A 144,179-nucleotide genomic window follows, 5' to 3' on the forward strand; every position below is an offset into this window, starting at 1 on the left:
TAGAATACACACACACACATATCTTCTCAGGCCATCAATCCAGGGTCGCTGCGGTTTCAGAGAAACGTGAAAGAGAAAGCGCAACAGCGGCCCCGCGCAAGCAGTGGGCCCCGCGACCTGCTCAGGGGAAGGGCGCGGCCGCCAGGTCGGCCTCGGGGCCACTCGCGCCCGCAGCCCGGGCGACTGCAGCCGCGGCCCCCGGCCCGACCTCTGAGGCCTCCGGCCGCCGGCCGAGGCTTTGGGACGCGAGGGGCGCGGCGGGGCCAGCGCCCGGGACGGAGTGCACGGCCCCCCGGCCGCAGGGAGAGCGGGGAGCGAGGCCCCGCACATCACCCGCGAGGCCCGCGAGGCCCGCAGCGGCGGCGACCCGGGGGCCCGGGGCCGGTCCCGAGCGCTGCAGCCACGCGGGTAGCCCAGCGGCGAGCCTGGAGCGCAGGGGGCGGGGCGGGGCGTGCTCGCGTCACTCAGCCCGGCCGGCCAATGAGCGCCTCTCCCCGGGGCGCGCCGAGCCAATCGGAGGCGAGGAAGCGTGTGAGTGGCATTAAGGGAGGGCGGGAGAGAGGGAGCCCGGGAGTGAAGTTGAAGCTAAACCCCGTGAGCTATAAAGAAGTTACAGGGGGGCGTTTTCGGCTTCCAATTAGGCATAATACTGGCTTCGTAGCAACTACCGAGGAGGAGGATTCTAAAACCACCTCACCCGTCCCAGAGCCTGCACCCCCCTCCTTCTTGCACGCACCCCTCCCCCAATTCATGACCGAGGAGAGAAAAGGGAGCCGGGGCGCGCTCTGCTCCTCTCTGCCGGGGGCAGCCGAGAGCCGGCGGAGTTGGAGGGTAGGCATGCGGGCAATTAGGGGGCGGGCGCCTCCGCAGCCGGTGCCGCCAGCGCAGACGCAAGGTAGGTGCAGCGGGAGACACCTTGCGCCCGCCCAGAGGCGCCCGCAGCTCTGCGGCGGAGGGGGGAGGCCGGGACGCCTCCCACCGCCCCCCTGCCCGGGCCTGCGAGGGGCTGTCGCGGAGGTGCCACCTGTTAACCTGGCGCAGCCGTGCCCCGCGCGCTGCCCCCCCCCCCGCGCTGGGCAGGGAGGGCCCTGGGTCGCCTTGGCAGTCCCGAGGGACTTGATGTGTAAGTGCCACTTTCCGAGGAATCCCTGAGACCCAAGTCAGAGAGGCAGCCAAATTCCAGATCGGCCCAAGTTGGGGGGCGGGGGGGCCGAAAGGAGGCCTCGGCGGTGCGGACGAATTCTGATTTGCGGAAACCTGCTTTGCTGGGAGGGCACGGGGACCGGCGACTGAGGGTCTTCTAAGGGTCTCCGAAAATATGCATTTGGTGATTTGGGGCAACTTCCCAGGGGGCTGGAGAATGCAGCTGGCACGGATGAGGGAACGCTTGCATTATTTGCAGGGCGCTCAGTCTCTCGCCGCTGATTCCTCCAAATCTTAAAAAGCAAGCAAGCAAGCAAACCAAAACACGGAGCCCGCAGAGGCGCGCTGGGGCGAGCGGAGGCCCTGGATTCCGGCCGCTTCTCGGAATTCGGGCGAGTGCGTGAGTGCTCGAGGACCTGCAGATCTCTGACGCTCTGATGCTGTTGTCTTCACAGGGGCCTGAGAGTGGTCGGTGGTCCCGCGTTCCCGTTCTTCCCAAAGGGGCTCCGAGTCGCCTCCTGCGCCGCGGGACCGAAGAGCAAACGTCGGGGATTATTATTATGTCGATTTTCTGGGGACCGGGGTTTGCGGCGCCGAGCAGAAGAAAAGGCTGGTTCCTGAGGGGTCCCGCCGGCATTTGATACCCAGAGACTCCTAGGATTGTCCAGATTGCCGCGGATCAGCAACTTTCCTACACTCCCGTCCCGTGTCTTTAAAGAAAATCATTTTCTGTTCGCTGCCTTGGTCTTTCACTGACATCAGTACAGTGAAGCAAAAAGACTTCCATCTCTTCATTCAAAGTAATGCTTTCTGTTTTTTTTGCCAAATATGATCTCTAATTGAAAGTTTATTTTTGCTTTTGGATGAATCTGTGGAGCTTATGTTGTAAGAAGAAAGGGAGAAAGAGACACCATGAAAGAGAAGTCCAAAAATGCTGCCCGGACTAGGAGGGAGAAGGAAAACAGTGAATTTTATGAACTGGCTAAATTACTGCCTTTGCCCTCCGCTATCACCTCGCAGCTGGACAAAGCATCCATAATCAGACTCACGACCAGCTATCTCAAAATGAGAGTAGTGTTTCCAGAAGGTAAGTGACTTTGCCCAGATGGAATTTCAAAGGCAGAAGGGGTAGAGGTTTGCTGCACAGAGAAGTACATTCACACTTACATGCATACATACTCTCTGCAAAGGGATGTTTAGCATGGCTGCTTGACCAGGGCCCTCTCTGAACTTAGAATTCCTCTTGCCTTTTTGTGGCCCTTTCTACTTCCCCGTTAATACTTTCTCTCCAGCCCATCGGATATGTTTGGTTGGGAAGCAGCCCAACAGTGCTTTTGTCAACACTTCAGATACTGAGCCCAATTGAAAGTACAAGTAATCCAAACATGACTTTCTTTTTTTTTTTTTTTTTTATTCCTCTTGTTAGAATTGCATCTAGCAGCGAGCAGGAACATTGCCAAATCCTTGTATTTTTTGCTACATATAGATAGACCTACGAACATGGAGCTAGCTAAGCCAGATAATGATTTCTCTCTAAGTTTATAATTCTGCAGAAGAGAAGCAGGCATATTTATGAACAAATTTGTTCTGGATTTACCCAGTCTCTTGATTACTTATAGCAAACGTATTCTGAGTTTTTGAGACATTCGCAGATTCACAGATTCTGAAACTAACTCTGGGGCTTGGTAATTTGCAACTCTGAGCTTGATATTATCTCTGAGATAACAGGCTAGGACCCAAATACATAAGGTTGAATCAAGAAGACTAGCCCGCGTAGGTGGCAGGTTGGCAAATGTATCCTGGGAAAATCATTTTATAAGGCCTAGAAGGGAGAAGAGCTGAGCTGGTCATGATTTAAAACATGTATTTAGTTCATCAAGATTCACTGTGTGAGGACAGAGCAGCCTTCAAAGAACAGTCCTGTATAAAATCATTTATACTCTGTAGGAAAAGGATACTTCTCTCTTCCGTCTCCCCATCGTTTTCTTTACCCACATTCAAATAATATGAACAGATTTTTAAAAATATTTTAGATATGTGTTTGCTAGAGGAGATTGGGAAATATAAAGGAGAGGATACTAAACAAACACAAAATTCCAAGAGAAAGAACTCTGTTTATTTACAAACCAGAATGTCTTATTTGACCTGCAGGGGTTTATGTTATTGTTGATTTTGGGTGTTTGGGGTCTGTTGTTTTCTTTTAAGGTAATAGGGGGAAGGAAATAGCCATTATTGGGCTTGGAGTTTCACTTTGTTTGATCTTGACTAGAAGTCATTATCTAAATCAAAATCTTGCAAAACTTGCCGCCAAATTAGTCAGGGGTACTAAAGGAAAACTTGCAAATTATAGTTCAGTTTTACCCCAGAACTACAGGTAGTGCTATAGTTGTTTTGTCTTAAAGCAGTTCCTTGAACAATCTCAACTGCCCCTGGAAGCCGCAGGAGGAGAGGAATCAAAACCTAAAGTTCCTGAAAAGTTAAAGAAAAAGAAAAGTGAGGGGGGGGGGGAGAGAGTGGGGATTATATATTAAAAACCATATTTCCCATTCAAACTGTGCTGAGAATTGCTAGTGGGAAAAGTACTATTACGCTACTCTGCCTTCTGTTTAAAAAAAAAGAGAGAGAGAGAGAGAGAGAGGGAGATCTCGTTGTCTTTTATACTGTCAGCGCCTACTTTATAAAAATAAAGCTATTGCGAGCTGGGCTGGCCGCGCTGTTCCTAACAGGATTATTAGCGGTGATTTGTCAGCCCCTGCGGTCTCAGTGGGCTCCCTTTCTGCGTGATTTCTAGCGGGTCTCGTCAATTATCGGTGCCGATGTCGCTCGCTGTTTGATCAGAAGAAGCATATGGTGCTGCTTGTGGGGCTGCGAGTAATCGCGGGAGGGAAAGAATAGGGGATCGCGTCCCCGGGCGGGCCCGGAAAGCGGGGTGGGGGCGCCCGGGGAGTCGCCGGCCCGGGGGGCGGCGGGCTGGGTTTGGCTGTTCGGGGTTGGGGTTCTAAGAGAGCAAGCTTGCTTGTTTGAGTAAGTGCTAACTCCACAAATTAGAAATCGCGTGATAAATAGGAGGGACAGAAAGTAAACTCCTAGCCAACTTCTCATCTTCAAAGGGCGCTGGCGAAGACTGGCCCTGGGGTCCCCCCGGTGGCTACTGTACCCGCGACTGTGCTTTCCGCGGCCCCCTTCACCTGCCTCCGGAGCCCCGGGCCCCTCCCTCTTCCCCCGTCTCCTGTGGACTGGTGTGAGTTTATGGGGAGGAGGGGATGGGCGATGTGTGAACTCTGGGCACATCATTTATTTCTCCAGCTACTGTTGAGCTCATAACTCACCCGCAGTCTCCACCCGGTGAGTTAGACGGGGTCATCCCAACAGCTGGCTCCTAGGGATGAGGTTTTAGTTTTGAGGATGCATTAGCTTCCAAAAATTCCAAAAGCCAGACACCGCCCTTTAAAATATTAAACAATAACAACAACAACAGCAACAACAAGACACACGCAACCCAACATCTTTCAAAGGGGTGAATCACAAACGGCAAAACCAGGCGTAGCCTGCAGAGGGTGCCAAATTTGGGTTCAGCCGTGGACTGAAGGCCTGCGGGAGACAAGACCGGTCCGTGGCTGAGGGGGAAACTGGGCACTTTACGTGGACGTATAATGTTTTTTAGTGATGAGAAGTGGAAAGAATATGAAAGCGTGGTTCATCTTTACACCTATCTTGATGCCATTCCGGCACATAGTAGGCCTTAGATTTTGTTCTAAGGATGGAGTAAAGTTAACTATTTAATCATGGTAAGCATTCTGTCCCACATAACATACGGATTTTGCAAGGTATATAATCTAAAACAATTATAAAGCTGGTAACATCTTAGTTATAGGCACAACAATGACTATAATACTCCACTGTTTTGCCTCAGATTACATTTCATCTACAATACCCAGGTAATAGCAAAAGGCTTAAATCAACAAACAGAAATCTTCCCATACTTACATTTGAAAAATTTTTTTAAAAAAATTCTTAAAATATAGCTAATTCCCCATCACTAAATATAGGTCCCCCCCGCCACCACCACCATCCCAGGTTCTTGATAGACTCCTTGTCTGGGGCCAAACTTCAGTTTTTACTTATTTGAGTGCGTAAAATTGAACTGTTGAAAGAAAAATGAGGGAGAGAGAGAACACAGGAACGGGATATGAGTGCTTAGAATAATCAAGAATAAAGCATTAGATCGGAGACTTCATATTTTTAAAAAATGCAGGGAAGATTACTGTGAAATCACTGAAACTGCATATTTCCCATTGGCAGCATATTCCATTCTAAAAGAGCCTTGCAAAGAAAAACTTGAGAAATGTGTAAGTCTTTGGTGTTATCAAAGCAAGAAAGGCGGGACAAAAAAAGAGACATGGTGTGACTTTGGGTGCAAAATAGGACAAATTCAACTAAAAAGAAATATATATATATATATATATATTTGTTATCCAGATATAATACAGTTTTGGCTGGGGGCGTAGTGGCTTGCTGCCTTTGAAAAGACCAGACATGTTTTCAAATCTATAGCCATTCAGAATCTTGGTAACATCACACCACCATTTCATTGTCAAGATGTCTTGGGAAAATAAAAATAATCACAGAATTGAAATTAGTAACCGTGCAGGAAAGGGAGTCTCTACAAAAGGCTGGAAGGACAAGGATGATTAAACAAACCTCCACAGACCCTTTCTATAATATTCACCTCAAGATTGAAATCCTTAATCGCCTTATATTTTTTAGAGGCTGAGAACTGAAAGAGAAAAAGAGGCCCCATTTCCCACGTGGATGGGTGATTTAAAGCTGTTTTTCTTGCTGCTGGGGGAAATGATGGAGCGTTAAGTTTCCGTGTTTATTTTCTTACAGAAGTTTTTCTCATTTAAAAGCCTTTAAGCCCAGTTTATACTCCACGCTGGTTTTCTCTGTTTAATTCCAGTTTTGATGTTGACTTAAAACGTAGAGTGCAGAACTAAACTCCGAAGAGAACGTTTGCAAGGCAGATTTATGTGCTAGAAATTGTAGATCATACCAGTGAAGAAAATACTTTTTTTTTTCTTTAAAGGGAGCGGTCACTAATCAAAACAATAACAGCAAAGCAGAGTGTTATAAGCTACAGCGAGATGCTTTTAAGCAGGGTGCAATCATACACCTGAAGCTAAAATCAGGCTCCATTTCCAGAGGACAAATGTGATTTCTAGGGGAGTTATTTTTCAATCCTGGGGAAATCCTTGCAGTTGGGAGCTTTTGCAGCCACAAATATGAACACAATTCGAACCGGTACATTCTGGCTGCATTTCTCTACGTCGGCCCAGGTATTTCTCAAGAGAATGAGGTTTAGACCCATCACCTAATGATGTTAACTGTCCAACCACTGCCGGTCTCTGATTCATGGAATTTTACATTTTGAGCGGGGGAGGAGAACCCTTACGCATTTAGCAAGGGGCCTGCTGCTTGGAAAGTAGTAGAACAGCGTGGGAGAAGCGCCGAGCAAACTTTCTGCAGGTTGTCCCATCCGCGGGGCGGGTCCCGCGCAGAGTCGCGCCACCTCGGTGGCTCGGACCAGACCCGAGACAGCGACCCTGCAGAAGCTTCTACGCGCCCCTGGTAGCAGCGAAGCACGCAGCTGGGACGAGCACGTACGCCGCTGCCTAGGCCAGCCGAGGGTGCCCAGCTCCAGTCTCCTCGCGGGCCAGACCAGGTCTCCGACCTCCAGGGTTCCAGGACGTCCCAGAGCGCAGAGGTCCGCCGTTTGCGCTGCCCGGGCCGCTGTCCCAAGGACTGGCGGTTGCGTAACCTGCAGCCGGGATCCCGCGCGCCAGCGGACCGCGGTGCCCCGCTCGGGTCCCCGCAGCCAAACGGAACCCAGGCGGGATACGGGGGACCCGCCCGGCAGCCCCGTCCGGCGACCCGCGCCCGCCTGCGGGGCGAGGGCCTTGCCCCTCCCCGCCCCCTTTTGAAGACCCGGAGCCCTGGGGCGACACCACTTGACCTTTTCCAGCGTCACGCAGGCACTGGTGTCAACCCCGCGTGCATTTCCGTCCCATAATTTAGTTGGGACCGGGCCGAAACCCGCCTGTGCTTCGTCTCTGCAGCTCGCGACGGACTGACGGACTGACGCCGACAGCGGGCTGGGCTGGCCTGCTCCATCCAGACCTGGGGGCTCCGGCCTCGGGGCCAGAGCAGCGCGAGGGTTCAGAGACGACCAATGCTGTGACCCTCAGTCTCCACCCCAGATTCACAACTAACGGTAGTGGCTCCCCCCGGGCGCGGCCAGGGGTCTCAGGGGGCGCGCCGGGGACAGCAGGCACGCACGGCCACTGCGGAGTGCCAACACTTGGGGGGACTGCAGGACACACACTGGGGACAAAGCCCGGCTCCGCGGGGCCCTCGTGGCCCTCAGGAGGTCGGCCACACCAGCCAGGTGACCGGTGGGAGAGGACCTGGAGCTGGGGCGGCCACGGTCCTGAAGGCTGGGGTGGGTACACCTGGGCTCGGGAAGCAGCCTTCCACCCAGTGACCGCCAGGCGCCCTGTCCTGTCCAGGGGTGCCCAATCTCCTTCCCTCCCTTCCCCCAGGAAGCTGGGCTTCTAAGGCCCCCCGGAGCCCTAGCTTGCTGGTCTCAGGTGGTGGAGGGAGGTTTGGACAGCATGTCCTCTGTGAGGACCCGCAAGCCTTGGATGAAAACCCGGGTGGCTGAGACAAGTCCCTCCCCGTAGGGCCCCCGGCCCGAAGTTAGGAGCACGGTGGTGGAGGGCTCTTCCCATCTCAGTCACCAAGTCATGATCAAATCCGGAGACAGCTCTTCCAGTCCCCTTCCCACTCCCAAACTGCCTTAAAAGGTGTATGTCGCGATCTGTCAGTCAGATGGAGCTTTCTGAGACCTGCTGCAAGGAGGACACATTTCTATTGAGATACAGTTTATTTATTAAAGAGAAAGGAGAAGGAACAGTAGAACAAGCTCTTCTCTTCCTCCTCTTCCTGTCTGAGTGAAGGAGGCGCATGATGCCAGGGCTGTAATCTATATTTTGTCAAGGGTATGAAATTCATTCCGAAGGAAAAGCTCGATCAATTTATTTTTGCTGCTTGTAATAACACAGCTGGATGATGCTTTGAGCTCACGCTAGACTGGGGCTCATCATTCATTCGCCAAGAACGGGCCTAAATTGTGCCTGTGGGATTAGGTCAATTTTAGTGGATCTACTTCGCCTCATTTGGTTACTAATTGGTTTCTTGTTTTATAAATCGAAATCTCATTTTCAGGAAATTACAAAACCCGTGCAGTCAGTCCATTGAGGTAATCCTTGGGTCAGGGGGTATTTAAATGGAAATGGCTCAACCGAGCTCTGAGGGTAAGAGTGAAACTTCGCCCGGGGTTTTCACATGAAATGTGAGCTAGCCCTTTAGATCCATAATAGATACATCCCTTCTAATACTACTTATGTAAATATGATAAACCAGACTTTAAGGGAAGAGGGGGGCGGGGAGAAGCAAAAATTTATCTGCTAAGGTTAATGTGGCATATCTTGGAAATCTTCCAAAATAGATTATGTTTTCCTTTGTCTTCGGCCACTTTAGCTGGGGAAAATCCTTTTGTCTAAAACCCGATTTAGTTATCGCCTCCCTCGCAGAGCTCCTTTTCTCCTTTGCAAAACCCCGTTCCCTCGGCCTCACCGAATTACAAGAGAATCTTTAGATCTTGTTCCCACTGTAATCCTGCCGCAAAGGGAGCTGGTTTCCTCCTCATTTTAAACAGACAATCAAAGGATTTGTGAATTTTCTGCGGTAGGTCAAGTGCAGAAACGAAATCTCAGCTTACCCCCCTCGCCCACTGAAATTGGGTGCCGGAGCGCCTCTCGGCCGGCAGGAGGTGAGGGGGTCCGGGGAGAGGGGGTCCCTGGCCCGCTCCAGGAGTTTTCGGGAGGCAGGGCCCTTGACCCGGGGCTTCAGAAGGTGTCCTGGGAAGGCTGCAGGGCGAGCTCAGCCCTAGGATTAGGTCAGGAAAGCCTGGCAGGTGGATAGACCAGGGCAGCCAGTCCCCTATAAAACATTAACCCAGCCAAAACCGTGTGACGGAGATTTCAGCCTCGAACAGAGAGGAGGCAATGCTCCGTGAAAGCAAAAGGGTCCTTAAAAGGTGTGGGGGTAGGGGCAGGAGAGGGCCAGGGAGGCCCTTGTTAACCTGCGCCAGGCTGGCTGCTTATTAACCTGCGGGGAAGTCTTGTTTTGCCCTCGTAGGCGCATAACTAATGAGGCCGCAACCCGAGACCACAGACAGCAGAGGCTGGCGCTGGGGTTCGGAACCGGTACTTAACCCCGAGCCCAGCTCGGGGATTTTCAAATGATTCGGGTCGGGAGGCCGTCCCCGGGCTGTTTCCAGCCGATTGGGGAGAACGTCGTAAGTTTAGAATAAAGACGTTCGTTGGCCCCAGGCGCGGGCTTCGCACCCTTCGGGACAAGGCTCCGGACGCGGGGAGGCCGCGGCCCGCTCCCCGCGCGCCCCGGGGCCCCGACCCTTCTCCCCAGCGCAGCTCCGCGCTTTCGGGCCCCGCCTGGGCCCCGGCGTCCGCCCGCCCGCGCCACCCCGCGGCCCCGCCCGGGCTCTCCCAGCAGGAGCCCTTCCCCTTTCTCCAGTTTGGCACCCCCCCCCCGCCCCACCGATCCCCCCTCCCCCGGCACCTCCGGGTGGGTGCGTGCGAGCAGCGATGAGAAAATGACCGCGTGGCGCGGGAAGGCAGGGAGGATATTTGGCGGAGCCCCGTGGAGCGAGGCGAAGGTGACACGGCGGAGGGGGGTGCGCAGGTGGCTGGGGCGGAGGCCCCCTCCGCAGTGCAGGAGGACCCAGGCGGCCGGGCCGCCGAGTCACTCCGGGGAGGGAGACCGGGGCGGGCTCAAGAGGCAGGAGGGATTGACTAGAAGCGAGGGAGGGAGAGGAGTCCGGCCGCGGGCGGGGAGCATCAGTGTTTGCAGAGCGGTGGGGAAATCGTTAGATTTATTTAGATGTGCAAACACCCAGAAAGACCCGATTTGAGCTTAAGGGGCGCTCATGGTTACTCGTTACCAGGGTTTTGATCGCTTGCTTAGGAAGCAGCTCCTGGCCAACACATTTTTAAGAGTCCAACTCCGTGTTTTCTTCGGAAAGACCCGCCCTCACCCCCATATTACAAGGCGAGTGTGTTTGTCATTGTGTACTTCACAGTGATTTGTACTTTAATGCAGTAAATCAGTAAGTCACCCCCCCCTTTTTGTCATGTTAAACCTTGTTTATTGGGGTAAGAATAAAAGAGTTTAACTCCCCAGTCACATTAATTTCAGCAGCAACATTGTTTAAAACTATCACCTGTAAAGAGTGGTAGGTAGTTTAACCTCTGTGTCCTCAAGTTTCCTCTGCCTTATTGTTTTCGTGTTTTCTCTCTGCAAACAGGTACTATAGCAGACTCCATGTTAATTTTTTTTCCCCAATCAGCCACGGGCATCCAGAGAATTTTATTTTTTTTAGGCATCACCGGGGAAATGATTTCTGGTAAAGCCTGGAAAGATCCTAACGTGGTAGCATCTAGAAGAGGAAGGGGGGGGCTGTCTTTGTTAATAGATGATACCTAGAAAGTGGAAAAATTGAATGATTGTCTATATCCAATAGGGAACGGAAATATTGTTAAGATGGTATTAGCACTGGAAAGAAACTTCAAAACAAGTGTATACTTTTCTTCTTCTTCTTCTTCTTTTTTTTTTGAGAGGCAAGGTTAGGATGTGTAAGTCCAGATCTGGCGCCGGGTGGGATGGGGGGGCGGGGAAACAGAGGGAGAAGGATTGCTCAGGGACGGTGGTGCTGGAAGCAGCTGCAAAGCAAACGGGTTGAAGTCTGAGGCCTAAGGGTGGGGGAACGGCTGGAGAGCCCGGCAGCCAATGAGAAAGCCCATCCGGGACCAGCCGGACCGGCTCGCAGCCTCCGGGATTCTCCGGGGCAGTCACTGGAGGGATGGACGTCCTCGGCCTCCGGATAAGGCCGGCGATGAAACTTTGGGAGAGAAACAGCGTCCCTCACCCCGCTGAGCACGCTGGTTACCGCTGGGGCTCGGCGTGGGTCCCTCGGGGCAAAGGCGGTCCTCGAATTGGGCCCCTCGGGGCAGCGCCAGGAGGGCGCGCAGCGGGGGCCCGGCCCTCCCCGCGGAGCGGGTCGGGGAGCGCAGTCCGACCGCTCCCCGCGCGCGGTCCCCGGCCAGTGGAGAGGGCGGGGAAGGGGCCCGGTGCCTGCGAACCCCCACGGCACCCCCGCGTGCGCGGGCCTGGGCGGTGATGGGGCCGAACCCCGAGCCAGGTCGGAGCGCCACCCCGCGCTGACGGGTGTCTCTGTGTCTCCCCAGGGCTCGGCGAGGCGTGGGGCCACTCGAGTCGCACCAGCCCCTTGGACAACGTGGGCAGAGAACTGGGCTCGCACCTGCTCCAGGTACCGCGCGGCAGCACGTGTGCTTCGAGGGCTCGGCCCGAAGCCTTGTAGGGCAATGGGCTCGGGCCGGGACGTGGCCCTTCCCGCAGCCCCTGCGGCTCCTCGAAGATTCAAACGCTGAGCTCTTCACCTCGTTGGGTGCGGACGGCGCCCCTCGAGGCGGAGAGGGAGGCAAGGTGACTCTGGGCACGTCGGGTTTCGAAGGGGGTCCCGCAAGGCCCCACATCAGGCTGGCTGAACCCAGGGCGGGGGCCGTGGGCACCTTTCAGCGGAGAGCGCGCCGGCCGGGCCTCAAAACCGCCAGGAAGGAAGGATTTCCGCAGGGATACCGGGGATCTGGTGATGGCCTTGTGGTGTCCGAGACAGACCCCGGTAGAAATGCCCATCAGGGCTCTAAGCCCGCCCGGTCCAGATCCAGCTGCGCCCGCAGCTCCCTTGGTCTCCTCCCTGCAGTTCGCGGGGTTCCCCCCTCTTTCTCCGGGAGCCCTCACCCCAGGCCAGCCCACCCCGCGTGCAGACCCTCCCTACACACATGCAGCTCCCCAGGTAATGAGTTTACCCAATGTGGAGGCGCCCATTACCGCCTTGTTTGCAGTGTACACCGTTTTAAATTGCCCGTTGCCCGCTTAAGTCGCATAGCAAATATTTAAAATAGCAAAACTCCCGGTGGCATTTTTAGGCTTGACACTTGTCTCCCACCCTCCACCCCTTATTATTATTATTGCCCATGTCCACCGCCAGCCCCTCTTATGGAAGCCTCAAACCTCCCTAGCGTGGTGGGAATCTGAGCTGGTTCATCGCCTGTGCCAGGCAGGACCAGCATCTCTTGGCAGGAGTGCTGTGGCTTTACCTGTCCCACTGCTCCCCTGTCCCTCCCTCCCTCCAGGAGGCCAAAGAGATTCTAGTGTCACAGAGCAAAGAAAGGCCTGTGCAAGCATTCCCTCGCAGGCCTGGCCTCCACATCTCTGAATTTAAATAGAAAGGCCTGGTCCCTCTCCTTTCGCAGGGACCCTTTCATCAGTTGTCTCTCAACAATGCCCTCCCCACCCCACCTCCAGTCTTTCCATGCTCCCCACTAATTTTCCTCATCAATTTAGAAAAGAGATCAAAAGCCAAACAATCCTTCACTCCTAGTTCCTGCCCAATCTTTTCCCTCTTCTTCATCCCAAACTTCTGGAAGAACTTAATTACCCTCGCAATTTCCATCACTCACCCTGCTGCCCTAACTTCCACAGCCCTCCCTGCGGTCTGGCATCTCTCCTAACTGTTGTGCTCTGTACAGGCTCCACCATATTTTGATATACAGCATCAAGATGCTCATCTCTTGTCCTACCTGACTTTGTCCATTCCACAAATATAGGAGGACCAGCTGTGTGCCAGACAGAAAGTCCTGCCCACATGGAGTTTACATTCTAAGGAGAGCAGCCTTGCAAACCCACACAGGTGCATTACATAGTATAATAGGAGGTGTAGGTACTATGGAGAAAAATAGGAAGGGGAGGGTGGAGGGGGGGCTGTGTTTGAGTAGTGCCACTTAAAATGAGGACATTGCAGAGGACCTCCCTGAGAAGGTGACAGTTGGGCAATTACCTGACAGACGTGGCACTCACCCTCTCCCCCCAGTTTCTAAAGTAGCACAACTTCCTGGATTCTTCTCCCTCTCTACTTGCTCCTCTGGTCCCCCCACTGCTGTCTGGCTATAAATGCTGGCATTTCTCCACAGTTCCACCTCTCTCTCTCTCTCCTCTCAGAGCTTCAGGGCCTCACGGGTGATCTCAGCCAACACCATCACCTCAACTTCTTTCCCACATTTGCATGACTCCAGCTGGTTTCTTTAGTCTAGACACCCTTCTGGAGCTCCAGACCTTTTTTTTTTTCTTTTTTACTACCAACTGGAAATCTGCATAAACCTAAAGTTTAGCATCTCCAAGACAAGAATTTATTACATCCCTCCTCCGGACTTCCACTCATACCAGAACTCACCATGCTTCCTTACATTTTCAGTCTTGGCTCATGGTGTTTCCCTCGATTCAATGAACTTGAAGTCACTCTCAGCTTCTCTCTTTCTGCCGCTGTAAACTCCACAGTTAGGATCGTCTTTGACTTAAACTCTCCCTCTTCCTCACTACCCAAGTTTAGGCTCAACCATCTCTGATCTCTTCATCCCCACTTTTTCTTCCTGTAAGTCATTGTCCACATCCTGCTATTAAAAAACAAAATGAAACACACATGCAGGCACACATACACCTAAGCCTGTGATTTCCCTGCTTAGAAACTGTTGCAAACCTGATGCCTACAGGAGCATCTCTGAATTCCTCAGACTGACACCTCAAACTCTCCAAAAACCCAGCACTGCTGTACTTTCTTGGCCCATCTCTGGCACACCAAGTCCACTATGACTGAATGCACCAGAACTACCTTCCCCCAGTCCCTGCCTTTGTCATCGTCATTCCTTCTGCCTAGGATACCCTTCCTCCCATCTCTCCTTCAAGCTTCCTCTCCAAGGCTCTGCTTAAACAGTTCCCATCAGGCCTCTCTCTGAGTACCCCCCCCACCTCTGGCCGTTCAGCCTCTGGGCACAGCACTATTTATCTGTGCACACTTTATCTGTCTTTAGCCAGTCACTGCTGCTGGACTTGCAGCAACTTGAGAGCAGGATCTGACTCATCCTTATGTCTCCACTGCCTGGACTGAAGCCTCATTCACAGAGATAAAGGGATAGTGAAAGTCTAAGACTTTCTTTCATGGAGAGCCTGTCAATTTGATGCATCGATGTAAACATACTTATGTACACACTATACAACTGCTCTATGGACTTGCTGCCTCGAAAACCTCTCATTTCCTAAACCCCCTCTCCTAGATTCTTTCTGGAGCTATACTGGCCAGCTGCCTCCTGTCTACAAACATTTCAGACTACCAGGCCTTCCTAATGGCTCTGTGTCCATTTCCCAAGCCCTGCTGGTACTCGTTCCATTATAAGGTGCTGCCACCACGGAGTCCTCCTAAGACTGATACAGGAAAGCTTTCCTTCTTTCGGTGACCATCACCTACCACCTCATCACAGGCTGTGATCCCCTGCCCCCCATTTATGTGTGTGTATGCTATAGATATGTCTGTATTGTCCATTTTAGTGGATCTGAGTCTTGGAGGGCAAAGCTACTTCCTCTGGGCCTCTTCCAGTGTGCTGCATGTCTCAGATGCTAACATAGTGGAATGAACAAAAGAAGGACTCTGGTGGCAGGTTTCCTATGGCCTATTTCCTGTCAGCCTCTCTCTACCCCATCTGTCTGCTCTTCTGGCTAAACACCTCTAACTTCTGCCCCCCCCCACCCCAGTTTCTCCCCATAGCCCAGAGGGCTCTCCATTCAACCCTGTTTCTATCTCCCTAGACCCTGGACGGCTTCATCTTTGTGGTGGCCCCGGATGGGAAGATCATGTACATCTCGGAGACAGCCTCAGTCCACCTGGGTCTTTCTCAGGTAGGTGAGTGGTCCACACCTCCAGCCTTTCAGTGTTTACACCCAGAGCTGGAGGCCCGCGGTAAGGGTGGGGGTGCTTTCCCAGTGCTCTTTTATGTGCACTTCTGGGACTGGAAACATCTCAGTTGGCAGAGCTGTATTTTCCTTTTCCTCTGCTTCCCTTATCCTTACCCCTTATCCTACCTTTCAGAGTCCCTACCACTAGTCAAACACCATGGGCAGGGGGTCCTTACTAATGTCTGATATTTTTACCCAAACATCGCCAGGGAACTTCTACTGCGACTACTACTGTAATTACAAAAATAAATAAATAAATAAATAAATAAATAAATAAATAAATAAATAAATAAATTTATAATATAAAAATAAACAATTTTATTATTATTATATCCTTTCATAGCTGAGGAAGCTGAGGCTTAGATAGATTGCAATAGGTAGCCAGCAGCAGAACTGGAATTAAAAACGCAGGACTGACCCTACAGTTCTGGCTCCTGTCCTCGCAGTCCCGTAGACACCCTGGTGCAGTCTTGCAGCCCTGCGGGGGCACCCCACCACCTCGGAGAAGGTGATACCCCCCTCTTTACAGGTAGAGCTGACTGGGAACAGCATTTATGAATACATCCACCCGGCCGACCACGACGAGATGACGGCGGTGCTCACGGCCCACCAGCCCTACCACTCTCACTTCGTCCAGGGTAAGCAGATGCGGGCCTGCGACACTTGGGCCACCTCCGCTCGCTTGTGGCTCTTCCCCAGTAGCCAAGGCAGGGACCGGGTCGCCGCACCGCCCGTCTCACGCCCTGCGCCTCCCTCCGCTCCTCTCTCCCAGAGTATGAGATCGAGCGCTCCTTCTTCCTGAGGATGAAGTGCGTCTTGGCCAAGAGGAACGCGGGCCTCACCTGCGGTGGCTACAAGGTGCGTGGCTGAGAGGGACCACCCGAGCCAGCCGCGTAGGGGTAAAGGCAGCACAGGCGGAGCGTGCGGCGCGGGAGGGGCCAGTCCGCGTCCCGAGCGCCCCCAGGGCAGCTCCCGCGCCCCCCTCCGCACGCGTCCAAGCGCGTCTGCCCCGAGCACCTCCAGAGTGGCTGAGCCTTGTGAACACTTGGGGACCACCGAGTTGTAAGACTCAGTTTCCCTGGGGCCGGTTACTCATAATGCACCTTAGGGGCGTGTAAAGCGTCTGAAAAGTTCGGTCATTCTGGTGGATGCTAGAGTTGACCCACAGCGTCAGATTCCGACCCACCACCCCCCCCCCGCCCACCACCTAGGGGTGAGCCAACCAGAGCTTTAGTTGGAATCCATGGTTCTCTTGTTTCAGGAGATGAAACATGATTAGAATGCAGGTTCCAGGGCCCAACTGCCCGATTTTGAGGAGTTAGGGTTGGCCAGGTGTTGCCCGGCCTCTGTCTTTTTACAAGTTCCCAGGTGAGCTCGGTACAGCCAATCCCTTGCGACGCGGGAACGCCGATCACTTTGGACAGCTCAGTGCGGGGCGCGGCGCACCCAGCCTTTGGTGGCTCGGGAGAGTCTCAAAAATGTTTCAGTCCCTTACCCACCTCCCCGGGGATGTTTCCTGGCTGTGGCTGAGTCTCCCCCCTTCACTCTCCACTGCAGGTTATTCACTGCAGCGGCTACCTGAAGATCCGCCAGTATAGCCTGGACATGTCCCCCTTCGATGGCTGCTACCAGAACGTGGGCCTGGTGGCGGTGGGCCACTCGCTGCCTCCCAGCGCCGTCACGGAGATCAAGCTGCACAGCAACATGTTCATGTTCCGCGCCAGCCTGGACATGAAGCTCATCTTCCTGGACTCCAGGTGGGTGGCCCCGGGCGGAAAAGGGATCACCCTAGCGGGAGGACAGCCCTGCTCAGTGACCCGGGGCTCTTCCTCTACCGCCTGAGCCCATTTTGCAGATGAGGCGACTCACGGGGCCCTGCGAAGCGCGGGGAGGGCGCCCAGGGGTGCGATGGGTGTCTGGGGTGGGGGCAGGCATCCCCCTACCCTGAGCTCACGGCGTGAGGATTGCCCCCCGCAGAGTGGCGGAGCTGACGGGGTACGAACCTCAGGACCTAATTGAGAAGACCCTGTACCACCACGTGCACGGCTGCGACACCTTCCACCTGCGCTGCGCCCACCACCTGCGTAAGGCGCCGCTCCTCCTGGCACCGGACTACCCCGCGCGTCCCGGGGAGGGGGGAGGGCGTGATTTAAGTCCACAGGAAGCGGATGGGTGGAGCTCTGGTCCCCCGGTGGTGGTGCGAGGCCCTGGTGAGCCGCTGCTCCCACCTGAGCCCCGCTTTGTTTCTCTAATACCCGCCGCGGAGAGTTTCTGGGTTTCTGAATTCCCCCAGGTGGGGTTTTATGCTTCCCTCTCCCGCCCCCTGCAAACCTCACTGAAGAAAAGATTAAAAACTGAGGCTAGGTCACTTGGCTCACGTGCACTAACCTGCTTGGCTTTCGATAGAACTTTGCTTTGAACTGAATCTGCAGGAAAAGAGACCATGAGCCTGGCAGTTCAGCCGCCCAGACCCTCCCCTCCCCAGTTAGAAAACTGAATGGGGGGGAGACCCCCAATTTTAAGTGTCCCTCACCCCTTTGCCAGTCTCGAGGGACTGGAGGACTCGATGCAAAAATAACAGGACAATCCATTCGTTTGGGAATGTCCTGGAGGTGTGTCCCTCCCTCCTGCCTCGGTGCAATCATTAGGGCCCATAGGGACCCGCACTCCCACCGCCAGGGGCTGCATTGGGGCCAGACCTGGAGTGGGCTCCTCCACCCCCAGCTACCTTCTGTCTGTCCATCAGTGCTCGTGAAGGGGCAGGTGACCACCAAGTACTACAGGTTCCTGGCGAAGCACGGAGGCTGGGTCTGGGTGCAGAGCTATGCGACCATCGTCCACAACAGCCGCTCCTCCAGGCCACACTGTATCGTCAGCGTCAACTATGTCCTCACGTGAGTGCAAGTCTGGAACCTTTGGCCCACTTCAGACAACCCCGATCTCCAAGAGGGTGCGGGTGCTGGGTGCTGTCTGTTAGGTGAGGCTGGGGTCCCCCTGGGATGCAGGTTCTGACCCCAAATGCAGGCTGTGCTGCGAGGCGGCAGCTTGAGCACTTTCATCTTTAGGAAGAAGCTTCCTTCGTTGTATTCCCGGGAAAGATTTAGGAGTTTTTCCGCCCACAATCTATATTCTGTTTCTGCTCGCTCTCTCTCTTTTAACCTTTTAAGCGAACTCTGCATTAAATAAAATTTAATGCGGCAGAAAGAAAAAAAAAAGAGAATGAGAGAGGAAAAGGGTCCAACGTACGGAGCCATTTATGGTTTAACAAACAGGACATCTGTTTCACTTTTTCAAATCTGGGTTTGAAGTTCTTAATTTTAACCAGAGTCTCCAATCAAAGTTAAGAGTTCTAAGAGAGTGATTCTTAGGCTGAACCACAAAGGCGGTTGAAGTGACCAGGAGGGTCTGACTTTAACCTCCAGAAAGCAAAGGGACCCAAGCTAATGCTGCAAATCTTGGCCGGTGCCCAGGCCCTGCCCCTTATGTGATCGTATCACAAGGTGAGGAGCCAGCCTCTCCGTGCCACCTACAGGCACAGCCGGCTGGATGGCCGCTGTGGCCACGTCTGAGCCTTATTCTTTCTAGAAATGATAATTGTTTCTGGTCCTCCGGTGTGGCCCTGCAGACTGATCACGTGGCGTGGTGTGCGGCTGGTGAAGAAAGCACCTTCTGTATAATGTTTGTGAAGTTGAATTGCTCAGGTTTGAAGCCTTTATGAAGAACCCTTTTGTGTGCACAGTTGCCCTCCCCCCTTTTTTTTGGTTTTCTTTTTCTTTTCTTTCTTTCTTTTTTTTTGGTAGTCACTGAAATTCTTGTGATTTTAGGGGACCTCAAGAGTTATTTACTTTGGAAGCATTGACACACCCGGCACTTGCTTTAGTAGAAATGCTATTTTCACATTAGGAAGTTGGTTAAGGTGTAGTATTTGGAATCAGACTATACTCCAGGCCATGAGGACCAGATTCACTCCACCTTGTTTTAAATTGCCAAATTAAAAATGTAGTACTTGAAAACATTGTGCTTGGCAATACGACTATTTACTCTGTGCCCTGTTTAATAAGAAAATTTAATTCAATAGACTTGGGAAATGAATTTGGTTTAAAGGAGGATTCAGTATTCAAGAATAATAGCTGGTTATTAAGAAGAATCTTTTTATTCCATTCATTTAATAAGTGGCATTAAAATAAATGCTATTAGGTTTTTGTAATAGCAAGAAAGCTGTGGATTTTAATACAGAGCAGAAAACATACCAACATTTTGGGTATCATAAAACAAAACCATCTATTTTATTAATGCAATTTTTATATTATTAAAATAAACATAAGAGAAAATGGCAAAACATAATTCATAAAAGAAGCCACTCTCTGAAGCAGAAGTATTAAGGAGTGAAAAATTATGTCTGCTTACTGTGGAAAGGAAACGGACATTCTTTAAGAAGGTGCTTTGTATGTCTGAGACATCACAAGCATTATACATACACTCTGTTCTCTGGTAGGTGCCTGTGGTTAGTAATCATTTTTTATCAAACAGCAGGGTATATAGTCACACAGACCCATATAAATGATCAGAATGCAAGTTAGACCTCCCAATGGGTAAGCTTAATTTATGTTTGGAGTCATTTTGAAATATTCTGTTTTGTTTTCCAGTGGATAAGTGTACTTTCTTTCTTCCCTCGACTCTGTCGTTCTTCACTTTACACACTTCTTCAGAGCTATAGGATTAGGCTACCAACTTTACATCAGATTAAAAAGATGTAATGAGGATTAATGCTTTACAGAAGGAAAAATAACATGGCTCATATTTCTCTAAATGTTTTATACCTCTGGATGAAAATAGAAATAAACACACAGAAGCACACAAGATGAAAAGCTGAAATTGATTACTCTTTTATGAGTCTCAACTCCAATTCTTTGTATAAAAATCCTCAGGACGAATTTTATAGCTGCAAATGTGGAAACTGCCTTAGATGAAATGTCATCAAGTGGCTCTGTGTGTGTTGACAGGATTTTCATAATGAACAGGTTGCAGTTTGTTTGATGTGTATATCACACATCTGGCTGGAAGTTACTAATTTACATTGTCTTAGCAAATTAAATAGATGGCTATTGATTCTCTATGGTAGCAGTGAACCACCACATACATTTGTTTTCAAGGCTAGTTGCCTATGAAGCCTGAGAATGATAAGTGAATTCTTTCCAAATATGCTACCTCAAACAATATACTTAAAACCGCAAGCCCCCCCACATAATTTGACAGGCCAGATGTTTTCCCAATTTAGACATTTTAATAGCATACATTTTGAAGGGATTTTCATATCATGAAAGTAGAGAGAGAATTTCAAATAGGCATTGGCTAAATGAAGGTGTGACACATTAATGGAAGCTACATTCATAAGTAATTCATTTTTCAGATTTCCTGATGGTCAGTTTATTGTTGAAGTTAAAATATGCCTAGAAATACCCATCACTATTATCTGACAAAAGTGATGATGAATAGAAATATTCAGTAACCTTGTTCTAATAAGCAGCTACAACAGGGAATATAGGAATTTAGAGGCAGGTGGTATTTTACCTGCCTCTGTATGACCATCATACAAAATATTGGTGTTCTGAGAATCTAGACTGGAGAGGGAGAAGGCACTATGATTACATTTTTTAAATATTTAAATTTTTCTCTGTGTGCTTGAGGTTCTCCAAAGCTTACGTAGGTCTTCATTAAAACTGAAAAACAAAAACAAAACACAAAACTCCTTTCAAACCAAAAGACTGACCAGTTCATGATTTTCTCTAAGACACACATACCATGTTAGCTTTATGTTTCACATTAAAAAAAAAAAAAAGGAAAATCAAAAGAAAAAATAAAATAAAATAAATAAAATAAAATAAATAAAATAAAATAAATAAATAAAAATCATTCTTAGAGATCTTGAGTGCCCACCGGCTTTGAAGTATGGCATGCCACACTCCCTGACTATTTTCAGGAGAATAGATGAATGGGGATAGTGTCTAGTAATAGTGAATATTGGGGAAGGCCCAGACAAATAGGGAGAGTACAAGGAATTCTGTGTAAAAGCAATAATTTTCTTGAGTTCATATTTCCTTGAGTTGCTTAATTAGTAGCATTAATTATTCATAGCTAGTTCAGATGGAAAATATTAGTACTCAATGTTAAGAAAATTGAAAATGTGGAACACCCAATAAACTACGAAAAGTAATTTCTAGAAAAATGAAGAGTCTTGATTATTTTTATGTTTTTAAACTTCATATGTTATAAGAATAAAACTTTAAAAATATACTTTTAAGGATAAACTAATGAAGTATAAAAATCCCATTTATAATATCTAAAAACATAGTTTTTTAAACATATAGAAAAGTTGAAAGACTAGTACAATGAATACCCTTCCACACACACATCACCTATAATACAAGCTGTATTTGTCTTATGTTGTTTTCTACCTATATGTTTGTTTATTTGTATGTGCAGGTTTTTTCTCTACTGAATTATTTCAGAGCAAGCTACAGACATCATGATTCTTCATCCTAAATAACATTCTCCTGCATAGCCACTGTACCATTCCTAATGGCACGTTTAAAGAGTTCAAAATCACTGTGTGTAGAGGGTTGCAAAAATATACACGAGATCTAGTTTACTGCTGCCATTAAAAACAATCTGTCACTGACATTCATCAAGTACTCACTGTTCTATGACCTCAGTAGGTTGGCTGATAGATGATATTTTGGGAGGGGACTTCTGTGGGATATAGTTGTAAAAGCTAGTGTATTTTAAAATATAGACTTCTAATGAGAATTGTAAGCTAATAAAATTCTGATTTTTTTTTTCTGGAAAGTAAAAGAGAGAAATTTTGAGACTGATTTTGGTAAATTTGGAATCAAATAAATTTAGTATCTTCAACCATTTTTTGTTGGTAAAGACAACAAAAAGGCTTCTTTACTTATATCCTAAGTTTAGGATAGAACATTGTTTCAGTGGAAAATCTCATAGACTGTTTTAGAGTGATTCACTGAACACACAAAAGGAATTTTCTATGTTAAAATTTCTATTTCAGTGTTACAAAAAAGCAAAACAAATGGGCAATTTACATTAGTGGTAACACTATCTACTAAATAACCCTTTGAATTTGTAGAAAAGTTTGGACAAAGTGCCAAAGGAGACATATTTCCTTCATGTAAAAGGGAAAAAAGGGGTAAAAGGGTCTCTTGTGATTATTACAGGTCCAATAATTTTTGCTCTTCTTTTATATCAAACCATAGTAGTTCCCACAATTAAAAAGGGCCCCCACAGAATATGTCAATATAAAGCCCTAAAAGTTCCCGCAGAATATGTGAATATAAAGCCTTATGTATCCTATCACAAAGCAGCAAATGTTAAAATATACTAATTTTAGTTTCCTCTTCCAAATATATTAATATTGCTGAGCTAATTTGGGCATTTAAATTAAAAATTATTTTTTATTAATTTAAAGCCCTAGTGATATTATTGTTATTAGTACTAGGAAATTTTAGAAAATGCTTTTTAAAAACTCCATCAATAATACATATAGTTATAGAAATAGGTTTTATTTTTCTGGCTAGCAAAACCATTCTTATATATTATAAATAATGTAAAATGAAGTACCTTTTGACTTAGCAAGCCATAGCAAAATATAAAATCATTTACTCTCATGCCTTGGATCTGTGGAGCACTTGTTACATAGATTTAATTTTTTGATAATTAAAAATAATAATCATGCACTAATGTATACCCATAAATTAGATTCGATCCTTAATTGTGTTTAATGTTTATTATAATAATATTGAACATCAAAGCCCTGGTTGTCCTTTTCAAATGATCTTTTAAGTAACTGAATGATTATAGAAACGAATGAAGACACAATTGTATGAATGGTGATTTATAACAACTAAAACTATTAATAGTAATTAATAGTGATTTTATAACTACTAAAACACTTTATTAAAAGAAATTGCTGCGGGTTTAGTCTGTTTTATAGTACATATGACTGGTACTCACTTAAATAATGTTATCCTTCATATCCTTTTTACTTATTGTAATTTTGTTATCAAAATGATTTGTATTTAGTTTTGAATTCATCATTTCTGTTCAAATTTTGTATTATTATTACAAATCCTGAATACAGCATCATTGCAAATGCTGAATATTTCTTTCAAAGTGCTGTCACATTGATTACATGGTTTGTTCCTTTGACAGCTCTGTACAAGGGTTAGGGCAGGGATTTTCTAGGTGAGGAAAGGACATCAGATATGCAAGTAAGTGGGGAAGCCAGGATTAAAGCCTCCAGGGTTGAGTTCTACAGTATCCCAAGTTTCTCTGTACAGAGGTGGTAGTCAGGGATGGTTGCAGGGGAGAAAATGTCTGGGAGAGTGGGATGGACTTAGTTGGGTAAGGCCTGTAGTGTTCAGCTCACTCAACTTCTGAGTAGGCTTTCATCTGATTTCATGATGGAAGCTGTTTCTGTTGTTGTTTCACAAGTATGTCCAGATATTGATAATTTAGTGGTTTAAACTTAACAATGCTATCTTGTCAGTAACATTCAATTAAGAACATATCTTTTTTTTCCCTGTAAGTCTCACTAAGGAACTTTTCATTTTATTAGAAACAACATGGCCTGCAAATATTTTAGTTTTTCACTGAGTTGCTTGCTTTTAGTTTACATAGATACATTATTGCTATTACTAATTATTTCATTTCTGCAACCAGATTTCATATCTTATGTTTTTGTTAAACAAATATGTTACAACTAGTGTCAGTGGATTGGCAAGCTAAATCATCCTCTTTATCAGACGAGGCACAAATTCCCTCCCATGACAGTGGGATTATTTCCAATATGGTGTTCTGCTTTTGAGGGAGAATGACAGGAAAGCTTGTCCCCTGGGGGTTCTGTTGGTGGGGGGAGGCCAGGGATGGAGAGCTTCCCAGCATTTGGGCAGGTGAGTCATCCTTGGCCCTTTGATAGTGCTGGTACCTGGCTGCTTCCCTCTCTACAGGCCACTTTGGCCTCCACTCCTCTCTGTTGTTGCCCTGACCTAGAGAGCACTGAGTCACAGGACCTCTTCTTTAAAAGATTTCTATATGGAGCCCACTTGTTTTGTGCTAATGACCAGCCTGACCACTCTTCTCTGACTGTTGGGACAGAAAGACTTTTGATCTTTGAATCTTATAATAGAAAAACATGATCATTACCTTCTTGAGGGCAAGGATATACATTTTATCGTGAATGGACAAATTCAAATGAAGCTTTACTTGACAAACCCCAGCAAAGTATGTTTTCATCTGACTTCATCCATTTATGTTGTGAACACTGTTATGTTTGGCTCAAGGTGTGTGTATGTGTGTGTGTGTGGGGGGGTAGATTATGCGTATCTTGATAATTTTGTAAAAAGCTGCTTCTTATTTTCACTTATCCAGTGCTTATCCTCTCCATTGTCCGTTCTCGTTGGCTTGTGACATCCTTTCAGGTGAGCAGGTGTGATAGAAAATTCATCTGGGTTGAAGTGGCTGGTGTCTATGCCTAAATTGTCATGCAAAAAAGATTGATTGAAGCTTTAGATAAAACCTGGAAATGCCTTATTGTGTATCAGTAGAGGAATTTCATCCTGTCTTGTCTGTAGGAGTAACTTCCCTACTTCTTTCCCCTATCCCAGGCATTCTGAGGTCTGGGTTGCTAGAATGGGTGAGAAGGGTGGTCTCTGGTGATGGCAGGGCTAAGGGGGATGAGAAGAGAACTTACTTTTATAGGGCATTGACAACATTTAGGGTCTGGCTGAGTCTGGGCCATCTGTTTACCATCTGTGACTTTTACTGTGGGAGGTTATATTGCAGTAAGATTGTGATTTTGTTTTTATAAAAACTCACAGTATCATTTGAAGCAACCTTCAGGGGAAAGGCATGGGCTTTGGTGTTAGATAGATCTGGGTATGAAGACACTTTACTGCATTGTAGCTATGAAACTTTGAACACAGCTCTAATTTTTTGAACCTCTGTTTCCCCATCCATGCAATTGGGACATTTTTACTCACCTTTTAAGTTTGGAGGAGGATTAAATGAAGTAATGTATATATAACACAGAACCTGGCAGAAAGCAGATGCTCAAAATAACTGTTGTTATCAGGTCTTGCCAGTTATGTGATGTCAGCTAAAATACTTTGAAATGAGATGAGTGGTTCCCTCTTTCACTTGAACTACTAACTCTTCATATCCACAAATTTGAGTGTTTATCTTCCCCTCCCAAGTTCCTCAACACACACATCTCCAAGTATTGCTCCCTTTGTGGGTGGTGGTTTCTACAGTTTGGTTAAGCTCACCCTGGTTCTCATTGCTGTCACTGTGTACTCTATAGTGAGCTGAGCTTTGTGCTTTGATGGGAGGAAGCCAATATTTATTGAGTCCCTTATTTGTCCCGCCAAGGTGGAAGGTGCTTTACAGGGAAAAAGAAGGTTCTAGAAAACTAAGTTTTTTTATCAAATTTCTAAAGTTAATTTAGTTGGAACAGTGTTTTGTCAACTTTACCAACATCGATGATTATTATTTAAAATGAATAGAACATGAACTACTGGCATTTTTTATGGTGTCCAGTGGAACATTTTGTATATTTCTCTTTGCTCTGTATGGACTAGGTATGTCTAAATCAAGTGTTTCAGAGAGTATGGGCAGAGTGCAGTGATTTATTGCATGATACATGAAGCAGGGGTCTTGTATCTCTTGAATAGTTTATAATTTAGTTGGAAAAATAGAAGAGTTCCATTTAAATATTTAAGAACTCAGATTAGCACAGTTTGAAATGATAGGGTACACTTGGGCTATTTGTTGAGAGCACAGAATTCAAGGAAACTTGAATGGTAGAGCTAATAGGGAAGGACTAGAATGTAGGGGTGGAAGCAAAGGTAGGGTCTTTTGAGATGAAATGGTGACATATACACACATTTGTCTCATTGTTCTTTTTCCATGAATATTATAGCACAATTAGTATTACTCTTTAAATTAGATTCAACAGTATTTGTCTCACTGTTCTGATCTGAGCTAGATTTTCTTTCCTTCTCTTACCTTTTTACCCTGAACTTTTTTCTTGGAACTGAACATATTTCATCAGGATTACAAACTGTTTTCTCTAAGCCTCTTATCTTACCTTTCTCAGATTAGTACTGGTATATGCCTTGAACATGTTCACCCAGCCTTAGTAATATATATGTGTGTGTATACATATATATTAGCATCTAGGCGTAGAACTGTTTTTTAAGTTTTAAGAGATGTCAGTCTGGATGGAATGTAAAATCTTATTGAAACGAATACACAATATTGCCATATGTATAATGGCTGTATTTAAAAAAATTATTTGTAGAACGTTAATGTGAGATATACATTAGGACAATGAACATCAGCAGGTTGGAGAAGAGCAAGAAAAAAAGAATCTGGTTCTTCAGTTCCAGATTTGTAAGGCCAGAAGGCCTTCCCAGTGCTGTGTTTGACATCATAATCCCACTGCTATTAGAATATGATTCAGTCTAACCCTTATGCTTTTTATTTTTTTAATTTTTGTTTTTTAAAGATTTTATTTATTTATTCATGAAAGACAGAGGGAGAGAGAGAGAGAGAGAGAGAGAGAGAGAGAGAGGCAGAGACACAGGCAGAGGGAGAAGCAGGCTCCATGCAGGGAGCCTGATGTGGGACTTGATCCAAGGATTCCAGGATCATACCCTGAGCCGAAGGCAGGCGCCAAACTGCTGACCCACCCAGGGATCCCACCCTTATGCTTTTTAGTTTGACGTTTCAAACCCTGATAACCATAGGGATGCATTATAGTACTTGCAAAAATGCATAATGAAATGAGATATCACTACTTTATTATGCAACATAGTATATTAATTAAGATCTTGGGTTCTGGTCTATTGCCTATTCAAATTCCAGTGCTGCTACTGGCTATCTCTGTGACTGTGAGCACATTGCTTAACTCTGTTGTCTTGCTATTTTTTTCATCTATAAAATGTGGGTAATAATAATATCTATTTCATAGAGTCATTGTGAACATTAAGTGCGGTCATGTGTGAGGTTCTTGGCCTTGTGCCTGACACAAAGTAACATTGAGTAAATGTGAATTATTAGGGTTGTTATTTCAATGAAATTAAATAAAATATTTTTTGACTTGCCAATAAAGACAAAACAAATGTCCGTGAGTCTTTGTGCTGAAGGGGGGAAAGCACAAAACTTAAGAAGGTCTAGTGTTGCCCAAGAATGAGAAACCACCAATCCTGCTGATACATCTGGAATGGATTGTTAGATCCTACCTCAGATGATTAGGACTAGTAGGCCTTTAAGTACTCATAAATGTTTTCTTAAGCACCTATTATATGTCAGGCACTGTGCCAAGTTCTGGGGATATTGAAATGAGTGAGGCAGTATCTGCCAGACAAAGAAACAAGCATGAGCTCTATCCCAGCTTGATTTCCCTATAGGCTTGTGGATGACAGATTCCTTCCTGGAAGAAAGGCTTCCATCCACAATTAGAAGACAGCCCAGGGCAGCCGGGGTGGTTCAGCGGTTTAGTGCCGCCTTCAGCCCAGGGCGTGATCCTGGAGACCCGGGATCGAGTCCCATGTCGGGCTCCCTCCATGGAGCCTGCTTCTCCCTCTGCCTGTGTCTCTGCCTCTCAATCTCTCTCTCTGTCTCTCATGAATAAATAAATAACATTAAAAAAAAAAAGACAGCCCAAAGTGCCTTGGCTCTATTAAGGTCACTGCTGGGGAATAAGCTTGCATGTGTGGTCAGACTCCTCTTGGTTAGATGGTGGGGAGGAAGTGGAGGCAGTGAGAAGGGGTGAGCCCCCGAGGAGGCTGTACATGCATGTGTGTATGTGTGTGTGTGTGTGTGTGTGTGTGTGTGTGTGTGTGTTGAGGGAGATCATGATTGGCACCAGAGTAACTGGCTGCAGGCTAAGGAATCCATCTGACAAAAACGCTGTTGCCCATGGTGGGTCCTCCATGTATCTCATTATGTCAGCCAGAGAGAGCAGTTGTGTGTGGCAAGTTGATTTTTGTCTTGTCGGAACAATATTGAGCTGCTTTCTTGTTCTGTTTTGAAAGAGGCTTTTCAATATTTTGTGGGGTTGACTTCTAATAGGATTAGGAATCTTCATGAGTTTTAAATTGAATCACAGAGGCAAAAAGAGTCTTTGCAGATTTATTACATTAAAAAAGTTTCTAATTATTTTAGGGTTTTGTATTATTTTTAACTTTTCTTTCATAAAGGGTAATCCCCAGGCGTTGCTGCCCTGATCTGGAAAGTCTGTGTGATTGTCAGCTGCAAGTGAAGGAGGGGTGAGAAAATGCTCTGTTTGTTGCTGTACTTGGAAAGGTCGGGGAGTAAGAGGACTCACATTCGAGAGGCTCCTACTTTGTGCCAAATGCTCAGAGAAGCCTAGCAACTTAGGGGACACATCACAGCTAATGAGTGGGTGTGCCACCCCAGGGACAGGGCCCCAGGGCACAGCTGATTTCCTCTTCGGCATGCTGTCTTTAAGTTGGTAACATTGCACTAGGGTGAACCATATGTATTTGCCATTTCTGTTCATTCCAACAGTCTGATATTGGCAATTTCGTGTGATTCCACCTAAGATTTGGGAAGTAATACGATATTTTGAGGAGATTTTGCAAAAGTCTCTGGATAGTTTACTAAGAGTTCATTATGGGGTCTTCACAAAGTGACCTAATAGCTTCATAGTTTTAGTGTACTCAGAACCTGGTCAGCTGCCATGCAACATACTTAACCCCTGGGCCCATCCCCATCTCCCCTTTGCCAATTTAGGCATCAACAGTTATGACATTTTTACAAAACAGCGATCCATACCCATAGAACACTATTTTATTTGGAACATCTAGTATTTTACCAGGATTCAAATAGGCATTGCTGTCTTTACTGGAAGGATATATTTCCCTTTGATTGATTGCTAAATGGATAGAGCTTGTGGAAGGATCTCTCTCTCTTCCTCTCTCTCTTTTTCCTGGGGATTTCTTGTTCAAACAGAATTTGTTGTATCCACATCAGTAAAGCCGTGCTAATATGGGCTGCTGGCCAGATCGTGGAAATAGTCTCATTATATTGAACTGGATGTCATAATGGTACCCATTAAGGTAGGATTCTCTCTCTGTTTGTACTTTTAAACCCAAGTCCCTTGCCACTTTTTACATCTCTCTGAGAATAGCAACATTCCCTGGTAATGCAATCTGAGAATGTGCTGTCTCTTGCCTCCTCCTACTGAACAGCATTACAAAAATAGAATCCTTGGTTCTGAACATTTTTAGGGGTTTGTAGCTTGCTGCTGCTCCTCAGTCATTCATGTTACTCTCTGCACTTGTGATGACGACAATATGTTCTGGTGGCTGAAGGTAAGAACCCATGAGATTTACTTCTTTCAACACTCCCATTAATTGATGTTGGTGTCCAGATATACAACAGAAAAAGAGCAGCCCCCCACTTTTTTTAAACTAACCAAATGCAACACAGGATTTTTCATTTTAACTTTTCTTTTTTTTTCAATATATATTTTTAAGGATTTTACTTATTTGTTCATGAGAGACACAGACTGAGAGAGAGAGAGGCAGAGACACAGGCAGTGGGAGAAGCAGATTCCCTGTGGGGAGCCTGATGTGGGACTCCATCCCCTAACTCCAGGATGATGACCTGAGTCAAAGGCAGCCCAGACGTCCCTCATTTTAATTTTTCTAAGTCATTATGAGACTAAAACTGTTGAAACTCATAGCATTTCTATTAGCTGTTGAAATCTTACTATAGTCCTGGCAAAGTGAAGTATTTGTTGTGCTGAATTTGGGTAATGGAACCCTGCAGGGTTCCAGCTCAGGAATGCTGGAAGGATGAAGCCCACAAAGCAGGGGGCAGAGAGAGTGTCAATCTCATTCCTCCAATTAGAGCAGTTAAAGAAATAACAAAATGCAGGGTAGCATTTTATTGTGAGGGCTAATTGAAAATCAGGAGAAAATATTTAGATACGCTACATTATAATCTCTTTACTATTTGTGTCTCTTCCCAGTTGACTCAATAGGACCTTCATTATAAATAAATCTGTCATTAGAATTAGCTTAATTTCTGTTGCTATAATTAAGAGGATGGTAAGAAATGTTGTAGCGTGTAGTCCGTCCTTTCTTCAGCAAATGGGATGGTTCTTGCATTCACTCAGCATGTATTTCCCCAGTGTCTAATGGGTTCAGAGTCTGCAGGAGGGTTATGGTGTGACTGAGATGGACCATGTCCCTACCCTCATGGAAGGTAGATTTTAGTGGGAAGAAACATATAGTACTTATACACAAATAAATATGTTACACGGTGTCAGGAAATGAAAGGAAAAAAATTAAGCAGGACAAAGAGATGGGAGTGGTAAGGGAAGGCCTCTCTGAAGACTCCTGAATGAAGGGAGGGAGGAAGCCATGCTAAGGCCTGCACAAAGAGCATTCCCAGCAGTGGGAAGCAAATGCAAAAGCCCTGAGGTAGAAACTAACTTGGTAAGTAAGTTGATGAATGAGAAGATCATTGTAGTTGGAACAGGAAAGGGAAGGGAGAGGTACAAGGAGTAGATGTAGAATAGGCGGGGTCAAGACCATGCTGGGTTTTGAAGGCTTTGGGAAGTCACTGGAGTTTTGAGCAGAGACATAGCATGAGATAATTTAAGCTATGAAAAGCTCATCTGGCTGGTATGGAAAATACCCTACTTTGGGAAGGCTTTGGGAAGGGTGGAGGGTGGGGGCAGGGAAAGGGAAACCAGTTAGGAAATGATTGCAATCACTTAGGTGAGGGAAGATGATGGCTTGAAAGAGGGAGGTAATGATGGTCAGATTGAGGGTGTGTTGCAGGTAGACAGATGGGGTTTGCAGATGGACTAGACACAAGTTGTGAAAAAAGGAGGAGTTAAGGAAAGCATGTAAGTTTGTAGCCTGAGCAGCTTGGGTGAGTGGTGGGAAGGGACAGATTCGTAGGCAGGGGCAACAGTCGAGGGTTGGGTGTGGGCATATTAGTTTGAGATACTTGTCATTCATTTGAATGGAAATGTCAGGCAGGCAGTTGGATCTGGGTGCCATGGAGTGGGGAGATCTGGCTGGAGATGGGGGGTGATCAACGTATGGAATTTAAAGCCAGCAGAGTGCAAGAGATCCCTGGAGAGTGAGTGGCAACTGAGGTGAAGCCTGGAGATGAAGCCCTGTCGCTCTCCAGTGTTATGGGATCTCCAGAAGGCAGTGTCCCCAAAGGAGCCTGAAAGGAAGCCAACAGGGATAGGGATGGGAGTCATCTGGTGAGATATGCAGTAAGGCTGGGCCCTGGGAAAAGCGTGAAGTTTGTTTTTGGAATGTCCCCTCCCTTTACAGTGGTTTTCCATCTTCTTTGTGGTACCCTTTCATCTGATTTCTTTGGTTTCTCTTATCCCAGATAACAAGAGCTCCAGTTTTCAAAGTATGGTCCCCTGACTGGCAGCATCAGCACCCCCCAGGAGCTTGTTAAAAATGTAGACTGTGGGCTCTACCCTAGACCTACAAGTAAGAAACTCTAAGGGGCGGGGCTCAGCAAGCTGTGCTTGAATAAACTCTTCAGAGGCTTCTGATGCATGCTGAAATTGGAGAACCGAGGCTCTAAAGGAAGTAACTGATAAACTAAACCAATGAATAATAACGGATGAGACTTAATCTGTTCACCTTTTCTGAGCCATCTGTCTAAACCCAAAGACATAAATTTCAAATATTAAATTGTAAGCATAAACCAGTAGACCATTCGTGAAACTTCTCAAGTCATAAATGCAGGCCTGTTGCATCTCTGGTAATGAACTGTAGTGATAACTGTATAGACTGTGTAGTATTAAACAAGCTCTCTGACTCCGAATATGAAGGCAATGAAAATTTGGGCATTTGGTTGGGCAATCCAAAATCTCTAGTGGTAATTCATAACTTATTTTCTTTGAACACTCATTTAAAGTTGCTTATTTTTTTAAAAGATTTATTTATTTATTTTAGAGAGAGAAAGGGGGAGTGCACACACAAGAAGGGTGAAGGGGCAAAGGGAGAGGGAGAGGGAGACAAAATCCTCAAGCAGATTCCCAGCTGACTGTGGAGCCCCTTGTGGGGCTTGTCAAGGGACTGGATTTGGGACCCTGAGATCATGACCTGAGCTAAAGTCAGAAGTTGGCTGCTCAACCGACTGAGCCACCCAGGTGTCCTGGTTTAAAGTTATTTAAACACAACTTATCTACCAGGCAATTTTAGTGCCTCAGTAGCAAGGCATATAATAATAATAATAATAATAATAATAATAATAATAACAATAATAGCAGAATATTTGTTGACTTGTGAATTTTTATTAATAAAATACATCTCAAATTTATTTTAGCTGTTTAAATAATAGATTTTAATGTATATTTAGTCAAGCATTACAGTAGTAAGGGCTTAGGGAGATTAGAAATAAATGAATCCAATTAAAGAACACGTCTGTGAGATTTGATATGTCATAGGTATGAATGAACTGTTTGCATAGCAACTGTAAAGAAACCGTTAATGATTAACTATCTAGAAGAGGTTTAATCAAGAATAAATGCTATAGGACATATTTTAAAATATTTAAGTTAAACAAACGAAGATTTGTGCGTTTGAAAGCATCACATCCTGCCATCATTTTTGCTGTGTCTTTTCCTAGGGAGTTCAAAGCCTGAGCTACTTTTCTATTATCTGCAGAAGTGCCAGTGCCTTTGTGTTGTGTAGAAAAGGGCAGAGCTTTCAAAGGTGCCATGGTTTAGCCTCGTGAAGTCTCTCCACATACTGTGGGGCGTTTGGGCCCTCTGGTCTCAAGTACAGAATGCAAATTTCCCAGTGTTGTGGAAGATTATTTCTTTGTGATTTCAAGTATTTTTTTCTGTTCCCAGGAGTTTGTGTGAAGTTGAAAATAGGTGGTGTGCTCTTTTCGCACTCTCTGCCAGGGGATTAATTTTAGGGTTTAGGAATAAGCTTTGTAAAGGTTAGAACTGGGTGAGGAAGCTATTCCTGTGGAGAACAGAACCTCAACCAAATATAAAGTGTTAGGTGATGGGTTCCCCCGTTACTTATCCATCTTAGGTATTGGCAAAGTTCTATAGGGAACATATATTTAAAAAAACATCAGCTTAATAAAATGATAGTGAAGGTGAGGGGGTTGGGTTCAGAGGGTGGGGGGGGGGGTGAGAAGGATGGAAAGACATGGAAAAAAGGGGGCCGGAATAAAATATATGCACTTTATTTTCTGTTTGTGAACATTTTGAAAAGTAAGAAAAACTCAGTTGATATTAAGATCATTTTCTCAAAAAAAAAATTAAAAGAAAATAAGATCATTTTCTCTTTGTTTATATTTGGCCTTTATTTACTCCCTAGAAGGGGGCTAAAATTAGTGGTCTTCGTTGTAGAAAAAGAGGCTGCCATTTTTAAATGTATGTCTTTGGTGGAAGAGGCAGCACATTTTGCATTTAATTTCTTAGGATCTAACTTTTAAAGACCAATACCTCCCTAACTGCCACCCACCCCCCCCCATCCCTGGCCCAACTTTGAGAAAATAAGAAACAAAAAAGCTATAAGACCAATAGAATTTGGAACTTAGATCTGTAGGATTTGCAAATACACCTGAACTTTACTAACTAGAGATATAGAATGAATTTCTGAGCATAAAAAATTAAGTTTTTCAGAACAAAAAATGTGGTCCCCAAAGCAAGGTTTACTCCATGTAAACAATGACAAATATGCCATCTATAACTCATGGGAAACTATACTGTTGTAAGAAACTACATGGCTAGGCTTCTTTTTTTTCAATTATAAGTAATAATTTAAGTTATATTCTCCAAAGAAGGAAACGTAAAGTCATATAGTTCACATGAAAGTCTTCAGAGACAGATAATTCTGTGAGGTAGGAAGGGTGGAAAATAGATCAGAAAGTAAATGAAAAGTATAGGCACCGAGAGAGCATATGGACATTTGGACATTTTAAAATTATAAATGGTGTTCATGAGAAGTTGAGCCTATGGGAAAAGAAGTTTAGTGGTGTTATCCTTTCTATAATTTAATATTACTCACAAAGAAGAAATCCTAGAAATACAAGGAAGAGAAAATGGGGAACCATTTCAGTATCAGGTGAGGGTACCTGAAGTTTGCTTCCATTTGAGTTTCTTTTTCACAAAATATTTTTCTAATTATGAAAGTCATACATATTTAATATAGAACAAATTAATATAGAGAGGTATAAAGAGAAGATAAAGAACATCTTTAATCTGTTTTCCAGAAATTCACTAATATTTTAATTTTTTGCCTTCTACTGCATGTATGTGCATATATGTGCATATATAGTGCATGTTAATTTAAAAATAGATAATTTTTCACTTTACCAATAGTATTTTTCACATCATTAGAGTAAAAAATAATGACTGCATAATATTTTATCACATGGGTATATCATAATTAGGTAATGGTTCTATTGTTGGTTTATATTTGCTTATTTATAATTAAATATAAGAAATTGTGCTAAATACCATTGTATATCATTTGATACTTATCTCTATTTTCATAAAATATATTCCTAGAAGTGGAATTATTGGATTTAAGGAATGAGCACCTAAGACTCTTGATTAACACTGCTAGTTTAGTCTCTTACTTAGCATTACTATATAAGATGCCCATTTATTTCACCTTGTCTTCATTGAGATTTGTTGTCATTAAAATAAAATCTTTGTTGATTTGAAAGACAAAAATGACAAAAATTGGATAGCTGCCTTAATTCATATAGGTTATTACTAGTGAGCTAAACTTAAAAAATATTCCTCAGCAATTTGTACATTGTTTACATCCTTTCTATATATTTTTTTAATTTCAGAGATATTGTATTATTGATTTGTAGGAGCTCTTTCTTTCTTTTTTTTAATAAATTTATTTTTTATTGGTGTTCAATTTGCCAACATATAGAATAGCATCCAGTGCTCATCCCATCAAGTGCCCCCCTCAGTGCCTGTCACCCAGTCACCCGCCCCCCCCCCCCAGCCCACCTCCCCTTCTACCACCCCTAGTTCGTTTCCCAGAGTTAGGAGTTGTAGGAGTTATTTCTCTGGGGGTTTAGAGTACCATTTCTCCTCACTCCTTTAATACAGTTGTAGTAGTTCCAAATAAATGATTGAGGATAAAATTAATTTAGTATTCTAGTTTAAGTATCATATATGCCATGCATGAATTGTAACTTGACAAAAAAAAGTGTATTTTCTTAATATACATAATACTAAAACGATAACATGATTTGTTTCTTTAATTTAGGATCTCACAGAACATCAGAATGATCATTATTAATTGTAATCTTGGAATTTAAAAATCCATCACATAAACTTGCTTACTTAGCAGGCATTTTTTTCTTACTTATATAGAAAGGTTTGCCGGTTTTTTTAAATTTTTGGTCATTTGAATTTGAGATGAATATAAGTTTATTGCATTGAGAGATATTTTGTTAATCACTTGCAAGTGAGCATCTGTTCTCTGTAAGATATGGTGTGAGACAGTAAATAGAAACTATCATGAGAGAAGGAATTTAGGAGATGGTTGTCAGATGCACCATTCACCACACAGGAACTAGATGTGCTAAATGGGTGTTAGAAGCAGTGCTGGCAAAGGAGCTGAGAGGAGGGAGCAGGAAATCACTGTGGCTGGTGGAGGTTAATAAGCAAATTCAGATGCATGTCATTGCAGGTCTGGACTTAGCTATATTTCAATTTGTGCCATGGGTTTGTACAAAGTTATTTGTTGTGAGGATGGTTGACTTTGCTACATCTTACCAAAATATTACAGTTTTTGACTTCTTTTTAGTTATTGTTTGCCTATTGTTTACACCTCCGTATTTTTTTTTCTTGAAATTACAGTGTGATGGTAAACTTTGTGCCTAGGCCATTCCTTTCCCTTGTCATGCCTCCACTCCATAGCATGTTGGATGAAACACAAAATAGAGGAGAAAGATGTTTCTGGGCAGAGGCAGTGTTTGTGTAAAACCAAAGACTTTTGAGGGAACTACTGAAATCACCAAAGCAAATGGAGAAAACCACAAGGAGCAAACACAAATCCACTTATTAGTATGAGACTATTATATTTCCAAGGGTGCCTTAGCCTAATTTCCCAGCAGATGTCTTCGCTTGTGAGTCTCTCACAGTATGGAATCCTCCTTATCAGCTATCTCTGCTGGGCTCCATGGGAGCCTGAAAATGAAACATAAACTAGGTCTCTCTGCTGCAGAGGTTTACCCAGTGGCCAGGCAGTAACTCTGCCAGAATATAAAGAAGGTCATGCACTTCGTGTGACAGTGATTCTAGAATCCAATTAAAAAGTTTAGTATAAGACGCAGTCGTTCCTACTTAATCCGATCACAGTTTAATGCAATCCTCTGCTTATTGCAGTCAGCGCCTTTGGAGCCAAATCAATTGTATGTCTCTGTTTCCACGTTTTCCTCAGTAATTTGATCACCTTCAGCTGTTTTTTTTTTTTTTTTTTTAATAGCTCAATTGGGAAATCTAGCAACATCTTTTAAGAATTGCCACATAAAAAAAAAAAAAAAAGCCACATAAAGCCAACAAAGACACTTCAGAATGGCCAGCTTCAAAACTGACACGACAGGAGCAAAAAGTTGTCTAAAATGGAAGGGCAATAGAATATGACACAGTTGAAGAGGAAGGGTTCTTGTGAAGAACTCTATGTGAACTGACAAAATACTGCTGATTGCTTATCTGTACAATCATTCCAACTCACTTGAAGGTTGTAAATATGTTGCCCTTGGCATCATGGACACCAGTCTCCCAGTCAAAATGATAGAAATTATATTAATGCATTTCTCTGAAGCTAAGGTGATGACAATACCTCTTATTTGCTTTGCAAGGGCATCACGCTGAGGTTCCCATGTGGCAAGTTGGTACTTACCTTGTGAGTGGTCATGGCATATCGCTGAAGGCCAGGCTGAGAAGGCCAATAATGCAAAAGTGGTCCCTTTTATTCCATTGGAATTTGAGTAATTCCAAATATGTACATGACTATTATAAAGTTTAGAGTAGACTCAGATGGTTAATTCTGCAAATTGAATGATTTCTGACTGTCCATAATGGAATAAGAGGATTACTTTGGTCTGTGCAAATACAAGTGAGATTGACAAGCTGCAAGTCCTAGTGATTGCAAATTACCCATTTCACATTGCTTTCAGAGCTGAGGTACCTGAGGATGTCTAGTACAAGTCACTCAAGGGAGAAAAAAAATGTAAATTGATATCAATAGCTGTTTTGAAAAATATGCCAAAGGGCATCTGCCATGGTTCCTCTTTTGATATGTTGATCATATCTGGGAGAACGACTTGAGTTGACCTAGTGAGGGGAACTTATGGAGTCCTGAACGTGGTCTATGTGGCACTTTTCAGAAAAGCTTTCAAAGTAGAATAGGGCTGTGTCCTGTCCCTCCTTTTTTTTTTTTTTTAAGGAAGATTTTATTTATTCATGAGAGACACAGGCAGAGGGAGAAGCAGACTCCCTCTAGGGAGCCCAATTTGGGACCCAATCCCAGGACTCTGGGACCATGACCTGAGTAGAAGACAGATGCTCAACCACTGAGCCACCCAGGCATCCAAAGGCCAAATGCCCAAACAGGGACTTGAACACTGGACCCTCAGATTAGAAGTCTGATGCTCTACTGACTGAGCTATCCAGGCTCACTGTCCCTCCTTTACTAAAGTCAGCTAAGTTAAATTCCTCATGAGACTCATTTCAGAGTTCAAGTGCTGTGGCACTCAAGTATTTTATTTTGTCCCACTTCACAGAGGAACATTGAATAGCTTTAGTAGGCATATACCTAAACATGTGTGTGTGTGTGTGTGTGTGTGTGTGTGTGTGTGTGTGTGTGAGAAAGAGAGAGAGAGAGAGAGAGAGAGAGAGAGAGAGATACCAGAATGTGCCTCACTGTGGGGGAAGAGAGGGAGTGTCTGAGTTTGGAAGAGGGAAATGGAACTCATCATGTGATTCCCATCAGCATCTAGACCTTTAATCTATACAAATGAAATGCTCCAATTTAATAGAATTCTAAAAGTAAAACAAATGCTTTGTTCTTAGTGAGTCTGCCATTCAGAGCTGCTCTTGGCAGCATATCAACCGTACTTGAAATGTCTTTAAGTGGGTATTTTTTTTATTGTGCTTTTCATCTTAACACATCTTTGAGTTGTTAGAAGAATAGAAAAGCTGAGCTCCTCTCAGAGTGTCAGGTCTGTGCTGCTCTAAAGTCCCCATTTGCTTACTTAGCAATGAAGAGCTTACTTTTGGCCATCCTGCAGTACAGTTTAGACACTAAGAAGCAACAGAGCAAATTAAAATGAGTTAGGGGTAGAGAGGAAATAAATATAGCACAAGGAGATGTTTGTAATAAAATGCATTACAATCACTACCAAAATGAAGCTATTGTTTTGGGGGAAATCAGGTGCCAAAAAGCACCACGAAGTGTGGAAGTAAAGAAATAACACTTAGTATTTATTGAACATTTATTATGTTCTAGGCACTGTGCTATGAGCTTTTCATATAATATTTTTTTAAGTCTTAGCATAACCCAATGAGTTATAAAGAGGAAATTGAGGGCTAGATGGGTTGTTACATGGTAAGTGGCTCAAACTGTGATCTACCTGACTTCATGATCTTTGCTGTTTTTGGTGGATTCTTTATGGTCTTTTTGGATGTGCACCAAAATATTAATATTTTCATTTATTGAAAGTATTTGTATAACTCTTCTTATATTTATTAGCATTTTCATGGGACTATGTAGAATTTCAAATCATTGATTAGTTTTGAATTTTCACTTAAGCCTATTTGGAGTATTTTTATCATTAGAAACTATGCAAAAACTTTGGGAAGACTTCTTCAGTAGTTGAGATGTGTACTTTGGGGGTCTGATGGCGTATAAAAGAAAAATCCTTGTTTACTCTCATATTATCATCATAAGTCCCTGTTCTGAAATGTTGCATTAAGAATGTGTTTTAAAAATTATTTGGCCATGGGGATCCCTGGGTAGCTCAGCGGTTTGGTACCTGCCTTCAGCCCAGGGCATGATCCTGGCGTCCCGGGATCGGGTCCCACATCGGGCTCCCTGCATGGGGCCTGCTTCTCCCTCTGCCTGTGTCTCTGCCTCTCTCTCTCTCTGTGCATCTGTCATGAATAAATAAATAAAATCTTAAAAAAATTATTTGGCCATATTTTCAGGGGTGCAGAGTTTTTGCTATCAGTCTAGGTCCTGCTGATCAGGGACTGAATGGATATACCAGTACCCATTTGACACTGGGGATGCCCAAGGATGGGGGCTCTACTCCAGTCGGAGACCACCGTCCTCACTATCACATGCACGTAATCTCAGGGCAGGTGGATCAGGGGACTCACAGCCCATGGGGTCTTTTGTAACAGAGAAGTACTCTTGGGTTGTTGGTTGTCAGAAGTCACTGAGGAAAGCAATCCTTTCTGAGTTCCATATTTATCATCTTCTTCCAAATGTGTGAAATATGATCCAGTTACTATTGGAATATAACAATATCTGTTGACTCTTGCTCTCCAGGAACTTAGAATCCCTAGGAAAGATTAGACATTATCACTCGAAAAATAGGTTGAAGGAGGAAAAAGATAGTTCCTGGACCCCTCCCTACTTCCCTCAGGAACTGGCCCTGGTGGGGTTTTTTTGTGAGCACAGCAACTTAGTCCTTCTGTTCATTGATGTCTCCCCAGGCATTGTCCACAGAGACACTCAGCAAACATGTATTGAAGGAATGAATGGGGTTAGCAGTTGGGAAGGGCTTCAGAAGCAAGTAGGATTTAAGATAGTTCTTTGTAAGAGGAATTCTCTAGGTGTGTGTTGGAGGAGAACCTCCCTGGTGGTCTAGTGGCTAGGAGGAGGAAGAGAGGAGAGTATAGGGTCAGTTTGGGGAGAACAATTTTGGGTGAAGTGAGGGCCAAATGAAGGAAAACTTTCAGATACAGTCAGAAAAACAGGTGGGAACCACATTTTAGAGGGCATTGAATTTTTGACCAAGGAGTACACAGAGTCTGTGTTGTGTGTTTCCCTTATGAGATGATTAGAGTAGTAAAGCAGTCATATGATTCAACTTGCCAAGCCTGGAAGACAAATACCATTCCCACCTTCTAAATTTTTGTTGCTTACTTGGATATTTTTTTTTTCCTACTTGCACTGAGTAGATGGGCTATTTGATATACAGTCACTGTCGTTTGCTGACATATACCACTACACTGCAGTTTGTGGCAGCGATATTATTGACCCTATTTTAGGGATTTCTACCCCTCCTCACCTGAGGGACTCCTTGCCTGAGTTATCCTTTTGCCTTTGCTTGATCTCTCTGTAGAAGAATAAATAGGGAAAAGAAAGAGAAGGTAAATGAATATTTGCTGACCCCCGGAAATCTACCAATCACTTTAACATATTTAACTTTCTTAGTTTATTACATTTCATATGTCTATGTTAATCCAAAGGTGATCCCATTAGAGAAAAGGAAGGTGAACCCATTAGAGAAAAGGAAGAATAAAATAAAAATAAAGGAAGGCAGTGGAATTCGTTGCACAAGATGCCTACCCTGAGGACTTGTACACTTGCTACAGGTGGTTACAAATCAGATTTGGGGCTCAGGGCTCTTTGACTTTCAGTGAAACGGGGGAAACATGATGAGTTATATGACTCATGGTGTCTGTGAAATAAAAAGAAATCAATTACCCAGAAGCAGCCCAACTAGTTTTGGAACCTGAGAGGAAATTCTTCCACGAGTCTTCATAAAGAAGACTATGAAACATTTTATTTTGGCTGCCAGTGGGGAGGGCTGATATCTTCTTATGAAAACTGAGGAGTTAGATAGGGTTCTCTGCTGCCTGAAGCGGGCTGAGTTGGTAGCTGTGGGCAGGGCCTGGTTGTCATCTTTGGTCCTTAAATACCTCAAGCAATACATTAGTAATCAGCTCTCCAAGATACATGTTTATCCCCTTCACATCACAGTCTGCAGTTACTATGTTTAATATTTGTTCACTGTTTCTTCTTTGAAACGGACTCTAGGCATCTTATTCTTTCATCTCCGCATAGCATTAAAGCCTGGTATATATTAGGAGCTTAATAGATACCTCTTGAAAATGGAGTGGAAAGAACCAGTGGTAAAACGTACCCTAATGGAACTGAATTAGCCTGTTAAGAGGGATTTTAACTACTTATACACCTGGTTTCACTGGTTTGCTAGCTATAAAAAATATTAGGAATGTTTGCCAGAATGATTGATCGTGGCACAGCTAACATTCTTCTTGCCAATAATCAGATAGCATCAGATGGTCAGTTGTCTGTTCAGTTCACCCTACACAGAAAATCCTTTAGGGTAGATTTGATTATCTATACCTCACCAAGGAGGACACAGAAGCTCAGAGAAGTTGAATTATGGATTTATTTTCTGCTTATAGAAAGAACAAAAATGTATTTTAAAATCAAGACATTTTCATGAGCATATCAGTCTGGCTGTGGTATATGGGGCAGCTACATCTGCATATGTTAGTTAAATAGTCAAGGTGTTTGTGGCAACGAGTTATATGGCTAACTTTTGCTTGCTTCCTTTTCAAATATGGATTACTGCCATTCCTGGTGCGAGAACACATGGATCTATCTCCTGTGGTGGCAGATTCAGGGCTGTGTCCTCTCACCCTACAGGGACACGGAATACAAAGGGTTGCAGCTCTCTCTGGATCAGATCTCAGCCTCTAAACCAGCCTTCTCCTACACCAGTAGCTCCACTCCTACCATGACTGACAATAGGAAGGGGGCCAAGTCCAGGCTCTCCAGCTCAAAGTCAAAATCCAGGACTTCTCCATATCCTCAGGTAGGTGCACTGCCATTTTGCAACTTTCTTTTCTTTTTCTTTCTCTTTTCTTTTCTTTTTTTGCAACTTGGTTTGGTCTCAAAGTTGAGGAAGTAGTAAAACAGTTTGGAATTAATTATCTGGTTGTAATAAATTTAAAACTTCTATGAATCTGGAAGGCTTCCTAGAACCATCTTTTTCCTGCTATTCTTCCTTTAAAACCATGCTAGTAAAAATTTGAAATGATCTTGTGGTTTATGGCTTTTATATGAAGATCGTGAGAGTCTCAGTTGTAGTTGGAGCCATAATGTTATTTTTTTCAAAGAGATCGATCTTAAATTTTTTCACTACAACGATTAACCAAAAAGACGTAGCCAGCATAGCAAAATATGGAAAATGAGAGCTTAATACAGTAAAATTGATTCTTAGGACAAGAACTGAAGTAGAAGGAATGGAAGAGGTGGAAGCAAAGAATCAAGGATGAATTTCACCATGAGATTGGTGCACTGCAGAACTATCTGGGGAAGGTGGGAAATAGAATCTACCAGATGGGAGGAATGGTAGGAAAAGCAACTCTCTTCTCATCTTTATAAGGTGGTGAGCTGATGAGACCCAGAGGAGGTATTCCAGAAGTGCTGCAGGGCACAAAGATAAGTCTGTATTCTTGGAAGGAAAAATTATGTTTCTGATCAGTTACTGAGATACAGTAGCTAGACTGTGCCAAGGTGTAGCACAACTTTCTCCTGGCCTGAAAAAAATAGGACACAACTGGGGATTCTCTTAGGAAACTGACCATTTCTCCTCTATCCTTTTCCTTATGGTGCCACGTCACTAGAGTAACTCAAGAGATGATTCTTTGGTTTATGTAAAGCCAAACTGGATTTGGAGCTATTTTGTCAAAGTGTCTTTATTATTTAGGTTTTATGTTTTATTATTTATTTATTTATTTTTAGAGATTTTATTTATTTATTCATGAGAGACACACAGAGAGAGGCAGAGACACAAGCAGAGGGAGAAGCAGGTTCCATGCAGGGAGCCCAATGCAGGACTCCATCCCTGCACCCTGGGATCATGCCCTGAGCTGAAGGCAGATGCTCAACTGCTGAGCCACCCAAGTGCCCCCTTACCATTTAGGTTTTAAATATATTTTTTAAAGTAAAAATGGCCATCTAGTAGTTACAGACACTGTTATTTCCTTATTTGTCAGACCTATATTATTCTGTTGATTTCTACAAATGTATATACTGTTTGAGAAAATGTCATTTATTGAACTAATGCTTACTAAGAAGCTATTTGCTAGACTATTTTAGCAGCTTGGTATATAAAGATCAAAATATCATGAGACTTATGTCAGACAGTTTAAAATCTCCCACAGAATGCCAGATCTCTTTACTCTCTTTACTTTGGTTATATACTTTGGTTTTTAGATTTGATTTATTTATTAATGAGACACACACCCACACACAGAGACACAGGCAGAGGGAGAAGCAGGGTCCATGCAGGGAGCCCAGATCCCCAGTCTCTAGGATCAGGCCCTGGGCTGAAGGCGGCGCTAAACCACTGAGCCACCCGGGCCACTCCTGAAAAGTATATTTTAAAGTCCACTGTGGAGGAATTGCTTCTTTTTGTTGAACATCTGAGAAGCTTTTCTTATTACAGTCTTGTACCTTGGGAAAAAAAAGTTTTACTGTCTTTTTTTGTTACTTGGAAGGATCGATTATGCCTTTGGGTAATTTTATCCTTAAACATACAGGAGTGTTGAACACATAGATGAAAGAAGAACTTAAATTAGAAAATACTATGTTAAGAAGGAATTTATCTGTTATTATACAGAAATTAAACCACAAAATATCTCCCCAGTGGACTTAAAAACTCACTAATTCTGTTTTCTTTCGTGCACAGCTCTAACATCTAAAATTTCCATTAGTTTACTCTAATGGTAAACTACTCATTTTTTAAAAGATGCATCTATTTATATATTTGAGAGAGTATTCCAGCACAAGCAGCCATGAGTAGGGGGAGGGTAGAGAGAGAGAAAGATAATCCTAAGCAGGCTCCACACCCCGCACAGAGCCCAATGTGGGACTCAAGCTCATGATCCTGAGATCATGACCCGAACTGAAATCAGAAGTTGGACATTTAACTGACTGAGCCACCCAGTACCCCTAGACATTTTAAAATAAATGTTGTAAGTGCCATTAGACTGTGTTTTGTGCATGTGGTCATATACCAAGGACAAGGAGTTATTTGAAAGTTAAACATGTTCCCTAGTTTATTTTATTTTTCTTAAATATTTTATTTATTTATTTGAGAGAAAGTGAGTGTGTGTGTGAGAGAGAGAGAGAGCATGAGTGGGGGCAGGGGGCCTCTTTCTCTGTGTCTCTCATGAATAAATAAATAAAATCTTAAAAAGAAGTTAAGACCTTCCACCCTCAAAAACCTTGAAGACTTGAGTCTAAACCTTAAAGAGTAATGGGGAGGGGAATGAAGTGGAAAACTAAGGCCAGAAAGAAATGTAGATACAATTAAATTTCCTCAAAATTGCTCCCCATTGACAAAGACTTGAGGCAGGCAGGGTAGACATTCCTCTAGGAAACTGCCAACTGTCTTAATGTTAATTTAATGTTAACTCCCAATTGTTTGCTAGAGGGAAAAACAACGTTAGCTTGACAATAGTAAGGCCTCCAGGATCCCTTGCATCTTCTTTAGCATATGAAAGTCCTTTGGGAAACTTCTCTTTTTCTTTACCTCCCTCAACACTAAAGTATATAATTAATTGCTCCCCACAAATCCAGTGCAGCCCTTTTGCCGGTGGATCCCAGTGCTATGATAAAAACGCCTTTTGCACCAGAAAAAAATAATAATGCAGAAGAGCAGAAAGTAGAAAAAATCCACCTTAATTCCCTTCTTTTTCTTCTCTAAAGTTATGCTTTCTTCTAGAAATATTCTAGGATGTATAAAAATCATGTACATGGACACACACATGTCCATATAGGATTTCTCTTGATGTTTGTGTGTTCATTTTTGTGGTTAATACCCACATATATGTAATCCTTAGAATTTTGGCCATATGTCTCATTTGAATTCACACAGTCATGAATTAAGTTTACTTAACATTTATGTGCCTAGGAAAGGTTATTCTTTAATTGTGTTTACTTTAGACAGTCACGGTGCTAGGTTGATCATTGACTAAGTTCCTACTATATGGGCTACAAATATGTAGATATCAGAAATGGAACACACTGCCTTTGCATTCAAGGAGCCACTACCACAGACAGATGAGGAAATAGCCATTTGTAGTGAATTGTCATGGAATGAGCGAAAGGTCCTCTGGGGGGACCGTTGGTAAAGCATGAAATCCAGGGCAAGCTCATCACTGTATCTTCTGGAAGAAAGCAACTTGGTAGCAAGTTTGGAAGATTGGATTCCACGGCCGTTTGGAATCTTGGATTCCAAATCCTCAGAAATGTTAAAGAAAAAAAAATTAGCTACTCAAAAGTCTATTTGTTTCAAATTGTCCTTATATTATGAAGGGATACTAATCTTTAACTTTCATGTCTTTGACTGAGTGGAGGCTAGCTGAGCACCTGCATTGGAAAGATGCTTTGCTGGCCATCATGGTGAGTGAGGGTAGGAATTGGGAAAGGTACTAGAATAGAAAGAAGTGGTATAAGAAATGTCCTAAAATTTTAAAGTACAGCTGAAATGATAATTTACACATTAGAATCATTAGTATATAGGAAAGAGGTGGTGTATACAACAGGCTTTGGTGTCAGCTGCAGGGACTGTAGCCTGGATGGCTGGCGAATGCATTATGCCTGAGCTGGCTTTGAGAGTAGGATTCAACCAGAGAGGAATAAGGCAAAGGAGAGGACACTTCAGGAAGACCAAGATTATGAAGAAATGCAGAGATGTGTTGTGATTGGGCCTGGAGTGAAGTGGGGGAGATTTTATCCCTGTGGATGGGGACTAGGGGTGATACGTTGCAAATAATCAATTGGTGTCAAATATCTGCCAGGCCGAGGAATTCAGAGTTTGTTTTGTGGAGAACCAGTAAAGGTTTCTAAACAGAAAATGAGAGCAGTGAGGTGGTTGAAGCAAGAGAGAGTCCTCATTTGAATAGTAGTGCATCTGTGAAGGTCTGAACTAAAGCTGTCTAGGGAAGGAAGAGGCCTTATCCAGGAAGAATGGATGAAATTCTTCAAATCCTTGGCTGCTTGCACCTCTATTTCCCTATAGAGATATTTTGATCAGTAAGGATTTATTTTGAAATTATATTTAAAGCTTATTTTTTTGTAATGACAAACTTGTACTGAATTTTCCTTTGTAGGTTAATAGATCTATAATAAACTCATTTTAGTTCCTAAGTGAGCAACCTTCTGCATTTAATTGTAATACCTCTGCCCCTTTTCTCAAAAGCAAAAAGAAAATCTTTTCTGTTATTTTCATGTTTCCAAATGTTTAGAATGCAAATTCTCATTTGAATTTTCAAGAGGCAGTTTCCAGAGCAAAGCAAGCTCACTACTGTCTTGCTCCTCTTATTAGTTATGTAAATGGGATTTAATGATTCTACCAATGTTATTTATTGAGCTCTTTGCTCTATTTTATGTTGGGTTTATCTAGAAATTTCTCAAAGGTGTCTGATGAACGGCAAATAGTAACACTGCTTTTTGGAATTATTTAGGCACCCTTCTTTGAACATGTGAGAGAGACATGCACAAATTGTAATTTGCTGTCACACCCAGTTTGCAGTAATAGATGAACCTTCAGGTCCCCTTTTCATATGAGATGCTCTTAGGAATGATTTTTAGACTTGATTGTATTATAGTCACTTAATGAATGACTCGATCACCTTTGTCCCTCTATGTATTAGTCAGGACAAGAAAGGTCAAAACAGAATTGTTTTTGAATGGTTTTGGAAAAATTGTCATAGGCACTATTATAGTTGATTTCCAAAGACTCTGGACAGGGCTACTGTGCTTTTCTGTATAACGGCAAGACTATTAAGGCCTGGGGATACATTATGACAGATGTCTTTTATCATAATTGGGCTTGTAGTCATGAAAATAGCAACTTGTTCTTAGAGTTCAGTTGAGTTAGAAATGTGGAGCTTGTAGAATTTATGTTTCAGACCTTATCTATTAGCGATTGCTACAATATTTTTCACCTGCTTTTGTGGAATGATTCATGGCTACTCTAATGGTAATTGGACGTTATCTCACCATGTTTTAATCCTGTCAATTAGGAATAAATTGCCTTCCTATTCCATACCCCTCCCCTCATTCCACCTCCAGATTCCAGTTTCCTTTTAAACTTCTCATTATGACATGTTTCTGGCTGTTATGTTTATTATAGACAGTGCATGCCCTCTTGTTTTATTGCATCATCCTGCCCTCCTCTTGCTTTTTCCCTAGTCAGTAATAACCAATACACTATATAATTCTGTAATAACAGCGCATGCATAAGACTATGTGTGCTTCGGAAATCTGAAAGTACTTAATCACTTGCTACAGATACACTGTTAAGACTTGCAGGTTTTACTCCACATCTGTTACCTTAAATAACCCCACAGAACCCTCTTAATTTTCACTGCCAGCAATCTGGCTTTGTTTCGGTGAAGGTAAAACTCTGTTTCTGCAAAGGTTCTTTGAGGCTTCAAAAATACACCAGTGACTGCTATGCTAAGAGCCTAACTTTTCAAGTTCCAGAGAAAAGAAGGACCAAGGATTTCTCAAGTATAGTACTTCTATGACTTCCAGGACAGACATCCCCTCGTTTCATGCTTTATATGTAGCATGAAAATGTGTAATCCTTGACCATTAACCACAGGAAAAGTTTTTAATGCATCTTTCAAATAAATGTGATCTTTTCAGAAATTTTTATACTGTATAGGCTTTTTTATATTTTCTAGCCATGTATAAATTTGAGATTAGGGACACCTGGGTGGCCCACCCGTTGAGCATCTGTCTTTGGCTCAGGGCGTGATCCTGGAGTCCCAGGATGGAGTTCCACATCGGGCTCCCTGCAGGGAGCCTGCTTCTCCCTCTGCCTGTGTCTCTGCCTCTCTCTGTTGTCTCTCATGAATAAATAAATTTTTAAAATCTTAAAAAAAAAACTCACCAAAAACTTGAGATTAGTCTCCCTCTCCTACAGAAATACCAGGAGATTAATAGAGTAGTCCTTTATGATCTTTTAAAGCCACCTTCATAAATGAAACTCTGAGTATTATTTTAAAAGAAATTCTGCTCAGTAAGATGAGACCTCTGTTATGGATTTATTCTTTGGTTTTTACTAACTCTTATATTTAGTTAAATAACTATTAGGTACACTAAAATACTCAAGGTGGGTCTTTAAGGAGTCATATGCATGGTCTTGTTGGGGAGACAATTCCTCTCTCTAAGAGGAATTGTAAGGTGTGGTCAGTTGTGGGACCTCAAAGCCATAGCTTCTGCCTTTTTATTCTCTTGGCACATGGTTGAGGCAGGAGCACAGTGGTGTCCAAGATTAATGGATGGCTGAGCCCATGAAGGTGATAGGGTAGGTAGAGAAAGAAACAAGGCAGTGATGAGATACATTAAGTTCTGGGGATATAGTCTTTGCCCCAGAGGGCTTCAGATTCACTGGGGGAGATAAAAATATAACAAGATATATATATATATATATTTTTTTTTAAGAAGCAAAACAGATGAATACAGGGGAAGAGAAGGAAAAATAAAATAAGATGAAATAGGGCGATAAACCATAAGAGATGCTGAACTCTAGCAAACAAACAGAGTTTCTAGAGGGAGGTGGGTGGGAGTATGGGGTAACTGGGTGATGGGCATTAAGGAGGGCAAGTGATGGAATGAGCACTGGGTGTTATACACAACTGATAAATCACTAAATTCTACTCCTGAAATTAATAATACAGTCTATGTTAACTACACTGAATTTAAGTAAAGAATTTTACATGGAAAATTTAAAAAATATTATTAAAAATGTAAAAAGATAATTTAAATGCAGTGTAGCATATATGTGATAAAAGCATGTGGTGGTAGCTGTGGTAGCATGTGCAGTGGGTGGGGGTGGTCAGCCCTTCCAGCAATGGACAGTGAGAGAACTAATGGCTTTGAGGCCTAGAGACCTTATGTGTCATGGGGAGTTATCAGCAGGTGCAAACTTATCCCTGTTTGCAAGGTCAGCAGTGGGGCCATGGGATGCCAGTCAATAAAGATCTTGAGCTCATGGCTGCTCCCTCAAGGACCGGACCCATGCTTGATCTCCCAACTGTGCTCTTTTAGCTTCTCACCCATTTACCCTTCTCCCATTACCTGTGTCCTAGAAGTTCTCTCACTCTAGAAGATTACAATGGTATCTTCATTTTCCCTCCTACTTTGGGACATTTTCCTTTACAGTCTTCCCTGCTTCTCCAGATTGACCTGAAGAGACCATCAATCATGTCAGTGCTTGGAGACCTGCCATGGTTCTGGCTGTGACTCAAGGTCACCCATAATTGGGTCCTAAATTACCAGAGCCCCGTGATGCAGCCAGATCACTCTGCTCACTATTTGTTGAATCCCTTGTCCTTCCCTGCCTCCATACTTGTGCATGTCCATTTATTTCTGCCTGCATTGGCCCTGTTTTTCAAAATTCTACCTATCTTCCAAGGCCTAGATTGAATGCTACATCTTTCATGAAATCTAACTGGATTACATTTCTCCTTTGGTTCTCTATTTAGAATCATCTACCTTCTATATATGTTGTGTCTCCTCTCTTGGATTATAATCTCCTTGAAAGTAGTAACCACGTCTATCTCTGCATCAACCTCACCCCAACATCTAGTATGATATCTTCCACATATTTAATCACTAAATGTTAATGGAATGAATGAATGGATGATTACATTAAAAAGTGTGAGAATACTTTGTTGGTTGCCCATAGAGATATAAAAACTCCAAGGAGGGTAAACATTCTGGTACTAAGGAATTTATAACCTATGTAAAAAGGCAGAAGATACACATGCAAAACAGCCTGGGGATGGTTTCATAGGTGCAAAATCCTGCAGCACAGATCAGATATCTAGGTGCTGAGGAGGATTTAGATGTGGAAGAGTAAATTAGATGAATTGCAAGAGTAAAACTTTGAATAAGCATTCTTCTGGCTCTCACTCTAGGGACGGAGAACCAGCCACCTATCAAGTGGGCTTTCTATTCTCCATGTCCCCACCTCATCTTTGATGCAACAATGGAGAGATGTGACAACTGATGTGTGTGTGTGTGTGCGTGTGTGTGTTGAATACGTATTTTGAATACAAAATAATTGCACTGACATCTGAGAGTCTGTGCATGAAATGCCATTTGACATGTCTTCCATCTCAGAGACCTGTCTTTGTTTCCAGATTCATCCCTAGTTCAAGGGCTCACCTCCCATGATCAGTAGATACTTTCCAGATCACTCTCTTATTCTTCTTTTAATAATTCATATGCACTTTTTGTATTATACCTTTAGTAATATTATGCTCTATGTGGGATAGATTTCTTCTATAAGAAAGGGTAAATTCTCTTAAAACACTGGTTTTTTTGTTTGTTTGCTGGTTTGGTTTGGTTTTTGGTCTTCTGAACATAAGGGGCCTTGTGAGGGTCATGTTTCATGATATTTCTTGATCCTTGGCTCTTCTTCTACTGTATTCCTACTGTCTTTTTCTGGTTCCAGCCTCTCTGGAATAGGACATCACATTTAGACTACTTCATGTGTGTCATTATTTTTTCAGTCTCTGATCATTCCTGCCAGAGTAAATCCTTTTCGGCATATACTTGCCTCATTACCCTCTGCCCCTGGCTTTCCTCAAAAACCTACATAGGCACCTGGGTGACTTAGTTGGTTAAGTATCTGCCTTCAGCTCAGATCATGACCTGGAGTCCCTGGGTGGAGCCCCACATCAGGCTCCCTGTTCAGCAGGCAGTCTGCTTCTTCGGCTTCCTCTGTCCCTCCCCACTGCTTGCACTCTCTCTTGCACATGAGTTCTCTCTCAAATAAATAAAAAAATCTTTTTAAAAACTCTACAGAGGCTCCTTGTTGGTTATAGTATGAGATCCAATCTCCAAATGTGATCCAGGTTACATGTCTGCCCCTGCCTGCTTTACCCCCATCTGCTCCAGCAGCCCCTACAACAGCTCTCCACTCTAGCTAGAGTCCACTTGTCTGCAGAGCTTTCAAATCCCCACCTACTCACAAAAGTACAACTGCAGACTACCTCTCATCCCCACAGATTCCTGGTTATAAGGCATAATTCATGTTACACATCTGCGTCAAAACATAAGATGGTGTGAATCTAGGGAAGAGTTAGTGTCAAAAAAAAAAAAAAAAGAAAGAAAGAAAAATGGCATGCCCGGGTGGCTCAGTCAGTTAAGTGTCTACCTTAAACTCAGGTCATGATTCCAGGGTCTTGGGATTGGAGCCCTGAGTCAGGCTCCCTGATCAGCGGGAAGTCTGCTTCTCCCTTTCCCTCTCCCCATGATTGTGCTCTCTCTGTCAAGTAAATAAATAAATTCTTTAAAAAAAAAAAGGCAGCAAGTAAAACAGTGCTGCTAAATCAAGTGGAAAGCCTTTGCTTTAGGCTTAATGGAAATGATAGCTGGAATTTGCAATTCTGCTCCCCAGCTGAACAGAGAAGAGGGGAATGGCTGCATCTACCATCAAAATGTATCCAGGGGAATTTATTTTAACAAAAACTATAAATAAAAATATGTTAAAACTAAATAGTGAAGTTAAAGACAGCAATGCCTTATTTGACAGTTTATGGTGGGATCTGACCCACCCATAATGGGAGCCTTCTAGAGTTAAGAAAGTTAGATTTGGATATCTTTAAGAAATCTAGGTTTAACTCTTCCTTCTTTCACAATTGTTAGGAAATCTGTTAGCATATTATTCTACATTGAATTGCCCTGATTTTCTGGAAGGTCAAGGTTCCGATTTATATTGTTTAATAGTTTGTGCTATTTTAATTTTTCTCATTATTTTAATGTGTTTGGCTTAGCAGAAGAAAAAATAGAACCATTTTTCCTTTTACAGATACCACACTGAAAACTGCTTAACTTGGTAGAGGGCCTTTGAGCTTCAATTTCTTTTCATACAATTGCAAATCTGATAGATCATCTCTTCCAGCAGGCAGAAAGCAGATACTCTAGCTGCCAGTCTGTTGGCCCACTTCTAGGACACTGTCGAGAGTAGCCTGGGAAGCCAGACCTTTGTCCAGACCCAGAATAAACCAGTAGAAGACCCAACAATGCTGCAAGAAGAGGTTGGAACAGGTGGCACCACCTATTCCCATCTAATTCATGTCCATCTAATCTGCCACTTCCATGTGAAAAATCAGGGGGTGAATTGGATCATTGGTGAAAGAATGGAAGTGGTTCTGGCTCATGCCTGAAGCCTATCTTGGGAGAACATCACCATTAAAACTAATATTACTGGTCCTAGAAACCCAGGATTTACCCAGTGGGCTAGAGCTATTTCTGTATTATCTATGCAAGTTGGGATATTCTTGATCATTTGCAGCTGCATATGCCATGACATAAAAGGCTTAATTAAATGCTTCTTGAAATATGTTTATTACCTGTTTAAAATCTTCAGTGTAATGAAAATGCCTGCAAGCCTTTAGGACTTTACCTTTGGATTTACAAAAGGATGTGGATTGTGGACTTGGTGGTTTGGGAACAGCTCTCTCCATATGGAGCCCTATAGGACTATATGATTCCTTATAGAATTACATTGTAGGAAATCTGGCCTCAGGTCCGGAGTGCTGGTTGCCTTCCAGCTGCACATCACCCTGACAGCTAATGAGATGTCAACTATGGTTACTTTTCTGTGAGAAAAATGAGTGAACCAGATCCCAGGAACATTTCTATAACTGTGGGGGGTGGATTAAGAGAAGGCCTATGACGTTCCAAACCATCCTTGAGGCACATTGAAAAACTTCCCATGTTTCTACTTCATGAAATATATCAGGGAACTCACAGGTGTGAAAGATTCCTCACCAGAATATTCTTTGAGCTAAAAATAACTAAAATGTGGATTAAATTTAAAAGCAATGTTACAATAAATTATAGTTATAAGTGGAGCAAATCACAAAAATAATGAGAGAAAATCCTGTGAACATATTTTTCAACAGTGAGTATGAGAAACTGACAATACTATTTTCCAAATGAAGGAAGAAATGGCCAAAATATTTAAAATTGCTAAATTTGAGGCTGAATTTTGAGTCTGTATTTGCTTTCTAGTTATTTATGGTATAAATGGAAATCTTTATTGCTCAGTTCTAGTAAAACCATCCTTGACTCTGGGATGTGACTCACCTGATTTTTTTTTTCTTTTAAAATGTGTTCTCTAATTTTTCTTGAGGAAGTTTATTTTAGAGCTTAATGTTTTTTGTAAAGATTTATTTATTTATTTATTCATGAGAATAAATAAATAAATAATTTATGAGAGACCGAGAGAGAGAGAGAGAGAGAGAGAGAGAGAGAGGCAGAGACACAGGCAGAAGGAGAAGCAGGCTCCATGCAGGGAGCCTGATGTGGGATTTGATCCTGGGTCTCCAGGATCAGGCCCTGGGCTGAAGGGGTCGCTTAAACCACTGAGCCACCCGGGCTGCCCTAGAGCTTAACTTTAAATTAAACTGGATTTCATAAAAAAATTCATAAGGATTTTCTTTTCCAGTGCTAAATATTTTGCTGCTGTGTGCCAGTTAATGTTATACTTAGTCTTTCTTAATGTGTAGTCTATACAGAATAATTCTTGCTGTTGATTAATAAGACGGTAACTTAGAAATAAGTGGAGCAAGAAATTTCTATCTACCACTAGTAGGAGTGCAGGAATGTAGAAAATAATGTCTACTTGATATCCTCTTTGCAGTTTCAGTTAGTTATGACTTCTAGGTAGTACAATTTTTCAAGTTAGAAACGGCCTCTATTATTTCACTGCTGTTCTGTTACATTATCACAGGCACGTGTTTTCACTCAGCTTCTCTGATTAGCAAAATAACCTGCATAATTGTTGTTTTAAAATGCATTTGATTTTGATGTTAGTTTTTCTCTTACCCTTCTGTTTATCCTTGAGAAAACCCCTGGCAATCTCCAATTTGTGTTAAGCCAAAGCCGTTCTTTATGGTAAACACAACTCCTGTTTGAGGGAAGCATCCCCAGCAGTGGGGGTTATTTTAATGGACATGCTGTATTACTTTAATCTAACCCTTTTACCATCTGTTCTTCCCATAACAGTGAATGAAAAAAAAGAACATATTTTATGTTTCAGGGTTACATTAGTAAAAAGTAAGATAAAAGTGATTTAAAAGCATGCATATGTTCTCAGTACAATGCAGTCTGCATCTGTGATGTTTTTTCTCATGGTTCAGACACAAATCAAGAGGAAAGCTGCTCATGCCTGATAGAGTGAAAGTTTTTCATGGAAAACAGGACTTTACCATAAGAGGGTCTCTCTCTATATTTTACAGCTAGATAAAAACCTCAATGAGTTGCCAGAATAAAAATAGATAACTGTAACATCTATTGTTGGAACATCTGGCATTTTTCCTTGAGTTGGATGGTTGCTGGCACATCCGGATGAATGCAGAGCACCTGCCTGGAAGGAACCTCGTGACTGGTATTGAAGGAAGACTATCTGTGGGTGGGATTGTGGTGGAAAAACATTTCTGTGATGTTTGGACATCGCCCAAGGGTCTGTAGCATAGTGTTTAGAGAAAGTTCTCCTTTGTGAAGGCACGCCTGGGGACCCGGCACCATTACTGTGTAGAGGGTGGGACACTGTTGTCTCGGTATCTAAATACACCATGTCTCTAGAAGAGTCTGGAGAATGGGAAGGAGCAAGGGCTCTCTAGAATTGAATCCCTCCTCTTAAATGTCACAATCATGTGGCCTTGGGCAATTTTTTTGTTTTTTGAGCTTCATTTGCTGCATCTGTAAAGGGATTAATAATACTTTTAAGATGCTAGCCTTTAATAAGATAATGTCCGTGGGATCTCAGCAGTGACTAGCACATAGCAAGTATTTGGTAATGGTAGCTATTGTTGTTATGGATATTAGTTAGCATATGCCAACCATACCGTCCATTGCCTCTTGATCAGTCATAAACTCCTGTTTACCTTCCCAAGCAACTACAGTGTTAAGAGAGAGAAGTGCCTCCCTTCTTTGAACTCCTAAACTATATTGCTTTTCTCCCTAATCAGGGCCTATGCCGTTTTCTAACTTGTATTAAAGTTATGTTCTGTGCACTGTTTATGTTCTGGTCACTAGTGTGAAGGTGGGGCTGCATTTCTCATATCACCAGGCATACTACTCTGCAAATAGTAGGCACTCAATAAATATTAGAATGTATCACAGGATGAATTATTGCAGAGTTCCCATTGGATGCATATTAAGTGCCAGCTGATGGCTTAGACCTTTAACCAGATGAGGTATCAGTCTGTTCTGGAAGGGAAGATCCTTTTGTGAACTGAATCCCAAGAAGGGGAGCTGGGAGGTATGGATGTCATTTGACATCCATTTCTGGCAGTCATCCAAGCTCTTTGCCTGCCAGCTTTAGCCCACCTTTGGTGGGTGGCATTTAGTTTTATATCTCATGAGAACAAGGGCATCTTTCATATGACTTATTTTTTAGTTTGCCAATATAAATGTCTGTTTTGAAAATTAAATTTTAAATAAGAAATAGGGATAAGTTAAGGTGCGGAGTATTCAGAATGACAAAACATTTTCTAAGAAAGAAAAACAGAGGTTTCAGCAAAATTAACCCAAAATTAATTTTCAGTGAACTTTCTTTGATTAACCTAATTAAATAAAATAGGGAATTATGGGTGGCTCTGGTGGCTCAGTGGTTTAGCACTGCCTTCAGCCCAGGGCATGATCCTGGAGACCCGGGATCAAGTCCCATGTCGGGCTCCCTGCTTGGAGGCTGCTTCTCCGTCTGCCTGTGTCTCTGCCTCTCTCTCTCTGTGTCTCTCATGAATAAATAAATAAAATCTTTAAACAAAAATAAAATAGGGAATTAAACCATTCAGTTTCTTAGCATTATACATAGGAAAAAGTGCCCTTCCCTTTTCAAAGACTGGCAGATATTCTATAGCTCCTAAAACATTATTTTGTTTTACTAGAAAATAGTATGGATGCCAAAAATTGTTAGAGAAATCGTCTACAGGGCTTGCATGTATTCCAGTCCATCATGATTCCCATTATCTCTCCACCCTTAAAACACATCTTTGAGCTTTGAATCAAAGCTTAAGCACTAAGAACCAATGGTACCAAAGTTCATTTCAGCTTTGAAAATCAGAATATTTGGAAGGAATACTAGTATTTGGAAGGAATACACCTACTAGTATTTAGGTGATTGGCCAGTGGCCTGATTTCTTTATCCTCTAACATATATGTTTTTTTTTAATCTTTTACATACCTGTTGAGTGGGACTGAAAAATATGTCATCTAGATAATATAGTCTATGGAAAAAACAATTTTTACAAGATGGTGGTAGGATAACCATTCTTGTTTACCCAAGTGAAAGTTATTAATTAAGGACATTTTCATAATACATATGTATCTGTAACATGTTTGCATTTTTAAGAGTGCTTTGCTATGTATTGCTTATTTGCTCCTCATTCCAATCCCACAATGTAGATAGTCTGTTCCTATTCTGGAGATGGGAAAACCAAGACCCAATGAAAGAGGTCTTTTGTACAAGTCATGCAGTAGTACATAGGTTTACTACTGCATAGCCACGTGATAGTAGACTAGGGTCCTCCCATATCTGAATCCAACGTCGTTTCTACTGGAATCCCTAGTTGGTAACTTAAAATTACATTTTTATGCACAAAATATTAATCACCCAGTAATGAAAAACAAAAATATCTATATAATTAAGTTACAGCTTTTTGGGGCAAGTTTCCATTTCTTCAGAAAAAAAAATTTTTCATTTAATAGCTTTGTCTCGGGATCCCTGGGTGGCGCAGCGGTTTGGCGCCTGCCTTTGGCCCAGGGCGCGATCCTGGAGACCCGGGATCGAATCCCACGTCAGGCTCCCGGTGCATGGAGCCTGCTTCTCCCTCTGCCTATGTCTCTGCTTCTCTCTCTCTCTCACTGTGTGCCTATCATAAATAAATAAAATTTAAAAAAAATAGCTTTGTCTCTAATTATTCTAAAAATAAGATAATCAGTGTACTATATGGGATTTTTAAGTTTTAAAATGTTTTGAAATGATTTTATACATAAAGAAATGCTGCAAGGATAGGAAATTATTCCTACATATGAAACCTAGGTTCACCAGTACTTAACATTTTGCTATATTTGCTTTATCATTTTGATTCTCTCTTTTCCTCTCCATTTTCCTCATTATTTATTTTTTTCTGAATCATTTCATAGTAAGTTCCATATATGATGCCACTTTACCTAAGCCTTAATACTTCAAGGTATATTGCTTGGTCTAATGATTCTTTAGAAGTGGGAAATTGCAGTTTAAAAAAAAATTTTTTAAAGATTTATTTATTTTAGAGAGAGTGCGGGGAGGGGTGGAGGGAGAGAGAATTCTCAAGCAGACTCCACACTGAGTGAGGAGCCCCACACAGGGCTCAATACAAGGACCCTGAGATCATGACCTGAGCCAGAATCAAGAGTTAGTCACTCAAATAACTGAGCCACCCAGGCGCCCTGGAAATTGCAATTTTTGTTAAGAATTGCCAAATTTCCCTCCTCGGTAGGGGAACAATTGTATCCACTTGCATTCCCACCAGCAATATGTGGGAGCAGCTGCTTCCCCACACTCTGCCAGTGTACCGTCAAGATTCTGAAGTTTTGCTAGTCTGACAGATAAGAAATAGTATCTCAGTGCTGTTTTAATTTGCATTTATTTTATTAAGAGGTTAACTATTTTTTCATATGTTTAGGAGTTTTTGCTTTTTTTGTGAATAATCAGTTTATATCTTTTGGTTATTTTTCATTTTGCTTTCTTTTGGTTTCTTTTCTCTTTCTAGCTTTTGAATTGAGAATTGAACTTACTTTTATTCTCTCATTGTTATTAAGTTAGGTGTTTAAAGCTTTGTATCCTCTAAGTCCAGACATAATATCTTCACTATCTTTTCCCCAGAAAAATCTATAGTTTATGTTTGTATTTTCCCATTTTCCCCAAGAGTTGTTTAATGGTTTGGTAGTGGGGGGATTTGGGTGAAAGAGCTTTATAAAAAATTGTTTTGAATTTCTATTTTTTATAGTCAAAAATTGTTTTGATTTCTATTTTTTATTCATCATTGTCAAAGTGTTATTTATAATATTTGTACTTTGTGAAATTACCTGAGGCTCCCTTTGTGACCTACTATTTGATCAATTTTGATGATTAATCATATACATGAAGGTTTATTCGGTATTATCTGTGTGTAAAGTTTGATTGATAGCCCTAAAATTTAACTGATTTTTTTTTTTTGTCTTCTGTGGTCTTTTAAAAAAGAACTACTTTACTTGTCTTATACTGAAAGAGTGGTTTCTTAGTTTCCTATTTCTCCTTGCATCTCCTGTAGTTTTTCTGTATGTAGGTGATATTGAGGTGTTATTTGATGCATAGGCAGATAGACATAAGAAAAGAATGATTTGAAGCAAGACAGTGGTGTGATTAGATATGCGTCAGAAAGATCTGTGAGGTGGCCAGGTTCTGGGAATACCCAATGATAGGCCAGTTTGGGGGTTCCTGGGATTCATTTGTTTTTCCTCTTACAGAAAGTAGAGTGGTAGTTTCCAGGGGCTAGAAGGGCGGGGGGAGAATAGGGAGTTATTGATTGATGGCTATAGAGTTTCAGTTTTGCAGGACAGAGTTCTGGAGATGGATGGTGCTGATGGTTGCACAGGAGTGAGAGCATGCTCACTGTCACTGAAATGTAGGCTTAAAAATGGGTTACATTGGAAATTTTATGTGCATTTTACAAGAGTTAAAAATAACTTAAAAAAGAAAGAGCACAATAACAAAGAGGACCACAGGGCTGCCTGGGAGGCTCAGTCCATTAAGCGTCCAACTCTTGGTTTCAGCTCAGGTCATGATCTCAGCATCCTTAGATCAAGCCCCTGAGCTCAGCTCCAAATCTGCCTAAGATTCTCTCTTTCTCCCTCTCCTTCTGCCCCTCCTGTTCGTGCTTCTTCTCTTTCTCAAATAAGTAAATAAATCTTTAAAAAAAAGAGGACCAGAAAGTGGGAAAAAGTACTGTTCTAGACATTTATGTATAGGTTTTTATATGACTATAATTTTCATTTGTCTGGAAAAATGTCCAGGATTGCATATGGTAGTTGTATGTTTAAGGTTTTTGTTCTTGTTGTTGTTGTTAAACTGTCAGACTGTTTTCCAGAGCAGCTGTATCATTTAACATTCCCACCAGCAATTTTTGGGTGATCCAGTTTTGCTGCATCTTTGTCAGCATTTGTTGTTTTCACTATTTTTAATTTTAGTCCAGTCTAATAGGTAGTGATATTTAATTATGGTTTTAATTTGCATCCCTTAATTGCTAATGATGTTGAACAACTTTTCATGTGATTGTTATCTGTATATCTATTTGATGAAATGTCTCTTTGAGTCTTTTGCCTATTTTTTTTTGAATTATTGAGTTTTGGGAATTCTTTATATATTCTAGATTCTGGTCCTTTTCTGGGATGCATAGTTTTGAAATGTTTTCTTCTAGTCCACAGCTTGTCTTTTCATCCTTTTAACAGGATTTTTTTTACAAAGCAAAGGTTTTCAGTTTTGATCAAGTCCAATTTATCAAAACTTTTTAATGCATTATATTTTTGGTACCAAGTCTGAAAAGTCTTTGCCTAGCCCCAGATTTTAAATATTTTCTCTTTTTTGTCATTTTCTAAAAGTTTTACAATTTTATATTTATATTTTGTCTTTTATATATTTCTATTTTATATATAAAATAAAAAATATATATATTATATTTATATATATCATTTGAGTTAATTTTTTTTTACAACACACATTTTCTTTATTCATAAAATATATATATATTATATTTATATATATCATTTGAGTTAATTTTTTTTTACAACACACATTTTCTTTATTCATAAAATATATATATATTATATTTATATATATCATTTGAGTTAATTTTTTTTTTTACAACACACATTTTCTTTATTCATAAATGAATCGGACTCTAACAGAGTCTATCTTGGCTTCCTTGGCTTCCATCTCCCTTCTCTTAATACCTTCCTTTATACCTTTATAAAATAAAATAAAATACCTTTATAAAATAAAATATATATATATTATATTTATATATATCATTTGAGTTAATTTTTTTTTTACAACACACATTTTCTTTATTCATAAAATATATATATATTATATTTATATATATCATTTGAGTTAATTTTTTTTTTTTTACAACACACATTTTCTTTATTCATAAATGAATCGGACTCTAACAGAGTCTATCTTGGCTTCCTTGGCTTCCGTCTCCCTTCTCTTAATACCTTCCTTGAGCTTCCTGGGATCACCCCAAATACACTTCTGTTCACATACCTGGGTGGAAGTCTATGGTCTCCTTTCTCTTCACATCCCAGAGCTCCTTCTCTTGTTCCAAAAAGATGACCAGATCTGGCTTCCATACAACAAGACCCAAGAAGAGGAGGTGTCCGTAGTTCTCTAACATCACATCCCTCTACAGTTCCCGTTGAGTGTGGTTCAGGCATCCCTACTCCTCCTGAGAGAATTCTATGGCCACATCCCTGAATGTCAGCAGTCCCTGAGAACTGGCCATTTCTTCTTCTTTCACTTTGTCCTCTAGATTTCTTTCTCAGAAGAGATTCATGGAGAAATCACCTGAGTTAATTTTTATATAAGTTATGAGACATGGGTTGAAGTTCATTTTATTTTTGCCTGTAGATGTCCAATTATTCTGGCAACCATTTGTTGAGAAGTCTGTCTTTCCTTCACTGAATTGCTTTTGCTCCTTTGTAAAAAATCATCTGGGCATATTTATATGGGTTTCTTTATGGGTTCTGTATTCTGTTTTATTGATCTATAAATATATTTTTCTACTTATACCACACAGTTATGATTATTCTAGGTATATGGTAAGTGTTGAAGTTGGGCAGACAGAGTCTCTCTCTCACTTTATTCTCATTTTTCAAATTGTTATAACAATTCTAGTTCCTTTGCCTTCTACATAAACACTTTGCATATCTTTAACCTTTTCTATCTTCTTTCAACCACTTTGACCTTTTAATTTTCTGTATCCAATTTTTGTTTCCTTACATGTTTTCCAGCTCATCCTCAATTTCCCTCATTAAGTTTTCATTCAAATCTGTAACCCTTTTCACAACTTGTAGCTAATTCTTCATTTATTCAATTTCTTTGAATTTGGTCAGTTTCCCCTGCATTTTTTTTCCCCCATTTTGTTGTTGTTGGGTGGGGTTTTGGGGTCCATTTCTTAGTTTTAAAATTTCTGATTCTGAGTGTGTGCACTCAAGTGTGTCATGTCTGCTCGTCAAAGGTACTTATTTCAGTTTGGTATATTGTCTTACAACTTTCCTTTGTGACATAGATGGTTATTTGATGAGAATTTCTAACAGCTGAGATGATTGTATTTCCATTTCATGGTTTTTTCCCCCTACAGGAGTTTTATAGTGAATTTAGTTTTTTTTCCCTACTCCTTAACACTTCAAGGTTGGGTTATTATTTTAAGAGCACCATGTCTGTCAATTTTGTGAAATACAGTTGTGTACATGGATGTCTCTGCTCTCTCTCTCTCACTGTGTGCCTATCATAAATAAATAAAATTTAAAAAAAATAGCTTTGTCTCTAATTATTCTAAAAATAAGATAATCAGTGTACTATATGGGATTTTTAAGTTTTAAAATGTTTTGAAATGATTTTATACATAAAGAAATGCTGCAAGGATAGGAAATTATTCCTACATATGAAACCTAGGTTCACCAGTACTTAACATTTTGCTATATTTGCTTTATCATTTTGATTCTCTCTTTTCCTCTCCATTTTCCTCATTATTTATTTTTTTCTGAATCATTTCATAGTAAGTTCCATATATGATGCCACTTTACCTAAGCCTTAATACTTCAAGGTATATTGCTTGGTCTAATGATTCTTTAGAAGTGGGAAATTGCAGTTAAAAAAAATTTTTTTTAAAGATTTATTTATTTTAGAGAGAGTGCGGGGAGGGGTGGAGGGAGAGAGAATTCTCAAGCAGACTCCACACTGAGTGAGGAGCCCCACACAGGGCTCAATACAAGGACCCTGAGATCATGACCTGAGCCAGAATCAAGAGTTAGTCACTCAAATAACTGAGCCACCCAGGCGCCCTGGAAATTGCAATTTTTGTTAAGAATTGCCAAATTGCCCTCCTCGGTAGGGGAACAATTGTATCCACTTGCATTCCCACCAGCAATATGTGGGAGCAGCTGCTTCCCCACACTCTGCCAGTGCACGGTCAAGATTCTGAAGTTTTGCTAGTCTGACAGATAAGAAATAGTATCTCAGTGCTGTTTTAATTTGCATTTATTTTATTAAGAGGTTAACTATTTTTTCATATGTTTAGGAGTTTTTGCTTTTTTTGTGAATAATCAGTTTATATCTTTTGGTTATTTTTCATTTTGCTTTCTTTTGGTTTCTTTTCTCTTTCTAGCTTTTGAATTGAGAATTGAACTTACTTTTATTCTCTCATTGTTATTAAGTTAGGTGTTTAAAGCTTTGTATCCTCTAAGTCCAGACATAATATCTTCACTATCTTTTCCCCAGAAAAATCTATAGTTTATGTTTGTATTTTCCCATTTTCCCCAAGAGTTGTTTAATGGTTTGGTAGTGGGGGGATTTGGGTGAAAGAGCTTTATAAAAAATTGTTTTGAATTTCTATTTTTTATAGTCAAAAATTGTTTTGATTTCTATTTTTTATTCATCATTGTCAAAGTGTTATTTATAATATTTGTACTTTGTGAAATTACCTGAGGCTCCCTTTGTGACCTACTATTTGATCAATTTTGATGATTAATCATATACATGAAGGTTTATTCGGTATTATCTGTGTGAAAAGTTTGATTGATAGCCCTAAAATTTAACTGATTTTTTTTTTTTTTGTCTTCTGTGGTCTTTTAAAAAAGAACTACTTTACTTGTCTTATACTGAAAGAGTGGTTTCTTAGTTTCCTATTTCTCCTTGCATCTCCTGTAGTTTTTCTGTATGTAGGTGATATTGAGGTGTTATTTGATGCATAGGCAGATAGACATAAGAAAAGAATGATTTGAAGCAAGACAGTGGTGTGATTAGATATGCGTCAGAAAGATCTGTGAGGTGGCCAGGTTCTGGGAATACCCAATGATAGGCCAGTTTGGGGGTTCCTGGGATTCATTTGTTTTTCCTCTTACAGAAAGTAGAGTGGTAGTTTCCAGGGGCTAGAAGGGCAGGGGGGAGAATAGGGAGTTATTGATTGATGGCTATAGAGTTTCAGTTTTGCAGGACAGAGTTCTGGAGATGGATGGTGCTGATGGTTGCACAGGAGTGAGAGCATGCTCACTGTCACTGAAATGTAGGCTTAAAAATGGGTTACATTGGAAATTTTATGTGCATTTTACAAGAGTTAAAAATAACTTAAAAAAGAAAGAGCACAATAACAAAGAGGACCACAGGGCTGCCTGGGAGGCTCAGTCCATTAAGCGTCCAACTCTTGGTTTCAGCTCAGGTCATGATCTCAGCATCCTTAGATCAAGCCCCTGAGCTCAGCTCCAAATCTGCCTAAGATTCTCTCTTTCTCCCTCTCCTTCTGCCCCTCCTGTTCGTGCTTCTTCTCTTTCTCAAATAAGTAAATAAATCTTTAAAAAAAAGAGGACCAGAAAGTGGGAAAAAGTATTGTTCTAGACATTTATGTATAGGTTTTTATATGACTATAATTTTCATTTGTCTGGAAAAATGTCCAGGATTGCATATGGTAGTTGTATGTTTAAGGTTTTTGTTCTTGTTGTTGTTGTTAAACTGTCAGACTGTTTTCCAGAGCAGCTGTATCATTTAACATTCCCACCAGCAATTTTTGGGTGATCCAGTTTTGCTGCATCTTTGTCAGCATTTGTTGTTTTCACTATTTTTAATTTTAGTCCAGTCTAATAGGTAGTGATATTTAATTATGGTTTTAATTTGCATCCCTTAATTGCTAATGATGTTGAATAACTTTTCATGTGATTGTCATCTGTATATCTATTTGATGAAATGTCTCTTTGAGTCTTTTGCCTATTTTTTTTTGAATTATTGAGTTTTGGGAATTCTTTATATATTCTAGATTCTGGTCCTTTTCTGGGATGCATAGTTTTGAAATGTTTTCTTCTAGTCCACAGCTTGTCTTTTCATCCTTTTAACAGGATTTTTTTTACAAAGCAAAAGTTTTCAGTTTTGATCAAGTCCAATTTATCAAAACTTTTTAATGCATTATATTTTTGGTACCAAGTCTGAAAAGTCTTTGTCTAGCCCCAGATTTTAAATATTTTCTCTTTTTTGTCATTTTCTAAAAGTTTTACAATTTTATATTTATATTTTGTCTTTTATATATTTCTATTTTATATATAAGTCTGTGATTCATTTGAGTTAATTTTTTTTTTTTTACAACACACATTTTCTTTATTCATAAATGAATCGGACTCTAACAGAGTCTATCTTGGCTTCCTTGGCTTCTGTCTCCCTTCTCTTAATACCTTCCTTGTTCCTTGGATCACCCAAAATTACACTTTATTCACATAACCTAGGTGAAGTTATGTCTCATTTTCTTCACATCCTTTGAGCTCAATTCTTTGTTCTAAAAATACCAATTGTGCTTCCATACATAAAGATCATAAAGGAGTGTCGTATTCTTAATCAATCCTCACGTTCGTTGAGTGTGTTCAGCATCCTACTCTCCTGAGGAATTTCTTGGCCACATCCCTAATGTCACATTTCTTTATTCATAAATGAATCGGACTCTAACAGAGTCTATCTGGCTTCCTTGGCTTCCGTCTCCCTTCTCTTAATACCTTCCTTGAGCTTCCTGGGATCACCCCAAATACACTTCTGTTCACATACCTGGGTGGAAGTCTATGGTCTCCTTTCTCTTCACATCCCAGAGCTCCTTCTCTTGTTCCAAAAAGATGACCAGATCTGGCTTCCATACAACAAGACCAAGAAGAGGAGGTGTCCGTAGTTCTCTAACATCACATCCCTCTACAGTTCCCGTTGAGTGTGGTTCAGGCATCCCTACTCCTCCTGAGAGAATTCTATGGCCACATCCCTGAATGTCAGCAGTCCCTGAGAACTGGCCATTTCTTCTTCTTTCACTTTGTCCTCTAGATTTCTTTCTCAGAAGAGATTCATGGAGAAATCACCTGAGTTAATTTTTATATAAGTTATGAGACATGGGTTGAAGTTCATTTTATTTTTGCCTGTAGATGTCCAATTATTCTGGCAACCATTTGTTGAGAAGTCTGTCTTTCCTTCACTGAATTGCTTTTGCTCCTTTGTAAAAAATCATCTGGGCATATTTATATGGGTTTCTTTATGGGTTCTGTATTCTGTTTTATTGATCTATAAATATATTTTTCTACTTATACCACACAGTTATGATTATTCTAGGTATATGGTAAGTGTTGAAGTTGGGCAGACAGAGTCTCTCTCTCACTTTATTCTCATTTTTCAAATTGTTATAACAATTCTAGTTCCTTTGCCTTCTACATAAACACTTTGCATATCTTTAACCTTTTCTATCTTCTTTCAACCACTTTGACCTTTTAATTTTCTGTATCCAATTTTTGTTTCCTTACATGTTTTCCAGCTCATCCTCAATTTCCCTCATTAAGTTTTCATTCAAATCTGTAACCCTTTTCACAACTTGTAGCTAATTCTTCATTTATTCAATTTCTTTGAATTTGGTCAGTTTCCCCTGCATTTTTTTCCCCCGTTTTGTTGTTGTTGGGTGGGGTTTTGGGGTCCATTTCTTAGTTTTAAAATTTCTGATTCTGAGTGTGTGCACTCAAGTGTGTCATGTCTGCTCGTCAAAGGTACTTATTTCAGTTTGGTATATTGTCTTACAACTTTCCTTTGTGACATAGATGGTTATTTGATGAGAATTTCTAACAGCTGAGATGATTGTATTTCCATTTCATGGTTTTTTCCCCCCTACAGGAGTTTTATAGTGAATTTAGGTTTTTTTCCCTACTCCTTAACACTTCAAGGTTGGGTTATTATTTTAAGAGCACCATGTCTTGTCAATTTTGTGAAATACAGTTGTGTACATGGATGATGATGATGGTACAGAGGCAGTAGAAAGAAGGAATTCCTGTCTTTTGTTTTTCTTTCCTGTCTTCTGGATCCTTAATTTCCCCCTTTTCCTCCTTTCTTTTCACTGCTATCTCTTTTATGGACCCAACCCATTCTCAATTTACATTCATCTCTTATGAAAATGACACTTGTCCCAGGCTGCTACCTTAGATTTTGCTTGATTTTGAGCCCTTTTCCTGGGGCTAGTACCATGAACTACCAGATACTGACTTTTGTTCTCATTTTAGCACTTATTTGCGGTGTAGTTTTTCTTTCTGTGGACAATTTTGTCTGTTTTGCCTGTGTCCTAAACTTCTCTCTCTCTCTCCTTTCTCTCTCTCTCTCTCTCTCTCTCTCTCTCAAACTTCTCTTTCTCTCCTCTCTGTCTCTGTCTCTCTCTCAGAGTCTCTTACATCTGCCCTTACCCTACTCTCTGGACCCAAAGGTTCATAGTGGTTGTTGTTTGACTTTTTATTTTTATTTTTTATAAACTGAAGTTTAGCATACTCTCGGCTTCCAAGTAATGCCGATAGTATGGGTTATGGGTGATTCAATTTGTACTCTGTTCTGTGGCTAGGATATGTGAAGAGGTACGGATTCAAATGGCTGCCATTATCCTGCCAGAAGCCTCTAGAATATAATAATTTATTGACCAAAAGGCATCATGCAGTTCCTATAAAACTTGTGCCATAAGGGGACACTTGGGGGTAAAATTTACATAATAGTAAAATAAAACTTACATAACAACTTTCTTTTTATAACCAGGACAATAAAAATTCTTGGACTTGGATTATAGTTCTAAATAATTTATCTCTTTTAAATAAGTGAAATAGAAAGGCAGGCATAGGAATCTCATGTTTCAACACTAGAAAGGATATCAAATAATGATTGTATCATATATTATTTTAAAGGTGAAAGACAAGTTAGAGAGCACCTAATCTAATCCAATGTATCAGTATACAGGTGAGGCTAAGAAAAGTAAAGTAATTTGTCTAGGTTTACCCTAAGAGTTACAAGAAGGGGTGCACCTAGAACCAGGTTCTCTTGGCTCCCTATCCCTATTTCCTCTTCTGTCACATGGTCCCCATTGTGGTTTGGCCTTTGGTAAGTTAAGTGTCATCATGAGCCTTCTCCTTTTGGGACAAAAGAAATTAAATCAGTTGGCCAAGATTGACTGTGTAGTAGGCAGCAAAGGTAGGTTTGAGGAAGGCCAGAAGCCTTCCTATGCAACTTTCACTGATTGTGTGGCACATTTTGCCCACCTTCCTTTCTGCTCTCTTTTTCCTTAAGAGCTGATGAACATCTGAAATTTTTCAGATCAATTCATGGGTCTGTAGTATTCTCAACAGAGTTTACATCTCATATTCATTTTTATTAAAGGGGTGAGTGTGGCTCAGAGGGTTGATGGTACACACAGGTGCAAGTTTACAGGCCTTGAGAAACAAGGTTTGCACCTAGGCTTTTCCTCTGTACCTCTAAAGCCGTGTCAGATCTTCTTGGTCTAACTCAACCACCCAACTTCCGCCTGCTTCAAAGGCAGTGTACTTGCTGTCATCGCTTCCTGACTGTTGACAAGAGGCTTATCCATCAAATTCTTCTTTGGGTGCTCTTGAAATGTGTACCTCATGTATGTCAGGGTTGCTTTGTGTTGAATTTTCTTTGTGAGCGAAGGACATAATGTTCTTCTCTGCTGCGCCAATAGCACTTTCCCATATACACTCAGGGAAAGCCTTTTCCCCTCTCAACAAGGCTCAAAAGTCTTGACTAGAGTGCTTCAGAAATAGGCCTGGTTTATACTTTTATCAAAACAAGCAGAGTCTGGGCAATTCCTAGCTTGGAAGAGCACCAGTGGTCTAAAATTTTCCTAGGCAAGTGCACAAATGGTGTTACCAAAGGGCAAATGTATAGCACTCTGATTCTCCCTTGATTAGGAGAAGGGGTGCCCATGCTTACTTGGCGAAAGTGAAGGTGACATCATACAAAGTGAGAGGCTGGTGTTCATGGGGTGAAAGGGCTGATAGCATGTGGAGGTGTGATGTAGGGGACGTGGCCCTCGGGATGCCTCATTGTGCTCATCTTACAGTTCTGCAGGGCAAGAAGTTACATTTACTATTTTTTTCTTGATGGAATATACTGATAGTCCCTATATACATTCACAAAATAATTAAAGTGATAATTAGATATGGTAACAGAAAGATCTCGAAATTTGTGTAGAACTCTTTCCTGAACATGCTATGTTATTAGCATACTTTGGAGTTCCCCCAGAGGAACCTCTGTATCTCATCTCTCTGGTTCCAAGAGCCCCCAGGCAGAGCTGCCTGCATTTCTCCTGGGCCTCCCACAGCACCACACATCCATCCCCTTTTCTCCTGGGGTAAGAAAGAAAATGTAATGGACTCATATTTTGATTCCAGAGACTGTATTTTGGTACCTGAAGCTTTTCTGGAAATGTCTCTGACACTGGATCGATCCTTTTTTCTCTCCTCTCTTCCTTGACAATGATTTCTCTCATGTGTAAAATCATGGTTGGAGCGTAGGCTTTGAGACCAGATAGACTGTGAGGTGGCCATTCCATCTTATTAAAACTCTCAGTGATGCGCTTTCCCCATCTGTAAAATGGACATATGTTACTGTCTGGGTGCCCATGAGGATTCAATGGTATAATATGTGTACAATTCTTAGCAACTGTCAGACATACTGTAAGTTCTCAATAAATGGCATTTATTATTAGCAAGGTGGGTAATCTCTGTATGGTACCTAGACTTGTGTTTGGCCTAGTTAACCAAAAACCAGTCGAAATTATATTACTAATTTGAGTGGCTCGTGAGGAACTTCGAACTGAGCATACCTCCTAGGGAGGTCTGCCAAAACCTTTTACATTTTCTTTCAACACCAGATCAAATAACTCTGGCAACAGGTGAGTAGCGTGATTCTAGCAAGGCACAGGGATTGCCTGCAGCTGTTTTGTCCTATGATCCTATGCATACCTGAAGCCTTACTTTAGGAAGCCAGGAACATATCCTAGTGAATAGGTTCAGCCAACACGGGCAAGTCTTTTGAAAAGTTATATTGTGATTGAATTAGCTAAGTCTTTGTTAACTATCCTATCAGGTAGCCAGCCTGGCCCTCAGAGAGTTAACAGTCCTGTGTGAAGAGTGAAGGTGCAGCCCTTGGGGCCTTAAGCCTTATTTTTGTTTTGTCTTTTTTTTAAATAAGAAAAAAAATCTGAACAGCAAATTGAAATAAAACATAGGATCCATTCTTGGACCCTCCCTTTGGCAATACCATGTGGGTGGTAATGGAGGACTTGGGTTTGAATCTTGACTCTGCCACCGGCTAACCTGTGGCCTTGAGCAAATAATTTTCTCTCTTGGGTCTTATGTCTCTATTCATGCAATGGGTTACTAAAGAACTAGGTGAGGTCACTCACGTGAAACACTTCCCACAGTGCCTGGTATTTAGTTCCTTCGTTATTTTTACCTCCTTTCAGCAGCTAATAGGATTTTCTTTTGAGGCACCATGACTGATTAAGTGATTCCAAGTCAGGGGTGCCCAGCGTGGTGCTAGAGATTGTAGAGTTTATTTTGTTGCCTTAAGCCCAATAGGACCTTCGTAGTTCTTAGCGGAATAAAAAGGCTATATATATATATATTATTTTTTTTTTGAAATGTACTTTTTTCACTCTCTTGGTTTCAGTATTCGGGATTTCACACGGAAAGATCTGAATCTGATCACGACAGCCAGTGGGGTGGAAGTCCCCTGACCGACACAGCCTCTCCACAGCTCCTGGACCCCTCGGAGAGGCCGGGCTCTCAGCATGATGCATCATGCGCCTACAGACAGTTCTCTGATCGCAGCTCCCTCTGCTACGGCTTTGCACTGGACCATTCCAGGCTGGTGGAGGAGAGGCATTTCCACACCCAGGCCTGCGAGGGAGGCCGGTGTGAGGCAGGCAGGTACTTCCTGGGAACGCCACAGTCCGGGAGGGAGCCCTGGTGGGGCTCTCGGGCAGCCTTGCCCCTGACCAAGTCTTCCCCAGAAAGCAGAGAAGCCTATGAAAACAGCATGCCTCACATCGCTTCAGTCCACAGGATCCACGGTAAGGGCAGCTGAAATGACTTCTGAGCCGGTGGCATTGGGCCCCTGGGCAAGTTTCTCATATTCTAGGTTTGACACAGAAGGGACTGACCTAGTGGTTTTCTCCTTTGAATTTACAAATCAGAAACTCAACACCAGTCGGATTTTATAAACCAAACCCACTCTTTTTAAGTGTAGTGATTTTGCTTAATGGTTGCCAAATGCATTTATATTTTAGAGGTGAGTAAAAATTATTCCCGTTGCAAACGTCATAAAAAGTATAGAAATTAAAGTCAACTGTGGAGTAAGTCTCCTGAACTTGTAAGATGTATGTGTTTAAAGGTCTTATGTATTATTTTCTTCTGTATTCTGGTGCTTCAAAAGTGGACCTCTGTAGTTTTGGGGCTCATTTAGCAATGCTTCTCAATGAGGGCCCAACTGACCTGTTGGGGAGGCCAGGCTTTGCCTTATGGCCTGTCACTCACTTCACAGGTGTTTTAACCCTCCTGGCCCTCTGAGCATTCAATACTGGTCACCAGCCCCTTCCAGCGTTATTAGGACAACCCACAATGTCTTCTGTGAGTAAAAGATGGGGTGATGTCTAGAACTCATGGAAACTTTACCCTGGGATTGTTATGCAGTCTTACGACCACATAGAAATGGGCACTGCGGCTGAAGCCGTTAGTGTCAGCGCCCTTCTTTGTTCATTTCAAAGCCAAGTGGTGAAGGAGAGCCCATTCTGTCCATTCTAAGCTTGGGGCCAGGCAGCTCTCTGACTCCCTCCCTATTGCATTAAAAGTCAGTGACATAAAGATTGATCTAATGGGGTGATATTTCTCTTCTTGCTGGGTCTTGAGGATGGAAAATGTGCTAGACAATGCTGTACTCACCCATAGGCTTCCTGTCAAATACCACCCAGGCACTGACTGCCTTCCACGAAGGATTTTAATTTGTTTCTGTTTTTGCTTTTTATTTTTCTGCCTTTGTTTCAAGTTTCTCTAGTATGGTAGGCTGGTAATGGAAACCCAGGGCAAAGGGCAATTGCTTGCCAAAGAATGGAGTGAAGCGAAAATCCTGGCTTAACCTACAAGGGCTGGAAGAAAATAATAGAAATAAAATAAGAAGAAAAAGGAAAAGGAAAGCAATGAATAGTGTGATCCAGGGCTTCTCTTCTGCATTAAGCAGTTTACAGCTTTCATATGTCCCTTCCTGCTTTTCTTTTCCCTTTTTATACGGACTTCACACTGCTTTAAGAATAATGCAGTTTATGGAGTATATTTCAGATGCATTGTTCCTCTGCATTAGGTCTCTCTCCTTGGTTCAGAACAGATTGTTATTAACATTTTAAATATTTATTTATTCTTTACCTTACTTCAGAAATAATCTAAGATACCAAAGTTATCATGTGAGCATATGTGAAACTGAGATTTATATCTCTGGATTTGAGGAGACAATATTTATATTTTTGATTGGAATAAGATAAATACATATATATGTATATTTATATGTATATATAAATGTATGTATATGTATATTTAACCCTCAGATAGTTTTAAAACTAACATTAGAGCTTTATTGTAACTCTCTTTATGATACATTTAATAATTTTAACACTTTAGATGATTTATTTGGAATTGGGAAAGTAGTCCAGTCTTTATTATTGTCTTCCTCAAACCCAGTGGAAAGCATTTTCTAAGCATCAGTTTAACATGCCATTTCTCTAGAAAATATCATAAACCAGATGCTATGCATTTTTCTTTTATTATTTACATTCAGACAGGGCCAATGATATGCATACATGGAGAGGTATAAACACACTGCAATTTTGCTAACTGGCATCCACAACCCATGAACCTTCTAAAAAGCTTGTGGTAAATTTCATCCGCACCTAAAAGTCACTGAGAACCATGACTGCCAGCACGATATATTGATGCCTTGTCATGTGATCCTGTGTCTGTTTCAAAAATTTGTGCCCATATTGAAAATCAAAAATAAAAGTTTTTTTTAAGAGGAAAAAGAAATACACTGACATTTTGGGGGATGAATTTTGAGACCACTTACTTTTTACTTTTTCTGATTTCTAGGGCGAGGTCACTGGGATGAAGATAGTGTGGTCAGTTCTCCAGACCCTGGGTCTGCCAGCGAATCAGGTGACCGGTATCGCCCTGAGCAGTATCAAAGTAGCCCACACGAACCTAGCAAAATTGAAACTCTGATAAGAGCCACCCAGCAAATGATTAAAGAAGAAGAGAACAGACTGCAGCTAAGGAAAGCCCCCCCGGACCAACTGGCTTCCATTAATGGAGCTGGGAAAAAACACTCCCTCTGTTTTGCAAACTACCAACAGCCCCCACCAGCAGGCGAAGTCTGTCACGGCTCTGCTCTTGCCAACACTTCACCATGTGACCACATCCAGCAGAGAGAGGGAAAGATGCTGAGCCCTCACGAAAATGACTATGACAACAGTCCCACTGCACTGTCTCGAATAAGTAGCCCCAATTCGGATCGCATTTCAAAATCCAGTTTGATCCTAGCTAAAGACTATCTACATGCCGATATGTCTCCACATCAGACAGCAGGAGACCATCCTGCCGTCTCTCCAAACTGCTTTGGTTCTCACCGGCAGTATTTTGATAAGCATGCGTACACATTAACTGGATATGCCCTGGAGCACTTATATGACAGTGAAACCATTAGAAACTATTCCTTGGGCTGTAATGGCTCACACTTTGATGTAACGTCCCATCTAAGGATGCAGCCAGACCCGGCACAAGGACACAAGGGAACATCTGTTATAATAACCAATGGAAGCTGATGTTTTTCTAAAATATTTTGTTCTTTAAGGATCTCTGAAACATATTTATAGTTTAATGCCCCATTACCAGCATTTACTATGCCACAGATGGTTAGAGAGGATGATTTAAGTTACTGGATATTTGACATGTGTTCCTGCAAAATCAAAGAGCACTAGCATTCAGGGTTACACACAGATAATGGAGCTAAAGTGAATACATAAATTGCCCCTTTAATTATATGGGAACCAGAATAGATAAATTTTGAATTGGAAAGTACTCTTGTAGATTAAGTGAGCATATATACCACATGAAAGGACTGGCGGAAGACAGCATTGCATTGTGATGACCCAGTAAACCTCATACACACAGACCACTATCCACAAACTGCTATGTAAACTTTATATGCAGAAATGTAGACTATATACGTTAAATACAGCCCAAATGGGTAAGTTTTCTTAACCCTAGCACATTAAGCTTATTAAAGAAATTTCCATTCCTAAAATAGCTAAGAAAGAGAGAGATACATCTTGTACTGGTTTCTTCGTTGTGGTTTCAACCAGCCAGCTCATTTGGTTCAGGCATAAATTAGGGAAATGGTTCTGGATATGGTACAAGAATGAGTTTCCACCTGGTATCCATTATAAGCAATCAGGAAGTGGTGATTTTTCACCTTACTTCTGAGTTAGACAAGGAACAGGATCACACTGACATAGCAGGAAGGGTTTTCTAAGTAAAATCACCGAGATGTTGGGACACACATCAAAAACCTGGTGTGCCCGATTGGAAATAGTTTAGTAAAGACGGAAAGGCCAGAGACAAAGAGAAATGAAGTGACAGCTCAACACAATTTAAGGCTCAGAATATGTAATCAATGTATTTGGGGTTTATAAAACCAACCAAATAAAACACTCAAACCGCTTCACCAAGAAAAGAGGCTGGTAAGTGCAAAAAAGAACTAAGGCAAGCCAGTGGAGCTCTACCTGGCAGCAGTATAAGTGAAGACATTTTCAAAGCACAGATGTGCAAATGTGACAACATGTGGAAAGCCGCAGGAGAGAGCCTAGGATAAAAGCGTGGGCTGATAGACAAGTGGTTGAAAGGGCAAGAGTGTGCTTCCATTGAAGGAGGATGCAAAGCGCTCATTTTCCTTATGGTCTGTGAACACTGAAAACAACAAATTTGGTCTTAAGTTCATGTGATATGGTAGAAAAACCAGCAGACTAGAGTGCAGGACCTCTGGGTTCCTGTTCTGACCCCTAATTTATTTTGGGAATTTCGATGTATCACTGAGCATGCATGGGTCCTAGTTTCTTTCTTTGTATGGCCGTTCTGACGTGCCATGATTCTGTGGATCATCAGTGTGACAAAACTACACTGGTCAACCAGTTACCTCTCTGCTATCAGCTGTCAAGGTGGATCATTCTGACTTTTCTGCACTCTTACAGAGGTCTAGGTGCTTTGTAACTGCAGCAGGTGCATGGGCTCTTGTAGGCATGCGTAGTTATAGTCAACTTTCTGGTTGAGCCCAAATGTAGATGGTAGAAACCGATGAGGGAGTAAAACAATAAGTAAGATTTATTCAATGTACTATTCTCTAGTAATCAAAGCAAAATGACATGAGTGATTAGAGAAGTTTCATAGACAGTATTTCTTAGGCGTCCCATGCCTGAAACTCTTGCCATCTGCAAGGAGGGGAATGTATTAGAAGAAATGGACTGATAATTTTGAAGACAGAACATGACACTGACCACTCAGGGATTAGTATTCTATGTCCATCATTTAACACAATTGTTTGGCAGTTTATAGATAGGTGACAATCTGAATGATGATAATCTGAGAGATGAATACTGGGTTGTTTGTACATGAGAAAATAGGCTACGTGAAATTAAATACATATTTCTTGGTTATGACACAGTGACATTTGTGTCATAAATGGAAAAGGTGCAAGTGAGAAAGTGGTTATCGTATATACTTTCAAAAAAGTTCAATGAACAATAAAAACTACATTTTAAAACAGAAGCAAAAATGTTCAGTGATTTTGAGAAAAATATTCATGAAAAACCCCTGGGTTTTTGAACAATTTGAAACACGAAGTAAGGTTTTAGGGATGCTAAAGTTTTGGGGGGAATCCTGTGGATGGATAAGTGGTTCAAAGACACAAATATCTGAAGAATATGGTGTATTTTGGGAAAGGACATCTATGCAGGTGGGTTTTACTGATGGATATACATTCTCCCAAAAATGTCAGGGACAGATGCTATAAAATAAATAGAATCTTAAGAATCAAGGAAAAGGAACTGATATGATAGAAAAGAATGTCATTAAAGAGATTTCAGTGAAATTTTAAAATGGCAGATAGTTAATTGATGATAAATAAATTATGAACTCTACAAATAGGGGTAATGAGAAAGAATTAAATTCTTTAAAATGGTATGACCAATATTTTTAAGTGAAGACAGAAGTAATTATGCTACATCCTAATTAAAAATTTTGGTAGGAAAAAAAATTTTTTTTGGTAGGCTAACCCAGCTTTAAATACAAACCACTTATTTAATTTACACGTCAATAATTTTATAGTGGCAGATTTATTACATGACATGTGATGTCTTATAGGCCCACAGTATTTATAAGCTTACAATTTTTGCATTGTGGCATGATTATTACAAAGTGATCCCAAAATAAGATGAGACAGTTTATGACAAACTACCTTTTTAATATATACAAAAATGTGTTAGAATGTCTTTATAATCTACATTATCTTGTTCTGTCCAGGAACATATTTCCTCATAACGAAAATGTCATCTTTCTATGTCTTTGTAAAATATGAGCGATAAAAATATGTATGTTCCCAATAACTTTAAGTCTGCTTTAGTTTTAATTCTTGATTTTCATCACTTTGCCAAATGTTGAGAATCATGATACTAGATTGAAATAGAGTGAAGTATGATTTTTATATCACCTTGGGGCTTCATAAAAATGTGCTATATCCAACTCCTAGTATAATATGTAGCAATTGATTAGATGATACAAATTCATGCTTTCTAATAGGAATTTATTTATCTACCTGTCATACCTACTTTAAAAATTTGGATGACCAAAGGAATAAAATAATATTTCCCCAATGTTCTTTGAGAAAATTCTATTAAAATTATTGAGAACATACAGATTTGATGTGTTATTTTTGGAGGCATAATATTAATGTCATAATTACTACAGGTTAGACATTTAGGTGTCCTTCAGTTTCACAAATCTTTTGATATACTATGCTGACTATAAGGGGCTAGCTTTTCTTAACTGTAATTGCCTGATCTAGGATAATATGATACAGTGCTGATGTGACATTCACAATGAGACAGGATGCAATAGGTAATTTGCTTTCAGTGTTTATACAGAAAACCCACTTATTCTCTCTTGATTATATTTTATAGGGCTAGAATATTTCCATCGGGTACTATTCTTAATTCTCTCTACACCCTGCTGCCACATGCTGCCTTTGGGCAGAGAATCCCACTTAAAATAAGCTTTAATGGGATCTTCCAGAAAAGGATAATATGCTCCATTTTCTTTTCTTTTTTAAATGGAGGATAAGGATCTATTCAATAAAAGGTCATTTGGAAAATATGCATAGTTATTTTAAAATAAAAAGAAAGGCTTTTTACCCCCAAGACCTAGACCAAATAAGTTTGATAGAAGACACTATAGCTAAAGAGACATTCTGAATACAGATATATTATTTTATAGCTCTCTCTCTCTCTTTCAAGAGCAGGACATTCCTAAGATACTCAGTGCAATTCTATTAGTACTAGTAGTATTTGGAAGTGACAGAGTGAATGCTGATATTTGGAAAACTGAAGATTTGGTTATTTTAGGGTTACTTACCTTGCCCAGTGGAATAGCTTACACTTTAATATACTTTCTTTGATTTAAAAGAAATTTTTAATGCCCAGATTTGGTTCCCCAGTCCACTCAAACCATACAACATAGATATACATTCTATTTTCTGAATGACTTAAAGAATGTAAATCCTATGGCTCTCCAAATAAGTGATTCAACTTTCATGTAAATGTCAGTTTTTGTGAATAGGAATTTGACTCTAAAACAGCAAAATCTACTGGTTAGTTCTTACTGGGACATGCGTGGAGGATAAGACATTGTTCTAAACTTTGAATGACAGAACGACTATTGACTCATGCAGAGGGTATCTTACATAGAAAATGATGTTCTTGGGGGAAATTACCAGGTGGTGCTCATTTCTTGTGCACAAGAGTTGTACGGGTAGCACTTAACTCAAAAAGTGATATTGTGCTCATATTCTAATAGGGGTTTGTTCAGAGTTCCTTCTCTAGGACTGTGTGCAGAAAGGCTATGTGTGTGTGTGTATGTGCGCGCGTGCACATACACACACACAGATGTAAAGCAAGTAACAAGACTCTGTTCTGCTGTGCTCCTTAAAAACTGATGGTTCACACAAGAATTCCTAATAATTTTGAACCAAACACAATTTTATTTATTGCAATTTTGTTGCATGGGACTTTGCTTTCATACACCTATATAGTGGAGAGTTTGTCCTAATTTGCTGATCTGGAACACATTTAATCACAGTTGGATTTACACCAACAACCCTGGTGTGTTTACATTTCAAAAGAAATGAAATTGGCGTGGAAAAATTTTTAGAAGTACTGTAACTTTTTTCCGTTTTTTTTTTCCAAAGGGAAATATTTCGAAAAGTGAAACTTATAAGTAGGCACTTCAAAAAAGATAAAATATTTTATGTTTGTTTTTTGACTGACATGCTATAAAAAGGATTATATTTGTGAAAGAAGATACTCATTGCCAATATTTCAAATACCATCTTGCAATGTATAGTTTTTAGTGACATCGTAGTATAAATCTGTAATTTGAACTTTTACTTTGGAATGTAAAGTAGAAAATATTAGCTATGTCAATGATATCTTGCAAAGTGTTCCCATTTATAATTATTTATATTGTAAATAGCTTTCTGAAGTAAATTTGAAGTTAATGTGCATAAAATGTATTTATTATGTGAGGAATTTTTTTGGTTTAAAATATAGTTACCAATATGCAGTTTGAGTCTGAATTATTCATTGAATGAAAAGTCTATAGGACAAAACAGATTGTCCACTCGAAGACTAGGACTGTAAAGAAGTAAGAACACCTTTAGCTCTAGATTCTGTTGGAATAGGTAACACACACACACACACACACACACACACACACACACACACACTACGAGACCTAGCAATAGAAGCTTACACAAATACATAGTAACTATTTAGTAATGGGCCTGATTTTTCAATAGATACTATAAAATGGTTTCTCAGCTTAAAACATTTTAGGATGTTCAGTGGTTTCTCAATTTAGAACATCCCCTTTTTGCTAAAATAAACAAGAAATTTAAAAGTATGGATTACATCTTTAATGTCAAGGGAAAAGAAAGCCTATGAGATTTTTTTTTTAGTTTGCTGTCATTCAAAAACCCATCTTGAATAATTTAGATTTTGGAATCCAAAGTGGTTTTTAAATCTAGAGTTAGTAATTTATGTCAAATAGAAATAGAATTCCAGGTAGTTCATAGCACCCAACATGTTTTTTTTTTTCCCTCCAGGGGTTTTTGATATATCTTGGTGTATTCTAGAAACTGTCAACCATAAGCCAATTTGACAACCATACACAATATATTTTTAATTTAATGGAAATGTTTGTATTTCATAAAGCTCTTTTGACAAAGCTGCCCCAAATATCATTATTATTAATATTATAGCATTTATCAGATATTTTTTACCATAATTCTGTAAATAATTGTTTTAGTGTTTTTGTTTCTGAAAGTAAAATTGTTTTCACTACTTCATACTTCAAAATAACTGCAGTTTCAATTTAATCTACAACATTTATGGAATACCTAGCATATGCCTTGAATGGAATAGACACCAAGAATCTGCCTCATTGTAGGACTTTTTAGGAAAGCACGTAGAGAGGGTTCTTGATTTTCCTTTTGTGCTTTGAAAGTGGAAATTCTTTAGATAATCATAAAAATGACAAGCATTTATTGAGTTGCCATGTAACAGGCATTGAACCAATCTTAGATTATCACTGAAGTCTGAATGGAGACCATCACTGAAGGAGATATTCGTATGCTCCATTTCAGTAATGAGGAAAGTGAGACTGAGTCGTTAAGTAACTTAGTGACACAGCCAACAATGGTGGAGATGAAATTTGAACCCAGGCAGGTTTACTCCAAAACATTACTTCATTCTGCTCTCAAGTCATTAAAAAAGAAAACTGTGTGCATGGCAGTTGCATAAAACATATCATTCAATTCGGCCAAGGGCGGCTCCAGCAGCCCCATGCATGGTTTTAGGGTGAGGGATGCTCTTTCTCCATTATTCCACTGACACATGATGGCTAGCCTGCGGGAGACAAGAGGCCAAGTCCACTATCCCCTTAACATATATTATTTTGCTTCCTGCCAAATGAGCATTCTGATTTATAGGAACACGGATACCAAGAAAAGTCTATGGCACAATTAATTACAAGTAGAGTATCTTAAGAAGATCCTTATTATTTGAAAAAATTTTTGAGGCTCTCTCAATGTACAAAATACAAGTGGTTTAAATTGTAATTAAAAACCGTACATAAAAAACACTATAGATTTTTTACCCAACATTTTCAGGGTATGCATCCCAACAAGTATTACTTTTTCATAATTGTCATTAATTATTCTGCTTTATTTCATGAAAACCTTTCCTTTTTCATAAAGACCAATCGAAGCCCACACCACCAAGAACAGATGTGCCAATACTGCCCTGTATTCAAGGGCCCGGTTTTGAGGGTACTTTGAGGGTAGAGCTTACTAGACTGTTGCAAACTACCACATTATGTGTTTGCCTCATTTGAAGGAAACAGCTAGAAAGTTATCTGACAGGAAGGCTGCTCCTCAGAACGTAGATGATTCCTATAAGACGTCTTTAAGCAACAGCATGAGCCTGCTGGGATCTTGCTGCCTTGGTGATTGTGGTAACTCCTGGGTGCCAGCAACTGGGCAGCCTGTTTAGCCATCCCTGGCCCTTGGCCTCTCCCTCATAGTGTCGGGAGGGTCAGTTCTTTGTGGCACTTCTTGGCCTTTTCATAATTATGCTTTATAACTTAACATGTGCTGTATTTACCGATGGAATTAGATCCAGGGTGGGAGAAATGTAAAACAGCCTCTGCTTTGGGAGTTTGTAATCTTTGCTTTGTTCAGCTTCCCCCAGGTCAGGCTCCTGTGTGGGGAATAATTCCATATGGGAATCTCACTTGAGTGCCATCTACGTAAACCTTAAAGGAAATCTTGGCAGTATCTCCTGAGCCATAAGGAAATCATTCTCAGTTTCTGGTGAGGATTTTCTGATAGCTTTGTGTGATAAATATACTATATATATATATTTTTTTTTCCAATCTGAACCCAAGGAGTCTTCTTATGGGTAAAATCTCCAGAGTTCACTTGGGAAAGAGTAATTGGGATCTAATGTGAGAAGAATCATCCAGACAGTAATTGAGGTTCATTATTCGGTGCATTTCTACATCTCTAATTTCTAATTTCAGCTCCTGTGTTAGTCACATGCCCCATTAGGTAGGCTAGACAGGTTTATCTATGGTGTCATGCCAAATAAACCTTTTCATTTAAAAGGTCAGGGACACATTTTTAATAAACATTTGCAATTCTGTTATATGATTAAAGGTTATCAATAGCTAAGAAATTTTTTTTAGGGTGGTGAGGAGAAGAAGTGGAACACTAGCAAGCTTTTACATTACTTAAAAACATCTTTCATCCACCTGTGCACCTTGCTTATATACATCTACTGTAGAATTAATCCTGATATTTTTTCTGCATAAAATTAAAATATTTAGAAGGTATCTTTTTTAAAAAAAATTATTTACTTGAGAAGCAGAGAGACAGAGAGAGAGAGAGAGAGAGGAGAAAGAGCAAGAGCAGAGAGAGGGGCAGAGGGAGAAGCAGACTCCCTGCAGAATAAGGAGCCCCATGCAGGACTGCATCCCAAGACCCTGAGATCATGACCTGAGCCAAAGGCAGATGCTGCACCAACTGAGCCCCCCAGGGGGCCCTGTAGCAGGTGTCTTTTAATGTAAGACATAGAATGTTTTATTTTTGAAATTAATTTTTTTTTCATGGACACTGCCTTTGTTCCATTTAATGTCCCCAAAAAGGAAATAAGATGAGTGAAAAATTCTAGCACTCTTTCTAGTCCCTTTGGTTGGTTTATGGCCAGGTCTCCTTTTGAGATTTTTCTGTTGTATGATATTGCTCCAACCTTTTACCTTTTTCTCCAGCTTATCTCATCTTAGAGACACATTATTTTACTTCAATGACCATCTCTAAATGAGAAGAACTTTAAAACATATGCATCTATAGCCATCACGCCACTGTCACATGTACAAAACTAATGATAAATTCTCCTGTGACACTTTTTAAAAGGAGGAGATGGAGACCAGGCATGAAGTTCTATCCTTATTCCTTATGGTCCTGATGCTTCTCTGGACCCTTCTTCCATCCCTCCACAGCTCTCTTGGTCTACTTACCCTTCCTTCCGTCCTTTCCCTTTTGCCTCCTCTCAGCTCCTCCCCTGGATTTTTACACGTACTAGTGTTCTTTTGAACATCGAAATGAGGTATATATCACATGCATGCACACCCATGTGCACCACATGCATGCACACCCATACACACACACACACTCAGATGAGCCCAGCCTCCAGCTCTTTCCTACTCAGCTACTCTTGGCTCAATTCTCACAGCTGCTGTTTTAATTCTCAGGAGCAATCTGAATCCTACTCTGAGTTGAAGGCCAAGGGCTCTGGGGTCCTTGCTTCCCCGAAATATCTTGATTTCTCTTCCCAGCATCTCAAAATACATCTGCGTCTTTGCACTTCTTTTCTGGCCACCCATCTCATGAACCAGGTGCCTCTGCTCTGTCACATGGGGATGTCATGTCAAGGTTCCAGTATCCCCGAAACCTGTTGTGAGCTTCCTCAGAAGCAAGGCCTGGGGAGCCCCCCCCCAAGTATATAGCAGTAGAGGTTGGCTCTGAGACTGCACTCCTGCCCTTACCACTTCCCCTCATTCATCCTCCAGTCAGCCTCCATTTAACACTTACCAAGTGCCTCCATGTTCCACGTCCAGCTAGCCCCTGGCAATGCAGACAAGACACAGGGGGGCCCCTGACTCAAGATGTTCATGTTTGGGGGGTGGGGTGGAGGAGAAGACCAGAAGGCCTCCACTCCTCCTCCACCTCCCTCAGAGCTGCCCCTCCACTGAAGCCTGCCTCTGGTGGCCTCCCCGACAGGCCCTGGCCACAACCCCCTCTCCCCTCAGACTCCCTTTGTCTCTGAAGTCCCCAGGGTTGATGTCCTTAGCCAGCTTGGCAGTTACTCCCTCACATTCTGGAGTGTGCTCCTCTGGGCTCTTCCGTTAGCAGCGGGACTGCTCCCCATCCCTCCCTCACCTCCGTCCCCAGGCCCCAGAACAGTGCCCCATGCAGCACCAGAAACCTGGTAAATATATTTCAGGTTATTGCATTTCGTTCTATGGTCCCTGTTAGGAAACTTCCTGTGGCTTGTGCTACCCAGCCTTGATAATTCTTATTATCCGGAATAATACTCTGGATCCTATAAACGTGATTATAGCTGCCTCAGGTTTTCTCTTTTTCCTTTGGGCGAAGGGGTTTGCAATTTGCTTTCAACGTTCTGATTTTGAGACCCTCTAATTTCCCTTCTCCTGTTCTCTGCAGTGTATCTCCCTCCCTGTCGGCAGAGTCTTCCTCCCACAGATTTTATACACTTCATCTGTTTAAAAAGCTCTCTTGTGTCCCTATTGCACCTGAACGAAATTTAAATCCCTTAGTTGTCACATGAGGTGCTTCACAGCTGAGCCACCAACTACCTCCTGGGTCATTTCTCTGTCTGGGCCCCCCTGGACACCCAAGGTTTCTGAGGTGTCCCTCTTCTTGGAATGTGCCACTCCTTTCGCTCCCCTAGGCCTTGGTACCGCCTGTTCTCTGGACTGCTTTACAGCCGTTCTTTATGGGGAAAATTCTTCTTCACCCTTTAGGGCATGGAGTTCTTCTGCGATGCCTAAAGTCTGACTCCCTTTTGGGAAAGTTTTACACTTCCTCTCTGGGCTCGCACAGCACTTGGTTCATATTTCTGTTAAGATAGTTATAGAGCACACTAGGAGTTGTAGGATCTTTCTTGAATTATAAAAACAACAGGCTAGTTACAAAATTGACAGTGCAGACATGCTACAGTCATAAGAAGAATACATACAATTTTGCTACCTTTTTTTTCATTCAACAATGTATTATGGGCATCCTTCATGTCGGTTTCTATGTATCTCTTTTATTCTCTTTAATGGATATATAATATTTTCTAGTATGGGTGTGCCATGGTTTATTTATTCCCTTTTTATTTATTTTTAAAAAAGATTTATTTATTTATTCATGAGAGACACAGACTGAGAGAGGCAGAGACACAGGCAGAGAGAGAAGCTCTCATGCAGGGAGCTGGATGTGGGATTGGATCCCAGATCCCAGGATCACGACCTGAGCCAAAGGCAGGTGCCCAACCGCTGAGCCACCCAGGTAACCCGATTTATTCTCTTTTTATTTATTTATTTATTTATTTATTTATTTATTTATTTATTTATTTATAAATAAATTTATTTTATTTGTAAAAGATAAAGATATTTATTTATCTATAAATAAATAATTTAAAAAATCTTTTAAAGATTTTTATTTATTTATTCATGAGAGACACAGAGAGAGAGGCAGAGACACAGGCAGAGGGAGAAGCAGGCTCCATGCAGGGAGCCAGACACAGAACTCGATCCCGGATCTCTAGGATCAGGCCCTGGACTGAAGGCGGTGCTAAACCGCTGAGCCACCCGGGCTGCCCTATTCCCTTTTTAATAGAGATCCACTTTTTCCCTATTTTTATTCATTATTTTACATTATATACGCATAAATAATAAATATCTCTGCAAATAGATCCTTTTGCATCTGTCACTGAATTTCAGCAGAATAGATTCTTAGAAGTAAAACTGCTGACTCAGAATATATTCAATTTTGATAAATACTACCAAACTGCTCTCCCAAGACATTGTAAAAGTGGATTTTTCCCCCAGTAGTATATGAGACTATATTCTTATCCTTTAATAAAGTTTCAGATCTTGTTTCGTACAGGCCTGTGTATTTCTTGACTCTACTCTTTAGGTACTGAATAATTTTGTGATCTACTAACACATGGATCTTTTTATATAACTTTTTGTTTTAATTTGAAATGATAGTGTTCAGGAAAGTGCTTATTTTTTGCATATCTTATACTAATGATATTTTATTTAACTCTTGTTACTTCAAATAGTTTTCAGTTGATGCCTTTGGATTTTCTGGGTAGACAGGAATCTTTATTTTTCTATATTTGCAATTATTTATTATTTGATTTCTATATTAGTAAGTTTGGAAAACCTCAATAACAGATATTCAATTTTAGCATGTGCCATTTTGGCATTCAAGATAATAATATGTGTCTTCCTTAATTTCCTAATTTGAAACATTTTTTCCTAATGTTGAAAAATCCTGCATTGCTGGCCAAAAGCTGCTCAAATTGTTCTTTTAATATATTCTGTATTCAGTGTGCTAATGTTCAACTTCAGGATTTTTCCTCTATATTATCAGTTGTCATCAATTTCTTGTGTTTGTCTATTTGAATATGGCTCTCTGAGGGCAGGAACTGAATGCTGTTCAGCTGTAAATGCCCCTCATCTCACAGAATGCCTGGTACATAGTATATGCTAAAACTATGCCTCTATCTGTGCTTTGAAGAACTGGATTCAAATCCCAATCCTGCCTCTTTCTAATGATGCAAGCGAGTCACTTAATATCAGCCTGTTTCTTCATTTGTTAAATGTAATATTACTTCCTCTAAGGGCCTATGGGAAGATTAAATGAAAGAACATGTAGAAAGTATTTATTACAGGGTTTAAAGCATAGAAAGTAATTAAGATACATTCTTTTCCTTTTCCCTTTGAAATAGAAAAATAACCTGAATTTATCTGTCATGGGAGAATTATCAGGGCAATCTAAGGGTCTTTAACAGACATCATTATGGGTGACCCTGAGCCTCTGCATTCTCGCTGCAAAGTGAAATGATGCACATCAACCTTCTTTCGATTACTGTCATTAAATAAATATTTGCTAGGCAGCTTATAATTACAATTTGAGAAAAATTTACTATTGGGTAAGTGTCAGGGGCCAATTTGGAAGACACTTATGTTGAAATTATAGTTCATTATTTCATGTTTCTGCTTTACTTACCTGTGTGCTCACCTGCCACATGTCTTTTTTTTTTTACTGCCCCTCCTCCACCCAGTTTATCTCTAATATGTTCCAAAAGGGTAGAATTGATGTTGATTTGTAAGTCACTGGTTTGGCAGTAACTTGAGAATTTTATAATGGGAGTGGTCTAGTTTGAGCTTTTTATTTCTACAAGAAGAGAAAAAAAGTAACTGGCCCGTGTAAACCTGAAATCTCCTTCTACAAACCTAAATATTAATGTTTTCTCATATACAGAAGAATAAATTCCATTGCCTATGCATGAAGTTGAATCAATGCCTCAGTAAAGCCCTCTGGTGTCATCTCGCTGAATGGTTTCAAATAGGAATACAAAGCCCAGATGAAACTGAGATGAGATCGTAGAAATTGTGACAGGGCTATTTTTGAAATGATGCTCTTAGGAAAAGCTGCTGATTGAAATCAATATCTCAAGACCCGGAATTTGAAAAGACCATTTCTGAGACCTGAGAGGGTCACTGAATAGAAGTGTCAGTTGATGGTATTCAGACCATGCAATTGCTTTCACCAAGGTGCCTCCGTGTTTACTTAAGTGACTTGGGGTAGCTGGTGGCTGAGCATACATTGAGAGAGTATCCCTCTATTCAGGCTCAGGGGAGGAGGAGGAGACTAGAGAGGACATTGTCTGTGGTTTAAATGAGGAAGTCCTAGTGTGCTATATTGGAGGAAATGAATTGAACTGGATTTTCTTTTTCATTTATCCCCTGGAAAAAAGAATCTGTGAAGGATATAAAGAATATAAACCTTTTAAGTATTAAGAGAAATTAGTGTACCCCAAACCTTACAATAGTCATTTCAGACCAAGCCCTATTTAATAAGTTCTCATTGATCAGAAAAAATTCATTTGCACAGATCTCTGCTAATGTTTCCAATTTTCCACAAGGCACATGGAATCATTTTCTTTTTGTTAAGTGTGAGATTTTATTGGTAGTGATGTCCTGGGGTGTGGGGTAGCACAGAGGCTATTCATGCAACTTCAAATTGCCTTATATATTCATGCACTTAAATTGCACTAAGATTTGAGATATGTTTGGGGGGATAAATATAGTTTTTAATGAAGCTATTAGCCTTTCAGTTTTTTTACTGCATTCGATTTTAAAATTTAAATTATAGGCAAATTTGTTCTCTCTCTTTTTTTAATGTCAGGATGAGCAAATTACATTTTAGTGTCCCTAGCACATGTGTCTCTTAATTATTAATTTTGTTAATAATTAATATTTAAAATTGTCCATGTGAACACAAGTGAATACTTTTATTTCAAGTACTGAGAACCTAGCTCTCCACTTGACCATCAAAGCATGGCACTGTTCCAGATTCTCATGCATGTCATAGGTATAGGTGACCATCACAGATACAGGAGTAATAATCCTCACCCACGCCTCCAGACTCTGTCACATGTCACTGGCCTGAACTTGCTGTATAGGACCATAAACTTGGCCAAGATGGATGCAAATTAAGCTTTGGAAATTAAATCAAATTTTTAAAATGTTAGAACATCCCCATCAATTGCCATGGTTTTACAAGATCCTGTTTAAGGGGTGGGAGGGCCCTGTTGCTGCCAATGTCCAGAGAAACTCTTGCAGTGAAGAAGCCATGAACACAGTGACAGGATATGAATAAGATAGGGTTGGGTTGTCAGGAGCATTAGGAAGAAAACAACCAGCAGAGTCTTACAGGTCTTCCAATTGTGTCCCGTGTGCCAACACATCTTCTAATTGTGTCCTGTCTGCCAACACAGAGCTGTGGACGTGTATCAGGGTGGTGAGCCTCAGTCCCTTGGGTGCATTGAGAACTGCTGTGAGCCCAGGAGCAAGTGTTAGCTGTGAAGCTGCCATCATGAGAATATCTGACGTTGAATCAGAGCCCAATTCTTAGACATTTACATTACGTGTGTACTACAGCCACTGAGACTCTGTCTACAAGACCCAACGGTGTTAAGTTTGCCTTCTAGGTCTTTTACATGCATGCGCAAAATAAAAAAAAGTTGAGATGGCCTGAAAACCTCTCTGGAGAAAGACTTAGCCATCTCTGCTCCTGGCTTTTTTGGAATCTGAGGACCCATAAAAATAAGCAGTTTAATTATGACCTCAAAGCCATGTCTTTCTAATCACAATCTATCACACCAGCAACGTGGCCTTGAGCAAAGTACTAGATTGCTCCAAGTCTCAGGGTCCTCAACCAAAAATTGGGGAAGAGTCCTTACTTTAAAGGATTTGTAAAAGGATTAAGAAGTAGTATCTCCCAAGCATGGAAGCACTGGGTACTTAGGACTTAATTAGCTCAATACTCAATCAATATTATTTATTATGATTAGTGCTATGTTTATTATCATCATTATTATTTTGATAGTGTTCTTTGAGCTAAATTCTATAATTTGTATTTCTAGGATTAAACTGAAGTTAGAATTAATATTTATGGATATTTCCAGCTCAGAGATTTTAAAGGACATTGCATCTCATCAAAAGCATTCTTCATAAAAAGAAAAAAAAATGTTGGAATGTATGTGATAGTTTTATTTTTATTGTAGTTCTTTAGTGGAATTCCAATATTATTCAGCATGTTTTATGTTTACAGAATTATTTAGGGTATAATCAAGAATGCCATAATACTGTCTTCATAAATGGGCACTGTTTTAAAAACTAGGCATAATTAGCAGGAAGATATTCATAGTGTAGGTCTGACATTATTATGACTGCAATATAAATTCCACGAGGTGGAGAAGGCCCAGAGAAAGAAGGCTACAGATTTATCATAGTATGATGCATTTGCAATATGGATTGTACTTATCTTTTTATTTGCCACAGACAATGTAAATTAGGAACATCTGAACGAAGATTCAAATAATTTAGCATCTGCAGCCCACTATAAAATATGCTGCTCTGATGCCTAGAGTGGAAACAGGAATTTACTGCTTTCTACCTCTAATGATATGATTTGGCCTGGGGTCCCAGAGGTAGCCTGCCACCAAAGATGAACCAGGAGCCATCATGAAGGAAAAGTGAGGAAGTAGCAGTGGATCACTTACCATTGTCTCCTCCTCTTCTCCCGCTAGTGCTCTAAAGAGCGTATTGTTCCCTGGTTGAGATGTCAACAACAAACAAAACCCTTCAAGGGGATGAAGTTTGGGGTAATGATGTCATCAATCCACTTTTCCACCTTCGTGTTATTTATTCCTCTATTGCTGAAATTCAAAGGTTTCAGAAATGTAAGCTCAAATGAACATTTAAGTTCAGATAAATATGAACGATTTGGTGGGATGTCCTTCATGGCTCGAAATACTTCGGGTTGGGTAACTGTCCCAGCTCGTTAAAGGAACTTTGTTGTGCTTGGAGCGCAGTGTGAGTCACCATGGTGATAGACAAAAAGGAAGAGGAACTACAATAAGCCTGGAAATTGGTCATAGATTTTAATATTTGCTTTCCTCTTCAACCTTATTATCCTCCCTTGACAGGTGAGGAAGCTGAGGCTTGGAGATTTTTAAATGACTTACTCTAGGCCTCTTCCCAGACTTTTCATTCTGTAACAAAGGTGAAACACCACAATTGAGTTATGGGTAGAGCTGTGGACACGTATCAGGGTGGTGAGCCCCTGCCCTTGGGTGCATTGAGAACCGCTGTGAGCCCAGGAGCAAGTGTTAGCTGTGAAGCTGCCATCATGAGAATATCAAATTGGGGGTGTGATGTTGAGGGCCAGAGAGTTTTGAGGCAGAGAACAGGGACGGGAAAGAGAACAGGAAGAGCTGTGTCTCATCCTGGAACTTACTGTGTGCCGCTGAAGCCAGGAGGGCGGGTAGCTTTCAGCCCTGGAGGTGAGAAGACCAAGGGAGGACAGCACTCTCCTCATTCACTCTGAGTGTCCGGGTGCATTTCTGAAGTGGTTTTCCAAGTTTTCTCATTACACAACAATTCAGAAAGTTTGAGGAAAAGCTGCAGACTCCCTAAGGCCTGAGAGATTGTCTCACTCTTGTTTCTTGTGTCTGTCTGGGCCATTTTTTTCCCATTGGGGGCAGGAGGGGCTTCTCCTTGCTGCACCCATTTAGCAACAAACAACAGCTGGCTAGTTTTGATCCAATTATAGCTACTAATTTGCAAGTGGCTCTGAGCAGACCTGAGATATCCCATGACTTTCTCTTAGCTGTGTGTCTTAGGTTCAGAAAGTGGAAACCTGATGTCCCTCTGGTCTCCCAGGCTACTATGAGAGACTCGGCTTAATGCGGAACTGATTTCTTTCTTTGAGCTATAATAGCAAAGCAAGCACTTCAAAAAGACCAATCCATCTCCTCTCCATAAAAGGTTAATACCCTTCAATGTGCAAAAAATAAAAAAGGAACAAGCTTTTACTCTTTTCATGGCAAGCACCAACTGAGAAAAGCAATAAGGACCAAGAGCGTTTGAATATCCTCTTTTGCAATCCACCCATTATCCATTTATCTGATACTGCAAGAGCTGGGGAATGTGCATCCTCCATGTGGCTCGCCTGTAATCTTGAGCTTGCTTGCACTTGGCTGGGGTGGGGGCATCAGGAGTGGTGAGGAGAGATAGCATCCTCTGTGAATCAGCACCCCCAGCCCTCTCTAGGAGGCTGGCCATGTGGGACTCTTGCTTCTGGGTGCTCACTGTGCAACTTCACATCAAAGCCAAATCCCCCCATGGGCATTAGGATCAGGCATCTGGGAGAGGAGACACTGTTTTCAAGATGCAGGTGAACATGAACTTCTGAGAGCCTTTGGCACGTTCATCCTCTCCCACCCAGTCCCAATTTAGGAGATTACGAACCCTTGTGTTATTAGTTTCTCTTTGCCCTCACCTGCTTTCCATGCTGTTCAGTCAGTCGGATGCAAAGAGCATGCAGTCACTTTTAGAGGGAGGTGCTTCTGGTGAGGAGAGGGGGCAGGAAATAACTGGGAAACAACTAGCTTAGTCTCATCACTCTGTCCTTGGTTCATGACTAGAGACCAACTATTGGCTTGGAATACCAAATGGTAATTTTTCAACACAGAAGTGGCATTAAAAATATTGAACACATTGCATTGACATTTCAGAGAGTTTGTTGTTCAGGACTGATAGCAGTTATCAACGTGGACCCTGGAATAGGGAACAAGGTTCCCTATTCAAATTCCAGCTTTGTCCCGAACTAGCACCATGACTTAAGGCACTTTGCTAAACGTCTCTTGGTTTCCATTTTCCCATCAGTACAATGAAGATAATAATAGAGTGACCTCACAGGATCTAGAACACTATCTGGCATGTAGTAAATACTAAGGATGTGTTAACTGGTATTTTCTTATCATACGATAAGCTTCCTAATGGAAGCTTAATTTAATTTTATTTCGTGATACCATTTTGTCAACATTATATAGGTCTATTATTCTTCTTGCTGGAAAATGATTGAAACAAATTCTCTTAGACTCAAAAAATAAAATTTTCTACAAAAACTAACTTGTGCTCTTTTTTGGATTGAAGATTGTCCCCCATTGATAACTGTAGTTTCTATAAAATAAACATAATTTCTATCACATTTCTGAATTAACTCTCACAGGGTATCACCAGGGAAGAAATAATTTGCTAGTGTATTTCATAGGCCTGACAAACACAAGTCCCCCTTTAGATTTAAATCACGTAGTATTTTCTTCCTCTTTATAGGTTTATGTTTTGTGGGGTTAGTTGGTATAAGCTTATTACTCTTTCAAATGATGCTCCCAGGGTGTCTGCGTGGCTCAGTCAGTTGAGCCTCCAACTCTTGGTTTCAGCTCAGGTTATGATCTCAGGGTCATGAGATTAAGTCCTGCATTGGGCTCTGTACTTGGTATAGAGCCTACTTATGATTCTCTCAGTCTATCTCTGCCCCTGCCCACTGCATGCTCTCTCTCTCTCTCTCTCTCTCTCTCTCTCTCAAATAAATAAATCTTTTAAAAAATGAGTGAAATGATACTCTCAATTTAATTGATTCTCAGGATCTTCTGCAAAATGAGTGAAATTCTAGATCATTTTTATTTATGTATTTATATTTATTTTTATTTTTAAAAAAGATTTTATTTATTTATTCATGAGAGACACAGAGAGAGAAAGAGAGAGAGAGGCAGAGACATAGGCAGAGGGAGAAGCAGGCTCCATGCAGGAGACTGATGTGGGACTCGATCCCAGGTCTCCAGGATCACGCCCTGGAGCCAAAAGGCAGGTGCTCAACTGCTGAGCCACCCAGGTGTCCCTCTAGGTCATTTTTAAATGAGAGCTATGAGATACATAAATTGTGAAGAAGATCATGTTCTTAATTGATAACACAATAGTGTTACCAGGTTACATAAAATATCTCCATTTCTCTTTTCCATTTTCAATACTCTCAACAAAATAACTAAGAGAAGCTGAGGTGAGGTCTAGGAGAAATAAATAGCAGGATTATTAGAAAATGTAGAACTTAATATTGCTCTGGGACTTTGATTTTATCTTCCTACTGTGAAGGATATTCTGTTTTTCTCTGAGTCCAATGAAAGGAGAATGTGAAATAGATACACAGGTTTTGAAAGATCTGTGGAAAGAATATTTTACAGCCTCACATGGGGTATTTGGTATATAATGTGCCCAAGATTTGTAAATCCATAAACAGTAATTAATGAAATATCTAACACTTATTGAGCACCTCCTATGGGCCAAGCCATGTATATATATCTATATACATATAACATATATAAATACCATTACTTTGAAAGACCATAAAGACATTGCTTTCTCTTTTCATCTTTACATTCGGGTAACTCCCTTATAAATGCCCTCTGTATCAAAATGGCTAATATGAATAAGGATGTCTTGTTGCTGCAGAACCATGTTCTCCTTTCCTCTGCGCATGCTGCTAGAGTCCATGTTCTAGCCTCTTTGCATCTAGGTGGGGCCATACAATTAAATGCTGGTCAATAAGAAGTGGTGAAAATGATATAGGCTGTGATCTAGGCCTGGCCCCCCAAATCTCCTGCACTTACCTGAGCTCCCTTTCTGCAGGCTGAATGGAGAGGATCCAGTGATGGACTCCAAGGCCATAGACCATGGAGAAGCTACTAGATAGGAAGAGTCTGAGTCCCACACTGGTGAGCAGAATTACTCCCATACCTTGTCCTGTGACGTAAATGAGAAACACTTTCATTGTGTTAAGCTCACTGAAGTTTTGGAGTTGTTTGTTATACCAGTTAACATTTTGACCAAAATAACTAGTATAAATGCTTCTTTACCAATGTAGAAATGACTCACAATAATAAGTGGAATTAACACCTATTGAGAATTAAATGCAAGGACTGAAGCTTAGAGAGGATAAGTTAGCAGACCGAGACCACAAGCTAATAAGTGATAGAATCAAGATTGAAAGCTGGGTAGAATGATCTTGACACTCATGCACCGAACCATTTTATTTTGATATCATCTAAGAAACATCTCATTTATTATAATTATTTTTGCATTATGGAGGTAAATCATGGGGTAGAGTATCAAGTAATTTTTTTGCCCTAGTCATTCATCATAGAAAATGTTGCAATAAGTAACTACAAGTAACTAGAATTTTCATCGCTGAAAAATCTCAGTCCTTAGGTCATTGAAACCTATTTCAGCACTTACAATGATGTAAATAGATATGTACCTAAGGATACAATGTCCTTAGGTCATTGAAACCTATTTCAGCACTTACAATGATGTAAATAGTTATAGTTTTGTTTTTTTTTTTCCTACCTGGGCCAGGATACCTCAACTGAAAGAGACATTATACAGTAGGATCTACCCACTTTTCTGCTATTGATTTGGGGGGATACTTTTTATTCCCATTGGTTCTACATCTCCCATGTGACTCTCTGCACCCCAGCTGTCAAGGGAGTATAGCCTCTGAATCCCAATGGCCAAGGTCCTAGTCATGATGATGGAGGTAGTCTGCTTGAGTTTGGGTGGGTGGGGCCAGAAGAAATTCCAGATGAGGGGCACAATGGTTCTCTGTAGCTCTGTGCAGTTTTTCTCCATGAGAATCCCATCTTTGTACTTATCTGTTAAGCTTCCTGAAGATCATTATTTATCTCCTAAGTAAAATGTATACGCTCAAACTCCATTGACCTTGAGGAATTTTAAGTATGATTGTATGTGGTCCTTTCAGAAAAACAAAACAAAACAAACAACACCTTTAAAGTGTTAAAAAAAAAAAAAGTTTCTTTCTCCTTTTTTGTAAAGCTAAATTAGAAACAAAAAGATCTGAAAACTCTGGAGGCTATACATATAGAAATAGTTTTTTTGGGAGCCATATGTTCCTCTTTGTAATACAAACGTGTCGAAAGAGCAAATATCTGCAAAAAACAACTACAAAGAATACCATGCGAGTTAATGCATATCAAGCCATTCAGTCATGAAAAAAATTTGGAGTAACCAGCAGTGGGTCTGACCAGACTCACTCTCTGCAGTGGTGATAAAATCCCAGATGCTGTGCCAGCCGTGTGTGTGGAGGCTCCAGGTCGGAGGCACCCTTGGGATGTGTGTGCTTTGGGAGAGGACGAGACCAGCTCAGCTTTGCCATTTGAAAGCTTTGAACAGCCTGTTTGGAATGCTAATGGGTTATACTTTCTGCTTGTAGAGAAGGATGAGTTTTCTGCAAAGAATTAAATCATTCCCTTCCCTCCCACCCTCATCCCCTTCCCCACCCACATCTTTCCAGTAGTAGATCTATCAAATTCTATCAAATGATTCTTTCTGGACTGATTTTTAGATTCATATTTGGAGAATATATGCCACAATCCACAGGGACCTAAGGAAGGCATAATAAGGAAAGCAGGCCAGATTCAAAAGGGGTAACATGGGAAAGTGCTCAAAAGGTTCAAAGGGAAGAGAAAGGGAAAGAGGGTCAAGAGAAGACGGGAGCAGGGGAGCCAGTGGCTGTGAATGTTGTCCCTGCAACCCTGAAGCACAGAGATGAACACAGCAATATCAATATTAGCTGTGGGTTTGACTCCAGTTATATTCATTTATATATAGGACACATATTGCAAACAGCAAAAGCTGGGGTTTTTGTTTTTTTTTTTAATCTGACAGGCCTTCCGAGGGAATTGTGTTAACTAGCAATTTCACACATCTTCAGCTGAATGATAAATAGTGTTAAATGATGTGCCTGAAGCAGAATGAGATTCTCAAGGGCCTCCCACACTGTTAAGGGAAGAGAAGTTTATCTCATTTAATGCAGTGAGTGTAATGTTTTGCAGTCCTGACTTTGGAAACTGATAATCCCTAGATAGCGTATGTATATGATGACCAGGGTCTTTTCTTAACCAGGATAGTCATTTCTAATGAGGCTGCTAACAGTTCTTACTCAAGGAACTCTTGAGTTTCTCTAACTTGTATTTCTTCTCATCTGGAAGTGGAGCTTTTCAGGGTGCTTAGTTGTGTTCTCTGGGGTTGATGTGGAGGCTGCTTTGCTGAGGACCAGAGAGGAAAAGTGCATGTTCAGGCTTGCCGCCGAGCATTCCTGTCCCTCACGCACTGGTAGGCCTCTTCTCGCAGGGAGCCTGTGCTAATCATACCCAGGCTTCTGCTCTCACCCGATGCTTCTGTGTCGTCCCAGGAACTCTCCTTGAATTTGTTACCAGCCCTAGCTTCTCTCAATCCTTCAACTTCGGTTCTTGCATCCCAGCTGCTGAACCTTTTGTTGCCTCTGTGGTTCCATAAACAGAACCGTGTAGTTAAGAGCAGAGTCACCTCTTTGAAAACCAGTGTGTTAATTGACAGCATATGCGCTGTTTGGAAGCCAGGCGAGGCCATCCGTGAGAGAGTGCAGCCCAAGTCACCTGGCAGTGTGTCCACGCACGGACTGCAGCAAGGATGCTGGAAAACCTGGAGGAGAGCTTCTCTGGTACCACATTGGGACAACCTGGAATTCTTTCTCTTCCAGCTGAAGCTGGATGGAAACCGATCCTCAAGCACCTACTGTCTGTTGAATGCTAAGAGGCTGGTCCAGCACCGGACCTGACTGGTCTACACAAACATTCTCTGCCATATGCCCCTGGTTTGGGAAATCTCTGGATCCTACAGTGTCTATCAGACCTGGCACCAAGCTGCTATCACAGGACTGAAACATTTTATTTTTCATGACAATTTTATATCACTTCCAGACTCTAAAACTTTTTTCCATTTTATTGAAAATTCTTGGTTTACTTGTTGGCAGATCAAACGCTGTTCCTAAGTGCACATATTTTAAAATTAACTGTCCTTTAACTCCAGTGAGCGAACCTGGTAGGGAAGCTTTTTTACCCCCAACACAAGCTCTTTTAATTCTTCCTCAACTCATGAATAAGGAAAAACTCTTGTTCTCAGGCCCTGCGAATTGTCTCTCTACATGTGGTATACAGGGTGTGTGTCTGACTGCTTTCGGAGGCAGTCATTTTTCAAGTCTTGTGTTATTAGTGAATTTTGTGTGTTTCCTAGCCTTTGTTAGCCCACTGATTTAAACTGCAATTTAAAGTTTGAGGATATTTACTTTATTTCATGGGGAAGGTGAGTGATCTTGAGACTAAGCCGAGGAGGCACTTTGGTTGTGTGTACAGCTCGGGGCAGCATCAGTTTTCTCCCAGACTCTGGATTGGACAGACTGATTACTCTGAGGGCCCCACTGTGACTCCTTTGGTTGAAAACCTAGCTGGCTGTGTGACCTTTGAAAATTTACTTAACCTTTTTAAGCCTCAGCTTCGTGGTTTGCAAAGTGGGGATGAAACTAGTACTTAATTGTAGGGTTGTCAAGATTATTAATTGAGTTATTACACCTAAAAAACCTAGAACAGTGTCTCAGAAAACGTTAGCAATTATTATTAAGGGGGACCATACCTGAAAGATTATCTTAAAGGCATTTTTCTTTTTTTTTTTTTTTTAAAGATTTTATTTATTTATTTGTGAGAGACACAGAGAGAGAGAGAGAGGCAGAGACACAGGCAGAGGGAGAAGCAGGCTCCATACAGGGAGCTGGATGTGGGACTCGATCCCGGGTCTCCAGGATCATGTCCTGGGCTGAAGGCAGACACTAAACCGCTGAGTCACCCAGGGATCCCCTTGAAGGCATTTTTCATATTAAAAGATTACTTCATGTTGTCAGACAAGAGGGGAAGAAGTCTCTCATTGCATCCTCTTCTCTGAAGTGAGATTATGATGTTCTACAAAGCACTGCAATTCTACTCCATTAATTTGCTCCTTAGGTCTTTCCATTATTAGTATTAGTAATGGCATTTGACAGTCTTCCTACGTCTGTGGGACTGTATGGCCTGTTTGCTCAAGACACAATGCTAACTCCTTAACCCCTGTGCTACCTATGGCTCTCTGGGAACTATCTCTCAGCTCCACAGGGTGGGCCTTTGGCAGTCCTATTGATATGCTGTTACTTATCTCTTTAGCCAATGCTGTCAGGACACCTGACATAAAATAGAACAGTCACATTCTTTCTTCCCAAAATTTGGCTTCGGGACTAAGACTTTTAGTCCCTGCATGTGGCTGGTGTGGTTGGTACTGTAACGTGTAAACCTGGGAGCCATAGGGCCCCCATATTGGGCCATTGGTGCAGAGAAGTAGAAAAAGCCTGTCTGCAGAGAGAGAAAAGAATGGAGCAGACAAAAGAAGCCAAGATGTGATTCAGAGGGATTCGAACAGAACTGACCCTACAGAATTCCTGGTGGCTTGGCAGTTCTGACTATATTCCTGCCTCTCAGTTTTATGAAGTCTTCTCTGTCTATATAATTAATGCCCTATTTTTACTTAAGGCAGTTAAGTTGCCTTAAGCAACCAAAAACCTTAAAGACTCTTGGTTCTGATCAGTGATGATTTCAAATCAAGTTCACAGGTCCACTGCCACCAACCCACAGGCCTCCACTACTCACCTGTGACTTCTGCCATCCTATTGCTATTTATCTATTTATATATCTATCTATCTATCTATCTATCTATCTATCTATCATCTATCTACTCAGTTATTCATCTATTTTTGGTGCAGTGGAACTTGATCTTCACATCTATTTCAAACAGTTGTTTTGTTTATTTGTTTTTTTTTTTAACACCTGGAACACTTGGAACATTTCATCTGGTTTAGTTATACAAATTTGGAGTCTAATTTTATAATTGAGCTGAGAGTTTAAGAAATGATGATTGATTACATTTAGTTATTTCTAACCCAGTGTTTGAGACGTATCTCAAATTCTATAAAGAATACTTGTAATAGTGCTAATTCATGTTTAAGAAAGAAGCTGTGTAACATTTCTGGTGTCAACTAAAGTCGAATCTCAGAGCAGAGGAATCCTCACTTTGGGCAACCCAGAAACCCAGACCAGATGGTGGCTACAGCCCCATTTCCCGAAGTGTATTCCTTAGAAATCTTGTTTTCAGATGTTAATGAATGTAATGAATAAAAAAGGTCCATGTGCAAATATTCTGTGAAATACTGAATTTAAACACAGTTCAACTCTTTTCTTTACTGAAGCATTTTAAAGACATTATACAATGATACACATTGTAATTCTCCATTTGCTCTAGAGTCTTAGTCATTCCTGAACAAATTGACCATGGAATCCTTTTTCTGTAGACAATGTTTTTCAGGACAAGTGTCCCATGGGACATATTCTGGGTGTATTGTTGTAAGGGAAGTACTTGGACAAGGTTGGCATTGCCTGGTGTCTCTTGGCTTGTCCTGCACTCTTATTGCTTACACATGGCTCTTTCCTGCCAAAATTCCTTTAGAAGAATAGGCATTTTTTTTTAATCGGTACCAGCTTTTAATGACACTGACAATAAATGAAACAATACTACTAAAAGCACATCTGGGGATACATACATAGATTACCCCTACTATATTACAAAATCCTTGCAATGTCTCATTCATTCTTGGGTCTCTATGACAGGGCCTATCGATGCCTATTATATCGGTTGAATTGAATTATTAATTTGCTGAAGCTCTAGAATTAAATATTGTTCATTCTTTCAAAAATTAGGAAACCACATTTCTTTTTCCTTTTTTTAAAAAATTTTTATTTATTTTTTTTATTGGAGTTCAATTTGCCAACATATAGCATAACACCCAGTGCTCATCCCGCCAAGTGCCCCCCTCAGTGCCCGTCACCCCACATTTCTTTTTCCAATGATAAACTCCTTTAAGACATTTATTTTAATGTAACAAAAGTATAACTCAACTGGCTGCCTTGAGTGGCACCATTTTAATTTTTGGAGATTAACTGCTTTACTCTTTTTTACAAATTTCTTTCAAATTTAGTGAAATATCCGTTATGCCTTTAGCAAAGGAAAGAATCAGAAACTTTATTAGTCAGAGACATCAAGATTTTGTTTTGGCGCTGCTAAGAGGGCCTTGAGTAACCGACCATCAATATGATAATTTAATAAAATTGTAAGAGAACATGATGCAGAACAGTTCCCTGTAAGATTTTGTTGTTCTTATATCATTAGTGGGATTGAGTCTGGCAGTATGAAAACAAGCTGGGCAAAGTTAAGATGCTTTAGATAACATAAGTATTCATACTTATAATGCATATAACATATGCACTGCATTTTAATTTATGGGCTTAAGGGAGCAATGATTAAGTAGGAGAGAGAAGAGCTTTTTAAACACCTTCTGGGGAGTGATTTCTATTCTTTGCTGTCACATCTCCAATTATTCTTTCTCTTCAAATACTTAGTCTCATTCTTTGAGTTTTCCTGGTACAGGTGGCTGCCATTTGTAGAGCTATCAATTCTGCTGCCCCCTTTTAAGGCAGCTATTATTTATGCCAGTTCCTGCTTATCCTTCTTTTGATTCGTTTGGACAAGAACAGCTACAAAACATTTTAAACAGCTTCAAAAAAAAGGTTAACTTTCAGGATCACATGTTATGATGCATGGCTTCCAAATAAAACCCGTAATCTGCTCCAGCACACCTCTCAGGGACTGGGACTGTAACATGCTTTTAATTTGAGCCGCTCTTACTAGATGGCAGCAGAGTGGGGACCAGTGTTGCCACCGCAGTGCCCCACGCCAGCAAGGCCATCGCGCGGAGGGCCCTGAAGCCATCAGCTGGGTCACAGGCGAGTTGTTTTCCGTCTTGGAGACAACGTGAAACTCGTGTCATTTGGAAGACCTGCTCTCCTCCTGCTGATCGCCTCGTCTAGGCCCACTCCGCCACATCAGTCGGTCTAAAGTTTGTTATTCGGAATGGATGTCAGGTTTCGTAGTCTGTTAAGCCATAAATTACCACTCCTTGTCTTGGTACTGAAAGAGATTACTTAGCCATTCACAGTTTTCCATGGGATGTTCTCCAGATGTGTGCCATCTGAAGTCCCCTGACGCCTCTCTCCGGTGGACTAAGCCGGCCTCTTGTTGAGGAAACAAAGAACTGGGAAATATACCCATCAACGTTAAATAACATGCAGGTCCTCAGACAATGTTCCGACGCCTTCGCACTTTGACCGAGTCCATTTGCGCCCCTCAACAATGTCCCCACTGTGGTGAGCAAGTGCCACTGCCGTACTTGCCCTCCTTTATGGATAATTTTATGCTAATCCTCGGATTGTTCCAGGGGCCTTTAACGGTCAGCTGCCTCTCTCTGTCTTTTGAGGTATCGGATGATGTTACAACTTGGAAATCCCATAGACGCAGGCGACTGCGACTTTAAGCAATTCTGGCCCATAGGGTTTTCTGATATGTGAGGTGTTGGGGACAAGGCTGTCTCCGGTCCACCCTGCCATGCAGCGGCAGATTCCTCATTTCAAAGTGGCCCAGAGGAGATAGCCATCAGGACGACGTCACCTCTAATCCAATTTCCCATAATCTCAAACTCGGGGCCAAAGCAAATGTTGAACCTGTAGCTGAACCCAGTCTTTTGAATGCCAAACCCAGCCCCGTAATGCATTATCTTCACTATTTTGGGGAGAGGCCGATTGTTTGCAAAATATCTTTGGGTTGCCATTAGTTGGGGTTTAATCCTTTAGAAATATTCAGTGCTCAGGCCTATTCAAGCGCGCGGGGCCCGGCTCCTGGCAGCAGCTCGCTCGGCCTGCACCGGGCCTTGTGTACTCAGGCCCCACTGATTTTGTTCAGGTTCACGATCAGGCGAGACAGCGCTGTCAATTCAAAAAGACATTCTTTTTTCAAACTATTGATCTCCCTTGCTCTTGCAAATCCTTTCGTATTGGCTCTCAGGATTACTATAATGCTATAATCATTCTGTTAAGGATTCAGATTTGTGGTGGGCTAAAAGATGGAAACATCAAAAGGACTGAAACGCCCTTGAAGCAATCAATTTTTGTTCATCAAATACAAATGCTGAGAGGCTGCTTTCGGCTAATAATTTATAACTGAATTAATGACACATGGCTTCCTTCGGCCTTTTTTCCTCGAGTTGTTTTCCCCCTCCTCTTCCATGATCTGATTTTATATTCTGGGAAGTGAATTTGAATTGCTTCATGTTCTAAACAAGAGGAATGCTCTGGGGAGTGAAAAGCTTGTTTTCACTTGCTTTCAGACTTCTAAGGCAGGAGAACTCTTTCCTCCTCCCTTGGGCTCTATGAGAAGGCGAATCCCAGCTCTATCTGCTCCACTTCCTCTGGTCACCAAAAATGCCCTTGTGGTTTAGGTGTAGGGAACATTCTGACAGAAGCTTCCACCAGCGAAATAATTTCTGTTCAAATCACAAGTGGCCTGCTGTGTCTCAATTACTTTTACATGAGACAGTTCCAACAAATGAACTTTTATTAAATAAGAAGACGATGATGTTATAGGACAGGATATTCTTTGGTGTTAATAGATACAATTTGTAGAGCTCTGTGAACACAATGATTAGAAGGATTAAATGTTTAAAAAGCCCCGAAGGCTCTAAGTTATTTTCAGTTGCATTTCTCACTCATCGTCTTCTATTTTCTAAGTGAGAATGTCGGTGTTTATAATTGGGACTGTGAGGAAATCTTCCAATGGGAGCACTGAATGTCTGTCTGTATGCTTCTTATGTCCAGGGAGCGTCACGGTTAATCATAAACATAACTAAATAGAAAGTTCTGAATGTGACGAGAGCGCGATTGAAGACCAAAAGTATGGAAGAGCCACAGAAGCCCAACAAAACATATGGAGTTGGCTTGGTCTTTACCTGTATAGAAATTGTGATTGCTTAGGTAAAAACAGTTGGAAATTGTTTTTACTCAATCAATTATAAGATTATATAAGTTAATAGTGTGAACAAAATGGTCCATGAGAAAAGTAATTGAGGAAAATGGTTTTTGAATATTTAAGAACCAATGGAGTCTCTAATTGTGTGTAATATTTCTTTAATTTCATTAACAGTTAATGGTTAATTTTGTTGGCTTAATCTGAGTTATTATATTTGAAAGTGATAAATTCTTTTTAAAAAAAGGTAGTCTGCAATGAAGATCTTTACTAATTCATAATATCTCGTAACCCCATTTTGTTCTTATTTTGGTTCAAATAACTGGCAACAAATACTTATTGAATGCCTACTATGCTATTTTTGATTTTCCAGTGTTCGACATCAAGCCTGGCATATGGGAGGCATTCCGGAAAACATTTCCGGAAAGAAGGAAAGCCATGCTTTGTGTAGATTTTTGATGTAAATTAAAACATTGTAAGATTTTGAGTCAAATTAATACTTTAAATTTCCTGATTGAACAGATTAAAAAAGAGATTCCAAATGTCTGACAATATTGTTCTGTGTCAGCTCTCTTGCAAGAATAGATGAAAATTCACAGAGATACACGTATGTCGTCTTTGTTCTTTGGCGACAGAGAACATGAAAGCTGAAGACTGCCCTTTAGAATAGCCTGTGCTCCAAGTTATGGTTTTTGGACTCTAATAAAAGTCATTTTGCATATTGGGACGCCTTGGTGGCTCAGTTGGTTAAGCGTTCAATTCTTGGTTTCGGCTCAGGTCATGATCTCCGGGTCTCATGATTGAGTCCCGCGTTGGGCTCCACATTCAGCAGGGAGTCTACTTGAGAGTCTCTCTCTCCTGCTTCCCCCCGACCCCACTCATGCATGTGCTCTCTTTCTCTCTCTCAAATAAATAAATGAAATCTTTAAAACAAAGTCATTTTTCATGTGGATAGTATTTTTGACTTCTCAAAGTTTGTGACTGTATGTTAATTTTTATTCTTCCAACACCCTGTGAGACATGTAGATATGACATATGAGTCTTATATATTTACTTATTCTTTAAACAGAGGAGAGTGCTCTGCTCCAGAGACATCACATCAAAAACCTTGCATATGGTCATTTTGAGGCAAAACTGGAACTGGAACCACCGCTCTGGCTCCCAACCTTGGGTTTCCTCTCTTAACTTATAGTGCCATCTCTGACAATCTTAGCGTCCAGAAAATGTATTCTTACTTTTTTCATTTCATTATGCATTTGCATTCCATTTAGTACAATACATTCCTGGTGGTAACAGAAATTGTGGATGTACATCAGTAAGAATGGAAATTTTAGTAAAAATGGGTTTCCATAGTTACACTATAATGGTTATTTTGGGGATTCCCACATTAGACATGCTTCTGCTTAAATAATAGCTGTCAAGGGCTCCTGGCCTTTTTTTTTTCCAATTGAAAAAATTCCAATTGAAAGTCATCCTGGGGAAATAACAATATAATTTTCTTTTTTTAAAAGATTTTATTTATTTATTCATGAGAGAGAGAGAGAGAGAGGCAGAGACATAGGCAGAGGGAGAAGCAGGCTGCATGCAGGGAGCCTGACATGGGACTCGATCCCAGGTCTCCAGGATCACACCCTGGGTCAAAGGCAGGCACTAAACCTCTGAGCCACCCAGGGATCCCCAACAATATAATTTTCACCAAAGCGTAAATAATGCTTTCCTCAGAGATGTAAGCCTGTTAGTGAGAGACAAACTTTAAGCCTCAGAAATAAAGCTGTGATGGAGGAATTTTGCTTAGCAGCAAATAAGAGAGGTCCTTTTGGCTAGCAATACCCTGAAATCTTAGCAGCCCCGAGCCTGCTACTGCCAATTTCACGTCCTTTTAAAACCGGTCTCAGTGGCCCAGTTTCAAAATTGGCTTCTCATTGAGTCAAAATCCACTTCCAGAGGTGTTTAAACCCTAATAGCTATACTACTATTTTCTCCAAGTTGTTTCTCCAAAGCTTTTGACATTTGCTTTTTTCCCCCTCAAATTTCCCACTGCTTTTCACACTGTCAAGAGGAAGTCTCATCTTAAGTTCTTTGCTTGCCTGAGTTTCTCCGTGTTGTCTGCCCTAATCTCTGTAAACTCAGATCTATCGAAGTTTGGTAGAATGTTTGTTATCCTTCACGTCATGTGATATTTATCTAGCTGCAGCAGTAATACTGTTGGTATTTGGAAATAAATACCAGGCCACTTGTTTTAAATGCCCCTGGCACTTTAATGCAGGTGTTGAGGGTAAGGGAGTGCTTCCTATCTTGGAATAACTGAGTTATCATCTTTTAAACAGAGACTGTGTTTGCTACTAATGACACTTAGGAGCTTACTACACGCAGGTGTGAGTATGGGTCAGGGGAGAAGGAGACGCTCCACCTGCTGTCGTGGGGTCACTAAGCGGCAACAACATTTATAGATGAATAACCTGTTGGAAACTGGCACTGATAAGGAGTGATGTTCTTCTTCCTTTAAAACAAGAACTAAAAAAAAAAAAACTAAAAAAAAAAAAAAAGATAAATAAATAAATAAATAAATAAATAAATAAATAAATAAATAAATAAAACAAGAACTACCGCTTCCTGATTCATCATTCACACACTCCAAATACACACTCAACCAGCTGGAACAGAAGAAGAACATAACACGGGTCATATACATGTTAACAACAGTCCATTCCCTACCTTTTTGTTTATTTGTATTGATTTATAGATTTCCCTGGAGGGGCAGCAAAGCATTGAGGGTGACTTTAACACAAAACATGGTTTCACAAACTAGGAGCTGGCTCGCTCATCCTAACACAATTTCAGACAGTGGGTTGTGCTGGAAGAGTAACGCTGACCCTGTGAGCCACTGGATATCAAGCCACACTCGCCAGGTCTACTGGAACCTAGTACCTGGCTCCAGATCCTTGCATGCTGTAGGCTCTGTCTAGACCCAGTAAATTTAGCAGCATTGTGGTATAATTATAAAAATAAAGAAAATGTGATATGTTTTAAGTGAAAATTGAAAGTGGCCTAAATAGAACTGACCAATCTGTTATATTGCACAGACCTCGTGTACTTGGTCTGTTTCTGGCAAACACCGTGCTGCTTGCTTTGTTTCATGGATATTTGAATTAAGGTGGGGAAGGAGAGGAAGCTGAAAGCACTTCCTCTTTCTGGGTTTGAAGGTTTTTCTCTCCTTCAACAGTTGAAAACAGAATTTTGTTGAAGAAAATAAAACCATTTCCTCCCAATATGGACACATTTGATATTTAGTATTGTTACTACATCTTTCTCAATCATAAGAGATCAGATTTTTCTGATTAATCCAGAGAAAGTTTAATGCCACTTCACTTTGTAAAGTCAGTGTGTTTGTTGGCTTTTTCAAGTTGCAAGGAACACGAACATGTTCTGGGGCCTTCCGTGGCAAGTTGACCTGGAGAGTCCCTATGGAAAAGCAGAAAAGGCTGGGAAGCTGCCTCAGACTTAAAAAGCCAGACCTTAGTGAGGACTGGGACATTTTCTGGAACAAGATGGCAACTCCATCAGGTGGACTTCCAGGACTTGGCCTTTCCCCTTTACTTTTCTATCTGTTCTCTCTTCCTGCTTCACCAAGAACTCATTTCTCTAGTGTCTAGTGTCTCCAGTGTCTAGACACTTTCTATAGTGTCTCTCCTGGGGTCATAGTCAGTCGATGTGGTGCCATCCAGCATGGTGCCTGGCTGCCAGCTTTCTTCTTTCTGCCAGGTATTTGCTGGGCTCTGGATCTGAGCGGGGCCAGCCAGCATGGCAGGGTGACAGGACGAAGCAAGGAACACAACCTCCGCCATGTAGGAGGAGACATGAATGTGTGTCTTCAAATACAGATCTCTTCAGATGTACTAGGTACTACACACCTACTTGTTATGGATTATATAATGTGCATCTTCTATGAATGCATATGTCCTTGAATGTGGTCTCCTAATTATGCCTGGCCCATATAAACTTTCAGTGTCTGTTACTCTAATTTGCAGAGGAATCTGGCCTTCTGCTTATCCTGCTCATGGCCCTGGAAGAGCAAAGAATGCCTCATATGGAATTGAGGTAATAACACACAGAATAATACCATTCTAGCCCTGTAGAATTTGTATAAGGCTCAAATCAGTTATTCTTGTGAAAAATGGTTTAGAAAGTATGAGTTAGTGCTATAGACACGTAAAGAATTATTCTTAGATAGGTGTTCAAAGCCAGATTTAGCAAAATTGTAAAAGAGGAGAAATCAGACTTTGGAAAGTTTTTGTTCATACTTTTGGGGATTTGTGTGTAAGTTTTGGAAGATGTGCATTCCTCAGGCACCTGGACAGCACAAATAGCTCCAGCATCTGTGGGTATTCACTATCAGCATGTTGCTTATCCCAATAGCTCAAAATAAATAATGTATTGGTTTCCTTTAAGTGGAAATTCTTCATTCAAGCTGGAATAGAAACGGATTAAATCTGGTGTCCACTAGAAAGAGAGAGAAGTCTGTAAGGATAAAAGGTGGGGTCAGCGAACAGGAGTGAAAAGGAAAGCAGAGTGTTTCAGGGCAGGTGCCAGGATGGGGTTGGGATGGAATCAGAGTTTGTGGGGAGCAGGTGGCTTCCTGTGTGGAGTCCATGGAGAATGGCAGAGATGGGGAGAGGGGATTTTTAAGATGTTTCATTGCACACCATTGTCTCTTCCATGTCCCCATCTGTCCCATATATCTTCTGGAGATCCCAAATGAAAATCATACTTTAAAAAACACAGCACACCAGAGGATGGGCTCCAGGGCCATCCGTATTATTTGGATTATCCCTTCAAAAGGATTCTTCCCTGAATAAGAAACATTTATTGATCACCTACTGTATTCCAGGAACTTTGATATTTTCACATTATCTTGTAGAAATCAAACAGCAACACAGCAGAGGAGGCATTATTTCTGTTTTATAAGAAGACTGAGGCGCAGAAAGAAAAACTGCCTACACCATGTGTTCTCAAGCCTCACCCCATCAGAGTCATCTGGAGAACTTGTTAAAACTCAGATGGCTGTGTCCCAATTCTAGAAGTTTCTGATTGAGTAGTTTTAGGTTGGAGTCTGAGAATTTGCATTTCTAACAATTTGCCAGGGCTACTAGACCACCATGTTTTAAGAATCAGTGGTTTAGGGGATCCCTGGGTGCTGCAGCGGTTTGGCGCCTGCCTTTGGCCCAGGGCGCGATCCTGGAGACCCGGGATCGAGTCCCACGTCGGGTTCCCGGTGCATGGAGCCTGCTTCTCCCTCTGCCTGTGTCTCTGCCTCTCTCTCTCTCTCTCTCTCTCTCTCTCTCTCTGTGACTATCATAAATAAAAATTAAAAAAAACAATAAAGAATCAGTGGTTTAGGTCATTTCTCTGTTAAGCACAGCAGCCAGGATTTGAGCTAGGTTTGTATGACCACAGAGCCTGCTTCCTTGCCCTCATCCCCACAGCCTCTACGGGCTAATGCCTCTCAACCTCGACTGTTCCACTGGAAGCACCTCGGAGTGTCCAGGCCACACCCCAGTAGTTCTTAAAACTTCCCAGGTGTTTCCAATGGGCCACTAGAGTTGACACTCCTTGTAAGAAAGCATGGAATGGAGCTTACATGTTCCTTAGGTTCTAGAGCCTCCTCCATTGTACGTGTCTGTGTGTACATGGAAATGCAGATAAAAAGGGAACTAGCTGAATGCATCCATTCTAGCCCAAAGCCTAAAGCAGTTCTTTCCCTTATTTGGGTCTTCTCCAGGGATCCAGACATGAAACAAGCCAGGGCTTTGGAGTCAGACTTCCTGGGGTTAAGCCCGCTTTAGGCTGCTTTGTAGCTGTGTAACCCAAGGCAAGTTCTTTTATTAGTGCTACTCTGTCGTTTATGTGGAATGAACAGTGATCTGGTCCATAAGATCCAAGCATAGTAGGACCCCCTCCCCTCACTGTGTTCCTCTGGAGATTGGTTTGATAGCTGTTATCTGCAACCAGCCTTTCCCAAAGTGTGGGTGTCTTATTGCTGGTGGCACAAGAGATGATGTTTGTACTCTGACGTGGCATTATACAAAATGGAATCATATTAACAGAAAATTTTCCCCTTTTTGTTTTTGTTTTTAGTTAAGTTATATTAACAGGGAAATTTTAGCTGGGTGCTAGCATGCCTTTGGAGTGACTCTAACCTTGCTAATGATCCTTTTGAATAAAACAGAGATCGGGCCTTCAGCTCAGAGCCTTGACAGATTACAGCATCTAGCTAGAATTTACTGACATTACACATTTTTTAGTTGTATTTATTTTTATGGATACTTTCTGTTTATGGTACCGATTTTTCATTTTTATAATGCCTCATAGAGTTTTCTTGAAATACGTATTTTCTTTGAAAATGCATAGTTTTCTTTAAAATAAGTGTGTTTAAGTTTTAAAAAGTGAGTTTCATAGTACTATAAAAAATGTGTGGTGTGTGGTTTTCTGAGTTTTGGAAAAAGCATCTTGAACCATGGAGTGTAAGGCATCTGATGGATTATTTCCCACTGACTGTACATACTTCCATAAGGCCAAGTCCTCAGTGGTGCTGGTGGTAAATTTACCTAGTTATACCTCTTGTTTTCCATCCCAGCACTGAGACTGCCCTCTGGCTTCTCAATCCCCACTCCGCGTATGTAGTCCTTTGTAGTCCATTGACGGAATGGAGAGGTGTGGGTTAATTTAATAGAGAAGCTACATTCATTCCTAGGAGACTCATTCTGCAATCCAGTTTGCAACACTAGTTTGCAGGCTTAATAATGACACCCCCCCACCCCCCGCAAAGATGTCCTGGAACCTGTGAGTATGTTACTTTACATGGCAAAAGGGACATTTTTTTTGATGTTATCAAAGTATGGATCTTGAAATGAGAATATTGTCCTGGATTAGCTGGACAGGCCCAATATAGTTACAAGGGTCCTCATAAGAGAGAGGCAGGAGGATGAAAGACAAGGCAATGTAAAGACTGAATCAGATGTTGCAGTGGTCACTTTGAAGATGGGGGCGGGGCCCAAGCCAAGGAATACAAGGAGCCTGTGGTAAAGGTAAAGACTGGATTCTCCCCTGAACCTTCTAGAAGGAACACAACCCTGCCAAGACATTTTAGTGATCTTCAGAATTATGATCTCCAGAATTATCAGTTAATAAACTTCTGTTGTTTTAAGCCACCAACTTTGTGGTAATTTGCCATGGCAACAATAGGAAACAAATATATGTGGCCCATGCAGGAGGATGGTGTCTTAGGCTCCAGGAGGAGTCCCTGCTGAGAGGTTAGGCTGAGCAGCCAGTATATTTGGACTGGAACAGCAAATCCGCCTGGGGCTGCTATTTCACCGTGTTAGTGCTTGGTGGATCCAAGAGCCAGCCAGTCAGGCCCAAGGAAAGAGGTCCTATAAGCTTGGGGCAAAGTTAGGCTTGGGAGCAATCAGAAGCTACATCTGAAGCAGACAGCTTTGGTTGCCAACCTGTCTTCTGCTTTCCCTTTCTCCTAGCCAAGCAGAAACTCAATTTTGTTCTAATTTCCTCTCACCAACCCAATGAGGTTCTCCTGGGGAAGTTGGTTCCATCAGCAAGTTCCAGTGAGAATCGATTACTAAGCCATTTCAGCACATGGCATCTCCTGATGGCTATTATTGGTCCAGAAACGGACACACGACCCTGGAAGCCCAGTAGGAATGAAGCAAAAGTCCTTTCTACATTTGGAGAAAAGCTTCACTCATGTGCATCTGAAGGCATAGCTCTGTCATTGTCACAGCCACCTTTTGAGCACAAGGGAAACCAATTTTAGGAAGAGCAGATGGACAGAAAGAAGCTGAGTTCTTGAGAATATAATAGACAAAATAGCTGATATAACACCATGTGTGAGGTACATTATTATTTAAAGCCAATTTGAGTTGGCATTACTTACTTACAGCGAGAATAATTCAATTAAAGCACTTTCTTGTGTCTGAGTCCCTGTCTCACACCTTTCTTGGTGGACAGTAAATGTGGTTTTCACTAAGAGAAGCTGACTTATATCTGCGGATACCACTTAGTGGCTAAAAAATAATGTCACTTTTCCCATCTCTTTTCTCCCATCAAATTAAGTTTGTGATCTACGTGGCAGGAAATTGCTATTTTTCTTTAAGAGACTCAAAAAATATTAATATGAATAAAGACAAAATCCACATGGATTAGGAAACTTTTTTATTTTTTCCCCAACTAGAGTGTAAGCTCTTAAAAGTGCCTTACTCACATCCTGTACTCAAATGTGATTTTAATAGGCATTTTCTGAAAACATTACTTTACGCCAGGGATGGGAAATAGGTTTGATTTCATGTATCATCTCCTACTGATGGTTGTGGATATTGTTTTTTTTTTAAGATTTTATTTTTTTGAGAGAGACAGAGACAGTACATGAGTGACCAGGGGTGGGGGACAGAGGGAATGGGAGAAGCAGGCGCCCCACTGAGCAGGGAACCTGGTCGATCCCAAGACCCTGAAATCACTTATGACCTGAGCTGAAGGCAGACACTTAACTTACTGAGCCACCCAGGCACCCTGATTGTTTTGGATTTCTGAAGATCTGTGCTGAGAAGGATGCCAAAGACACGGCTGGACACAGTGTGGGAGGATGCTGTGGCTCCCAGCAGTGTCTGGCACAGATTCGACATGGGAGCTGCCAAAATTACTGCTGGTGTTCAGCACCCTCGTCTTAACCCAAGAACATATCTCTTGAATGAAGGGACTTCTAAGTTCCCTGGAGGGTGGTTATGTTTATATGTGAAGGCGAGTGGCTTCTTTGCTTGTGGATAAATCAACTCTGCAAGGAAACATTTCTTGTTATTTGTTGGTTTTCTTTCTTGTGTCTCTCTCTGTGTGTGTTGTTTGTTTTTCAGACAATACTTTCAGAAAATGTAGTGAACACAACATATAGTGTTAGGTTGAATCTGTAGAAATCATCTCTCGGGCAGCCCGGGGGTGGCTCAGTGGTTTAGTGCCTCCCTTCGGCCCAGGGCGTGATCCTGGAGACCTGGGATCGAGTCCCGCGTTGGGCTCCCTGCATGGAGCCTGCTTCTCCCTCTGCCTGTGTCTCTGCCTCTCTCTCTCTCTGTGTGTCTCTCATGAATAAATAAATAAAATCTTTTAAAAATAATAAAAAATAAAAAATCATCTCTTTATCAAAGAAGTAAGCAGAATTCTAAGATGGCCCTCAAGATTCTAACACTGGCGCACCTGTGTATGTGAGCACGGGCAAGGGCTGTGAATATGGTGGGATATCACTCGGTGATTATGTCACATTTTTTTTGCAAGGGTGAAGACATTCTGCAGATGTAATTAAACACCAAAATCAGTTGACTGAATTAATCCAAAGGGAGATTGTCTCTGCAGGCCTGATTTATTTTAAAAACATACTGGACCCTTCCTAAAGAGAGATAGTCTCCTGTTGGCCTTGAAGAAGTAGGCAAGCCACTGTGTTGTGAGAGGGCCACATGGCATGGAACTGAAGCAGTCTATAGGAGCCACAAGTGGCCCCAAACGAAGTCAGCAAGGAAGTAGGGACCTCCATCCTACAATTTCAAGGAAACAAATTCTGCCAATAGTCACATGAGCTTGGAAGAGGAGCCCAAGCTCCAGAAAAGAACACAGGTACTTAGTGTGTCCCACAAATATTTAATTGAAAGATGGCTTGGACAACATATGGGAGACATGAGTGTTACTTGTGGTCAACATCAAACTTAGTTAATCAAAAAGACCTAATGAGGAACATGGGAGTTACGCTGAACCGTGACAGATGGTCAGATGATCACAATGAGTGTTTTGTTTTAAATTGGTACATTTGTGATAATTTGTAATGCAGCAAAAGAAATCTAATATAATTACCACTAAATCATAAATGATAGAGAGGAGAATGAAAGAGAGAAAAGCCTTGTGACAAATAAACTAGTATGGACATCAGACCATGAAGAGAAAAGGCTGGCTTACATTCTCATTCATGGGTTAACATACACAAACTATACCCTAAACACTGCTGGTTACATTGATTTGTCCCTTTTCCAGCTGTATAAAGAGCAGGGGGTCCACAGAATAGCTTATGATGATTTAAAACACCTAGAAGGTACTCCTGGGTCCTCTAGCATTTGCTTGTTACTTTTTCTATGAATAGAGTAACATAAACAGAAATAAGTAAACAGCTTCCCTGATATCATTACTTCTACAAATGTAACTGTTTAGTTCCCCACATTTCTCTTCTCTTCACTTCTTGTCTATATATAAACAAAATATTTTAGATACGTAATGCACAAATACGATTTTGTATTCCTTAACGTTACTTCATACCCACTTTTCATGTTCTTTCATGATCTTCAGTTATTTTTAATGGTTGAATATCTTACTGAATTGATGTGCTAAAATTTCTATAATCATTTTCCCATTGTTGGAAAGTTAGATGATTCCTTTTTAAAATTTTTACTTCTGCTAATGTAAAGAACATGGATTTTCCCTACCAAAGCTAACATTTTCATATATATAGATTTTTCTAATGATTACATAATGTTTTTTTGCTTGAAGGTACACACATTTCTTTGGATCTAATTGTTTCCCCTCAATTTTGCCAATGTACACCCCGACCAGCAGTGTTGCGTTGCTGTTCCTTTTTTTTTTTTAAGATTTTATTTATTTATTCATCACACACACACACACACACACACACACACACGCACAGAGGCAGAGACATAGGCAGAGGGAGAAGCAGGCTCCATGCAGGGAACCCGACGTGGGACTCGATTCCTGGTCTCTAGGATCACACCCCAGGCGGAAGGCGGTGCTAAACCTCTGAGCCACTGGGGCTGCCCGAGTTGCTGTTCCTTTATTAATTTATTCATTTCAGGGTCCTCTTGCCAGATTTTTTTTCTTGCCAGCTTTAGACATTCTCTTTTTAAATATTAGCCATTTATTTTTCTAAGAATAAGCTTCACTGGGGTACATCTAATAAAATGCACCCATGTACAATTCAATGGATCTTGCCAACTGCATACATCCATGTAACCACCACCAAAATCAACAGCATTGAAATTCAAAAACCAAAAATAAATAAAAGTGATCTTGTCTTTATTTAGATGCTATTCAGCAATGCTGAAACATTTCCATTGCTCCTCAGAATTCTCTCATTCCCATTAGCAGTCAGATTACCTCCCATCCTGCATCCATGCAACCACTGCTCTGCTTTCAGTAAATTAGTTTTGCTAGTTTTACTAGAATTTCATACAAATGGAATCATACAAGCTGAATTTGTTTTGTCTGCCTTATTTTGTTCAGCATAATGTATTTGAGATTTATTCATGTTGCTGTGTATATTGGTAGTTTGGGTTTTTTTTTTAATTACTAGATAGGATTCCATTGTATGAATATACTACAGTTTGTTTGCTAATTGACTTATCTGTTGTTGAGCATGTAGGTTGATTTCAGTTTTTTTGATATTATGAATAAAGCTGATCTATACATTTGCATACAGTCTCCATATGGACATACACTTTCATTTCTCTTGGGTAAATACCTGAGAGTAGAATCGTTGGGTCATATGAAAGGCATATACTTAACTTTATAGAAAATTGCCAAACTATTTTCCAAAGTGGCCATATCATTACATTCTCACTAGCCATGGATGGGAGATCCAATTGCTCCATATCTTTGCCAACACTTGGTATAATCAGTCTTTTTAATTTTAACTATTCTAGTAAGGGTGAACTGGCATCATTGTGGTCAGTCATTTAACTTTGATATGATTGTTATAAATAGTTTTTGGGTAAATACCAGGCTATAAAATTTAATTTCTGATATTATATCAACAATAAGGGTACAAGAGATAAAGAAATACTAGAAATTTAATTTCTATTTTTGTAATGACTATAAGAGGAAGTTAAAGAAGCTGAAAAGAATTCCCATTATGCACAGGAAATGAAAATACATTACCTAGACTTTATCATGTAAGTTGATTTCACAAAGTACGGATATTTTGATTTTTTTTTTTTGAAATGAGCAGACTGCCAAGCATCATCAGATGGGGCCGTGGAGGCAGCCTTAGCGTTGTGAGCAGCTCGGGAAAGCTTGAGATGGGCAAGGTGCCTGCATATAGCCTGTAGAAGCAGGCAAACATTCCTGAGGCAGTTCACTAGAGGCTGAATGATTGCTTTTCTCATTGTGCTGATAGAAGCTGCATTATTAAATACAGAATGCCGCTTCCCAGGTTAACTTTCCCCTTTTGCCAGCTAAACCCAGGGACAAAGGGGATGGAATTGAATATTTACCGTTGTCAGGCAATGATCTCCCCTTCAATTTCTGCTCAGGCTTCGGTGTGCTGGGATAACATTTGGATTAGGTCTGTGAGAGTAGAAAGGACAATGCCGGTCTATTGGCTAACCTGAGCAGGGGTCCAGGAAAAAACAATACTCTTGAATCAATGAAAATCATGCCCCAAAGCCTCAGTCTTCAGCATGCATGGCCAATGGCTTATTTCTGAGTTGAAAATCTTTGTGCAGCTAATCCCCTATACCATGAAAATTAAACTTATTGCTTTATGCAGAATTTGGTAAAATGTGTAGAGACGTAGGAGAGACATAATTTCAATCAAGTGATCTTTAAAAGAGAAGCACATGATGATAAAAAAGACAACCTTCAATTTAGAAATTCTCACAAAACCAGTCATATTCCATTCTCTGAAACATCACTGATGCATATGTGTGTGCTGACATATTTTGTTCTAATGGGATATCAGAAAGCTCCCAACCTAAGAGAGATTGCCAAAGAATAGTGATTTTTGAGCAGCTTTATATCTGTGATGAGGGACAAAGGTCAACCAGTAACAGCCAGTGTGGATGAAATTGCTGTTTGGAATTATTTGAAACCACATCATCATTACTACCCTCTAATGTATTTTTTTCATTAACATTTATTTATACCTCTTCCAAAAAGGAATTTGAAGGGGCAAATTAAAGTCTTGGTCTATGTGAGAGTCATAGTCAAAGCATACAGATTTAACCTTGATCCATCCTCTGTTCCTATTGGGACCAGATTTTCAAAATTCAATCAAATGAATAATGCCTTGTACTATTATCCTCAGTTTTCTGATATATGTCCATTTCCAAATCATCTAAATAAAAACAAGATCACTTTATTTATTTATTTATTTATTTATTTATTTATTGCCCCAAGTTTTGGTTTTTGAATTTCAATGCTGGGCTGTAATACCACAAACTAATATTATTTAAAAATATGTAAGTGTGAAGTCATTGTGAGGTTACTCTTGCCACCAAATCTATAACTTGAAACTTATGCCTCCAAGCAATGAGTACTTCAGAGAAGACTCCTGAGAGAATTAGACCCAGAATTCTCTTCTGGAGCTTTGATACATTTCAAACACTACAAATGAAAAAGAATAGCATATTGAAAATGGAGATCATATGTATGGTGTAGCTTTTCTGCAGAAATTCCTTAAAATAGAAAAAAAATTGGCAATAAAGTGCTATTCCTTCAAGCTGAGAAATGGTGCCATGAAGCATCAATAGGGACCTGGGTTAAATCCAACAAAGTCCATCCTTAGTAAAGAATACTCTTCAGCTGTTGAAAAGAAAGAGGTAGACTTATACATATTGACTTGGCAAGAGCTCTAAGACATATTTTTAAGTAAAAAAAAGTGCATGGAACAATAATATTGTATAATCCCATTTATACAAAAAAGACATGAAGTATAATTGCAATATGAACACACACATATGTAAATGCATGGCATGCATACCAAACTATCGATAGAAGTTACTTCTGGGAGGGGAGTAGGCGAGTATTATGAGCATGTGCACGTGTGTATGGATGTGTATGTGTGTTTGGCAGGTGGCATGAGAGGCAGTGAAACAGAAACATGTTTTGTACCATATGACTCTTTCTGTTTGAATATTTTGCAAGACAGTATTTAGGGATATGATAGCTATCCCCAAACAGAAAAGAAAAGGTTTAATTAAATACATCTTCAGTGAACTCAAGGTTATAATATAATACTGGTATATACCCAAATTTTAAACATTTTCATTAACAGCAAAATGGAAGACTGTTCTGGAATCGGCGCTTTAGCCCCAAAACAATTCATTAGAGAGGGAAAGAAATACAGACACAATCCAATGATGAGTGGAAGATTCTGTAGGTGACTTGCTGTCTAACCTATCCCTCATGACTAGCACAGATCTCAACATTTAACAGGGATTCAATAAATATTAGTTGAGTAAATGTTTTTGATTTGTTGGAAGCATATCCTTTTAATGGCTTAAAATGCAAATATGAAATGAATGATATCATTTAACATATCCGAGACACAGTGTGGATTTTACTACCTGAATTAATTCAGTTTCCTCAGCAAAGATAATCACACCAAGAACACTAGCTGCAAGTGCTTTGTGAAACAGAAGACTGCCAGAAACCAACATGGCATCCAGCTCACAGCAAATGGAAATTCTCTGGTATGTATGATGGTTCGAGCCCAACCTTCCCTACATGTTGCCCTCTGGCTTCTTGAGCCTTTCCTTCAGCATCATCCACCAGCCGTACTTAACATGAAACGCAAAGCAGGATCACCCACAACGTGCTGCTGGAACTCAGCCAGGCTGCCTACCCTGTGGCAAAGCTGTCTGCAACACAAGATCTTTGGGGGAGGACATGTGTGGAGAATGGATGGCAACGGAGGCTGTGCACTGAGCTGAAATGGGATCACCACAAGCAGGGTGGGCAGAAGCAACACTGAGATTTAATATCAAATGAGAGGCTATGGAGGTGGACTTCTGGGAAATCAGATGCAATGGAAAAATTCCTTTCAGGCCAAGAGTCTTGTTGTGGGGAAGCGAAGAGAATAAAGAAGGAAAGAAATTGGGGTTGTTGTTTTGTTTTGTTTTGTTTTGTTGAAGTTTTAGCTTTGATTGAAGGGATATTAGTGAATTGGTGAGACATCAAATAATCTGCCCATCAGTGGCTGTTGTCAGTATGGTCATTGCCAACAGTTTTGTTAGCTTTAGGCACACAGTGATTTTGTACAGTTGATAGAGAATATGTTTGTAGATGTTACATTCATACGGAAGAAGTATTTTCACAGTCATGGGGTTTACCTAGGTTTGAGATTTGCAACCATGTCACATTTTAAAACTTTAGAAAATGATTCTATGTTCATAATTTCCAATGTGAAATGAAAACACAGACCATCTGGAAATTATCAAAATGCTATGTAAAGGCAATGATGCCATTTACTGTATAGAATCAATTTAGCACACCAATAAAAACACACACACGTATAAACCTCGAAAAAGGACGCTATTTTTTTCCATAGGACTTTTCATTTAAATTCTGTTGCCATTGTTGTGCAGTAAATTTTGTTGTCACACAGCTATAGCTAAAGTGCTTTTTATTTGATGTAATCCTACTGCATCATTAAAATATCAGTATTTTTTATGTTTTGCAAATATTTGTGGACACCATTAAGCAGCACGAAGCATAGTGCAGTAACAAATGTCCATTTTATGGCCACTGTCAGACTATATATTGTATAATGCCCCAATATTATCAGCAATCTAGACCTAAATTATCACAACCCTAAGTCCATGAAACACAAGACACATATATAATCTCCTTTAGTCCCTGTATTGAAATGCTAGAATTAAAAGGTTGGGCTATCAATTCAGGCAGAAAATGTCGTTTTTGCAGAGAAATTTTTTACTCAGGACAAAAAAAGGAGAAAAGGCAAAGGAATGAAGCCAAGGGCTGAATTTTGACAACTCTAAACCTGAAAGAAGATTTTTATATTCCCGAAGAGGAAACACAGGTGAGAAGGGAAGTAAATTGTGCAAGTGGGAAAGTTGTTCATTTTTGGTCAATGTGCTTTATCATTATTATTTTAATTAATAAAGACATTGGATTATCAGGAAATAATATTGGTTTATGGTGTTAGAGATTTTTTTCTCTCGATTCACAATTCTACTTGAAAGAAGCCAAGGAGATTGATGTTTTGAAACTATGATGACAAATTACCCACAACATATGGTTCATTGTAAATACTGAGAGAACAGTCTCTAAGTTGCTCTGGAATGTCACCGGCAAAGGTGCAGCAGGGAACCTGTAGGAAATTGGATCAAAATTGGCAGTATTTTGTCACATAACTAGGCAGGGTTTGTGAGACTTGTAAACACCCGGTCATTGCATTTGTCCTATTACAGAGCCCCCTAACTTACTGTTAAATATTTCCTTTCTTCTGCTGGATTTATCACTTCCGTAAATTATAAAAGACAAATCGCCTCCCACAGCCCAGACATCCCCTGGTCTTCTTTTTGTACAGCTTTGAAGGTGATGAAAGAATCGATCTCATTGACTACAAATGACAATATTAATCATAAGAGGTTGTCAGGACTCATCATGATGAATGTGTCTAGAGGAGTCAAGTTGGTAAAATAGTTTGTCCTATGGTAGTTTCCTTTTTCATTGTGGCCCTTGATGGCAGCAGTTGGAGGGATGGGGGTGCATAAAAGGGAGGTACTGGAGGGGGAGAAAGAGTTAGCACTTCTAAACGCTAGTGTTTTGACTTTAAAATGCACTTGTATTCCAACAGCAAGGGCAAGCCGTTACTAATTATGAAAGAGATTTCCAAATCTCTTTCTGAACTATGCCGACCAAATGCACATAATCTGCTTCCCAAACACTCTGCAATGCAGGGTTTTTATTTTTAATTATTTATTTTAATGATTTATTATAAATTTTTTATTTATTATAATTTTATTTATAAATTTTATTTATAAATTTTATTTTAATTATTTATTATAAATTTTATTTATTATAATTTTATTTATAAATTTTATTTTAATTGTTTATTATAAATTTCAGAGGTTGTCTTCCCAAGGAAGAGTTGTATCTGCCCCTAACACAAATTGCCTGATTAGATGATCAGTTTGAATTATAGCTTCCTCCCTAGGCGTTTCTTAATTCGACGGCCAATTTAGAAGTTTGATTTTCACTCTATCAGGAGTCCTGTTACTGAGATTGGCAAGATTTGCTAGTGTTAGGACACATCTTGATCAATATTTCTGAAATTATAAAAAAAAAATCACAGATTTAATTGAAGAGTATTTTTTCTCACATGAGCTAAATTGTGTTGTCAAAGAATTAAATGAGAATTATGTGATTTCTATCCCTAATTAAAAATGAAATTCTTGATAGATAAAAATTTGATTTCAGGTCAGAATATGTTGAAATGAAGGAATTCTTATCCATGTAAATGGATATAATTGGGATTTTTATAAAGAACTTAAAAATAAGGAACAAGATCATGAATTATTTTAGTTAAAAAGATTAAAAATATGTCTAAATGTAGTAGGCAGCTGTTAAAGTTTCAACCTGATGAGATTTCAAAATAAATTGAAATACTGAGACTTTTTAAGATTTCAGTCACTTTTTAAAAAATCTACATGGAAATTTTTGGCAAGAGAGATTTACTTATTTTTACATCTGATATAAAAGAAATGTGAATTTTAGAACATCAATTTTTAAAACATTTGCATTTCTTACTCAATTTCTGTTAACTTCCTATGTTCAATCTAAGCAGCGGTGGTAAAAGTTAGGTTTTTCAGATTGCTTTCAATAGTAGTTTATAAAAGAAATTTAAAATCATACAATTAGCATAGGTTTTCCTTATGCCTTCTCTTTTAAGGCTTTTATGTTTTTTTAAATATTAGTATTTGAAGTTTTTGCGTTGTTGTTCTTCCAATCTCCTTTGAACCTATGTAGAATTATGTGGATAATTCTCCCTATCCCGTTTAGTGGATATTTGGACAGGCTGCATGTTATGAGTCATTAGGATTAGTTGACAGGGACTTGAGGCAGCATGAAACAAACCACATACAATTGATGAATTTATTTCAGGATCATGCTTCTTACAAAATGTAGTGAAGTAATCATAAAGATAATGTTCACGTTTTCCTACACCAGTATCCTCTAATGCTTAGAGTGGAATAGTTGTTGCATTTGTGCTTTGAAATAGAAGAACATTATCCATATGCTTGTACAAAGGTAGGTGAGTATTCAGAAGTGTGAATACAAATAAAAACATCCATTTCTAGATGGATATATTAGAAAGTTTTAAACAATTTTAGATAAAGTCTGGGCTAGCTGGGGGTGAGAGAGGGGGGAGAGCTTTCCTTTTTATTTTGTTTCCCTTCTGAATAATTGGAATTTTTAAACTATGTGTGTTCTACTCTTATTTTTGAAAGTCAATGATTAAAATGAATATACTAGATGGAATTATGTGTTATTTTCTTTATATTTTCCTATGTCAAAAATTTTTTTGGCTAGTAATTTTTCCCCAAATACAGGAGATTTAAGTGTATTTTTAAAAAGCTTGAAATTTGGCAACCTTGTTACTTGCCTTTGAACAACAGGCCAAAGAGCAGTTAGTTATACATGGTCAAAAGTATCTTTTAAATTGATTTTTTTTCACTTGCTTTTGTGCTACTTCTTGCTGTACAGTTTCATATCAGGATATTTATGATGATCAGAGCTTTGCTTGACTTAGAGTTTGTTGTTTTTCTGTTGAATTTCTTTAGAAAAAAATTAATACTGAGATCTTTCAGTGGCATTGTCTAGATGCCACTCAGGAGTTTGAGAACTCACTGGCAAGCAGAAGTGGAACGTCATGTATAAGTCTATAGGAATTGCCTGTATTTGGTGTCCTTTAAAGAGAGAGGATTTTCTCTATCAACCTTCTTTCATTTGGAATGCTATGTTTGCTTGGCATATCATTCCGGTCTGACTTTGGATGTAATATTATAGGTCTGCAGTGGATACTATGAAATGTCTTTTGGTTCTACACATCCATTTGGATGTCATTAAATAAGGTCTACTATATTTCTTGCTTTCTCCATTTCATCGTTATACATTTAGTATCTGGAAGGAATATTGCTTAATTTTGCCACATGCTAAAATAGGATTTTTCGAATTAAAAACAATGCCAACGTTCAAAGATAATATTCATCAACCTCTATAACTAGAACAACATACATGTGAGGTAATCATTTATTTCCCAGATATATCTGCTGCTGGAAAAAAAGGACAGAATTATGTCATGCTAGCTTGTGTCTAAAAGATGCCAAAGCAATAAGTTTGGTAACAAAATCGTTTGAAACAACTGTCAAAAAATTGTTAGCCAAAACAACTGGCCAGTTGAATCTTGTAATTTTTAAGGAGTTTTCTGGTACCTCACTGAAACAATACTAAAACCAGTAAATAATAACGCCCATTTCTATATTAAATCTATACTACAAAATATATAAAAACAATATAATTATTATTGACTTTATTATGAAGTTTTCTGTCTCAATCAGAATGCAGAAAATAATTGGTAGAAGAATTTCATATCCTGTAGGTAATGAGAGTGTGATAAAACTATTATTTGGATTTTAAGGCAGAAGATTTGTTTTTAAGTTTATAGATATGCAGATTTCCAAGATTTATGTTAAATATCTATTTTGCTTTCAACTTTTTGTATTGTCATAAAAGCCTGCCAGAGATCACATTTAATTTCAGGTTCATTTTGCTACGCACTTCTGTTAAAAATTATATTTTCTTGTCTCTTTAGAACCATAAGTCACTGTGTGTTTTATACATCTAACATAATATTATAACAGAGATTCAAACGTCTAATCACCAAAAGTGAAAATTGAGGGTCATTTATCATTAAGAGGGTACTATATCACAAAAAAAAAATTTTTTTTATGTATTCCTAATCCTAAATGAGGTCTAGTTCTTCAGTTGGTGGAAAAGGTTATAAGACTATGGTCTGTGAAAGTTTTATTCAATGTAAGGACACAAAGATTAATATTAAGTGCAGGAGGAAAAAGGTCTTTATGATTCTAGGTGTAGGAAGTTATTTTATTTGCAGATCATTTAAATCAAGTGCCCTGTGAATTAATTTTTAAAGTAAAAGGATGGTTCTTGTTCTTAAAAAAGGAGTCAGACTCTTGGAGCAGCGTTTTTAGCATGATCTTAATTTTAAATCAATAAGAGGTTTTATACTTTCCAAGACTTTATACTACTGAGAAAGCACCTAATTGACTCAAATGTTTGAAAATAGAAAAGCCAAAACCTTACAGGGTCAATTTACCTTCATCATTTTTTAAATATTAGAATTTTTTGAGACGTCTTCTGTTTTGCTTGGCATAATTACTGTAACAGTGACTCAACACTTTTTATACAAAGATCTCTCTAAGTTATACTTTAAAAGCAATGACAGTTTGGTTGGAGATTTTTCAAGGATTATGCAGAATGTTTTCTTGCCTCATAGCTACAAGTTTCTGTCATAAAAATTTTTAGGATACTTCCATTTTGTAAGCATATTTATTTAAATTACCGCTACTACTGTTGCTTTTATTACTGCTAGTAGATATTATCAAACACTTAATTTTTCCAGTCACTATGCTTAATGCATTATATGTATTATGCCATTTAATCCTATGAAAACTTATGAGACAGAAACACCGCATTTTACAAATGGAGAGGCAAAGGCACTCAGAGGTTAAATAACTGGCAATTGTTTCAAAGCTAATAGTTGATAGATAGCTAATGATAGCGCTGGAATTTGGAACCCAGGCAGTCTGACTCCAGAGCCCATGCCTCACCTTTCATTAGATATGGGATTCAAATCTGTTTGGGAACTTGAATTTCCATTTTTTGTTTGTTTTATATAATAACCACTTTTATGAGCAAAAAATTGCAAAATTCTGAAAACTGATTTTAGTTGCATAATATTTTTCTTATCTATAAATAGGCTTTACATTCATGGAAAAAATATATTGTGTGTCCCCTTTAGATTCAAGAAAGGAGCTGCAGGTAACTAACTGGGACAAACTGAACAAATAGAGATGAATACTTTTTTCATGTATTAGTTTCTGGCCTTGTGCGATCCATTGGTATTTAGATGGAAAGCAGTACACTGCTTGCTCTCAATTCCTTGTAGTCTAGGTTGGAAATCAGCTTAGTAAATAGATAATTAGATGTGGTAGGAACATGACTAGATCAGAAGCAAATGTGAGTTCACAAAAAGGATCACCTACCTTCCTTAGTTTTAGGGCAGGTGGAAAGGCCTCCTGAAAGAGGTGATCCTTGAGCTGCATGCATTTTGAAAGATGTGTAAAAGTTTTCCAGGCAGAGAAGGGCTGGAATGGAGGGTCTTGAGGGCAGAAGAAAACCACATTCAAAGGGACGGGGACGTGTAACAGGGTGTGATTTGGAAACTTCATGGCTGCAGCATGGGGTGTGGAGCATAGGAAGTGAAGCTAGAGAAATAGCCAGAGCCTGTAAAATGAACTGCCTTGTATACTACTCTAAGGGCCTCGGATTTTATCTTGAAGGTCAAAGAGAACCACTTAAAGATTTTAAGTGAGGGAGAAAGCATAATTAGATTTGTATTTTAGAAAGACTGCTTCAGGCATGTAATGAAGGTTTTGATGCAATGGGGCAATATGAGTTAAAAGGTGGTTGTACATGATTATAATAACCTTGGCAAGCTATAATTAGAACTTGAATTAAAGCAATGGAAATGGGAATGGAGAAGAGAGGATAGATTTAAAAGTTACTTAGGAGGTGACTAAATAATCAGTTAGATCTAGCCCAAAGGTAAAAATCATTCTGATTTTTGTACTATAGGTTAGTTTTAGTTGTTTTTTAATATTAAACAAAATCATACGCTACTCTTTTTTTTAGTTTGGTTTTTTTTTTTTTTTTTTAGTTTGGTTTTTACTCAACATTTTTGTTATTGTATGTAGCAATGAATTGTTGTTTATTCATTGCTACAATTGTATTCTCTTATATATATATTATATCATGATTTACAATTTAAATTTACAAATAAATTTACAAATTTATATTTATATCACAATATCATAATCTCTTATATATATTTATATCACAGTTTAAACTTATATATATTTTTATCACAATTCTCTTATATATATTTATATCACAACTTTAATCACAATTTATATCACAATTTACCACGATTTTATCACAATTTAGCCTATTTATTATTGATTGACACTTGAGTTGTCTTTATTTTTGTGTTTATTAATAGTGCATGAATATTCTTGAGTATGTTTTTTGGTGTTGCCTCTTCACAATGGAAATAGCTGTATATGTGAGATTAGTAGAAATGAAGTTGTACATTTTTTCTTCCAATTTCATGGATCTCTTGAATTTTAGTTCTTGAATAAGAATTCCTGATATAGACATAGCTTTTACTGCTTCTTTCATGTTTCTTATAATATGCTGCATTTTTATTATACTTAGGTTAAAGTATTTTCCAACTTTCATTGTTATTTGTTTTTCTGACCATTGTTATTTAGAATATTGCTTAAATTCTAAACACTCAGAAGTTTAGTGTGGCTTACTCTGGCCTGATAGCATACTCTGTGTATTTCAATACTTTGACATTTGTTGGACTTACTTTATGGCCTAGTGTATGGCTTATTCTGGTAAGTATTTCTTGTGCACCACAGAAGCCAAAGAGGTCCACTTGGTTAAATCATATTCAAATTTTCTACAGATTTAGTGTTTTTTTCTCCCTTCTATAAATCACTGAGAGGCATGTAAAATATCTCACAATAATCATGGGATTATTTATTTTTTCCTTTTAATGTTCATTTTTGCTTTACATGTTTGGATGATTTGTTATTAGCCATATATACATTTTGGATTATTATATCTTCTTGTTAAATTGACACTTCTGTTACAACAAAATATCTTTTTTTTTTATCTCTAATAATACTTGTTGCCTTAAAGTTTACTTTGTCTGATATTATTATAGATATAGAAGCTTTATTTTGATTGATACTTGCATGGTATACCTTTTTTAAATCCATATACTTTGAAATTTTTTGTGTCATTGTATAAAAAGTATAACTCTTCTAAGTATAATACAGTTGACCCTTGAAAACAAAAATAAAAAAAAATCTAGTTGACCCTTGAACAACATGGGTTTGAACGTGCAGATCCACTTATACATGGAATTTTTTTATAAATACAGTACAAGACTGTAAGTGTATCTTCCCTTTCTTATTATTTTCTTAATAACACTTTCTTCTCTAGCTTAGTTTCTTGTAAGTATGCAGTATATAGTATATATAACATAAAATATGTCTTAGTCAACTGTTTATGTCATCAGTAAGGCTTCTGGTCAACAGTAAGCTATTAGTATTTGCCTTTGGGTATCAAAAGTTATACATAGATTTTTGACAGTGTAGGGAGTCAGTGCCCTTAAACCCCACATTGTTCAAGGGTCAACTGTCTACACACACACACGCACACACACACACAGTATACCCAATCATTGCCTTTTAATTGGATTATTATTATGTTTATATTTAATGTAATTACTAGCATGTTTTGGTTTAAATCATTTTTATATACATTTTGTCTTGTCTGTTCTTTTTTACCTTTTTTGGCATTTGTTTAATTATTAACTAATTTTATTACTCCACTTCCTCCATGTTTAAATTACTAGTAATATATTGCTTAATGATTACTCTAGCCTATAGTATGCATCCCAATCTTCTTTGAGCCTACCCTCAGTTAGGGTCTCATTTGCTCTGATTTTCCATACAATGCAAAAACCTTCGCTGTCTTAATTTCATTTACCACATTTCTGTCCTTTGTGATACTGTTGTCATATATTTTACTTCTGCATTGCTATAAACCTCACAATACATCTGTATTACTGCTTTAAACAACTAAAATTCATTTAGAATTAGCCGCATGATTACCCCTTTCCAGGCTTTTCATCCCTTCTTGCATTACCATACTTCCTTCTGAGATCATTTTTATTCTTCCTGAAGAACTGTTTTTCTTATTTCTTTTAGTTCAGACTTGCTGACTATGAATTATCTCAGGTTTTGTTTATCTGAAATCAGCTTTGTCTTCATTTTACAAGATTATTTTCACCGAACATAGAATTATAGTTTGGAAGTAGTTTTTCTTTCAGCGTTGGCTTCCGTTGGTTCAGTTAAAAATTCAATCTTAGAGTGGCTTCTCTGAAAATGTGTCTTTTCTCTTTGGATACTTCTAAGATTTTTCTGTTTTTATTTTTTTTTCTATTTTCTATTTGTGTTTATCCTTCATAGTTTCATGGAGTTTCCTGAATGTGTAGGTAAGATATTATTCAGTTATCTCTACAAATGGTACTTTTGCTTCTTTCTTCTCCTTTGGGACTTCAATTGAGTGTGTGCTATTGATGTCATATATGCCTTTTCTTTTCTATTTTCATTCTTTTTTTTCTCTCAGAGTATCAATCCTGATTTTTAATTTGTATTGATCAATGTGTTATTCCTCTTCTTTTGTTGTCCCTATTTGTCTGTAGAAACTATCTACTGAATTCTTATTTTTAAATTGTTTTTCAGTTCTATAAGTTCCTTTTGATTCTTACAGATTTCAGTATGCTGATTAAATAGTCCATCGCATAGTTTTTAATAAAAATGCTATTTGTAACTATCTTAATGTCTGTTTTATACAACTCCATATTTGGATTGCCTCTCAATATACTTTTATTACCTGCTTTCTCAAGTTTTCAGTCACTGGGCTCTGTCTTATTTCATACTTGGAGTATTTCATTAAATGATGTGCACTTGGTTTTCCTGTATCTTTTTTTCCTTTATGATCATTTGTTTTGTTTCTTAAATTCCACATATGAGGGAAATCATATTGTGTTTGTCTTTCTCTGGCTGACTTATTTTGCTTAGCATAATGCTCTCTAGCTCCATCTATGTCATTACAAATGGCAGATTTCATTCATTTTAGATTCCACTGGAATATCTATACCACTATTGAGAACACACTGATGGATACCAGAGGGAAGGTGGGTGGGTGGGGGAATGGGTGTAATAGGTGACGGGGATTAAGGAGTACACTTGTGATGAGCACCGGGTGTTGTATCTAACTGTTGAATCACTAAACTGTATAACTGAAACTAATACTACACTGCATGTTAACTAACTGGAATTTAAATAAAAACAAAAAAAATGATGTGCATTACTTATGACAAATTGAAGAGGACTTGGATGATGTTCTTCTTCATAGAGATTTAGGTTTCTTCTGGCAGGATGATACGAACAGTGAAAGAGGATCACTTTAATCTCTTTGAGAAAGGACTATTTCTAGTTTGCCTTTATTTCTATGCTGTAACCCTTTTAGAGAGGAAGCTGATGAGGATAAAGTTGAAAGGCAGGTTATGGGTGGAAGGAGATCATAAAGGAGCTTGAGAGGGGGAAAATGCAGAGAAATGGAGAGGACCCTTCTTTTGCTGAGCCAAGAAAGAGGCAAATGAAGAAGGGAGAAGGCTCAGGTAGTTTGTAGGTTTGTGAATAGGTCAGGAGGTTGGAGGAACTCTTATTTTACTTTCTCTGGGAAGAAGGAAGTGAGTGATTGAGGATGCTGGAATCTATAGGAGCTGAACTTGCCTGACAGCTTATAGTATATTTAAGGTGGAGACCATGAATTTATTTAATCTGGTTTTTGTTTGTAACCATATATATTTCAGACATATAGAAATAACATAAATTAATGTAACACGCACCCTCTAGAAGCCCAAATATGTACCATCTAAGTATAAATTGCTAATATTTTTTCCTGTTTGTATAAGATGTAGGAGATAAAATTTTACTGACCTATTAACCATTTAACATTCCCTTCCCTTGATCTTCCTCCTTTCCCTCCCTCTTCATGCTCCTAAAGATAGTGTATATCATTGCCATATAGATTTTAAATTTTCATTATAATGTATCTACTCATAAATGCTACCAGTGTACCCTGAAGATATTCTGGGTTTGGTTTCAAATCATCACAATAAGGCAAACATCACAATAAAGTGTGTCAAATGAATTTTTTTGTCTCCTAGTACATATAAAAGTTATGTTTATACTGTACTGTAGTCTATTAAGTCTACAATAGCATTATGTCTAAAAGAACAGTGTAAATACTTTAATTTAAAAGTACTTTATTGCTGGGTTACCTGGGTGGCTCAGTGGTTGAGCGTGTTCCTTTGGCTCAGGTTGTAATCCCAGGGTCCTGAGATTGAATCCTGCATCGGGCTTCCTTCAGGGAGCCTGCTTCTCCCTCTGCCTATGTTTCTGCCTCTCTCTTTGTGTGTCTCCCATGAATAAATAAATAAAATCTTAAAAAAATAAATAAAAGTACTTTATTGCTAAAACATACTAGCCATCATCTGTGCTTTCAGGGAGTCACAATCACCAATCACAGACAACCATAGTATATATAATAATGAAAAAGTTTGAAAGGTTGTAGGAATTACCAAAATGTGCCACAGAGACACAGAGTAAGCAGATGCTGTTGGAAAAATGGCATCAACAGACTTGCTCGGTGCAGGGTTGCCACAAGCCTTTATTTTGTAAGTAAACATAATATCTAGGAAGTACAATAAAGCAATTAGGTGCAATAAGATGAGGTATACCTGAATATGCTGTGGTTACTGTTTTTGAATTTCTCATAAATGTTATGTTCCATGTATCATTTTGCAACTTTTAAGCATGATTTTTGTTTTTTAGGTATATCATGCTGATGCATCTAGACTATTCATTTTAGCTACTATATAGCATTACAGTTTTTGAATACACCAGAAAGTACTGATCCATGCCCCCGAATGACAATTGGGTTGTTTCTGCCTTTCTGCCTTTGCAAACAGAGCTCTGTTGAACTCTCCTGCGCATGTCTCCTTGTCTGCACGTTCAAGAGTTTCTCAAAGGTATTGGTAACATTTCTAGGGTTTAAGGTTTGTGTATCTTCAGCATTACTCTATATTGCTAAAGTGCTTGCTAAGAAATTACGAATTTATAATGGAACAATACCGTGTGTGTGTGTGTGTGTGTGTGTGTGTGTGTGTGTGTGAGAGAGAGACAGACAGAGACAGAGACAGAGACAGAGACAGAAAGACAGAGATTTTTCACTCATCAGCTCAGGGTTTGGAAGGCAGAAAGTAGATGTTTGGGGTGATCTATGGTTGAAATTTCATCGACAGTGTGGCAGAAGGACAAGGGTCAATAAAGTTGAAATATCAAAGGAAATAAAGACTGGAAGAGAAAGGTAGATTGAGAGGAAATGGAGGATCAAAGAATTGGAGATTTCCATCAGGCCAAAAAGCAAGCCTGTGAGAGAACAGGAAGTTGGCTAGGGTGCTGTGGTTAGCCGGTGGAATGCTGCTATTTAAAGTTTTGGCTCTGCATCAGTTATGTTAATTAGAAGGTACAAGACAAGTTTATATAGCAGAAATAAAGTGGAGGTGAAGGCAAATACACCAGAACATCAACAGAACTGGGAAGACTGAGTGTTAAACCTATCATCTACAAATCCCATTGAATTTGTCCAGGATAATAGTGGGATTTCACCCCAGATGATGTCACACATTTTGAAGGATCTTTTTTCTGCCAGGTAGCAGATGGGATGTAGACCCTGAAAGCTCAGTATAGCAGTGTGTGATCTTTGCTGAGAGAAGTTAGGAGAGTCTTTTTCCCCCACCCCCCTTTTCTCTCCCCCCCCACCCTTTTTTTGGCAGAGAGAAGGCTTTTGAATAAGCAGTGCTTGGAATTAAGACAGAGGTGTTAAAGATGCAATGGTTATTGCATATGCTCAGTCTGGTAAGTGGTCAGGGCTGAGCTGGAGCAGATGGCAAGGAGGAAAGGACTGCAAATAACAATTCATGTCACATTTTACTCCACGATTTGATGTTTGGGGATCAGTTGGGATCAGTTGCTCAGTTGGGATCTCTATGACAAATTTCTATGCTTGTGAAAGTATCCCACCCCCAAACTGTGGATGCTACTAGTGGAGTGAGAAGCTTGAGAGAATAAATGAATAGGTTTATGAAGATGGCATTCACAAATATGCTTTAGATTCATTTTGTAATCTATACAGAATGGGAAATAACTTCCCAGGCTGGAGTAGTGGTGAAGGCACCATGTCATGTAGTGTCATGGTATTTGAAAATGGAATTTACCAGGCAGTTTGGCAAACTCAACAGCCCAAGTATGTCATTATGATTATAAAGCAACATAGGAGGGAAGAGGCTTGCTATCCTGAATAGGGTTGTTTATTCCAGGGGGACACTGTGGAATCACACAGAGTTACCACTCTGTCACTGCAGCCAGGTTTATATTGGCCTTGAACCTTCCTTCTCTCTCTGTCCAGGCCAGGTGTGTTACAAGTTGTATCTCTTATGTCTCTCTAGTGGCACTTTGTTTGACGATAGACTGATTAATCCATGACTTCTTCCCTGAAAAATAAAACAAAATAAAAGCTATTGTATGCCCCCAGCTAGAGAACTCTGGATATGTTCTATTAATTCATTTTCCAAGTGAACAGATCCATTTTCTCATTTGGTTGCTAGGCTGGAATTTAAACTTACAATTTAGTGGAAAGCTCTTTCATTTAAATTCTCTGAATTAATATTTGTCTCTGGATATCCCTCTTTTTAAGGAAAGAAACCTGAAGGTTAGCTACCATGATAGACAAAGGACTGCGCATATATGTATTCTCACTATCATTCTAGATTACAGATGTGGTTGTTTCTTCTTATGCAACCAGCACAATTTGTCACACTTTTTGGGCAGCTGTGCCTTATACTTGCAAGAAACACCCTCATATAAAGCATTGGGATGGAATTTCCAAAATCAGAGTTAAAATTCTTAGTATTTTCCTTCTTAACATATACAATTTTCCCCTAACTCACTTAGGGACAAAAAGCCAAAATCTTTAAAAGGTCATTTGTTTCCTATCCTCACATTGCCCTGTTAACCCATCCGATTGTGGGGACTCCCACAGTCATCCTAAGAAGACCAGGCCTCTTGTGTTCACAGATAGTTTTTAACCTAGCTTTATTGATAATTTTCTCTCTGGGCACTATCTTAATACTTAAATTGTAATTAACATTTTAGGTTAATGCCTTTATCATCTTCATAGGTAGTATATTGAGGTGAAACTATAATGTATATGAATATATCTAATTTGGCAAATAATATTTTCTTTATAAATTCCACCTACAACACTCCATACTCACAAAAACATTTCCATAGCATATCTATCAGGGATGTAGTCATTACCAAGTTAAAGAAAAAGTGCTGTGAGGGATATCTAGCAAGTTAGAATTTCTTCCACCATTCTCTCCAAATGTATCTTCCTCTTTCACTTATTTATTTGTTGACAAGTCTTTAACTGCACTTAAAACTAGGAGATGCTATGAGTGTGTGGTAGTATGCACAAACATGAAATTTCATGAGGGATTAGTGATTACTTAAATGACCAAGTCATGTAGCTGCAAATAAGAGGTGTGCAGAAAGGGTTTGCACTGAGTAATAACCAGGTAACTTCCAAATTCCCTCATATTTGGAAGGTGGCCAAATGAAGCAAATGGTAGATAAAGTATTTCATGGTAAGAAGGGTTTGACCCCAGTCTGTTTGCTCAAGACTGACACCCATGGGCCAGGCAGAGGAGGACGGACTGGGGTGCATAAACCCCTTTGAAAGAAGTGCCATCCTTATCTTTGCCCACCATGATGGGAGAGAAACTGTGGCCCAGAGGAGCTAAGTAACTCACCTACAGTAGTAAAGTGCAAGGCTGGAGGTCAGACCCCATATGTCTGCCTCCAGAGGCTGACTAACTGCCCTGAGGTTTGTCGAATTAATTTTAAATGCTTTGCTAAAGGAATAAACTGCTGCTGGAAGTGGAAAATGCTGTTTTCAGGATTGTACTCAGAGTTGTAAGCACAAGCTACAGAACCTAAGGTGGGCCTCGGTGGAGGTGGAAACTGGAGATAATTTATGTGATACCTATGAGGTTGCTTAAAAATAGTGGATAACATTTGAAATAATAAGCAAGAAAAGTTGAATGATTTTGTTATTGATTCAAATGGTAAGTTCTGAAAAGTTACTTGAAAAGTTATATCCTCCCACAAACTCTTTAATAAGCAGACAAAAAACATTGGGACTTTTTTTTTTTAAATTTTTTATGACAGTCACACACACACACACACACACACACACACACACAGAGAGAGAGAGAGAGACAGAGACACAAGCAGAGGGAGAAGCAGGCTCCATGCCGGGAGCCCGACGTGGGATTCGATCCCGGGTCTCCAGGATCGCGCCCTGGGCCAAAGGCAGACGCCAAACCGCTGTGCCACCCAGGGATTCCAACATTGGGACTTTTAAATCCTTTTTATTTGCTTTGTCCTATAATGCAACAATTTGAAGATGTGGTCCATACACACAATGGAATATTACTCAGCCATTAAAAAGGAATGAGATCTTGCCATTTGTAACAACATAGAAGAACCCAGAGGGTATTAGGCTAAGTGGAATAAGTCAGAGAAAGACAAATACCATATGATTTCACTCATAAGTGGGATCTAAGAAGCAAAGCAAATGAATGAACAATAAGCAAAAATAAGCCTTCTAAAGATTTTAAGTTAGTTTTTTAAAAAGATTTTATTTATTTATTTGAGAGAAAGAGCAGGATGGGAGGGGCAGAGGGAGAGAGAGAGAATCCTAAGCAGACTCCATGCTGAGTGTGGAGCCAGATTAGGGGCTTGATCCCAGGACCCTGAGATCATGACCTGAGCTGAAATTAAGAATTGGTTGTTCAACTGACTATGCCACCCAGGTGCCCTAAGTTAATTTTTTTAAAAAGATTTTACTTATTTACTTATTTTAGAGAGAGAGAAAGCAAGCACAGAAGTGGAGGGGGGGGGTGCAGGGAGAGGGAGAAGCAGACTGCTTGCTGAGTAGGGAGCCAGTCATGGGGCTCAGTCCCAGGACCCTGGGATCATGACTTGAGCCTGAAGGCAGACGCTTAACTGACTGAGCCACCCAGGTGCCCCAAGATTTTGAGTTAATTAATACATATACATATATGTAGCCTTCAGGCACAGGGTATGTGATACTTGCTGAAGAGTAAAAGGTAAGATGAAGTATCGGCACCAAGTTCCTGCTAGTCTGGTAGGAAGAGAACAGGGAACCATGGCAGTGGTGTGGGAGAGAAGAATGCTTTACAGACTGAAGAATAGAAATGGCTAAGTATAGAATCAGGGAGAGAATTTTCTGAAGAAGGTGAGCCATGGGTGCCAATTCAAAGCAAGTAAGTTGGCAGAGCCAAACATATTTTTATTATTCTGGGACCTAATGGAGATAAGGAAAAGTATACTAAATATAGACATCTTAGAAAAAATTATACCAAACTAAGAAAAAAAAACTGTGGTGGATAAACCAATGATTCTTTTATAGTTACATGTAGAATCCATTATGAGAAAAATAAATGTTTTGCTTGTACAGTTTTAATATAAAAATTATTTTAGTTGCAAGTGATACCTCAGAGTGGCTTAAGCAAAAAAAAAAGAAAAAAAAAGAAAGAAAAGATAAGAAAAGAGAAGAAAAAAAAGAAAAGAAGGAAAAATAGTCTATTCACTTAATTAAACTTTGGCGTATCTAGATTTAGGGGCTCAGATGACTTGGTGCCTCTCTATCCTGGACTCTGCTTGTCTTTGTATTGTATTTTTTTTTCCCTTAGGCAGGCTCTGTTCAGAAGGTGCTAAGATGGACCCCAGAAACTCCAGGCTAATCCAGCGAGTCTCAGCAAATCTGGTGGAGATTCCTAGGGTCACTTGGATTCACCTTTTTGAATCACAAGCCTGTGTCTGAATGCTGCCAGAGGGAAGAAACACAACAATGGGCTGTGCCTGGATGCAGAGACAGTGGTGTAATCTGCCCCAACCAGACTATGTGGTCTGAAGTTCTGGCAAAACATAACTGTTGACAGCAATAGTACGTTTTCTTTCTAGAACGCTCCCATATAATATCACATGCGAATACAATATAATGACGATTTATTGTGTGTGTATGTCCTTAAAATAGTTTAAAAACCCCTGAAGACTTCATGTGTGCTCTTCCTGGTGCCTGCATTGTCCCTTCTATCCTCATCTCCCTTGATGAACTAGTTACTGTCTACTCATCTTTTTTGTCTCAGCATGAACATCACTTTTTCAAGAAAGCTTTCCTTGACCTAACCAACAGGTCAGCGACTCTCTTAAATAGGCCTCCATACTTTGTTTTCGTGGGCTTACCATAAGACTTGTTAATTTTCCATTAACATTTACTTAATTTTTCATCTTCCGAATCACTCCATGAAGACAGAGAATGGCAACTATGCCATCTGCTGTTGATTTGGCAGTGGATAGCACAGTGCCTGGCAAAGTGGGTATAAAAATACTTGCTGAATGAATAAATAAATAAGTCAAATTAAGACTTAAAAATCTGGAGCATTTGGCTAAAATTTGGAATAAAATTTGCCAAACTGTCTCCTTTACATTTTGTTGTTGTTATTAAAAGCCACATCTAACAACTGAGTGTACCAAGGACTTGAAGATCTGCACTTCTGTTGAGAGTTACAGTAGTTTGCTTTTACTTAAAGATATTCTACATCTTATAACTGATCATGCTCTTCTTATTTACTGGATTTCTAGGAAGATGAAGCGTCAAATTTACTGAATTTATTTAAATATTTTATCTTGTACTTTCGTAAACTTACCTCAAATCCCCTTCAAGCGCAAGTGGGACTTTCTGAAATCAAACTTAAAACAAGAACAGGTATTTTGTTTCCCACAGTTGTCTTTGTTAAACCCATGGCAAATACCTGAAAAGAGCTGGGAGTTAAAATGTTTTCTATGATCTCTTCCCACAAAGGAGCATATTTCCGTTGGAGAAACTGTAAAGCTTATATAGGCTCTAATTACCACAAGCAGAACTGAATTCATTTGTGGTGGATTATTCTCTATAGAAATCACTTCCTCTTTGCTTTCAGGATATTTTCTACTAGGAGATTTATCTCGTTGAGATTTGCACTGATCTGCCTCACACGGAAGTTTTGGGTGATGGTGAAGCCTTCAGGGATCTAAGAAGGGGGTTCTCCAAGAAAACTTTAACAGCAGTAGCTGGCTTGCTGTCTCCTCTCTTCTCTAGGGTGCTCCCTGTTGGCCACTCTGGAAAAGTGGCGTGCAAGAAGGAGTGTCCCAGACATCTATTGACTGAAATTCCTCCCACTACAGGGTAATCTGATACCAGTGCACTTCATGGGGAGTTGAAGTCCCAAGCATATATTATCAAAATTATCAAGTATGCTTCTGGTAATCATCAGGTTTCTCTGAACCTTGATGTAGAAGAGGGTAAGAGCAGAGAAAGTATGTTCCTCAAAGAGTCTAAGGATGATGCTCCTTCAAGAAAGCATCATATTGAAACAATGTGCTTCTTGCTCTGGATTTATGGAGAAGGCTATACAAAAAGTTTACTAATTTTATTTTTGTACTATTTTGAAATTATAATATTAAATTAAGACAATAAGTTTTTTTTATTGGAGTTCAATTTGCCAACATATAGCATAACACCCAGTGCTCATCCCATCAAGTGCCTCCCTCAGTGCCCGTCACCCAGGCACCCCCACCTAAGACAATAAGTTTTATTGAAATCCCTTCTGCCTTGATTATTCAGGAAACCAATGCATTTAGTTTTGTGAAGAATCAAATAGTTCTGTGCAGAATAGATGGGTAGTAGTGTTTGGGGAAAAAACGAGGTTTTCTTTTCTAGTCCTCTTTTTTTTTTTTTCTAGGCCCATGGCCTGAAAGTTTAATAAATTTAAAAAGACTCCAACAAGACTTGACCTTAAATGATCTTTACAGTGTCTTTAAGAAACTATAAGTGAATAGAAACATATGGAATTCATTTTTAAGAACACAGATCTTGATTCCAATTAAGAGAAGGATATTTGAAGAAATACATTCTAGATTTCAACAAGTTTGAAAGAGCTGGAAGCAAGTCCAAGATGTTTGATGAACTAGTATCCCTTTCCCACGTTTGATTTTACCCAGTATGCTTTCTCTTGTCCTCACCATCTAGTGCCCAAATTTTAGAGGAAAGAATGGGCAATATGATGGGGCAAGACCATGTCAAAATGATATTCAACCAGTGGGATAAAACTAGTGAGACATTTGTAAAAACTTGTTTGGCATTAGAAAGAGAAAAAAACAAATTAGAGAAACTGTTGGTAGTGGTCAAATAATGGGGTGGGATTTGAAGTGCTTGCCTGTTTCTTGGGTATGAGTCCATTAATTTACTTCTTGGTTCATTGAAGCCAAAGGACATCTTTTGTTTGGTTAAATTCCTGGGAAGAGAAGATGGTAATTGGCTTTCTCTGTGGTTCAACTTTAGAGAAAATAGTTATGGAAGAAGCCTTATAGATGGGAGCCATACCAAAAAAATTTAAACCAGAGGTTAGGAATCATCTGAAAATGAAAGACTCTTATTAAGGATAAGCTACTTACAGTATGCAGCAGACTATAATCCTCGCTACTTTATAAAAGATTGCATTGTTTATCCCCATCTGCCACAATTGCTGCTCCTAGTCCATTTACTAAATTGTCTGTATAATGTTGCCCTTTCCCTGGATGTTTTCTTATTTCAGAAGATGTAAAGAAATACTGGAATTAGGCAAAAATTCTAATAACAACTTGGGAATTTTAGGATTGGAGTTTAAAGTCACTAACTCTGGGTAATGAACATGGGGTAGTAGAAGGGGAGGTGAATGGGGAGATGGGGTCACTGGGTGACGGGCACTGAGGGGGGCACTTGATGGGATAAGCATTGGGTGTTATACTATATGTTGGCAAATCAAATTCCAATAAAAAATATACATATAAAAGAAAAAGAAAGAAAGAAAAAAAGAAGAAAGAAAGAAAGAAAGAAAGAAAGAAAGAAAGAAAGAAAGAAAGAAAAAGAAAGAAAGAAAAAGAAAGAAAGTCACTATAATGATCATCAATAGCTGCAGCAATATTTCTCCACCAGAGTTCGTAGGTCCAGCCTGAAAATTGGACATCAGGGGCACCTAGGTGGCTCAGTGGTTGAGCGTTTGCCTTTGGCTCAGGTCTAATCCTGGGGTCTTGGGATCTAGTTCCCCACTGGGCTCCCTATGGGGAGCCTGCTTCTCCCCCTGCCTTATCTCTGCCTCTCTCTCTGTGTGTCTCTGTGTGTCTCATGAATAAATAGATGGCATCTTAAAAAAAGAAAAGAAAAAAGAAAACTGGACGTCAGGTAAATTAGGTGGTTGTAGCAGACATACCATAGGTGACCTCCAGTGAGTGATGCCTTTGTATAATCCCCCACCACCACCCTGAATGCAGAGGGAACTTGTTATTTACTACTTACCGGTGGTAAAAGTTATTCATGGATGTCACTCCCAGCAGACTGGAGTGAGAGACATTCTCCTGCTGGCCCAGCAGCAGTAAGGTGCCAAGTTGTGTGAGGACATGTGAGAGGGTCACGTGACAGGAACTGTAAGTGGTCTCTAGGATCTGAGGGAACTCTCTCATCAAAAACTGGTAAGAAGCTGAGGCCTTCAATCACAGTGCAAGGAAATGAATTTCCAACGATCTGAATGACCTTCAAGGTCGATTCTTCCCAAGTTGACCTCCAGATGAGAACCTCATAGTCCAACAGACACCCTGATTGTAACCTTGTGAGTTGCTGCATAGAGGACCCAATTAAGCTCGGGAATCCTGCCGATAGCAACTGTGAGTTGGTTAAGTGTGTGTTGTTTTAAGCCACTATGTTGATGGCAATTTGTTATGCAACATAGAGATCCAGTTTAGTGGTTGACTTGCTCCAGCTCCTCCCAGGATAGGCTGTTTTACCATCTCTCCCTTAATGGTCTCAAAAGATCTTACCACCTTCATGGAAACGTGAAAAAGCAGAGAGGTGGCAAAATGGAAATTAATGTCTCAGTGAATTAGCTTGCCACAAATAGAAGTAATACTGGTAGTAGTATTTTCTTGAAAGTGGAAAAAACATCTAAAAAGAGAAATTCCTTAAGAAGCTGTGAATAACTAAGTTATATTGACTTTAAGTAATAAAGTTTGAGAGAAATGCAGGAAGTCAGTTACCTGAAAAATTAAACTTAGACTTGGAAAAGCAGAAAGTTTTAATAACCTTTTTGGAAAATCAATATATACTCTGTGTGGGGAAGTTATAAGCCCAGTTAAATATTCTAACACCAAGGCTATGGCGGTTCTCAGTGATGAGGACTTATTTTTCTTTCATAAACCACCTTCTTTATAGTCTATTCACAGAATAATATTTATTCCATGGGTATTCATAGTGCATAGTTGCCTGCCAATTACATGTTAAAACCTATTGAGTTTGACTTCAGTTCCCTTGAAGTCAGCTTTCTGTATTCTTGCTTTTAACCAACCCTCAAAGCCTCTTTGCATTCTCTCTGCCCTCCTTACCAAAGACAGCTTTGATAAGGTTTTCTGGTAGCAATCATCCAGGTCTGTAAGTCAATGCTTTCTATGTCTCAGGACAATTTGCACTTCAAGTTTTCTGTCATTCATTCATTTATTCATCCATCTGACATTTTTTTATTGAATAATTTTTACATGACAATCAATATATTAGATGCTGGAAACACATGATAGTGAGCAAAACAGTCTTTTTATCTCTCTTCTTGTTTTGTTTACCATCTAGTGATGCATAAGGACATGAATCAAATAATCTTAGAAATTCTGGCCATCGACCAGCATGGGTTAGTGTATTTTGAGGATAACCTTGTCTACATCACTGATACTGTAACATCTCTCAGCCCAGAAAGACCTACCCTACTCCAGAGAGACCTATTTTTTGGGACACCTGGGTGGCTCAGTGGTTGAGTGTCTGCCTTCGGCTCACGGCATGATCCCGGGATCTGGGATCGAGTCCCATATCGGGCTCCTTGCTGGAAGCTGGCCTCTCTCTCTCTCTCCCTCTCTCTGTGTGTGTGTGTGTGTGTCTCAAGAATGAATAAATAAAATGTTTTTCTTTTTTAAAAACAGAGACCTATTTTTGAAAGATACACGTACAGTGCATGACTCTATGATTAGCAGATGCTTGAAAAGAGCTTCTTCTAATATATAGAGGAATATGGCAGATACATTCTGAGCATTTCAGAAATATCAATAGTGAAAACACGCTCCACTTCAAGGGGGAGGCATTGGGTGGCCGAAAAGGGGGAGCTAGCTTGATAGCTCCTTGCACACTGCAGTGGAGAAGGATTGAAGGATGGAAGAGAGTGAACAGCAACCCCTTTGGCATCAAGAGGAGCCCAGACAAACACCTCACAGAAAGGAACTTCTTAGGTTAGGCTACGTTGCTCACTGCCAATGTTGTGTGAAATCAGTTCTGAAAAGAGTAAATAAACCTGACAATGACCCTGAGCTCTGGGCACAGTGGTGATAGAAGGAAAGGAAGAAGGGGAATGAAAATAGTATCTATAGCTTATCTCCTGAGTCTAAGATGTGAACGGGAATTATTGAGGGGGTGAGAGGCTGACATACCTTTTATTTCTCTTCATACTTTATTCTCCTTTAAAATCTTTCCATTTCCATTCTCACTTCCTCATGAATACCTGTATTTTTATCACTAGATATTTTTTGCTCACTTTTGTTTCTAATTCCTCCTTCAAATATCTCATTCATATACCTTGGGGTGTTTGTTAACAAAATGAAATTAGTAGGTAATTGAATAATAACCTGCTGTACCCAGGGTGCTTTGGTGTGTAATAAGTATAGGGAACACTGGAGATACATCAAGACACTGTTCTGACCATGTTTTTAAAAGAATATATATAAGAAGTAAAAGTGAGGGCAGCCCTGGTGGCACAGCAGTTTAGCGCCATCTTCAACCCAGGGTGTGATCCTGAAGACCCAGGATCGAGTCCCACATCGGGCTCCCTGCATGGAGCCTGCTTCTCCCTCTGCCTGTGTCTCTGCCTCTATCTCTCTTTCTGTGTCTCTCGTGAATAAATAAATAAAATCTTAAAAAATAAAGAAGTGAAAGTGAGATCCATCACCCCATCCATAAGTCATTCTCTGCCCTATATTCTTGTATGTTTGATCCTTTGTCCATCTTGCATTTTTATGCCATTGAAAAAGAACACATCAACATTTAATACACAGAAACTGGAAGTTAGTAACATTTATTGAATATTTGCCATGCAAAAGGTGATATGCACATTTCTCATAGGTAAGGATAATTACTGAGAAGTTTTAGCTTCAGAGTTGTAGAGGAAAATTCTCAGAGAAAAAGTGACCTATTTTTTAATGTTCAAATGATACCTATGACTATAAAAATGTTGAGATAGAAAGATATTTTATATTTCAAGGTGATCACTTTTATTTATTTATTTTTTATTTTTTAAAGATTTTATTTTATTTATTCATGAGAGACACACACACAGAGAGAGAGAGAGAGAGAGAGAGAGAGAGAGGCAGAGACACAGGTAGAGGGAGAAGCAGGCTCCATGCAAGGAGCCTAATGTGGGACTCGATCCTGGGTCTCCAGGATCACACCTCAGGCTGAAGGAGGCACCAAACTGCTGAGCCACCAGGGCTGCCCAAGGTGGTCCCTTTTAAAATCCATTGGAATCTCAAAACTGAGAACACAGTCATTTTTTTTTAATTTTTTTAAAAAAATTTTACAGTCATTTTTTTTAACCTATAACCTTGATTCAGCCAACCAGTGTTTATATGCCTGCAATAAGAAAGTCACAGAAATTGGCTCTGTGGTGGTAAGCGGCAGAGGCACCATCTCTCCTCCCTTGGACATCACAATCCACTGGAGCTGGTAGGATCTTTGTACAGATAAGCAAATTGTGCGGTAAAATGACATAAATGCTACAATAAAGGCACGAACTGAGTGCCCTGGAGGTTCTAACAAAGGAGAACTTCCTTCTGGTTTCAGTGTCTGAACAGAGGAAGAGCCTAGTCTTGAAGAGCAAGTAGGCAGAGATGGTGTGTGTGAGGAAGTTGTATGCAGGGAACCAACCAGCATCCATGGAGGATGTGAGTGTGGGCCTGTCTGGGGAAAGAAGCATGTGCCAAGGTGACCTCAGCCTCTGTGAGATCCTGGGGCCAGGTCACTGAAGGCCTTGAATGCCACAGTACAGAGTTTGAGTTTTGTTAGACTTATCATAGGTAAAGGTCATTGGAGGAGTGGCGGGATAAGAGCTATGACTTGGACAGATAGATGTGGAAACCACATGGATTAATGCAGCAGGGAAGGGACTGAGGACAGGGGGCCAGTTCGAAGACAACAACAGGAGTTGGGGAAAGAGTTGACTTAGTGGCAGGAATGATGGAGAGGGTGGATATAAGACATGTGGGAAGAGAGATCCATGGGGTTTGGTGCCTGTGGAGATTGAGGAAGCATTCTGAAGGAGTTGAAGGTGGTTAGGAAGAGAAGTATACCTGTGGGGAAAGGGGATTTTCGTCTCAGTGAATAAAATAATTGGTTTTTACTGTTTTTATGAGGAAAATGCCTATATTTCATTATGATTAAAAAAGAGATAGGATAACATTGTATTCCCAATGTTTCACTTACAGAGGAAGCACCAAACCAGAATCGCACAGCAAGCACCGTGACATCATGATGGGTTTACTTAAGAGCTGCCAAGAAATCAAGCAGAACTGCAGTGTTTCTGGACACCTCCACGAACCAGCAAGCTCCTCACCATTCTTTAGATCTCATTTTAAAGGGCTCATCCTCAGAGACCGCCTCACCCATGGGGACATGACTGTTCTTGACCTGGACCTTCATAATTGCACCCACAGCTTCTTTTACGAAACTTGTCACACTTTGTATTAGATATACATGCACTTATATACCTGTTATCTAACTTTCCACTGAAGCTTTAGAGCAAGAACTTTAATTTTACGCCAATATATGTTCACGATGTAACACGCACTGACACATAGTAGGACAAATAAACGCTAAGGAGGTGTGGTTGCCCTGACCAAGAATATTTTTTGCAGCTCCAGTAAAAATGGAGACCATGGAAAATCAGGCGCATATTTTCAAGATCAACTAGAGAGGGAATGTGAAAGGAAATATTTTTTTCTGACATCTGCTCTCTTTTGACTTAATTGCATGTAGAGTGTTAATTTATCAATTAAATTAAATTATTCTAGTGGGTGAATGATCTCTCCCTCTTCTTCCTTCCCTTCCTTTCAAAGAGAGTAGGGGAACAATGACATCACCTGATGTCAGCTTTCACAAAGGTCGGGACAATCAGAGTCCCTTAGCTGTGGGCAGAAGACCCGAGAGGAGCTGCAGAGCCATGGAAAGAGGCTGCAGCCCACATGCACACTCAGGATCGCCTGATGACCAGATGCATTCATAAATATGTACTGATAAGCTGCAAATAGAAGCAGATGTTGTTGTGCTTAATAAATTGAAGCACATAGAAGATATCTTCTCAGTCAAGAGGTATCTCAAAAGATTGTCCCAGACACTACATCATACCACTCAGGGTGAATATTAACTCTGCAACTTTGGGCAGTTATGTAAAATTCAGCTTTATGGGATAATGCCAAATTGTTCTCCAAAGTGACTGCACCTGCTTATCTCCCACCAGAAAGGAAATCTCATCCTCTTTGCTCCACCTATATTAATCATTTAAATTTTTACTAAATCTGTGGGTGAAAAATAGTATGCTGTTTTGGCTTGAATTCTAGTGAAGTAATATATTTTACTACATTTTAATATATATTTTAATATATTCTGTGTATTTATTAGATATCTAAATTTTCTCACCTGTCAAATGCTTGATCACGACTTGGGCTCATTTTTTATGAGTTATCTGTTTATTACTGATTTGTATGAGTTATTTTTTAAAAATATATTTTCAGAATATATCTTTCTCTCTCCTGCCTGGTTGTATGCATTGCCAACCTTTGCCCAGTTTGTTACTTGATTCCCCCACCCACCCACCCACTCTATTTGTGGTGTCTTGATGAAAAAAAAGCTGTTAATTTTTTCTTGGCCAAACTCATCAATCTTTTTCCTTTATGGTTTGAACATTTTGAGCCTTGAGAAATCCTTTCTTTGTATATTCTCCTTTTTTCCCCCACCTAAAAGTTTTTAAAAGTTGCCTTCTACATTTAACGTTTAATAGTTCTAAAAGCATAAGTTTTGTTTATCAACTGTACCTTTACGCTTTTGCAGCAAATACCCTAGAGTTCCCAAATGCCATCAGTTAGGGAACGTTGTAATGCGTCTGCTCAGATATGGCAATTGCACACATCAGAATTACTAACTTTCATCCTGCGATAGACTTGCAAAACCAGTCCCCAAATGCAACAGTGTGACTTTTTGGAAAGCACTAACTCTATATTTCAGGTATTTTTAAAGTTGAATGCAAATTTTGGATTTCAAACTATGCTCTCAAAGCTTCTGTCTTTGCAGTCCCTAAATCACTAACCTTACCTTCTTCTCTTAACTGGAAAAAAAAATGTTTTATCATGACATGAGATAAAGGTGCTGGCTAGAGGCAGCATTGCAAGAAACATCATTTGGAAATGTTGGACATCAGTAGTAGTCACCAATGTTGTTGTTGAGCAGCAAGCTTCTGTTCCAACTGTTTAAAGATTTTACTTTTAGGCTGTTATTAGTGACTTTGAATATTTTAACAACTCCAATTTTGGGGTAGGGGGTCTTAGTTTATGTATTACAAATCTCTCCTTATATTAAGTAAGAAGAATGTGTTCATAGAAGTTATCTGGAATTTTATGTATTTCTTCTCCCTGAAATGCCTAGTTCTTAAGAAATTCTTAATCCTTTTCCCCTCAAAGACTTTAGAGAAATGTGGGAGGCATGTCTAGTCTCAATGGAAAGCTATGGAAAATAGCTTTACCCTTTTTTCCAATATAATTTTTCTGTAAGAACAGTTAAATACATGATTTGTTTCCTTGTCACTTCCTTGGGGAATAAAAGAACATACAAATCACACTGACAGATATTAGTGTCTTTTGGATTAAATGGAAGTCAAATTATTGTAATCATGCATTGGTTTTGGGCTCCCATTTTGTATCTGTGTAAAATTAAGTGATACAGTTTCATTACATCAGAAACCTGCTCCTATGAAGATCTAGCACGATGTCATCTGGAATTAATGACTCGATTTCCAGAAGTGGATTTAAGCTACACTGGATGTGAAAGCAATTTGAGAGAGTGCCTTTGTTATTTTCTTGGGCATTTAGAAATATGGGTTCGAGATAGGAATATAGCCCAGTTGAATCAATACAGGATAGTAAATATTTAAGTGTGTCAGAATAAAAGGAGGTAATGTAGTTAAGTTTAATCCTGGGTAATAACCATCCAGGCCAGTGGCCTGCTTTTGAACTGAGAACACACCTGCTTCTCTTTGCATCCTCTGCCAGAATGTGTGTAACA

At 40.1% G+C, this 144,179-nt stretch overlaps 1 protein-coding gene, 1 non-coding gene and 1 pseudogene across 8 annotated transcripts; 1 reads left to right on the forward strand and 2 right to left on the reverse strand.

Moving 5' to 3' along the window:
* The first annotated feature begins 567 nt into the window (after positions 1–567).
* Positions 568–78,302, forward strand: SIM1 (SIM bHLH transcription factor 1). 7 transcript variants are annotated; one of them, XM_041765916.1, is made up of 12 exons: positions 568–895; positions 1,599–2,230; positions 11,529–11,611; positions 15,001–15,090; positions 15,677–15,785; positions 15,920–16,005; positions 16,705–16,904; positions 17,125–17,231; positions 17,894–18,041; positions 41,916–42,084; positions 70,066–70,468; positions 72,531–78,302. In XM_041765916.1, exons 2-12 carry the CDS (start codon positions 2,056–2,058, stop codon positions 73,259–73,261), a joined length of 2,301 nt encoding a protein of 766 aa, XP_041621850.1. In that variant the 5' UTR covers positions 568–895; positions 1,599–2,055; the 3' UTR covers positions 73,262–78,302. The 7 variants fall into 7 exon arrangements, with proteins under 7 accessions (XP_041621850.1, XP_041621853.1, XP_041621860.1 ...); XM_041765919.1 differs by lacking the exon at positions 568–895 and adding an exon at positions 940–1,123; XM_041765955.1 differs by lacking the exons at positions 568–895; positions 1,599–2,230 and adding exons at positions 9,486–9,940; positions 12,972–13,054.
* On the reverse strand, positions 37,833–37,905 carry TRNAR-UCU. The gene has a single exon. It is a non-coding gene; the product is annotated as a tRNA-Arg (tRNA).
* Positions 65,132–65,531, reverse strand: LOC121497000 (annotated as a pseudogene).
* Positions 78,303–144,179: the final 65,877 nt, after the last annotated feature.

Source organism: Vulpes lagopus, chromosome 1 (assembly GCF_018345385.1).
Source record: "Vulpes lagopus strain Blue_001 chromosome 1, ASM1834538v1, whole genome shotgun sequence".
In the NCBI taxonomy this organism is placed as follows: Eukaryota; Metazoa; Chordata; class Mammalia; order Carnivora; family Canidae; genus Vulpes; species Vulpes lagopus.

What these genes read in the sequence shown, in the direction of transcription:
- SIM1 (XM_041765916.1), top strand. Translation starts at nt 2,056, where the DNA reads ATGAAAGAGAAGTCCAAAAATGCTGCCCGGACTAGGAGGGAGAAGGAA. An exon ending in TGGGCTCGCACCTGCTCCAG is followed by an intron (nt 11,612 to 15,000) that starts GTACCGCGCGGC and finishes CTATCTCCCTAG; the next exon opens with ACCCTGGACGGCTTCATCTT. An exon ending in GGACTTCTCCATATCCTCAG is followed by an intron (nt 42,085 to 70,065) that starts GTAGGTGCACTG and finishes TCTTGGTTTCAG; the next exon opens with TATTCGGGATTTCACACGGA.